Below are 144179 nucleotides of genomic sequence, written 5' to 3'. Positions count from 1 at the left end.
GCCTAATTTTAACTTTTCAGTTTCCGTATTTACTGTATTCACTCAGTGTTTGTGTTTGAGCTGAAACATCCCACGGTACTTTCTCAAGTGCTAACATGCGTCTGAGAGTGAGATTATCTTTTAGGAACAAAAGGTAGAGCAACGGTAGTGGCTCCCTTTTGACTGTAGTGAATTCGTATCGGGGATTTGTATCATTTCGCTGAATCGAACCCTTAGGGGATATACAAAGTCACTCGACCTACTAAAAGTAGCAGCCAAAACTCCTTTAAAATACATTTTACAAAAAGGAAGAAAACACTGGATAATAATGTCCTAGGTTTACAAAAGCACGGAACAGTGAGAGTTAGAATGTCTACCCAGTGGGGGGGGGTGATCCGAGTTAGACAACTTCTTTGGCATCTTTTATAGGTTTGGGAGCGAATGACAGAGTAGTACCTGAATACATACGATCCATTTCTAAACTAAATTTGTAAGATCAGAAGTGTAGAGGGGTGTAGTAAAAAAAATTAAATAACTGTTGCTTATTTTGTCGGGATTAGATAAACAAAAGTTATTTAAACCATTCAATACAAATCATACATGAAACAAAATAAGAATAAGACACAAATATAATATAATAAAATAGGACTGAAAAGTATCTGCAAGAACCGGGATTAAGAAATATTTATTTATCTCGTAGTCGAATTCTGAAATAAAGTTTTTCTAAAGTGGAATGAAAATTTAATTGACAACTGTGCTCCAAAGGAAATGCATTACCGAAGAAATCAACTTCATTAAAACAAAGCACAAACTTGGATTATAAAGAACAATATATTATAATATATGTATGTGTGTAATGTATGTATGTGTGTGTGTGTGTGTGTGCGTGTGTGCGGCATATTTTGATTGTAGTTATCTCTTCTTAGCTACAACAATAAACAATTAGTTACTACCAACCTTTCAATAGAAATCGATGAATAACCGAATCTTAGCTGGTCTCTGTAAAGAAGAATGTTCAAAAGATGTGAAGCTTTTACTTTCCAAGATGTTTATCTAAAAAAAGAAGATATGTCGATGGTCTTAAACGACTCATATTAATGTTAATCCATAACTTGTTTTAGCGTCCTGACAACGGACAGGTTACAGTCGTCAAGGGAGATAACTAGGTTAATCTTAATTAAAAAGGTACTTTTTAAGTTAACTGTGTGTGTATTGTGACGTAAATACACACGCACATTTATATGCATTTGGACACACACACACACCCATAAATATGTATATATATGTATAAACATATATTACAAATATATATATATAACAACAAAATTTTACATAGTTACCCAATGTTTCGCACCCACAATGCTAAAGCCTTTTGCACAGCACGTCAGATTGTATGAATACAAAATTTTAAAATATCTATGTCGCATATATTCATATAGTCTGACGAGCTGTCCATAAGGCTTTAGCTTTTTGGGCGCGAAACCTTGGGTAAAAATATTTTTAGAGTGTGCTTCTTTCTGATATATGTTGTTTTTGTTTTTTTTTTTATTAACTGACTATATGTATATACAGCAAATAAGAAAACGGAGAGCATATAAAATCGACAGACATCAGCCGGTAAGCATTCCAGTATGTCTATTTATTCAAATGTATTAGATGAATACACACACAAGTATGAGTAGTACAGATTAGCGAGTGGAAAATACTGGGAACTGCATAAACAAGGGTGTGAATACATATAAGCATATAGAAACGAACTAGCAATTGAGCAAATTGGTAAAAAAAAAAAAACTAATTCGCCAACTTGCTCATTTGTTTCTACATGCTTATATGTATTCACAGCCTTGTTTATGCAGTTACCAGCTTTTTTCCACTTGCTAATCTGTACCACTCATACATGTGTGTGCATTCATCCAATACATTTGAATAAACGGACATACTGGAATGTTTACTGGCTGATGTCTGTCGATATTATATCCTCTCCGTTTGCTTATTTGCCGTATAAATCAAGGGTAAACCACTAATATATAAAACTCAGTTGCGAGATTGCCATGCAATAACTAGCACTTGGCTATGAACAATTGGGTACACTACCAGCAGTATATTGGATAAGTATTATCCCTTAGTTGGTTTCTCAACCTCTGACTCACACAGAAATATATATATATATTATCATCATCCTTTACCGTCCATTCTCCAAACTGGTATGGGCTGGACGTTTTTACCAGAGCTGGGAAGCTGTACCAAAATCCAGTCTGATTTGGCTTTGGTTTCTACAACTGGATGCCCTTCCTAACACCAACCACTTTACAGGGTGTGCTGAGTGCTTTTAATATGTCACCAGCATGAACACTTTTTGTGTGGCTCTGGCACAGAATTCTTACAGGCCAATCCTCTTCCCCATTGAATGCAGGCTCAACACTTCTTCTGTGGAGGACAGGTACTTTTTTTGACTTCTCTTGCATCAAATATTTTTAAATCATCTAGTTTAACATCGAACGTAATCCCTCTAGGACTCTCATTTCCATTTGATGGCCTCTTTCCAGTCATTTGAATACACTACTGTATACATTTATAGTTAAAAATCACAGCAGCAATGACAGAAAAGTAATTCACACCAAATAGCAAAACAGTCAAATCCAAGGAAAGTAGTGAAGTCCAGCATCAGCTAAAAATAGTGGTTTTATTACTTTGGGCATAAGAAAAGAAATGAGTAAATAAAAGGATTGGAGAAGTATTGATAAAATGTGGGAGCTGTATGATTGAAATTAGTGGTTCAGCTGAACTGGTGCATGCACAAACAAGGTAGGATGGAGGGTGGATCAGTTAGGTGTTGGCAAGAATGTTGATAGCAATGAAAAGACATCAGGAAATGGTTAAATATTCAACCAGCCCAAACTGCACCCTACCTAACAGCAACTAATTTTGATTAAGTGTACACACTGGCTTATTAGTCAAATCAGCAATATAAACAATTGTACCTGGTTGTAAGTGGTTTATCATATAAACCCTGCAGCATTTGAACCAGCCCAAATATTCTTCCTGTTCTTTATTCAAACTAGCAAGATTTGGTCTCTCATACCTACCTTATGTCATTCTGAAAATAAACACATCATGAAAATCTCAAAGCCATGAGATAATACATGATTAATTCAAAACAATGTGAATAAATAAACATTACATTTGACAAAATAATCTGAATGCTAAAAGGTTAAATGCAACAAACATGGCAAAATCTATGTAGACAATACTATACGACAGATAGACCAGCAACCAAAAATGAATTAAGATCTTCTTCAAACACATCAAAGTCAAACAACTGTTTTGAGCAGTGATTCTCACAGAATGGTTCAAACTGAAACTGAAACCCTGATTACTTTGTGTTGTAAATTATTCCAAATTGTTTCCATTATGTTGTAGTCATGAGTAAGGTCTTTTGTGTCCAAAATATCAAATAAAATTTTGTTTATTTCTGTAACAGTATTTATAGATGCTGCATTGTTTTTTTTTTTTTAATGTCCATTTTTCCATTCTTCACATTTTCTATGGCTAAATGCCCTTTTCATTGCAACCTTTACCTCTTCCCAACCAAGATAATATTTCCTTATAATCAGACATGTTTTTCAGAATATTGGAAATGAATGACATTTATTTGCAACAATCACCTGATATCAAGACAAAGAAACACACACTCATATATATGTGACAAGCTTCTTTCAGTTTCTATCAACTAAATCCACCCACATGGTCTAATAGAAGACACTTACCCTAGGTACTGAACCTGAAACCATGAAATTGAGAAGTAAACTTCTTAACCACGAAGCTACATCTGTACATATAATTATAAACCTCACTATATTTACTCAACAATGCTTCAGACAAATTACCAAACTTAACGTTTATTTTTACCAAAAATTACTGTTACAAAACAAATTTCCAACATTAATTCTTGGTTCCATATTATCTACTATTGTTCTCCTGAGGCAGAAGCAGAAGATATTTACCCAAAGTGCTGTACAGTGGGACTGAACCCAAAGTCACATAGTTAGAAAGCAAAGTACTTAACTATACAAGTTTGCCAGTAATAATAATGTTTCTCAATTGCAATATGCTTCAAAAATTTACTCCAAAACACACTCCAGGCATCCCTAATATTACAAAAACTTAATTTCCTGAAAATTTTGTCATAATGTGAACAGGATTCAATGGGTCCAAGAACTGCATCATGCACCAGTGTCTGCTTTGACTTGGTTTCTATGGCTGGCTGCCCTTCCTAATACTAACTACTTTACACTGGGTGCTTTTTTCATGTATCCAGCAGTATTGGGATTGCCATGCAGCTCATGGAACTATGAACCCAGGGGAGGGGCAGCAGCTTTATCCTAGGGAACAAGGGGTTAAAGTATGAGGGCAAGGGGTCAGAAGGGATTCTTGTAGATGATCAGCATGGCTTCTCACATTTAATAGGAGAGGTGGAATGGAAAAAGAGAAAAGAGAAGTGGTCAGTTGGAGCTGCAGTGAGATAGATAACGGTGATGAGGTGTCTTGGTGGCCCCTTGAAGTACAAGGTGAATAGAAGTGAGTGGTTTGCATGATTGTATGGGGAGCAGGAGATGAGGGGATGAGTAGACAGACTATAACTGTAAAAACTGGGTAGGGCTGAAGGGTGAATGATTGAAGCAGGAGTTGGGAAAGATAGAGGGATGTAGAAAGCAGGGTGGAGAGAGGAACAGATAAAAAATGTTTTAAAAAAAGAACAGCAACACAAGTATTATAAGAAGTAATTCAAATTTAATATCAAACAATATAAAAATACATAATTAGAATCTCTTTTAGAAATAAAAAATTTTGATACCAAAGGTTTGTTTTTTGGATGGGAGAAGAGGCTTCATACTTTAAAAAAACAGTCTTTAAAAAAATAGCATACATACAATTTAAAATGGTTTGAAATGTTCCTAAGTTCCCAATATAAATAGATTATGTCAAATGCAGCAATGGATGACAGAATGGGTAAAACATCAGATGAAATATCTTATCCCTTTACCTTCTGAGTTCAGATCTCATTCAGACTGGTTTTACCTTTCATCCTTCTCCAAGTGCCAGTCAGCAAGTACTGGGGTTGGTAAAATCTACTATGCTATTGAAAACAGTACTCCAGAATGGCCACAATCTACTAACTGATACTAGTAAAAGAATCTAAAGACCACTATCAAGTATAGTTGAGTTATAATTAATATATCTCATGATCAATGTTTTGCTACATATTTCAACAGGAAAACAAAATATTATTTTACCCATTGAGATTTAACTGTAGCTAAAGGAATGCCTGTCTGGAGGGAACTAAGAGTATGGAATGTGGCACAAATGCATCTAAAAGACCAAGTCTTCAGCAATGTAACTGTATTAATTACATCATTGGCTTTGTTCAGATGGTTAGAACCACTCGTTTTTATTTTCATTTTTTTTTTTTAAATCCTCACATAGAATAAAAAGTTGTTTTTTTTCACCCTACAGTAATGAACTACAGTTAAATAAAGACATAGAAAGGGATTTACAATGTTGTTATCAGGAATTTTGGTGATTCTCTGCCATTCAACCAATGAGGATCCTGTTGTTTGATCAACTCTGAATTACCTGTCCCTGAATTAACATGGAAGTGGCTGAGTATTCTACAGTCACTTATACCCTTAACATAATTCTTAGACAAAAATCAGCATGATAGTGCATGTGACAAGACTATCTTTTGAAATACAGGTAAAATCCATCCAGTCAGCTTCAATACAGTTTCATTCATCATGTATGGGCCAACCTGAGGCAACAGAAAATTATATTTGCTCTAAGATGCCATGCAGTGAGATTGAACCCAGAGCTTTATGGCTGCAAAGTGAATTTCTTAACCATTTGACCATACTGCATCCACACTGTCAGTAAATGATAAATCAAAAACCCAACTGTCAATGATGCAACAGTACTAATAACAAAAATATATATTGATATTCCTTAAATGAAATTTATGATGGTCATTTTTCAATCATTTTAAACAAAGAAAATGGTTTTGGAAGAAATTTTACAAACATTTATTAAAGATATGTTACCACTTTTATAAAATACTGAAAATCAAATTTTAAAAAAAGTCGTTCAAATTCTCCAACTTTCTAGATAAAAAAAAATCAAAAATTAATTCAGTAAAAGTCACCAACATGTAAAGAATTGGTGGTTGAAAGGTAAGGATTTGAACTCTGGAGTTTGACAATTTATATTGTCTTTGAGTAAAGGACTTTATTCCATTTTGAATATCAATCATGATAAATGACCATATGTCAAGAAAGCCATCCAATTGTAAAAATAAAAATATCCAAACACATGTAGTATGCAAATGAAAACATGTAATGTATGATTAATGCATTCAGGAAATTGGTGTCAGCACTGTATTCGAAGACAATTCAATCAAAACTAGAGGAAGATCTTTTAAATATTGGTCAAGAGATGACAGAGTGACTATTGATTCATTTTTGTTTTATTGTTTAGTTCACTCATACTAATCTTAATCAGCTAAAATGGAAATGTTTTCATCAAAGCATTTTGAATTCAAAACACAGAATCACTGGAAGTAATTGTGGTTAATGACTAGCTTGAATCATTATAGCTTATGACAATAGTCAATGATGAGAGTTTCTAAATTATATAATTTTAAGAAGTAACTGGAAAAGACAAGTACAAATTCTAGGAAATGAAGTACAGTTGTACCTATAAATGCTTTACAAAAATAAAATCACGTTCAAAAATGAAGCTATGCATAATGGACAAAGGCAACTGGGGAAAGCCACAAAAGAACAAGAGCATGTCAGATAAAAGAAAAGTGCGAAAGATTGGAAAGCTTCTTTGGTGAATATCAAACAAGAGAGGCATTCTGATATGACTATTAGAAATTCTAAAACAGTGATGGTTTTACATACATGAAAAGCTTCTTCATAATGACCCTGGGCAGATAAAAGTGCAGCGTAAATGTTTCCAATAGCTCTCGATAAGAGAGCAACTCCACTCTTTTTCTTCTTACTTTAAATAGTCTAGGTTTAAAATCACTATGATTTAATAGTTCTATTAAACACATGAATGCTGGTCACTAAAATAATTGACTGCAGGGGAGATAACTTTCAATTGTGATATCAAGTATTTAATTTTGTCAAGTGCTTCAAGGAATATTAGAATTGAGTAGAAAACCAATTCTATCACTTCAGTATAATAAAATGGAGAAAATAAAAACATGAATTGTGACTGATGGATATTATTTCTGAACTATGAGGTGATATTATTCAATTGCCTTTTATTAGATAACATGCAAGCAATGAGTAACAGTTCTTTGTTACATCAACAAAGTGATTTTTTTATCACCCTAGAAATGATAGGTGTTGAAATGAATCTCAAAGAACAGTATGAAATGGCACAGAATAAACGTACTTTGATGCCATAACTGGTAATATTAGATATGTCATCCAGCAGAGATGAACTGCTCTGCCAAATTTTCAACACATCTGGACATTAAAGTGAGACTGGACAAAACACTGCATCTCTCTCACTGTGTTCTTATACATCTATAAAACTTGAACTTCGCACACAGCAAAGTAATACTCAATAATAGATATCCTCACACTCTAAAATTACATCATATATGACAAAGGTCACTCTATAAATGGTACCATATATACAATGCAAATAAAAGAATAACATGCATCTAATGACAGCAATCGAAGTGATGAAATTAGGAAATCAAATATATTTTCAACGAATCATGAAGGCAGAAATAAAAGCAATCAGCAGTTTCATAAAAGTTCTTCCAAATTCTAAAATATTGTGATTGTAATGGTTACAAGTGACAGAACTGTAAAAATCACCTTGCTAACATTTGTAAAAATGACAGGTATATATATTTTATAACTTTCAGTTTCAGTCTTTCGACTGAAGCCATGCCAGAGCACCATCTTGAAGAATTTCAATCAAATGAATTGACTCCAGTAGTTATATAATGAGGGGATGCTGAAAAATTCCTGACTTTGAGGGTATCATGAAAGGCTTGGTTGAAGGCCCAATCTTCTAAGTTCTTTTACAGGGCTTAGAAAAACTGATGGACCACTGCAATAAGTGTGTGAATCTGAGAGGGGAATATATTGAAAAAAATCATAAGTGATCCTGCATGTAAGTGAATGAAGCTCTGCCTTCACTTATAACCATACAGTAACACAAAGGGAAAAAAATATGAAGAAGACTAGTAAGTCATTCTACAGACACTGAGCTCACAGTTATTGGTAATTAATACCATGATAGAAAAAAAAGAAAGCAATTTCCTCTTTGTTACTACATCAAGAAAATCAGTTTAAGTGGTAACTAAAAACAAAAAAAAAATAGAGATTTGAGTATACATTAAGCATACTCATACTAACTCCAGCCTGAATATGTGGGAGACAAATTTTAGACAAGACACACAAAGCAACACTGAAGTTGAAAAAAGCTGAGATATTTTTGTCATTCTGGAAAAGTTGCAAAACTGCATAAGATAATAGGTTATTTTTTTATTGCCCACAAGGAGCTACTAAGATAATAGGTTGTTGTTGGACTATCTATACCTACTAAAGAAGATAGATTTGGAATTCAAGCAAAGTAGGCATAATGATGACAGCTCTTGGCTGATCAAATGAAAGCTATAAGGAAGTACTACGTTTGATTAAGTTTATTCTGAACGTCAAAGCTATAACAAAAATTAGAAGATGGAATGTGCGCACAATCTACTGCTGCAAGTTGATGCAACTAATCATAAAATTTAATGAATACTGGTTAGTCATCCTGAATACTAGTGAAAATAAAAGGACATATAAAGGATGGATTAAACAATGCAGTAACAGTAAAGCATCTAGAACATAAAATTTAGTGTAGTGATGATTTTACATTTTGTTTGATAAACAAAATCACATGTAAGTTGGAAACCTGGAAATGTAAAGGCTTATGAATCAACAGACTGTTGTTGATAAAGGAGAGGCACTGGTAGAAGATCTGACAATTATAACCCTTTAAGCAAAATCCAGAGATATCAGCTTCATTACAATTCCTTTTTAACTGATTCGTATTATTTTGCAAGCTTACAGGCTCTTGTAAGAACTTGATCATGAAATAAACTTAGTGCTAAAAAAGCTACAAAAGAAAACATCAATTTAAATGTATTTTGCTCATTCAGTGTGAAACAGTTCTATAGAGGTCGGTTGGTACTGTTTTAAATTTTAGTATTAGTGTCCACATTATTCAAACTAATTTCAGATATTAAACAGACTTACGCTGTTTTTGCAAACATACAACATTTATGGTGGCACTAATAGTCAAAGATGATTTATTTTGTAGTGTTTGATCTTGTTATATGGTTCCTAGACAAAGCCTGTGTTGAACCATAATTACAAATAAAATATCACTCTTACACAGAGAAAAAAAAACACCTCATCTTCAGGGAGAATCTCTCTTTGCTCTACATGAATTGTCTGATAACACTATATCAAATATACCAGCTAGATCACAAGCTAGGCAGTAGATTCTCAGAAACTTTTGCTTGCAAAGATAACCTTTGATTAAGAAAAACAATTATTTTCATCAGGTGATGATCTGGCAACAAAAACACTAATTGCTCATCATTTTCCAGTATTTAATATCATTTTCTTCTACCTATATGAGGTGGTGAATTAATCAGTTTCCCAGCATAACACTACCATTTGGTCCTTGGAGACCTCTAGCAGTGTCTAGTCTCTTACTAGCATTCAAGCCAGACATCCCTTTTGAGGATACCTTCTTTCGTACCTATCTCCAGTCTTGGAAGCCTTGTAATAGGTCATGGATACAGCTTTTCCACTTGACTAGTCTTCAAAAAATAAATATAGACCTACCAAACTTCTGGCATAGACAAACTCATTACTTGAAGCAATTATTTCTACAGACAATTTTTAAAATAGAAACTACTAAATTCCAAGTTATTTACATACACTTTCTGTAATACTTCAGCAAAGTTTTCTTTCAAGAAATACAGTGACACACAAGTGTTTGTTTCTATCGATTTAGTAGGTATTTTTATGCATAAGTTAATATAGTACTCCACCTAAGATAATTTCACATAATTTACATTGCCAAAACTATTTCATCAACAGTATTTTAAGCCCATCCAAATTGGATAAGGTGGAATCTAATGAAAATAATTCTGCTAAAGAACACATCTGTACAAAATCCACGTATTGCATTTAAAATAAAATACTTTCTGCTCACTTTCCCAGCCAATCGCTCGGTGCACTGGATACAAATAATGAGGCGGCTGCCTTTAATTCTCGTCTACTAAAAGTGATAGCAATTGAAAGAGGTGGGGGAAATAAATTCAAGGAAAAATATATAAAATTTCTAAGGCCTCAGAAAAATGTATGAGTTTACATACGTTATATTGCAACACCTTTTTAATGTTATATTTAGGAATAAATATAAAGAATGTATAAGAGTAATGTTTGATGTCAGTGTTCTTGTAATTCTAACATCTCTGAGATACTAGTCATGTTTCTATTTACACATTCTCAGAGACATCGCAAAATGTTTATGGTTCCGAAGATATTTGCCCCAAGGTATATTTTGCATAATGTGGGGACGGAACTGTTCTTGATAAACGAAGATAATTACAGTATTTCAATAACATACATGTCAACATACATAAAAATAATTACTAACGTATAAAAAATAATATTCTTTCCATGATTCTACTTGTAAAAAAAAAAAACTGACGTTTTACACATAAATATTCATTACTTTCTGTATTCCGGTTCGACATAATGGACAAACATTTCTATCTGGTGGAGAACTTCTGACGATGTGGTTAGCACATTGTACACACAAACACATGTGTTTACATGGCAGAATTAAAACTGTCTTTACGTGGTCTTGACAAACAACACACTTACGTTTATCTCTTTCTCGTTCAATTTCTCTTTCGAGTTGAGTGCTGTTTAAGGGCTTGTTTATTAGCGGTGTGGGTGGGCGACTTTGTTGCAAAGAGTCTCCATAATTTGGCAGATCAATATCGCTGTCTGTTGTTTCGGACATAATGGAGTCGCTTTCGTTACTTTCGCTGTCATCAACACTTTCTGAATCACTATTATCAGATTCAGTGACATTGCTGCTATCATGTTCTTCTTCTCCTGGTTCTTCGTTATCGGAGATCTCACTATCGTTGTCAAACCTAGCAACGGTATGACTATAATAGTGTCTAAAAATGGGGAAAGTAATACCTCTTTGGTTTAGAGTTCTACTCATTTTTATTCCTTGGGTCAATATAATGTGAAGAAAGATACAAACTACAACACCGAACAATGCTTCTTTGGAATACGTTAAATTAATCCATACATAATCCATTGTTTTTGTAATCATCATAATACAAGAGTCAATTGCATCACGTAGCAAATATGGGATGTTTAAGACAGAGGACAGAATTTTGAGGACATACAAGAAAATGTCCACAACAAAACATCCAATAGTTTCAAATCCACCAATAACGAGCAAGAAAAATAAGTCTGTAAACTCTTCTCCTTTCAGGCAAGCTGTATCCCAGCTTTCTTTCAAAATTTCCACCGATGTGTTGAGTACAGAAACGGTTCCAACACCACCATTCCACAACAGATAGATGAAATTTTCGATGGCATTCACAACAAGGAAAATCATATTTATAAAAACTAAAAGCAAATGCCAAAGTAATACAACAAACATCCTCAAGCAGGATTCAACTTCCGTGGCAAACTCAATAATTCCGTAAATAAGCCACATGATAATTTCACTTGAAACGGAGAGGAAAGAACTAAATGATGTCCATAATGCAGCCACGATATTTATCACAGATGAAAAAGCTTGATGGTTAACTAACATCATGGAAAAAAAGAAATCTTTACTTCTTGAAACTAACAAAGATGCTTTGTCGCACATAATACAAAAATTGTCCCACAGGTCATAAACATACCGCATGTTTTGATATTTGGCCGATCGGTAATCCAACTCAAGTTTGCATTTTTTTTTTCCCGTATCTCGTTTGAAAATTATGAAAACCGTTTGAAGACGGTTTTGTATTTTGTTGGGGTTTTTTTATGAATAAAAAGGAAATATTCAGTATCCGAATTTATGATATGATAATCAACAAAGGCGTGTTTCAAATACGAAGAATGTTATGAAGATAAAAATAAAATCAATGGAATAAGAAAAAGTATCGAAGAGAACAGAATAATTCTGTTGTTGAACTGTCTGGCGAAGATAGACGGTGTAAATGAAGAAAATTATTCCTGAATATATATAACCGGGTCAGTTGCAGAGATAGTGGATTGTTACAAATTAGATAACATATGTTTATTCTTCTAGAAGGCAATTATAAAGTGTATGCCCTCCCTAGAGTAATTTTTTAAAATCTATTGGAAATAAAAACTGAAATTCCTCGTAATTTACATAACTGGGTTTAAAGTTATGAAACCGGATTTAAATGGTTTAAATAATAAAGTGTATGGATGCATTATGAAAATTACTTTTAAATATATATATATCTTATTCTACCCCTTTTTCTGATCACAGTATTGAGATTTGTAGCTGAAATAATAATTGACTATAATAGTAAATACGAACGATCTCAACCCAGCTATCAATATCATTTTGTGCCTGTTTTCCATGCTCTTGCGGATTAGATATGTAGTCACAGTTCAAGTTTGTTTTTATTTGTAGTTACTGCTTTCCAAGATGTAGTAAACAAGCGAATCTCTTAGATTTTGTCATGGATTCTACTGATGGATACTCTTCCTGACACCAACTGCATTATAGAATGTTATATATTCCCTTCGCTATCTATTGAGTCATCAACGGTTTCTCTGTACTGTTCTCGACTCTGGGCTGTCCTTTCTGCATCCTTCTATTTGGGTCCTTGTCTTTTTAAGCTCTATCTCAGTACTCCACCTTTCCTGGGGGAAGACCTTCCTCTTCCAGCTCTTGTTGGTTTTGAATTGTCAGTGTGTAACGTGTGGATATCAGGTTTCATGTTGGTAAATTCATAGTCCATAGAAATAGATGACAAAAGAAATATCATAGTTAATATCACTTTTATTTACTGTTATGAGATTAACAACTACTTTGAGTTGTTGATAGTACATAAAGGCAGATAGTAGTTCTATTGTCCTTTGTATAGATATCTCTGATTATTGTAGTGTATTCCTTAGTAGGAGAGAAAGAAAATAAGACGACTTGCATGTCTGAAAGTTACCAGGAAGATAAGAAAGGTATGTTACCTCTGCAACATGTACCAAGTAAAGAGAGGGAGACATATGTTAACTCTCTGACATCAATGAGGAAAGAAAGTAGGCATGCTATAAGTGCCAAGCCAAAAAGAGAGTGTAAATTCTGTTTAGTGTTCTGTATTTATAACAATTCCAGGATATTTTGTGAATTATCCAGGTTGAACTGAACTTGACACAAGATGGCCAGGAAGTTGATAGCTGAGTCTCCTAAATCTCTGAGTGTAAATCTAGAGAACAAAGGAAATAAACTAACAGAAATATTCAGAGGCTTCAGTTCCTGGTTGAGAATCCAGAATCTAATCGCTTCAGATGCTTCTTTAACTGTTTTTTTTATTCAGCTGCCAATACTGAATATTAGATTAAAGGAAAAAAAATTCATTGATGATGATGCATTTAAGGAACATCCTATAATCATGAAATTTATATTTCTATATAATCCATTACCAGCAGGATGAATGTAGCAAGTGATCAATGCCAGACTAATGATTTGGTGACATTATCAAAGATAATGAACTTATATTGTCAGACTTCAGTTCTGACAATATCAGTTCAGTGAGATAATGAAGAAGTGATGCCACTTGCTTATCGAAATCAAAATTGAACCAAATTTGATGACTGGCACTCATGCCAACCTTCCCTCATTGGACACTAAACTCAGCTTGCCAAGACCTGTTGGGGCAAGTGAGATCGAAACTGAACCAAATTCGACAACTGGCACCCATGCCAGTGGAGCGCTAACAGCACCATCTGAGCGGGGTCACTGCCAGATCAGCGGTCTCACTCCCGTGCCGGTGGCATGTAAAAAGCACCATTTGAGCGCAATCATTTCCAGCTTCGCCTTACTGGCACATGAACAAAACATTGGCTGACTCCTGTGCAGGTGGCACATAAAAAGCACCCACTACACTCTCGGAGTGGTTGGCGTTAGGAAGGGCATCCAGCTGTAGAAACTCTGCCAGATCAGATTGGAGTCTGGTGTAGCCATCCACTTCGCCAGTCCCCAGTCAAATCGTCCAACCCATGCTAGCATGGAAAGCAGACGTTAAATGATGATGATGATGAGATGCAAGTACTTATAAACTGAGCAACAACTCTTAAAGATATGAAGTACAAACAGAATTATGTTGTTAACATTTTCATTATGAAACAAAATTATATTATTATTATTTATTTATTTTTTGCCTTTGGTTAGTAAGTGTTACTTCCTATTTCCTTCTACCTATAAATCAAAGGAAATGACTACTATTCTATTCAAACTTTGCTTTTGTGACCTGGACATCAATGTTTTGAAACTGACCTATTTTCCATTACATTTCAGACAGATTCAACACTGGGTTACTGAAACAGAATTTTCTAAAAGTTTCGAGAATTTCTAGAACATTCTGGTGACATAGATGGCAGCATAAATATGGGGATCATAAGCTTAACACTTCAGTTTACTTCTTCCTGTCCAAGTGGAGACAAGATGTCATTGATAGTTGCATTCATCACATGGCATCAAGAGGTTGTAAGCATCTGGCAGACATATTTTGCTGTCTGTGGCAAATTTATCAAGACAAGAGTGAAAAAGTACTCTCTGGTAACATCTACTAAAATGTGTGAGGCCTACAAGACATATTTTGGTATATCTGTCAGGGATCAAGACAAACCCCTAGTCACCCCCATTTCACCTGCGAACTCTGCAAATGAACTCTAGAAGGTAAGATGAAAAGTATTAGTTGTTTTGATAGTGAGATTTTTAAGTGTTAAAGTTATGGAATTTTTTTTTTTATTCAAATATGTTTTACTTTTATTTTCTTAATCAGTATTATTGAAACATTATTTAACCCATGTTTTTTAATAACACTCGGTGAAACATTTGTATTTTTATACTCATATTTATTTATTTTACTCTTTTGCAGGATGGCACAGAGGGGAAAATAGAGCCATGACATTCACAATCCCATGAATTTGGAGGGAACCAACTGACCACTTAAACAATTGTTTCTTCTCCATGGTGGACCCTTCCAAATGTCGAGCTGGCAAGAATGCTTCTATATATCCAAACATTCTGTTATCCATCTCCTCAGTGCCACGCTGCCCTGAGCACCCACTCCTCCAAAGAGAGAACAGTACATAAGAGGATGAAGTAATTGGTCCAGATTACAGAGGTGCAGCTGAGGAGAGAAATCCATACTACCCCAACTAAGAAGACCTCAATGACCTGATCTTGGTCTCTCAAAATGCATTACCAGTATAGGGCTTTCCTATAAGTAGGTTATCTCCCTTGGCTAGGCGGCGCTCCATGTAGACAATTAAACTTCCGCAGACTATCTACGCTATTGTTATTGTTTTACGTCTTATCATGGATATAAAGCAATTCGATGATTCAGCTATCGAAATACTTACTGTGCCTGAGTTAAAGAAATATTTAAGATTATATGGACAGTATGTTACTGGAAGAAAGGCGGACTTGATTGAAAGGTTGAAAGGTATAAAAATTCTGTCGATATGTCAACAAAGTAAATTCATCGGACGATAAGTCTGATACTTCAGACAGGAATAAGCAGAAGTATTGCCTGATCCCAATCTGCTTTCAACATAGCTTTCAGCAACCATTCACTGATTTGGCCATGAGCATGATGAGGTATAGAAGAGGTAGGGACAGTCACACTATAAAGTCTAATAATTAGAGGAATATTAGATTCAATGCTGTAAATTTATTTAATCAAACAAACACACACACACACACATATATATATACACACAAAAATAAGAGGAATGACCAGCTAAAGTGCCGAATCGGCATCTATTTCTAGCATATAGAAGTCCACTTTTGCTGGTCATTCCTCTTATTTTTGTATGTAATATAATTTTAATCTTCGAATTTTTTTAATACGCTAGACCACTGGTTCTAATTGATTAATATCAATTTCTACCCTTATTAATAAATAAATATATATATATAAAGAAAAATATCATAGCTAGGCTTACTCGAAATTCCCACATTCATTCAGAACATCAACAACAATTTCAATGTATTTATTATTTGAATGCAAAATTCTTTATTAAAAACACCTGTACATCAACACAACAATTATTAGATTAAACATTCGTGTTTAGCCCGACGTACACCACCCGAATTTGTTTCTCTCTTGAATTTTAACATGTTCTAATCTGTTAATGAGGAGATATATCAAAGAGACATTTCACTCATCTACTAACTGCGTATATGATCATGCACTTACTGATATTTTAAATACTTTGTTTGGAAAAACGGATGGCAAAGGGTGATCTTTAGACGGTCCATTAAAATTGACTGAATGCTGGGAACAGATTTGGCTATTTGCAGTGTAAACAAAGTCTTTCCTTACAAGTCTCGATCTCTGAAGCCAAATACGACAAATAGCTACGTTTGCAGGATATTTATATAGTGAAATAACTTTGCCATCAACATTCTTCCCTCCTATAGTGGCTGCATATACAGCAGTATTTGCGTCTGCGGTAGTTAAAGCAAGTCACTGAGCATGCGTACATGTCATACGGGAGAGTTCCAATCAGGGGTAGATAACAACCTTATAGGAATCCCCTATATTTCAAGCTTTTTCACCTGTCAAGATGGGCTTTGTTTCTGCAACAATGTGTCCAGTCAGTTCAACTGGAATTGCCTGTAATCCCAATGCGTGATGCCACTTCATTGACAGCTCATCCAGGAGTTTCAGAACCCAGGCGCTTCATAATAGGAACATGTATCCATCTCTTTCCTGGCTCACTCAGTGCAGCTCAAAGAGGAATACAGCAGCATCAAGATCTTGCTAGATGCCTTGAAATATGAATAGAATGGTTGTGGGGTTATCAGAGCCTTCAAAATGGTGGCCTTCTCGATGGGTCTCCAAGGTGGTTTTGTCAAGTTTCCATGTTATCTTTGCCTCTGGGACAGCAGGAACATTGTGGCATACTACCATAGGAAGGACTAGCCACAATAGACCCAGTTTAGTATGGGGAGAAACAAGGTCTTAATGGGAGCTACTGTTGGACCCACAAAAAGTGTTTTTTTTTATCCACTGCATACAAAATTAGGCCTTATGAAACAATTTGTCACAGCTCTAGACAAGGAGTCTGCACTGGACTGCAAATAAAGATCAGAGTGCAAGAAATTCTCTAAAGAAGTTAACTCAGTTTGAGGATCCTGCATGGGTGTGTGACCTCGGGTTCCTGGTGGACATCTAAATGAGCTGAACATCCAGCTGCAGGGTAAAGACGTCTTGGTACCTGACCTCTTTGCCCATGTGAAAGCATTCGGATACAAACTTCACCTGTGGGAGCATCAGTTCAACCAGAGGAAATTTACTCACTTCGCCCGCTTGGCTGAGCTGCAGCCGACTTCGAGAGGCACTTCAAAGATGTGCAAACCTGTGAGGAGCTCAAGCTATTTTCCACTCCCTTTGATGTGGATTCTGCTGAAGTGGCCGACGACCTTCAGCTGGAGCTCCAGTGCTCAGTGTCACCGCACAAAGTTTGCGCTTGTGCCCTTGAAGTTCTGGTGCTCACTCTCAGCCTCCCGTGCTTTCCTGGCTCTTGTTCAGGAGGCTCTGCACTTAGGTTCATCGTTTGGGTCCACATACTCTTGCGAGCAGCTGTCCAGCCACATGAAGCTGACGAACAAGACGAGAGTACAGCTTACAGAAGCTCATCTTCAAGACATTCTCCTCCTTGGCCCCCTCGTCCATCAAACCAGACATTGACTCTCTATCTGTTTCAAAGAATCGGCAGTCTTCACATTATGACGGCTGCAGGTTTTAATGAAGGTTCAATTTACATTTCTTATCATTGATTTTGTTTGTTATTTTTTCAGGTTGGGAGTGGGGTGCTGCCCGGGAGGTGGCCTAGTGGTCTGCAACCAGGTTTAGGTTGCCAATGCCTACTGTAAACCTACTTTTGGGCCACCCTGTATATATATATAAATTCATACAATTTTTCTGCAACCATTTATGAAAACTGAAATCTTAGCTTATAGACATAGGCATGGCACCTTGAGCAAGGGCCTTCTATAGCCTTGGGCTAATTAAAGAATTGCGAGTGGATTTGGTAGACGGACACTAAAGGAAACTGGTCACGTTTTTGTCCCCACCAGCAGACAACCAGTGTTAGTGTGTTTACAACCCATAGCAGTGTGGAAAAAAAGAGACCAATAGAGTAAGTACCAGGCTTAAAAATAACTAAATAGAGGTTGATTCATTCAACTAAAATTCTTCGAGGCAGTAACTTTGTGATAGTCTTTTTTTTTTTTTTTTTGAAAAAAAAATCACCAGACCAGTTTTTTAAAGTCTGCTCCACTGACCAAGCAATATTTGCCTAATGTTTCAGTCAAGAGCCACTTCATGTGATTGTATACTACCAATTCATCATTGTATGACATCCATGTTGGTACGGGCTGGAGTTTGACAGGAGCTGGCAAGCCAGGACTGTGCCAAGCTCTACTTTGGCATGGTTTCTATGGCTGGACGCCTTTCCTAATGCTAAATTATACTTTATTTACATAGCTATCCAGGTTTAAGTATATATATGACAGTAGAGAAGCATCAAGTTTTCAATATGAAATTACAACAGAAGGAATTGAACTTTACAATACAAACTCATGAATTATTTGTCAAATGGGCAGTGATCTGCTCCAACTCTGCCACAATTTAGTTTAGGTAGACTGGGCTATTTAAAGTTGTCCCGGTCACTGTCACACAACAGTGCCCAAGAATTCCTGACTGTCTATGCTAAAAATGCCAAAAACACTGCAACCAATTAGAAAATGGCTATACTGAATATTAAAGGGAGTAGACAGATTCTTTTGAGTGTACCAATGCAAACAATGGGATCTCAGATATGATTTATATGTAACAGATAGCAAGACAAGTTGCTGATATGAAAAAACATTGTGGTGAAATATGCGCACTTCAATATACATAAATGACTGGATAGATGGGTATGTATCAAAGGGCTAACTGATGCAAGTGGAAGGAGTCTGCAGAACACAAAAACACGGTGACGTCCAATCTCGTGTCTAGGATATTTACCCACCAAGGATAACTGATGATGATTTAAAACTTCTTAATATATTAGAAAGAGGGTAGTTGTCATTGGTGGGGGAATTGTCCTGATATGCTAATCTCAGCATTCTGGACGTCACAAAGAACCATGTCAAGTGGAATGATGGTGAATGAGAACAGACCCATCAAACTATTATATAAGGTCACATAAGTATGTAGGTTGCAGCAATAGATGGCAGTGGAGTTGACTGTTTACACAATAACAATGCATATATAAAGGACAAATTTTAAATGATTAAAAATTGCTAACATAGACACAAGTCATTGCAAATCTTTTTTATGCACCTTAGAAATGATTAATCTCATGGTAAAATAAGCAAATATTTCATTTCAAATTATCCCACAACCTGTAAATACCCATTTTTTTGAGGCTGAAAGCCCATTTATCAATAAAAAATACTGCACACAATTTTCATTGAATCAAAATTTATTTAAATGTCCACTTGGTACATAACTATTCCTTCTTCTTGCGCCCAGCCTTTTTCACAACAGGACGTTGACTGCGAATAATGGCACTGGCTTTTCTCATTGCAGCCTTAAAAGAAAAAAAAAAAAATGTTACTTCCATTACATTTAGAGCAGCAAGAAAGACATGTAATTATTTCATCAAAGCTGTTCATTGATAGAAATGCTATAACTACCAATGTAAGAAAGAACTTAGCTGGAATGCATGCATCCAAAATAATCTCTCAGAACTGTAGTAGGTTACAATATGACACTTATTAAGTGATTAAATTAGTTTATTAAGACAGGAAAACAATTCCCTCTATCCTTAGAAATTAAACCCTGAGAACAAACAACTAACAAATCTTAGCTAACTAGAGGCAAATATACAAAAACACCCAACCTTTGCTTACTACTTTCTCTTATTTGGCCCTGTACTTATTGGCGAATGAATACATGCAAGTTAACATTGGGAGAAAATTATTTAGAGGTGAAACACAGAATGAGTGTACTTGGATGGAGTGGAGAAGTCTATGGGTAAGATTCAGAATAAGGGGATCCTTACAAATGAATTATATGGCCTTGAACAGGGTCATTCAAATGTCATTAAGTCCTTTATACAAATATCACAAATTAGTGCAATACTTGCATTAATAGAAGTCAGAGTATATATATGTGTGTGTATATATATATATATATATATATATATACTGCTGGAGGAGAGAGAGAATACCCTATCACAAGCAGAAATAGAACCAGTAATCCCAACAAAAAGAGCCACATTTTACAACTGACACCAATTCTTCAGTTTAGCATTCTCTTACCCATGATAGCATGGATTAGACACTCGTTTTAACTAAGTTAAAACCTACCATTTTTAGGTCTACTCGGTATTTGTTCCTTTTGACCATTTTCCTGATAGATGTCAATGTTCTTCTGGGATCTTTTTTCAACTCTATCTTAGTATAAGCTTTTGAAGGACGATTCCTCTCTGAAATAAAATAAAAGCATTAGTTAAAAAGAGCTAGGGTTTTGAGAACGAGACAGAAAGAAAAAAAAAGTATAACCCAACATTGTTATTTTAATACCTGTTGCGGTGAGAATATGACACCCTCTGATGAGAACAGACTGGATCACTATATATAAATAGTCTGATGTAGTTCACAGTTCAGTCTTCAAAGTCCAGGTACAATTTACAGTATGAGTTAGTGTGTTGGAAATATTGATTGTTGGTTTGTTGCGGGTTTGTTACTGCCGCTGTTTCTATTCTGTATTGTTATAACACTGTTACAGTGTATTCTTTATCTATTGTTGACAATATCAACCATACTATGATTTTGGAGATGTAAGGATATAACATCAGGTGATGAGGATTTTTTGAAGCTCATGTAGGTTACAACAACAGTTAATTGAGTTACAGTCAAACTTAATTTCTGAATTCACTTATAATCTGGAGGAGGGTATTACGTTTGCTGCGTACTTTAGAAAGAACTATTGTGTAAAAATTCAAATTCTCAATTCCAAATTCCAGACTGAACACCTTGAGATAAAGCCCAAGCAAAAAAGATACTAAAAAATAATAATAAATGAAATTTCTTTATTCCTTCAGAACCCGAAATCTCAAAAGGGGAGATGTGGCAAGAATATGACACCCTCCGATGAAAATAGACTGGACAACTGTTTGTGTTTCCTTGTCCTGACAGAGTAAATGCAATTGATTTCCAATATTCTGTAAAAACATGCCCAGTCATATGGCAATATTAACTTGCTTAGAAACAATAGGAGCATCTGGCCATAGAAAAAGTTCTGCCTCAATAAACTCTGTCCAATCCATGCAAATATGGAAAGGCAGGATGTTAAAGCAACGATGAACACGTTAATATGGGTGGTCTTAGGCAGATTGCTATTAAAAGTTAAGGCTTTTAAGAATATACATTTCAACCTATTCTGTGAAAATTTTCAAATTTGGTATATTGATATTTTTCACGCTACACTGAATCTGGTATTTATTCACTTGTTCCAGAATTTTTTTTAGAAAAATGTTAGAGATTTTAAGTTTGATAATTTTTACCAAACCAGAAAACAAGATTTGGAAACGCATTTGTGCATGCTGACAACAAAAGCGTCAATGATGGAAGTTTTAAGTTTTAATGAATAAAAGTCATGAAATGTTGGAACAAGCATGTAATGTGAAAAATACCAGAATGTTACATTACAAAAAAACAAACTGTTATTTAGTTCTTCAAACTGCTGGAAAAAGTAGCCAAATCTCCTCTTTGAGAACACCCAAATGTCAATAAAATGAGGAAAGACACTAGATAACTCTAAAACTGTGGGGTGTACAGCATTAGAATGGTTCTTTTGATCATAGGTCTGCCTGATCAACACCACCCTTCTTGGTTTTCTATATCTCCATCTTGAAAACTACACAACAGCTTGGCTTGTTAATATGGAAACAGACACCAATATGCTTGTGGCTTTTGACTGGTTAAAATTACCTCAAATTTGAAATCAAATGGAACAAAATTGAAGGAACTGAAAAGGGAAAGCGAAACAGAAAAATCCTTTTTTACTACTATTCTAAACTAACAAATTTTGCATTGTTTACAAAACATTCAACTTCATTCTAACTATATGTAAATAATTTTGAAGACATTTTGTTGTAATTTAAAAAATAAATACACTACCAGTGTCAAATGATATGTTGCAGAGCAAACTATAAAGCAGCTGTTCCTCTTTATCTGTTTGAGCAAGGTAATATTAGTTCAAAACCAGTGTGGAAGAGACTAAAACCACTTTTGCAAGCTGATAATGATGCAACTCAGAAAAAAAGTTAAAATGAAACTTGTTGACCAAGACAAGAAATTCCACATGTGTACATCATCATCATCGTTTAACGTCCGCTTTCCATGCTAGCATGGGTTGGTTGATTTGACTGAGGACTGGTGAACCAGATGGCTACACCAGACTCCAATCTGATTTGGCATAGTTTCTACAGCTGGATGCCCTTCCTAACGCCAACCACTCCGAGAGTGTAGTGGGTGCTTTTACGTGCCACCGGCACAAAAGCCAGTCAGGAGGTACTGGCAACGAGTGGATACAGTAGATGAAAACTAAAAGAATCCTGTTTGCAAGAGTGTCTATTACAAGTAATAAAGTTGAAATCATTGACAGGGAAAATTATTCCCTGAAGCATACAATGCAGAAAACAAAAACAACACTTACTTCTAGCCCGTCGTGTAACGTATACAACTCCTTTGCCATCCTTGCATGGTTCGACACCAATAGCTTTTTTGTGGACAAGGCCACTGTAACGGAAACAATGACGTCCTTTCAAGTTGTTTGGCTCCTGTTAAGAAAAATTAGTTGAAAATTAATGGTGTACAAAATGTAATTAATTGTTATATCTTATTCTCAATTAATAGCCGATATGAACAACTAGTCATTGGAAAATGTTCTTCATTATGTAATTTCAAACCAGAATGTAGAATTCAGATTACCATAATAGTGAATAGTGCCATTTACTAAATAACTAGGATTTGGGGCAACTCACACAACAATTGCAAAACATCATATGCTGATATTTTATCACCGGACCTAACAGAGAAACTCCTAATTATTGTGTATGATGTGGGATTTTTCTTTAACACCAAATACTCTACATATTGTTAACCAGTTTACAGTATGGACAGAATGCATTCTATCATGCTCACAACACAAGAAGTTGTCTGCTCTAAATGGAAACTGACAGTTGTCTAAGATGATATCAATACTGTCTCAATGCATATAAGCTTAGGGTTGCTATTAATACTTTTCACCTTCCTGGAGTTTATTTATGATGGAAGTTTTAAATTGTTGCATTCCTTCCTTTAAGGTAAAAAAACAAAAATTCTGCTGTATCAGTCAAGACAAAGAGTCCAGGATTTATATATGTTGTTACTTACTTTGCTAAGCCAGAGACCATTTCGTTTGACAAGGAAAGAATTATTATTCCTGACAATCATCCATAGTAAGTCAGCCGACATATTGGATTCTGAACAAAAGATGAAAATTGAGATTTGCTGTTAAATAGTATATTAATGAACATTTACATAAACCAAGTAAAACACAATACTGAAAGTAATCTTAAAGTGGCTTAAGATTGGAAATCATAATACTAACAAAAAACACAACACAAGTTTATTAAAAAATCTTCATTTCATCATCATCGTTTAACGTCTGTTTTCCATGCTGGTATGGGTTGGATGATTCAACTGAGGTCTGGAGAGCCAGCAGCTGCACCAGGCTCCAATCTGATCTGTCGATGTTTCAACAGCTGAATGCCCTTCCTAACGCCAACCACTCCAAGAGTGTAGTGGGTGCTTTTTACGTGCCACTGGTACAGGAGCCAATCAAGGGATATTGACCACGTTCAAATGGTGCTTTTTACATGCCACTGGCGTGGGGGCCAGTCAGGGGATATTGACCACGTTCAAATGGTGCTTTTTACGTGCCACCGGCACGGAAGCCAGCCTGGCCACAGCTACGATGTTGGATTTAGTTGACTCAGCAGGCCTTCTCAAGCATGTTATATCACCCAACGCATCAGGGGTATTCTTAACAGGGCTGGGCATGCGATCTCACTTTAGTTGCCAAGTCCTCTCAAACACAGCCTGTCTCCAAAGGTCTTGGTCTCCTGTCATTGCTTCTGTGAGGCTCAATGTTCGAAGGTCATGCTCCACTACCTCATTCCATGTCTTCCTGAGTCTACCTCTTCCACGGTTAGGGAGTGGCACTTCCTCACACACCTGTCCTTATACGTAACACATGATCATAGCAGCGCAGTCGTCTTTCTTGCACACAACATTTGATGCTTCTTATGCCCAACTTTTCTCTCAGGGAGTTTACACTATCATGTATGCACACTGACATTACACATCCAGCAGATCAAGCTAGCTTCATTTTTTGCAAGCCTACGCAGGTCCTCAGCATTCATGGCCTATGTTTTACTGCCATACAGCATGGCAGTCCGCGCACATGCATCATACTGTCTACCTTTTATCCTGAGTGAGAGGCTCTTAGTTGCCAGCAGGGGTAGGAGCTCCCTGAACTTTGCCCAGGCTATTCTTACTCTAGTTGCTACATCTTCAGTGTTTATTGCCTCTGTGCATCTGCCACACACAAAAACTATTTTCTCGGTTAACCTTCCTTTGATATTGCGGCACCTTCTATGTATCCATAGCTTACACTGGATACATCGTATCCCCACGCCTTTTCTACAGATCGAGCAGGGCCATCTACCTTAAGGGGATAGTGATTTGACAGCCTTCCTACTTAGTAAGGCTTTGGTTTTGGCTAGGTTAACCCTAAGGCCCTTCGATTTTAGACCCTGCTTCCACACCCTAAACTTCGTCTCCAGTTCTGGCAGTGACTCGTCTATCAGAGGAAGGTCATCAGCATAGAGGAGCTCCCAGGGGCAGCCTGTTTTGAATTCCTGTTATTGCCTGGAGGACTGATCCTTGGTGAACCCCTACTTCTACTTGGAATTCTTCTCTATACTCGTTGCCAACCCTCACTTTACTGATAGCATCCCTGTACAGCTCTTACCAGTCACTCATCTATCCCCAGTTTCCACACTGACCACCAGATAAGGGACCGGGGACCCTATCAAAGGCTTTCTCCAGGTCAACAAAAGCCAAGTACAAAGGTTTAACCATTTCTCCTGCAGTTGCCTTACCAGAAATATAGCATCAGTGGTGCTTCTGCCTGGCACAAAACCAAACTGCATGCATCTAGGTTAACTTTCTCCCTAATTAGTTGGGCTATGACCCTCTCTGTAACTTTCATCGCCTGATCCAATAATTTGATGCTGCTGTAGTTATTTCTAGCTAAAGTATAACCTTTCCCTTAGTAGCAGTTGACTACGGTGCTGCTATACCAGTCATTGGGTATGACGACTCCATGAATTACCTGATTTACAATGTGACTGACAAGACCATAACCCACATCGCCCAACATTTTAAGCCCCCCACAAACTGAAATGCATTTTCACAGAAATATAGTAATAAACTGAATAAAGACCGTTACAGAACTAAGACTGGAATAATAGAAATTTGCTTTTCTATCACAAATTACCTGATTTCTTACAGTAATCATCCTTTTTATATTTTTGTTGAAAATATGCTACCTGTGCTTCAATTAGTTTTGTAAGATTTTGGAAAATAACTCATTATTATGGTGTTTTAAACAACACAAACTTTCAAGGGTTAATTTAGATCTTCAAATAGGTCTCAAACAATGGAAGAAATTTGATATTACACCTTAGTATCTACTAAGAATAAAGAGAAAACTGTTACTGCTACTCTGAAAGGAACCAATGTATCAATTAATCCAAACATATGCTTTAATCTTGTATCTTTCTTAGGTTTCTGCAGGTATTTTTAAGATGGGCTCAAGCCATTATATAAATCTAATAGATAATATCTAACATGTTAGTGTCCCTAAACTGAAAAACATCACTGGTTTATACATCAAACTTTGCAACATATTACTGCAAACTGATTGTAGATAACATTTTTTTAATAAAACCAGGCTATTTATTGACATGCTTAAGAGTACTACCAAACAATGAAAATGAGAAAAACCTCTTCAGATTTTGGCCTAATATAGAATTTACCAGATCCTCAACAGGTGTTAAAATCAAATGTAAAAGCCCCACTTCCCTTTTACGATCCATATCACAACCCTAGGGAATAAATATGGACTGGGGATACTAAATGTTAGGAATATGTCAGTAGAACTGACTTAGTTACTTGAACTAGGAACTCAGAAGAACTAAAGCATTAGGAATTCCAATAACGGTGGTACTACATAATAGACCAGAATTCATTCAATTAAAGAATAAATTAGACTTTAATCCAAAATTTAATGATGCAGAAAGAGTTCCAAATTTGCATTAATAGTCAATCAAATTGAAGACATCAGGGTATGAGGCATGCAAGTTGAACGGTGTTGCAGATTTAAAACATTTATCTCTATTTTGCGACGGTTCTAGGGTCCAGAATATGTTTCTTTGGCTACTGACTGGCCGGAGCTATCTGTTCTCTCTATCTATCTATCACTCGTCCACCTTCGTTTGTTTCCGTAGAATTTATCAAATTAGAAAATGCGTTTCCGTAGAATTTAAACAAATGAAATTCAGTTTAAACTTTATAAATAAATATATTTCATTTCATGTTCAGTTTAAACTTTATAAATAAATATATTTTTGCATTATTCATTATTGTTTTTAAAAACAAATCACATACACCAATCAGCACCACCACCACGCGTAATCCAAAGTTGGAATTAATCACCGCGATATTGCCATCGCCACCGCTACAACAGAAAATAGTATTAATTGGCTTAAAAGACATGAACTTTTGGAGCTAGCATGATGGAAGTAGCCAAAGATAGATCCAGCCAGTCAGTAGCCAAAGAAACAGATTTCAACTCAAACCAGCAGTAACATTCCTTGTTTAGATTTTTCTACTTTCGCTTCTGACAGCTAATACCATGAAAGTGCCTTTTTTTTTTTTACGGAATCCCACGTTTAAGGCTATGGAGATTCCGATTCTGAAAATTTTTTTTCAAAAATCTCAATTTCAAAATTTCGCCCCCCCACCCGGTTTTTATATAGATCCACAGGGTAAACCTAACCCTAACACTAGTTTTGTGAGATTTGGCTGTTATTTCTAGCATGTAAATAACCTGCTTGGTGGGGGGGGGGGGGGGATTGAAATTTTTCAAACAATTTTTTTTCAGAATCGGAATCTCCATAGCCTAAAACGTGGGATTCCGTAAAAAAAATTAATAAATAAGGGGGAGAAAGGTTCAGATTACATATATTCCGTCTATACCTCGTTGACTTCGGCAGGATTTGAACTTGTGTATATTATCATTATTTAAACATATAGGCAACAACTGCACATTGGGCGTTCCTGCGATATAACTCGACAAAATCAAAACATTTCACTTCGTATATTTCCGTGGAAGCAAATAACAGTTCGATTCTGTTCTCTGCTTGGAAATTTGCGGATTTTACATATACACACGAAGTAGATAAGAACAAATATGCAAGGCATTTTTTTTTTTTTTTTTTTTTTTTTTTTTTTTCCAAATTTAAAACGAGACATTGCTGGCATAGTTTCGTTATATCTATATTCCACAACCCACGGAAATACCCGAAGTGAAATGTTTTGATTTTGTCGAGTTATATCGAAGGAATGCCGCACATTATTTACAATGAATGTATATGATTTAACTATGCTAATGTGTTTTGCATGCTTGCACGTGCTCAGAACAATTTAACCCGTGATTGTAAGATGTTTAATTTTCATTCTATAATTAACAAAAACAGTACGAATGAAAAAGCCATAAAAGCATGATTCTACACTTGCTCTGCTTCATGAACAGTACTTCAAACTGAAATATCTCTAAGAACCATTGTGTATTGAGTCGGGATGACCAGCAATTCGAATAAGCGATCACTTACGCACTTATACCACTACCATTTGTGACCTTATATTCCGTATTTGAAGATATAAAAGACGCAACACGATTTCAGTAACGCGTATTCAGGAAGATATTTTTAGTACATTAAAGATTAAAGTGAGGCCCAACTTGGCATAAAGGACCCGGAGTGACGTCCATAGACATTTCTTTGGAGGGGTAAAAGTGCATCAAATATAGTAATTAACGTAAAAATTATAATATAGAAATTGTGAACCTTTCATAATCAATTAGAAATAAAAAAAGAATTTGTTAATGCTTATGATGATGTACTTGAACTTCAATACATATTCTTTAATAAAACTTGAAGTAGGGGGGAAAATCTTTAGATGTGACAGCTATTAATTTAATTCAAGTGTTAGCTATTTGGCAGAACCGCCATGGTGAAGTTAAGCCCATGTGGCACAAATATATATATAGAGAGAGAGAGACACACACACATATATATAAATATAGAGCATAAAATTCTAAAGATAAATGGTAAAGTAGACGTTAACAAACAAAAAACGATAATTTATAGACATAGTAAAATTATATTAATTAATATTAACACTGAAAGAGTGGATATTAAGAACGAACACTTACGTTTAGCAAACGTTCCAATGAAAGACTCGTATGAAAAGGAACCAGAAGCACTGTGCACACAAAACCGGATGTCAAATAAATGATAACTAAAGTTGAGAAATTATATTTTAGTATGCATTTTATAACATTTGTAAAAAATTAATTTATATTTTAAGACTTTTTTTCAGTCAATATTCATTTGAAATATAATACGAAATATTGTGAGTTTTCTGCGCCTTTACAGTTACCGGAAGTTATAGTCTTCATTCAGCCGAATTGGAGGCATGTCTTCTCCGTTTTTTCCACGTATTTCGCCAAAAAAAAATTCTGAAAAAAGTGAAAAATGAAGAAATTGAGGAGTGAGTGGGGGATTGAAATTTTGAAATACCAATTTTTTTTATAGATTCGGAATCTCCGTAGCCGAAAACGTGGGTTTCTGAAAAAAAAACAAAAAAAAAACGGATGAGGGTGTTGTGACGGTCCACCAATTATTCTATATGCAGCAGAATTACACAAAGATCCAAAATAGATTAGAGATCATATTCATTATGAAATGTACTCTGTTTTGGAAATGGTAGCTGTTTTATATTTGAAAGTTAAATTTGAATTCCTTAATGCTAAAAACACTATTTGAGATAACGTCATATGTAAACAATGTTTTTGAAGCGCTGAAATGTATTGTAGTACAAGTAGAAAGATATATTTTTTCAACGCGTAAATACTGATAGAACAGTATACATGGGATAATATCCCTTACAGAGCAACCACCCATGAGAATCGAACTCACATCCCTTTGATTTCCGGTCAAGTGCTCTGCACTGTAAGGGATATTATCCCATGTATACTGTTCTATCAATATTTACGCGTCAAAAAATATATCTTTCTACTTGTACTATTTGAGATCTTATATTACCCTTTGTGAATATATTAAAGTTATCAAATAATTGACTTCTTTGGCAACTATTTTATTATCGTTGCCATATATATGCAAAATAGTAGCTAAAAAAATGTTCCTTGGATGATTTGTGGCCAAAAGGTCATGTTGGAAAAAGTTTATACAAAATTTTCACAGAAGTCAAATTTTTGGCATAGCAGACCACACTATTCCCAGCAATGGGACTGGGTAAAAGTTTGGCGTAGAGTTACATCCCTTCCATCATGCACACACGTGTGTGTGTGTGTGATCTCCTTATAGAATAGAGTCGGAAATAATCGGCGTTAAAAACGGTAATTTCTTTGGATGTGTGTGCTTTAATCGTCATATATTACGGTTATACATGAAGAAATGCTGATCGTGAGGAAAAGAATTCTCGAAAAAGTAAAAACTAAGAAATTACAAAAAGTATGGACCCCTTTTTTTAAATCTTTATTTTTAGCAAAATCGTAATCTGAGTTGCTTAAAACATTCACAACTGAGCAACACACTTGACCAGTAGGCTACATGCCTTCAGAGGGCTAAATAATACATCAACCTGGCACTTGTGCCCGTGGCATGTGTAAGGACTTTCGAGCGAGATCGTTGTCAGTGCCCCTGGACTGGCTCTTGTGCGGGTGGCACATAAGATTCACCATTTTGAGCGTGGCCGTTGCCAGTATCGCCTGACTGGCCTTCGTGCCGGTGGCACGTAAAAGCACCCACTACACTCTTGGAGTGGTTGGCGTTAGGAAGGGCATCCAGCTGTAGAAACTCTGCCAGATCAGATTGGAGTCTGGTGTAGCTATCTGGTTTCACGAGTCCTCAATCAAATCGTCCAACCCATGCTAGCATGGAAAGCGGACGTTAAACGATGATGATGATGAATTGAACTGAGAAATACATAATTACTAAAAAATGGCAATGGATAGTATGAACTCAATTTGAAACTAATGAACACAAAACAACAATATATATATATATATATATATTGGCGTTAGGAAGGGCATCCAGCTGTAGAAACTCTGCCAAATTAGATTGGAGCCTGGTGTAGCCATCCGGTTGCACCAGTCCTCAGTCAAATCGTCCAACCCATGCTAGCATGGAAAGCGGACGTTAAACGATGATGATGATGATGATATACTAGCAGAAGTTCAGATTAGACAAAGGAAATGGAGATGGATCAGACATACACTGCAGAAAGAACCCTCAAATGTGACACGACAAGCACTTGACTGGAACCTGCAGGGGAAAAGGAAGTGAGGACGCCCGAAGTAGACATGGAAGCGGAGTATTTTGGACAAGCTCAGGACCACCAGCCTAACATGGGAAGCAGCCAAGAAACACACCAATGACTGCAAAAAGTGGAAAACAACTGTTGAGGCCCTATGCTCCACAAGGGGCAAAAAGGATTAAAAGAGAGATTATCAAAATAATAGAACTGTTGACAGCGTTCAGTTTACATGTTTGTAAACAGCGTTCAGTTTACATGTTTGTGAACATATGGTTAATTACCACTCTATATTACTCTTCATATATAAAGCAGTACATTAGCAGAAGCGTTGGCATGCTGAACAAAATTCTTCATGGCATTCCATCTGTCTTTATGTTTTGAATTCAAATTCTGCCAAAGTTGACTTTACCGTTTATCTCTTCAGGGTTGATAAAATAGGTACCAGCTGAATACTGGTGTCGATGTGATCGACTTCACTCCTTCCAGAAATTGCTGACTTTGTGCCAGAATTTGAAACTAAAAAATACTCTTCAGTAAGCTAGCAGAAGCATTAACATGCCAGGCAAAATGCTTAGTGGCATTTCATCCATCTTTATGTTCTGAATTCAAATTCCACTGAGGTTGACTTTGCCTTTTATCCTTTTGGAGTCAATAAAATAAGTACCAGTTGCATACTGGGGTCAATCTAATTGACTGGGCCTCCTCCCCAAAAATGTCAGGCCTTGTGCCTAGAGCAGAAAAGAATACAATAAGTATCAGTTGAGCACTGGGGTTGATGTAATCAACCTACCCCCAAATCCTGAAATTGCTAGCCTTGTGCCAAAATTTGAAACTAATGTCACTGTTTTTATACAGTCATCATCATCATTGTTTAACGTCCGCTTTCCATGCTGGTATGGGTTGTTTCTCTCCTAAACATGATTCCATGAGGAAATTTATAAATGAAAAACTAGTTTCAAAATAATATAATATTCATTTATTTACTTTTTTTTATCCATTATAAGTGAACATCATCAGAAAAAGACCTCACCAAAGAAAAGCTTTACCAAATACATTATCATCCTCATTTAAAATCTGTTTACCATGTTGGTATGTGCTGGATGGCTTGACAGGATCCGTTGAGTCGTAGGGCTATATTAAACTCCAATATCAGTTTTGGCATAGTTATATGGCTAGACACCAGTAAACCAACTGAGATCGTAGCTGTAGCCAATGCCAGTGTCACATAACTGGCCCATTTAAAAGCACCCTTCAATCATCAGGCAATATGCCATGCTTGAGAAGACCTGTTGAACAAAGTGAAATCATTGTCATGGCTGATGTCAATGCCACCTGACTGGCATCTGTGCCAGTGGAATGTAAAAAGCACCATTCAAGTGTAGCCAATGCCAGTGCCACCTGACTGGCACATAAAAAGTACCATTCAAGCATGACCATTGCCAGTGCTGCCTGATTGGCATATGAAAAGCACCATTCAAGTGTGGTTGATGTCAGTGCTGCCTGACTGGCTCTTGTGCCGGTGGCACATAAAAAGCCCCCACTACACTCTCAGAGTGGTTGGCATTAGGAAGGGCATCCAGGCTGTAGAAGCTCTGCCAGATCAGATTGGAGCCTGGTGCTGCCATCTGGTTCGCCAGTCCTCAGTCAAACCATCCAACCCATGACATCATGGAAAGCGGATGTTAAACAATGCTAATGATGACACCCTTCCTCATGAAAAACACTTTACAGTGTTCACTGGGTGTATTTTTTATGCAACTAACAGCAAAAACATGAAAAGAACAAAAATAGGTAAACAAATTTAATCCCCCCAAACACTGATCAATGTAAAAGGACCTTTTTAATATATCAAAATATGACTGGCTTTCAAATTAGAATCTTGTAATGTAGAATGGGAGAAAAGGAAATCTCTCGAAAGATGTTGATTTTATTTTATATATTTTGACAAAGTTTAATGAGCTGATATCAACACATTTTGTTTCGTGCATTTAAATCTGGAAATTTTAATCCATTTAGAAAACTTGACATATCTATCTCAATTTCAACATTTTGTGAAGTATATCAAAATTCTGCTCAAACATTGAGAAAAAATTTGTTTTTGATTATTTGAATCTTTGTGACTATATTTGTCCCTTAATAAGAAATGGACATTTGTAGCATCAGAAACAACAAATGCCATTGTGGATAATGGACAGCGAAACCTTGGTGATAAAGTTGATGATAAGGATGATGATGATAACAATGATGATGATAATGACAATGCCTCATCTCTAAATAGAGATCCTTGTTACATCTCTTTCTCCCACTTTTTCCCAGCATTTCACTCATACACTATTGCAATAACTCCTACACCATTATAATGCTATTATAACAACTTATAACTACTTGTCCATGCTTGCATTAGATTATCTCTTAAGCTGTCGAGCTGTCCTGTATTACAAAGCAATACTACACCTTCACTGTAAATCATACAAACACTTTCTTATACTATGTGGAAGTTCAGAGACGTTATCATTTAGCCTTCTCATCATTTTATTAGTTACAGTTCTTGTCTCCGTCATTAATGATTTCAATCTGAAGACACAAAATGGAAAATTACTTTTAGTGACATTCTTTATCATGGACAATTTATATTCAAAACCATTTGTCTAGTTATAGTTTATTACTGTTGTTGTCATTGTTGTTGGTAATAATGTTTAACACATTATCTACAATCAGTGGACTAAGTTGATGATCATGATGATGATGCTTCTTCTCTAAATTAAGTTCCTTGTTACATCTATTTTCTCCCACTTTTTCTGAACAAGACCACTCTCCATATTTCACTGAAATTTTGTGGTTGCTGTTACTAGTTATTCCTTTGGTCTTTATAATGTTGACGTACAGTCATCTGTAAAAATTGTTTTTACAGATTTGTAACTATATATACGGTTTCTTGAAAGATTATGCAATGTGAACTAGGATACCAGCATATAAAGTCCCAAAGTAAAACCATTATTTTAAAATCAAGAATTCTAATGAATAGAAGGAAGCTAGAGGCAGCATTCTGATGCTGATGAACACATTTCTGGCACTGAATTCTGTGTAAAACAGAATTGGTAGTTCAGTTCCATTCAGACTGGCTAATTTTAATCTTGCTTTTTGCATATTATGAATGTCTTATGCAAGCTATTCTTCTACACTCAGTTTTTCTTAGCAAGCTTTAACCCTTTAGCATTCAAATTACTCAGTCAAATATGATGTTTATTCGTTCACATTGGTTTGAAGTAATCACATATTATCTCATAGCTTTGAGATTTCAATGATGTGACAGCTTATTTTTAGAATGACATTGTGGGGTAGGTGTGAGAGGCTTGATCTGGCTGGTTTCAACATAAAGCAGATAGAATATTTAGGCTGGATATGGTTGGTTTGAATGTTAAAGAGTTAAAGCATGGAACCCTATCAAAGGCCTTCTTTAGATTGATAAATGCTAAGTAAAGTGAGCCTTCTGAATTTCTTACTTAATGTGGATAAACTATAAAAAGCCACAAAACTGTAATATTTGTTTCTTATTGTGTTTATATTATTGGCATAATGACTGCCCCCACTGAGATACAATAAAATTGCTAACTAGCCAATTTGATTAAGGACCTTTTTTTCTTAGGAAAAAGGCGCTAGTGTGGCTGTGTGGCAAAAAAGCTTACTTTACAACTACATGGTTCCAGGTTCAGTCTCACTGTGCAGCACACTGGGCAAGAGTCTTCTGCTATAGCTTCAGGCTAACCAGAGCCTTGTGAGTGGATTTGGTTGGAAACTGAAAGAAGCCCATTGTATATGTGTGTGTGTGTGTGTGTTTCCCCATCCCATCACCACTTGACAACTGGTGATGGTGTGTTTACCTCCCTGTGACTTAGTAGTTTGGCAAAAGAGACTGATAGAGTAAGTACCAGGCTTAAAAAAAAAGAGAAAAGTACCTGAGGTTGATTCATTTGACTAAAAAACTCTTCTAGGTGGTGCCCCAGCATGACCACAGTCTAATGACTGAAACAAGTAAAATAGAAAAAGAGAAATCTGTTACAGTGAAAGGAAAAAAAAAAAAAAAAGGTCAATAGAAAAAATATCTTATGAACTCACTTTCAATACAACACACTTATTTCATGGTTGCTGTATACAAGACACCTGTTGGCCATTAAAAAATATACAAAGACTTATTTAGTGTTAAAATTTTCATTCATGAATTACGACGACCAGGTCAGAGTTTGTTTAAGAAAAATTTTGTCTCTGCATAACAAATAATAAATATTTAAGAGAAGTTAACAGTCTTTGCATATTTTTAAATAACAAGTGTCTTCTACTTACAATAGTCTTAGTTTCAGCGTATTATCTCAGATCAAATCATTTGATAACTTGCCTGGCAAGTACACCCTCAAAAGAATTATTTCAGCTTGAATACAAATTAAACAATATCTGTGAAAGCCATTTATGTATGTGTGTGTGTGTGTTCTTAAATTCAAATGCATTCCTGTTGTAATAGAAAGGAAATCAAGTGCAGTAAAGACTGAAGGAGATACTATGTCAGAGGTAGAGAACCTTTTTAATATCAAAGCATTACATCTATGCTGAGGAAAAATAAATGAACTTTTCACCACCACCACCATCACTGGCACTGCCACTGTCGCCACCACTACCACCATCACTACCACCGCCACCACCACCACCACCACCACCACCACCACCACAGTCCCACCGTGTGACACCTTGGACAAGTGTCTTTTACTATAGCCTCGAGCCGACCAAAGCCTTGTGAGTAGATTTGGTAGACGGAAACTGAAAGAAGCCCATCATCATCATCATCATCATCATCTTCATCGTTTAACGTCCGCTTTCCATGCTAGCATGGGTTGGACGATTTGACTGAGGACTGGTGAAACCGGATGGCAACACCAGGCTCCAATCTAATTTGGCAGAGTTCCTACAGCTGGATGCCCTTCCTAACGCCAACCACTCAGAGAGTGTAGTGGGTGCTTTTACGTGTCACCCGCACGAAAACGGCCACGCTCGAAATGGTGTCTTTTATGTGCCACCCGCACAAGCCAGTCCAGGGGCACTGGCAACGATCTCACTCGAAAATCCTACGGGAGCCAGTCAGGCGGTACTGGCAACAGCCACGCTCAAAATGGTGCATCTCATGTGCCACCCGCACAAGAGCCAGTCCAGGGGCACTGGCAACGATCTTACTTGGCTTGCCGGGTCTTCTCACGCACAGCACATTTCCAAAGGTCTCGGTCAGTAGTCATCACCTCGGTGAGGCCCAATGTACGAAGGTCTTGCCTCACCACCTCAGCCCAGGTCTTCCTGGGCCTACCTCTTCCACGGGTTCCCTCAACTGTTAGGGTGTGGCACTTTTTTACGCAGCTATCCTCATCCATTCTCACCACATGTCCATACCAGCGCAATCGTCTCTCTTGCACACCACAACTGATGCTTCTAATGTTCAGCTTTTCTCTCAAGATACTTACACTCTGACGGGTATTCACATTGACATTACACATCCAACGGAGAATACTGGCTTCATTCCTTGCGAGCTTACGTATGTCCTCAGCAGTTACAGCCCATGTTTCACTGCCATGTAGCATGGCTGTTCGCACGCATGCGTCATACAGTCTGCCTTTTACTCTGAGTGAGAGTCCCTTTGTCGCTAGCAGGGGTAAGAGCTCTCTAAACTTTGCCCAGGCTATTCTTATTCTAGCAGCTACACTTTCAGCGCACCCACCCCCACTACTAACTTGGTCGCCCAGATAGCGGAAGCTATCGACTACCTCTAGTTTTTCACCCTGGAATGAGATAGAAGTTGTTTCCTGTTTGTTTACAGTCTTTATTGCACCTGAACATCTGCCACAAACAAAAACTAACTTGCTAGTTAACCTGCCTTTGATGTTGCTGCACCTCTTATGTGTCCATAGCTTGCACCGGGTACATCTTATAGAGTTACTACCTACTCCTTTTCTACATACTGAGCAGGGCCATCCACCTGAAGGGGTTTGTGTTTTATCTACCTTCCTACTTATTAGGATTTTGGTTTTAGCTGGGTTGACTCTAAGGCCCTTCAATTCTAGACCTTGCTTCCACACCTGAAACTTCTCCTCTAGTTCTGATAGTGACTCCGCAATTAGGGCAAGGTCATCAGCATAGAGGAGCTCCCAGGGGCAACCTGTCTTGAACTCCTCTGTGATTGCCTGGAGGACTATGATAAATAAGAGGGGGCTGAGGACGGAACCTTGGTGGACCCCTACCTCTACCCGGAATTCATTGCTGTACTCATTTCCAACCCTCACCTTACTGGCAGCATCTCTGTACATGGCTCGCACAGCTCTCACTAACCATTCTTCTATCCCAAGTTTCCTCATTGACCACCAGATAAGGGATCGGGGGACCCTGTCAAAGGCTTTCTCCATGTCAACGAAAGCCAGGTACAGAGGTTTATCCTTAGCTAGGTATTTCTCCTGCAGCTGTCTCACTAGAAATAAGGCATCAGTAGTGCTTTTACCTGGCACGAACCCAAGCTGCATCTCATCTAAATTGATTCGCTCCCTAATTAGTTGGGCTATGACCCTCTCTGTAACTTTCATAACCTGATCTAACAGCTTGATGCCTCTGTAATTATTTGTATCTAAAGCGTCACCTTTACCTTTGTAGCAGTTGACTATGATGCTGCTACACCAGTCATTGGGTATGACTCCTTCGTGTATCACCTGGTTCGTAATACGGGTGACTAGGCTATAGCCAACACTGCCAGATATTTTGAGCATTTCTGCAGTGATTCCTGATGGGCCGGGGTCTTTCCCGGTCTTCATACTCTTAATTGCTTTATCTACCCTGGTACTATCAACTCGGATAGCTGGTCCCTCTATTGGGTCGACATACGGCAGGCTCTCTTCCTCCCATTCATTCTCTTTATTAAGCAATCTATTGTAGTGGCATCTCCAGACCTCTTTCTTTGCATCCTCATTTAGTGCAAGCGTACCATCATCCATGCGAACACATTTCTCTCCTACAACATCACTATTCTCTCTCCTACACTGTCTTGCAACACGAAATACCTCGAGTCTTTGGTCCTCACGGCGCAGAACATTGGCAAATCTTTCCTTATCTGCTTCCCCTCTGGCTAAATAAACCTGTCGCCTAGCCTCCCTTCTGGCACATTGGTACAATTCCCTGCTACCACCATTCTTCCAGTCCTTCCAAGCCTGTTTCTTTTGTCTAATAGCCCTGTCTACCTCCTTGTTCCACCACCACGTTACTCTGGGTCGGGAGGGGACCTTACACCACCCACAAATCTGGTCGGTGGCTTTCAACAAGTTGTCCCGCAGAAATCTCCAATTGTCTTCCACGTTGTATGATGCTATATCCCCTTCTATTTCGTTAAATGCTTCAAGTAACTTGTCTCTAAGTCTCTGTCCATTTGCAGGGTCTTTAAGCTTCCACACCCTTCTCCTCCAAGCCTGTCTAATTCTGGGCACCCATTTTGCCTTGATCCCAAAGTCGCTAACTACTAATCTATGTTGTGGGGTACATTCTTCGCCTGGGTAGGTTTTGGCATTTATAAGCTGCCCATATATATATATATATATATATATATATATATATATATATATATATATATATATATATATATATATATATATATATATATGTATGTATGTATGTTTGTGTGTGTGTGTGTGTGTCTCAACATCGCTTGACATCGATGTTGGTGTGTTTACGTCCCCATAACATAGCGGTTCAGCATGAGAGACCGATAGAATAAATACTAAGCTTACAAAGAATAAGTCCCGGGGTCGATTTATTCGACTAAAGGCGGTGCTCCAGCATGGCTGCAGTCAAAATGACTGAAACAAATAAAAGAATAGTGAAAAATGAGATTTGATAGGCTAAATAAATATATATATATCAGCATTGCGCCCCAGAGCCTTAGGGCCCAGCATATCATGCCTTAAGTTGGTGAGAACAGCAGTTACAATAAAGGCAAAAGGGTTGATTCATCTGTCTTGCTTCTAGACTGGAGAGTGGCAAGGTATTGTAGGTAGTCACACTAATTGGAAATTTTGATTTTTAATATTCAGTACCAATGTCTCACCACCCTTTAGATACAATCTGTTATTTGTTTAAATCCTAAACCAGTAAGAAGATTAACATTGACCTAAAAATAATATGCAATTGGCTTATGACAAACAAATTTGTATAAACCTAATGAAAAAATATTTATTTTTTCTTTTGTAAATTCTGTGATAAAGAAGCTTCAACAACAGGAACCTAAAATTAAAAGTGAATGCAAAATGGCCGAATCCAGTAGTTTGGAATTGATTTTGATGAAATCATTAAATGTGTTTATGGCAAGAAGTACCAATAATACCGTCATTCTCATTATTGTTACTGTCATTGTTGTCGTCTTGAGTGCTGTCATCGTCATCATCATTGTCATTGTTGTAATGGGCCAGATAACATTTGTTGAGGCAGATTTTCTACTGCCAGATGCCCTTCCTGTCACCTGATATTTGTAGGTTATTAGATGTATTAAAGAAATACTTGTTCTTTCTTTTACTTTTTTCTTCTTCTTGAAAATGTTATCCCTTATGTGAGAGGATGGATACCAAATCAAAAGCATACCAAAGAATTAACTAATAGGTTAGCCAATAATTTTGATGGAAAATGCATTGTCTCTGAAGTAAACTGCCAAGTTGATCTATAAACAGATACTACAACACTCACATTAAACTCATCATATACTGACATCTGCAACAAGGTGATTGTCTTCTCTGTTCATGAGTTATTCTTTCCATCCTCTATGCAGAGTAGTTGTGAGAACAGCATGGAAGACTGATGTCTTGAACAGTGCTTTATATATGACTTCAGTTTCCGTTAGGATCAATCATCATTTTGTTCTGTCTGAGATAGATTAAGTAAATCCTTGTGAAAATTTCACATTAAATTATTGACTTATGCTATCCTATATTGCAAAATGACATTGTAACCTAATAAGAAAAACCATTGGCTCTCCACATTATACACTAAGTATTCTTCATCATCATCACCATTTAGCATTTGTTGTCCATGCTGGCAAGGGTTGGATGGTTTGACCAGAGCTGCACCAGGTTCCAGTCTGACTTGGCAGGGTTTCTACAGCTGGATACACTTCCTGATGTCAACCGCTTTACAGTGTGTGCTTTTAACATAGCACTGGCATGAGCACTTTTACCTGGCACCAGCAAAAGTGCTTTTTACATAACATTGTCACAGGACTCTTGTAGGTCAATCCTCTTTACCAGAGGATGTGGCCTCCCAAATTAATAAAGATATCTTTTTTAACAAATACATGTTCTGAAAGTGTAAATTTTCATTTTGATAAAATAGATAGAAAGATGTTTGCATTCAGTCCCATTGTGCAACATCTTGGGCAAGCATCTTCTACTATAACTCTGGGCCAATAAAAGCCTTGTCAGTGGATTTAATACGTGGAAACTGAAAGAAGCTTGTTGTATATGTTTATATATGTATATATGTGAGTGTATGTGTGTTTATGTCTCCTTATCTTGGCAATGTATGTTAGTTGTAAACAAATGTTACTGTCATACAAGTTCGTGTTGTTCATTTCCAATCTTTGATAGAAATATGTTCAGCCATGAGGAGAAAATATCTTGCTTGGAAACAGGTGAAGGTTGGCAACAGGAAGGGTATCTGACCATAGAAAATTTGCTTCAAAGAATCACATGCAAGCAAGGAAAAATGGAGCTTAAAATGATGACAATGATGATGATGAAACAATATATCTGTGTAATTGGTGTCTTCTTGTTGATGGTTAAACTTTTCTCATAAATCCATGAAATAACAACCAAAATCATCACTGTCATCATTCAACGTTCATTGTCCATGCTGGCATGGGTTGGGCAGTTTAACTGGGCTGGCATGCTGGAAGGCTGCACCAGACTCCAGTCTGATTTGGCATGGTTTTCTACGGCTGGATGCCCTTCCTAATGCCAACCACTCCAAGAGTGTAACAACTGCTTTTACTTGCCACTGGGGCACGGGTGCCATTTGCATAACACTGGGGTGCTTTTATGTGCCACCAGCATGGGTGCCAATTTGTGTGGCACTGGTATCTGTCACAACTGCGATTTTGCTTGGCTTGATGGGTCTTCTTCTCAAGCATGACATAATGCCAAAGGTCTTAATCATTGCCTCTGTGAGGCCCAACACTCAAAAGGAACTCAGCCATTTTGCCTCCATGAGACCCAATGCTTGAAAGGAACCCATCCACTTTATCTCTGTGAAAGATGTTCCTTACATGAAACCAGCATGGATACACTTCGCTTGATGGGTCTTCTCAAGCACAGTACATCACCAAATGTCTTGGTCATCAGTCATTGCCTCTGTGAGGCTCAAAGTTTGAAAATCATGCTTCATTTCCTTGTTCTATGTCTTCCTTTTCCACAGGTTCCCTCCTCAGTTAGAGATCGGCACTTCTTTACACAGTTGTCCTCATCCATATGCATCACATGACCATACCAGTGCAAAAGTTTCCCTTGTACACCACATCTGGTGTCTCTTATACCTAACTTTTCTCTCAAGATGCTTACACTCTGTCGAACATGCACACTGACATTATACATCCAGCAAAGCATACTGGCTTCTTTTCTTTCAAGCCTACGCATGTCCTGAACTGTCACAGCCCCTGCTTCACTGCCATGCAGCATAGCTGTTCGCACACAGGCATCATACAATCTGCTTTTCACTCTGAGTGAGAGGTCCTTTGTTGCCAGCAGGGGTAGGAGCTCTCTGAACTTTGCCCATCCTAATCTTATTCTCACAGCTACACTCTTGGAGCATCCACCTCCACTACTAACTTGGTCACCTAGATAATGGAAGCTATCCACTACCTCTAGCTTGCCCCCCTGGCAGTTGATAGAGTCTATTTTCTGCCCATTTTCAGTGTTTATTGTATCTGTGCATCTTCGGCATACAAAAGCTAGTTTCTCTGTTAACCTTCCCCTGGTATTGCTGGACCTTTTATGTATCCAAAGCTTATACTAGGTGCATCTTATGGAGTTTCTACCTACACCTTTACTACAGATTGAGCAAGGCCATTTACCTGAAGAGATTTGTGATTTGTCTGCCTTCTTACTTAGTAAGTCTTTGGTCTTTCCTAGGTTTACTCTAAGGCCCATTGATTCTAGACCTTGTTTCCATATCTGGAACTTCTTCTGTAGTTCTGGTAGTGATTCAGCTATAAGAGCAAGGTCATCAGCATAGAGGATCTCCCAGGGGAAGCCTGTCTTTAATTCCTCTGTTATTGCCTGGAGGACTATGATGAACAAGAAGGGGCTGAGCACAGATCCTTGTGAAGCACAACTTGTACTCTGAATTCTTTGCTGTACTCATTGTCAACCCTCACCTTACTGGTAGCATCCCTGTACATAGCCTGTACAGCTCTCACCAATCACTCATCTATCCCTCGTTTCTAGATTGACCACCAGATAAGGCTTTCTCCATGTCAAAGAAAGCCAGGTACAGAGGTTTATCTTTGGCTATGTATTTCTCCAGCAGCTGCTTCGACAGAAATATAGCATCAGTGGTGCTTCTGCCTTGCACAAAACCAAACTGCATCTCATCTAGGCTAACTCTCTCCCTAATTGGGCTATGACTCTCTCCATAACTTTCATCACCTGATCCAACAATTTGATACCTCTGTAATTATTTCTATCTAAGGTATCACCTTTATCTTTGTAGCAGTTGACTATGGTGCTGCTACATCAGTCATTGTGTATGACTCATTCATGAACAACCTGATTTACAATACGGGTGACTAGATCATAACCCACACCACCAGATATTTTAAGCATCTCAGTGGAGATTCCTGATAGGCCAGGGGCTTTTCCTGTCTTCATATCCTTACTTGTTTTATCTGCCATGGAACTGTTGATTTGGGTAGCTGGTCCCTCAATTGGGTCAATATTTGGCAGACTCTCCTCCTCCCACACATTCTCCATGTTCAGCAGTCTTTCATAATGGCATTTCCAAGCCTCTTTCTTTGCAGAATCATTACATGCAAGTGCACCATCATCCACACGGACACATTTCTCTCCTATGATAACATGGTCTTCATGTTGCTGAACATAGGCAGACTTCTTCTTTTCTGCTTCTCCCTTAGCTAGATATACTTGTTTCTTAGAGCTCCTTCTGGCAATCTGATACAGTACCCTGCCACCCCCAACCTTCTAGGCCTGTTTCTTAGACCTAATGGCCCTGTCTACGACATCATTCCACCATCATGTTACCCTAGGTCTGGATGGGACTTTGCACTAGCCACAGATTTGGTCTGTGGCACTCAGACGCTGTCCCTCAGGAATTCCTAGTTACCCTCTTTGTCACAAGTTTGTAGCTCCTCCTCCTCCACCCTTTCATCGAATTTCTCAATTAGGATATCCCTAAATCTCTGACCATATGAAAGGTCCTTAAGCTTCCAAATCCTTCTTTTCCAGATTAGTTTACATCTTGGCATCTTTTTGGCCTAGAGTCTAAAGTCACTAGTGACTAGTCTATGCTGGGGTGGAGTGGGGTAATTCTTCACCAGGGAGGGTTTTTGCATTTAGGAGCAGCCATGCATCACACTGGTGAGAATGTAATCAATCTGGCTAGCACAGACACCTGATTGGTAGGTTATCAGGTGGCTGGTTGGCTGGCTGGCTTCCTAAAGTTCATGTATAATAATGTATTATAATTATTGGTTATACTGAAGTTGCAATATACATTTATTATTAGTTGCTGTTTAGTCCAAGATAGTCCAAATTAAAGATGTTCTAGTTGTGTCTATTGCATCTATAGTTTCAGGTTGTTATGTATCTTAGACTATATGTTCAATATGTCTGTATCTCAAACTATATGTCTAGTGTGTCTGTGTCAAGGACTGTATGTTCAATATACTGTCTTTTCTAGATGGTTAAGCTTAAGGTGATTTGGCTATCATTTCTAGAAGGTCAAATAACTTCAAATAGGCTTCATGGTTTGTTGTAGTATATTAAATGTCATTGTAGAAGAAAATAGTGAGTCACTATGTCAACTTAGAAATAATCTATCTTAAATTAGTCATTGCCTGTTTATTATGAATCTTTATTTTCAAAAAAAAAAAAAAAAAAAAATTCTGAAAAATCATAAACTAGTGGTAAACAATAGAAATGTTTGTGTTGCATTAAAAGTTGTACAGAATTAAGTTCAGTTACTTTATGTTCTGAGTTCAAAATCTGCTGGGACCACTAACCCTTTTATTTATTTATTATTTTTTTTTTATTTTGTGGTGGAGAGATAAAATAAATACAAATCATGTACAATTAAAGATGTTCCAGTTGTGATTATCACATCCATTGTTTCAGGTTGTTATATATCTTAGAGTCTAAAACTTAGACAATCGTTTCTGTATGACTACATCAAGGATTGTTTGTTCAATATATTGTCTTTTCAAGATGGTTAAGTTTAAGATTTGGCTATTATTTCTAGCAGGTGAAACAACTTCAAAGACACGTCATGGTTTGTTGTATTAAATGTCATTGAAGAAAATAATGAGTCACTATATCCATCTATTAAAAATGTAAATTTTTGGCCTTTTCCTTATGTAAGAAATCAGGTAGTTAATATTCAATCTTAAGTAACTTTATTGAATTTCTTTACTTAACATCATTACAAGTAACAGCTTGTAGATACTTGAGATCATCAACAAAAAGTTCAAGAATAACATTTGAAATTCATTAAATAACCAGTATCGAATTTTCTGATGATGGTTGAAGAAAGTAAGCTTGCTTGTTAACAAGCTGATGGGGCAAAAAGCACTATTACTAGGTAATGTGTTGGAAAATCCATTCTTTGAACGAAGAGCTCGAAGTCGTGACGTCATATAATCTAACCAATCAGTGACATTCACGCTCTCTATTTCATGAACAACTTTCAAAATGGCTGTCAGTATAAAAGTAACTCGCCACCTAAGTGGTTTGGAGGTTACATATTTTGAATCTGCTTTTATGGACGATGTTTTATGTAAAAATCTCAATCAACTAAGTCCTCTGTGGTTGCATTGGCGATCATACAGAGACACTAAGTGTAGAAAATTATATTATTCAAATAATCTTGATGCATATTGTAGCCATTTTCCATGAGTTTTTCTAAGAAATACTTCAGGAATTAAATCACTCCCGTCAGTTACAGGACCAAAAGAAGGAGATAATTACTCGATAATTTGTTTATTTCAGTATATCAGTGCTGATTAAATTTTAATCTTTATCTCCATATACGTTTGTTGTCGTGTATCACAGACAGGCAACATTTGGTGTGCTGAAAGTGTAAGCCCCTATTTCTTTCACCTGTGTGACAAGAAGCCTGCGATAATCATTTCTTTGGAAAGTATATTGCCATGACAACAAGGTAAGCCTGTTTAATTCTGATTTTGGAAATCTACCCTAAGTTTGTTCTTTGTAAACAACAATTTCCATATATTTCCAGGCTTTCAGTGAGTTTTTGTTTTCTCCCCTTTCCTTTATTACTGCTCAGCTTCATTGAACACCGTCTATGCTATACTGTCAACATTATTATATAATAAACTAAAAATATATAAAATCATTTGTTTTCATTCCGAAAACTTATTAATTAAAATCATTTTTAATAGGATTATTATTGTTTTTTTAATCAAGCGCTTAATTTTCAAATTCATTTCACTGCAGTAAAAATATCCCATGTCTGTGACAGTTGTCTTTTTTTTTTTCTAACATTTATTTCAAGTGTAGAAACTTTATTCAAAGTTAAATCCAAGAACTTATGGCCAAAACTAATACACCTAACATTTACTTAATGCAATATATATATGTATATATTAACTGGCTAAACAAAATCGTTTTAGTTAATAGAGTGTTGCAATCTTTCTATATTCATACGGTACAATTCTGTCGCAGCCATTTCCTTTAACTGTCTTTTATTTCTCATCCTTTTCTATTAACAGGATACGTTCGTTTTTATGAGTTACACAGTTATGATCTTGGAAGACTATACTTTCGATTTGTCAAGTTTGTATTATTTTACATGACTGTCACCGTTTACCTTTCTTGGGTCCTTATAGGCACATCTCTCCGTCTTTGGGCCATTGTATGCTGCCATTTTATACCTTGTAGTATTATCAACAAAGCGTTTGTGATTCTGATATCTCAATCCAGATTTGTTATTAATAAATCAATTCAATAATCAGAGCTATTAGCGGTTTATCTTCTGTATGTGATTAAGTGTATGCGCATTTATATATGTGTGTACATACATGCATACACACTGCTTACCCTGGCATTAATCGACCTCTGATTTAACTCTGATATCAAGTGACAATACAATCTTTTGATACGTACACAACACCTTTTTAAGATTTATTTCTGTCGTTTAAGTATTCGTGCAATACTTTAATTATTATATATATCATAGCTATATCAGAACAGATGATTTGCGTGGAAACACGTTTCTTTTTTGTTCACTGTTTACCTTTTGAACAATCTTTGTTAACCATATTGTGACTTGTTTCTTTATAAAGTTGAGTCAAAAGGTTGATGAGGGAAATTAGTTAAGACATAAATATGTGTGGACTTATCGGAGGGTATTAGGCTTAAATAATCCTTTTCTTTCCCTCATATACCTCTGACTATGAATTTATTGTTCGTGTGTTTGTATGTCTATGAAAAGTATTTCTTCGAAAAGTTAACGAAATATTTTCCTGCACATTCGTTTGGATTTTCATTTCTATTTTTATAACTCATATTACCGGTAATTTTTTTTTTTTAGCCATTGTCAAGTTAATGCATTTTCAAGGTTAATTTTCAATATGGTTATGCTCAGTTATTGATTTTTACCATATGTTTTGGAGATTTAAACTTGCATGTGGCATATTCTATTACCAAACAGTTATTCTCTCATTTAGAAGACAAAAGCCGTTATAATGTTTTCTCGGATAATAAAGAAAACCTACACAAATTTATAGTACGTATTAATGCAATCGTTTTAATTTTTTAAATGAAACCCGATTCTTGGAAAAAGATGTAAAATAACGATAAAACTTTCAGATTTGATAGGATTCATTAAATCTGTTTTTCAAGTAATTTTTGTGAAGTTAGCCTTTTGTTTTGGCTGTAAAATTTATTTGTATTAATATCTTTAGGGGTAGGTAGGTTTAAATAGCCTTCAGTCCATTAATGGTACTTATTTTTAGTGACGCTAGAAAGATAAAACGCAAACTCAATCATCGGATTTGAAATCAGAGCGTAGAGAAGAAATAAAACTATGCTGTGTGGCAGTTAATCGGGCGCTCCACCGTTCTGGTCACCCCACTTGTCTTTAAGTTAAGTATTTTAACAAGATTAACTTGAATTACAACTTAGAACTCAATAGAATTTATTTGGGTCAGCATGACTTCCACTTTTACTAAATACTTTGTTTAAAATAGTTATATATAATAATAATAATAATAATAAGAAGAAGAAGAAGAAGAAAGTAACAACAAAAAAAAAATATATATGCACAAACAAACAATGGAAATACTTGTCAAAAATGGTTGTTTGAATTTGTAATAAATGATGCACACATTTAATATAATTCTTTGAATACGACATCCTTTGTAAAGACGCTTGATTCTACGAGTTTCTCTTGACTTTCGTAATCTTTTATCTATAATTTCAAGTCAGTTTGATTTCGTGTTTTACTCAGAGCTACTTGCGACTGGCCATGACTGAACACAAGTTACACCTGGAACAAACATGCTTTATTAAAAGATAGGCTCTGTGATTTGTTTATTGTCATTGTAAATGCAAAGAATACCTAGGAATTTTCTCCTTTCCAGTAAGAATGGTATGGTTGTGTGACTCGTGTAGTAATAGGACGACTAGATGGGAACCGTTTATATAACTCCAATCTTCGGATTATAAGTTTTGAAGAAACATTATTATAGTTTCAGTTCCCAAGGTGGAGTTGTCATTCCTGATGAAGGTTTCTCGTTCAAGAACTCCATAGGGGAGTTTACTGCCAATCCTCTACAATTGTGTTGCAATGTGCACTTTTATATGTTGTAATCATCAGGAATGTAGTTCAATTATTGATTGTTGAGCAGTAGTAGCATATCTGTTTTGCTTGTGAGGATTATCTTTGTTGAAACTTCATGTGTTGCTTGGGACATCAATGGATTTGTGTTTCTTTTGATGACAATATGAGGAATTTCAAAATTACTTGAATACATCATAGCATCATTTTCTAGGGTTCCATCACCTAATTTAAGAGGCCACTTCAAGAATTCATTTTATCCTGGTACTCTCATGTTGCTACTAGACTTAATATTTGCATATATTGCCAAAATGGTGACCATTTTCCTTATGATTTCATGATAGCATTTGGACCTTTGGGAATCATATTCATCATCATCATTTAACTTCTTGTTTCCATGCTTACCTCCAAATGGTTTGTTATTCCTCATTATTTTCTTTATTTAATTATTCTGAGGAACTTTGGAGGATGGCTTGGTTACTTTGTTGATTACGGTGAAGCGGGTTTGCAGGATACAATTTGTCAGACGAACGAATTTTCCTGGTGAATATTCATGTATTTTGGATAAGAACTAGACATTTAATCCTATGTGTGTCATTTGTCCATCTAAGAAATCTGTTGCTATCTTGTAGTTGCTAAGGGAAGAACATTTTTTTGTCCTTTTGTTTCATGTAGCCAGTTAGAGTTATTGTATAGTGGAAGTCTATCAATGAAGTAGCATCTGTGATCAGCTATGTTGTTAACCACAGTGATACTACATTCAAATATTTCTTATCTAAAATTCAGGCTCCAGCATTTTGGTTCAGATTCATCTGGTTTGACATGTTCTTGTTGCTGAGTGAAATCATGTAAAAACAATTCCAGAATCTGGCAATCCCAATGCTGAACATTTAGGCCACGCTTAATCTGTTATCAACATCTTTCAAGCATTTATTTCTTACTGATTCCAGAGAATTTCCTTGGTGAATGTAGTCTTTCATCAACTTTCCTTCAAACTGCTGAATTAGTTGCTTGATTGTTTTGGATTATTTATGGAGCATAGCATAGCAAACAAAAGCCTGATATGAGAAAGAAGTTGATCTGGGGAAACTTTGAAGCTTCAGCCATATATCTAACCCATTCATTGTTATTGCTTATTAAATTTTATCATCATTTTGTCGCTTCTCTAAAGTTGTGTCGTCAGATTTTTTAGTATATTCTTGCTACTGTGTATCATCACAGTTTGTACACAAGCATCTTACAATCTGCTCTTCACTTGGTGAAAAAATCTCATTGTTGCTAATAAAAGAATCGCTGCCTAAACTTTTTTCATCCTGTTCATCTAGCTATTAACTCCACTGGTCACTTAAAATCACCTAGATAACAGAAGGTATCAAGTTCTAAGAAGTCTTCCAAGTATATCCTCGACATATGCTACATAAAAAGTCTTCTTTCTTTGCCAGTTTGCTTGTTCATTGATACAATGTATGGAATCCCTACCTATTCCTTTTCTGTGTAAGAAGCATGGTTACTTCCCAGATGGAAGTGGATTCCTGTTTTTTGATAACTTAAACTTTAATCTTCACCAGGTTTGCTTTGAAGCCACCTGAGTCTAAATATTGTTTTTGTGTTTAAGCTTTGGGCAAATTATGATGTTAATGAGATTGGGAACTGAGTCCTAATGGACACCTACCTGCACACTTAATTCTTTATTGAACTCATTGCTAACTGTCATTTTCTTAACTGCAGTTTAGTACATGGCTTTTACAAACCATTCATCTACACTTATTTTTCTTAGCAATTACCAAAATACATAGCATGCTACTTGAAACATTTTCTCCAGTTGTTTGGTATAGTGGTTTGTTCTTATCTAAAAACTTTTGTAATTGACTCACTGAGAAGAGAGCATTGGTAGTACCATCTTGGCATAGACCCATACTGCATCCCACCTAAGCTAATTTTCTTTCTAATGAGTTCTATGTATGTATATATGTATGTTTTCTTTGCCAGATATTTTCAGCATCTCAGTAACTATGTTTGATGTCTGATTTTCTTGGAGTCATATATTCATATTTATAAGTTTGACCCTATAGCTTTCAGCTTAAAATAATTGCTGCCTTTGTTAGGTCTACTTGAGGTACTCCCATACATTTCCCTCATTTAGCAATTTCTCATAGTAACATTTCCAAGCCTCTTCTTGACTTCAGTATGGGCAGATGCACTATTATCATTCCATACACACTTTTTCACAATAACATCTTGCTTCATGCAGACACACTGCTTTGCAATCCAGAACACCTCACACTTCTGATCTTATTGTGGGACATTGACAAATCTCTTACATTCAGCTTTTGTCTTATCTATTTAATATTGTTTCTTGCTCCTTACTTTCTTACAATTCTTCAAAATTTGTCTCTTAGATTTCATAGCTCTTTTTACTGTATCAATCTACTGCTATATCACCTTCCAGCTCTTCTCCATCTACAGATCTTGTAGCTTAAAACAGGTTATCTCATATAACAAAAAATTCCCAGTTGTCTACTCTGTTAAAAACCTTTATTGCCTCTTCCTTTTTGTTGTGTGCTTCAACTAGTATTTCTTTAAATCTATGACTGGTTGAGGGATCTTTCAGCTCCATACCATTCTCTTGTTCTCTTAGACTCTATTATGGCTTTTATTATGAGGTTACTAGTTACCAGTCTGTGTTGAGAACATTCTTCATTGAAAAGAGTTTTAATGTTTACACTCACTTCTGTGTTCCATTGCCTGGTCAGTATGAAATCTCTTTGGCTGAGGTGTTTACTTGATTGGTAAGTGATAAGGTGGCTGGTTGATTTTTCTGAAGTTAGTGTTGCAGATGGTTAGGTTATTTGTGTCACAAAATTCTAAGAGCCTTAATCCACTTCCATTATTCATAACCTCCTTGTACACCTAAGTCTCCACTGTATTGGTATCCAAAATGTTCCTTAATATCACCTGACACGAGAGGAATGTCATAAGCATTCATTATGAAAGTAGTCTACAAGAGGGCATCATAGAAACAACCTTTTATTCATCTGGAAGATAAATGTTATGTTGCTCATAACCAGTTCAAACTTTTTCTGTCACATATTCTGACTATCTTGGTTACTTTATCCATTTCTATGCCAATAATGTACCTGCTGGCTCACCCAACTACTGTTATTCATTTAACAGAATTTGAGCCTGTGTTCCTTACTCATGAGCAAGCTGGCTGAGGTTCCACTCCATCTTAAATCTTGCACACAGTAGACATTTACTATTTGCCTCTGCTCCAGCAGCTCTACAATCTAATTTCTCCAATCTTACAATATAATGATATTTCCCATCAGATGCTCGTTACCTGATTTTTGCTGATAGGGACACAGCTTGGATTAAACATGAAAATGGAAAAGCTCAGTTAGCATCAATTGAACAAATAGCTCTTAAAGATCTTTTCCCAAGCACGCTTGCTAATTATGCTAATGTTATCAATAGGCCAACATCACCAGTCAATTACTGCTTGATCATGTAATCTGCTGTGCTAATGGTTTTAACAGATCAACTTGATTAATTTCTGTTACTGCTGCTGTTGTTATCCAATCTCTGGTAGCTCACATACAGCCAACACTGCTAAATCATGTTCATCCTTCCAGCAACTTAATGAGTGGTTTAACACTACCATGTAGGAGCTACAGTATTGCAAAGGGAATTCAGACACCACTGAGATATAATAACTAACACAATTTTCTGTCATTGTTGGAATAATGTCAACATCATCATTATCATTATGTCAGTTTTTGATACTGGCATGAATTGAGTTAGACAAGTCATCACGATTTGAGTCAGTTCATTTTTGGGGTTGCTGCTTTCTTGGAGGAAAACATCTTGCTTGCATGTCTTTGTCTTGACAAGATTTTTGTAACTGAAGTTATTTGTAAAACTACTTTACAGAATGTACTGGGTGTAATTTATTGTAACACTAACATGTGCTGGAGAGTTTATGGGGTTGGCAAGACTAAAGGATCCTCTTGGTCTTACATTGGTCTCAGTTGAATTCACTAACCACTTTACAGAGTGTCCTGGGTACATTTTATTAAGACACCAGCACTAGTGAGGTTTCATTATTCTTATAGGGAGAATTGAAGAAAAAGTGATGACAGAAGCTGAGCTTAGAGTGAGATGGTGAGAAAGGTGAAAGTATGATAGGAAGAACAGCTCTTTATTGGTATGATAGGGTGGTTGAGGAGAGAAATGACAGTGCTGGGAAAAGTACTGGATGAGAAACAGTAATATCAGGAGCTAGTGGGAGAAGAAATATTGATGACAACTATCTGTTTAGTGGTAAGAGAATGAGTGAATGTTATCTGTTAAATTCACTACTGATTGATGGATAACCATTGAAATGGGTGATGGTAAGAGAAGAGTGGTATATGTCCCTTGCAAGTATACTGGGTACGTGAGAAGCAGTGATGGTAAGAAGATAAATTCCTTGTTTCACAAGGCATTGTGATGGGAGAGTGAAAGAGGCAGGTACTAGGGTTTGAGAGAAATCCAGTGCTATCCCATGTTATATGGGTGGCATGATATTGTGAATATGAGTGAGAGAGAGAGAGAGATAAGAGGGTATTGAGGAGAGATAGAGAGTAAGCAAGATTGAGGCAGGAGACCAGTAGAATTTCTACTTAGCCCTTTTCTGCATATTTAGCATGACCATTTCGTTGATAAAGTAGAGTTCTGTCTTCTTTCCCACTTAAGCTTTCCAAATTTTAAACTTCAAGTTTACTTTGAAGTCAAACAAGTCTAGAGCTTGCTTTCAGGTCAAGTACTTCTCTTAATGCTGCTACAGATTCAACTATAAGACCTAGGTCATCAGCATATTGAAGTTCTCACAGACAATTTGTTTTATAACTCTGTTATGATCTGCAGGATTTTATTAAACAAGGGATGAGTGTTGAAAACTGAGGATAACCTCTACCCGCACACTAAATTTGTCACTGAACTCATCAGGCTCTTTTCTTGTTGACTGTACTTGTCTACATGTCTTGAATGGTCCTCACAAATTATTTGTCTACTCCTAAGCCTTCTCCAGGTCAACAGAGACTAAGTATATAGGCTTGGTGTAGACACAAGTAATTTTACTTGAATTACCTGTGCTACTAGAAAAATAGCACCAGAGATACTTGTGCCACTAGACAGAGGGTATCAGTAGTACCTCATCTTAGCACTAAGCGGAACTGCATGTCGTCCAGGCTACTTCTCTTCTTTATCAATCCAGTTATTACCCTTTCTCTGACTTTCACAACTTTGTCTAACAGTTTGATGCCTCTATAATTACTTCTCTCTAATACATCACCTTTGCCATTGGAGCAGTTGACAATGATGCTACTGTGCCAGTTAAATGAGCATGACAACTTCCTGTACTACCTGATCGACTATTTGGGCGACTGACCTGTGCCCTGCTTCACCAGATATTTTAAGCATTTCATTGACCTGGTGTCTTGTCTGCTTTCCTATCTTTACTTGTTCTGTTTACCATACTATTGTCAAGTTGGGTGGCAGGTCCCTTGTTTGGGTCTATTCTGGAAAGATTCTTGTGCATTCTCCTCATTCAGTTGTGAAGTTGGATTTCAATGTTGTTTTTGAACCAGAATAGCTACAGCTGAAAATGGATAGTCTGTGCTTTAAAGGCCTTTATTACACTATATATTAACCACCTATTCTAAAACTGCATGAAATAAAAGTGACAAAAATCTTGAAACCACTTGGAATATCCATCCCAACTAAAAACATTTTACATTTATGGTTATACATTGATATACTTGGCTCCTCTTGAGTCAAGTATCAGGTGCACAAAAACTTCTAAATTATGTATATAAATACTTCTTTTCTTTTAATTATTTTTTTTTTCATATTAGTTTTTCTATGTTCCTGATATTATGATTTAACTGGATACAGATTTAAAACCATAAGGGTTAGATGAATCCTATATAATTCAGTTTTTTTTTTATGCTATGTTTGTCATGTACATCATCCTTATCATTTACATCATTAACATCTGCTTTTCCATGTTTGTCTGGGTTAGACTGAATTTGTTGAAGCTGGATGCCATTCCTGTTTCCAAGCATTATGGCCAGACATGGTTTCCATGGGAGACTGGGAATGAACAGCATAGCTTGTTTGACAGTGATGCTTGTTTACAGTCATCACATGATGTCAAAACAACACACACAATACACAACACACATATATATACATACACATGATGAGCGTTTTTCAGTTTCTGTCTACTAAATCCACTCACATGGTTCTAGTTGGCTTGGGGCTGTAGTAAAAGGCACTTACTCAAGGTGACATGCAGTAGGACTGAACTGGAGACCACAAGGTTTGGAAGCAAGCTTCTGTACCTAATTATTTATAACTACTTTAGTTATTGTTGTTTAGTCTTAATTGAGCAAACCTGTGAACACGGGTATTCCTGCCATGACCAACCTGCCTTTTGCTTCTTTTTCAAGCATAATTTATTAATTATTGAGTACATTTTTTATTAAAATGTCATTTTGAAGTTCTTAAGTTTGCCATTATCAAATTTTCATTTCAGATTGGATCGCCTTTTTCTCTTGCTGGAAACTGGTTCCACGCCTTTAATAAGAAAGTCAGCAGCTGAGCAACTTGGAGAAGTACAGAAACTTCATCCTCATGAACTGAATAGCTTATTATCTAAGGTATTTACTTTATTGTTATAAAAAAAAAAAATCAACAATATTCTAATATTGGTTTCAAATTTTGGTACAAGGCCAGCAATTTTGGGGAGGGAGCAAGTTGCATTGACCCCCCCCCCCCCCCACTGCACAACTGGTACTCATTTTATCGACCCTGAAAGGATGGAAGGCAAAGTCAACCTCAACACAGAGCCACAGTATTATAATATTAAATTTCTAAAATTAACCAGTTATTTGTAAATCTGGATTTATATCAATTAATAATACCTTATCTTTTTAATTAGCAGATAATCCACTAGATTTATTTAGCTGTTGTAAACTATATAGGAAAATCATCATCATCATTGTTTAACATCTGCTTTCCATGCTTGCATGGGTTGGACAGTTTGACTGAGGACTGGTGAGCCAGAGGCTGCACCAGGCTCAATCTGATCTGGCAAAGTTTCTACAGCTGGATGCCCTTCCTAATGCCAACCACTCTGAGGGTGTAGTGGGTGCTTTTTATGTACCACTGGCATGAGGGCCAGTCAGGCGGTTCTGGCAACGACCACGCTCAAAAGGTGTTTTTACGGGCTACCTGCATGGGAGCCAGTTCGGCAGCACTGTCAACGACCACGCTCGAATGTTGTTTTTCAAATGCCACTGGCACATGTGCTGGTAAGGCGATGCTGGCAACGATCATGCTCGAATGGTGCTTTTCACGTGTCACCGTCACGGGAGCCAATCCATGGCCCTGGCAATGACCACGCTCGTATGTGCTTTTAATGTTCCACTAGCACAAGTGCCAATCGGGCAGTACTGTCATCAGCCACATCAGCGATTTTGGTTTGTTTCTGTTTAATGGTGTAGGTAACTAGTTTTGTATAATTGTGAAAGGAAAGATGTTTGGTTGTATTAAAAAGATATGTATGTTCTCTATATTTTTGTACAAATGATTACAGATGTAACAAACTCACAAATGCACATGCACACATATGTACATGTACACATGCCTATACATTGTTTTATATGATGGTTTTCTTCTAGGTTTCTATCTACCAAATCTTAAATCTGGTCATATAGTTGGCCTGGGGCTATAAGCATGAGACAATTAACTCTGTGCCACATAGTGGGACTGTACCTGAAACCACACATTTTGAAAATGAACTTCTCAATCATACAGCTTTGCTTGTGCCTAGTTGCTGAGACCCCCTTCGGTCATGACTGACCATGGGTTTGCTCCTAGAAAGTTACCCTCCAAGGCACAAGTCCGGGCAAGGTGGTTTACAGAAGACCAGTAGTTACCCATGCATACCAGTATCTCTCCATGCCACCAGTGTTTTCCAATGGAAAGGCAAAGGCTGATACATCTTGGCACCTGTGACGTCGCAACTCATTTCTACAGCTGAGTGAACTGGAGCAACATGAAATAAAGTGTCTTGCTCAAGAACACAACACGCAGCCCGGTCCGGGATTCGAACTCACAACCTTGCGATCGTAAGCTCATTGCTCTAACCACTGAGCCATGTGCCTTCACTTGTGCCTAGTATATATTATATAATTATATAATATTGATAAATATGATCTGTTGTGAATAGATATCTATAATAATCTAGGGTATCAAAGTACCTTTCCAAATTCTTTATCTTTTACTTGTTTTAGTCATTGGATTACAGCCATGCTGGAGCACTGCCTTGAAAGGTTTAGTCAAACAAATTGCTCTCAGTACTTATTTTTTAAAAATCTGGTACTTATTCTACCATCCCTTTTGCTGAACCCTTAACTTACAGGGATGAAAGCCAACCAACACCAATTGTCAAGCAGTTGTGATGTGGTGGGGAACAAATACAAAAATACGCACACACAGTTTCTGCCTGCCAAATTAATTCAGAAGACCTTGGTCAGTTTAGGGCTATAGTAGAAAATACTAGCCCAAAGTGCTACCTACTTGGACTGAACCCAAAACCATGTGGTTGCAAACTGAGCTTTTTACCATGCAGCTATGCCCAAGTCTAGTTGAAATTTCAAGAAATAATTGCTTATAAATGAAAGAAAAGTGTTTTCTTCATGAACATAATGTTGAGGTAGAATTTCTAGTTAGTATTTTAAAAAGAAAATATGTATTTGTATCAAAATTTATTATTGATAATTAAAAAGAATAAAAAGTAAAATGAATTTGTTAACTATAATGATATTTCAGGTTCATAAGTTTTCAAGAAATTTGAATTGGGACACTCGTATTGCTGCTGGTCAGGCTGTGGAAGCCATTGCAAGAAATGTACCAGAATGGAATCCAATTGGTCTTCCAAAAGAAGGTAAGAAAATTTTTTTTTTTCATTCTTCTGAAATTTGATTTGGGTCCCCCCCCCCCCCCCCACACTTTCTATAACTAAAAGTATTTCATTATTTTTATTTTCAGAAGGTTTTCCGAAACAGAATTACCAGTCACCCGGAAGCCTACTATTTTCACATTTTGACATTAATAAAGTTCTTCTGCATGGTTCTTCATTGCTGGGTTCTGAAGGCCATGAATATGACCTTGAAGAGAGTGGCATTGGTGAGAATTTCAGTTAATTTTATTGTTTTTATTTGAAATTAACAGAAAACAAAATGATTGAAAACATTGAATGTATCTCTTTTTTTTTTTAAAGTTATTCTTTTATATATCTTCAGATTTGGATGATAAAGAACGGTTGATAAAACAAAGACAGCTTCTAAATAAGCGCCTTGGTCTTGATATGGCTGGAACTCTTGGCATTGAAACAGATTCTATTTTTAATGATGAAGATCTGGCACAAAATAAGATGGATACAAATTCTATGGATAGATGTAAAGTGAGTTGATTTTAATTTTACGTACATCTGTTGATTACACAAATTGCACACAAATTAATTTTTATCCACATTTGACTGGCTCCTGTGCTGGTGGCACGTAAAAAGCACCGCCAGTGGCACATAAAAAGCACCCACTACACTCTTGTTAGGAAGGACATCCAACTGTAGAAACCTTGCCAGATCAGATTGTTGCCTGGTACAGCTTTCTGGTTTGCCAGTCCTCAGTAAAACCGTCCAACCCATGCCAGCATGGAAAGCGGACGTTAAACAACAACAATGATGATGATCTTTCCCAAACACTAGACAGGCTACTTTGCAGTCAGGCTGCTTAGATCTTTAGTGTTTTGATAACATTTTAGTTTAGATATGATTATTTTCAGTTAAAAGTCTTTTCAAGTTATACACTTTTGTGGTGTTTAACTCATTTGTTACCATATTTTTGGGAAATATACAGCATTTGTTTCAAATAATTTTGAAAATAATGAAGGATTTGGTTAAATAACTTAGTCATTATTAAGTGTTTAGGCTGTAAATTAACATGGAATTTTCATGCAAGGTTTTAATTTAAATCACTTTGAAGTAGGAAGTTTGTGTCCTAGAATTAGAGGTGGTCTCAGGGTAAATTCTTTGAAAATCCTTGTTCTTTGTCTACACCGTTTCTGCATTATCCAAAGCATGTACTTTTATGAATACATATAGTCCATACTGTTAAATTGGTAAATGACTGTATATAACCATACTCTGTAGAATATAGTTTTAATGCAGTAAGAAATAGTTCTAAAAGATAATTAAGGATCCTTTTAAAGTAGATGGCAAGGATATCATTTTTTAAAAGGAGTCAGTAATGATCATGATGTTAAATCTTTATATGAACCATTTTACTTTGGTATAAGGCTTTTGAAGTGTTATAATGAAAATTTCTGGGATATGAAAATCAGAAAATTAGTAACTGTTTGGTTATGTTATATTCAAATGGAATATTTGTGTGCTTTTGTATAATATAGCTTACGATTGATTTATAAATTTCTCAATTTTTTTTTTTAGAAATCTGTTGGTGAGTTAGTGAAACAGCAGTTAATGTATGTCACCAGTGGAATGAGTGCCCGAGAAAGAAACAAAGCTCGACGGAAAGCGAGGAATTTAGCCAAACAAAGGTCAAAAGAAGCGCAACAAGGGTAAAAAATCATTGCTTTGAAATACCTTTAGAAAGTTTAAATTATTTTAGAGAAAATAAACTATGAAATAAAATATTGTAAACGTTCTTGTACTGATTTATTCTGATGTTATCCTTAACAAAACTGCATAAGAGATATACAGGGGTTGGACAAAATAATGGAAACACCTTAAAATTTCAAACAAATTAATTTTAATATAGGGTAGGACTGCCTTTGGCAGTAATTACAGCTTGAATTCTATGAGGTATGGACTCGTAAAAAGTTTGAATTGTTTCCAAAGGAATTTTTATCCATTCTTCAGCTAATACAGTCTCCAGTTCTTGTAGTGATGATGGTGGAGGATATCAACTCCTTACTTGTTTTTCTAAAATGCACCATAAATGTTCAATGATATTGAGATCTGGGAACTGTGGTGGCCAGATAAGATGTTCCTTGTATCATTCAGTAACAACTTTAGGTATGTGAGTTGGTGCATAATCATCTTGAAAGATTGCATTTCCCTCTGGAAACAGTTCTGCAAACATAGGATGAATTTGATCAGATAAAATGCTTAAATAGTCTTGACTATTAATTCTGCCACGAAGGGAAACCATTGGGCCGGCGGATTTCCAAGATACAGCCCCCCCCTGCAGAGCATCACAGATCCTCCTCCATGTTTAACACTTGGAAGAAAGCAGTCTGGGTCAAATGCTTCTTTTGGCTGTCTCCACATGTATACTTAGCTGGTGGTCAGAAATAGGGTAAAGGATGACTCGTTCAAGAAAATAACATTCTTCCACTACTCTAGGGACCAATTCTGTAGGTTTTTACTCCACTATAAATGCTTTGCAATGTTTGTTTTTGAAAGTAGTGGTTTTCTGATTGCAGCTCTCCCGTGAAATCCGGCTTTGTGCAGCTCCCGGCGAACAGTTTTTGTGGAAACTGGATTCTTGGGGCGGTCATTAAGCTCTGCAGTAATTTTGGCAGCTGTACCTTTGTGATCTTTTCAAACAACTCATGTAAAAGTTTTGGTTTTCTTCCAGAATTTTGTTTCAATGAGGAGGTTTTTCCCTCTTTCTCAAAGGCTGTCATTACTTTTGAGACAGTACTTCTTGATACACCAAACATTTCAGCTGTTTTCGTTACGCTAGTGGTTGCCATACAAGCACCAACAATTTGACCTCTTTGAAAGTTCGATAGATCTGTCATTTTAATGAATTTTAATTACCTTTTACTGATGATATCTGAAAAGAAAAAGCAATTTTCGCAAAACATGTTAAGCAACACTATTAATAAATCAAAATACATAAAAATAAACAAGCTTTTAACAGTTTTATAGATATTTCAAAATTATGATGCTATGATGTTAGGTGTTTCCATTATTTTGTCCAACCCCTGTAGTTTGCTAATACTAATTGATAGTATGTGTAAGACAGATTTGTTGTAAATTTGAATATTGTTGCTACTGGTATTTTAGACTTAGGCTGTATTTATGTAGCTATGAATAGGAACAGAATCTTATCCAAATTTTACATTGGTCACCCTCCTAAGCTACTACAGTATCTCTTCTTAATTACTGTATATCACTCTCTCTCTGTGTTTAATACAACTTTCTACACTCATACAATCTACCTGACCGTATGCGATGTTTCCCATTCTCTCTCTTCTTCTTACATCCTCTCATTCTTCTCCTGTCTACTATAACATTATCATATTTCTGTTGCTCTTCACTCTCCACTCCTTTTCCTGCATTGTCAGTTATCTTCTCTCCCCTATCTTCCCCCAACTCGTGTATCATTGGTTATTCCTCAGTCCTACCTTGCTTGGGTAGCAGTGACATTTCTTTGTATCTTGCACACACAATATGGCCTGCGACCAATAACTTGATGTATGAAAACCAGTGGAATAAAGTGCCTTACTGGAATACAAATAAGGGTTGGCATCAGGAAGGGCACTTGGATGTAGAATAGTCCAAAAAATTTCTTCCAATGCATACCAACTTGATAAAAGTGAACATAAGAAAATAAGAATGATGATGATAATTCTGTAATAATTTTAGACTGTTTTTTGGTTTATGTTGTAAAAATATGTGCTGTTTGTCTAGTCTATTCTATATTGAAAAATTGATTGGTTTGTAATTTATAAGGAAAAAAAATAATTCTTGAATTACTAGAATTCTCTTTAAAATTTCTTTTGGCTATCTTAAAGCTCATAAAAATAATTATCCAATTTAATTAAAATATTGTAGAGTATAAACCTTCCATTATGACAGTAGTTTTGGTATTTTAACCCTTTAGCATATAAGCTGGCAATATCCAACCAAAACATTCTTCCTGTTTTATGTTCAAACTGGCCAGATCCAGCCTCTCACAGTCACCCAGCAATGTTAGTCTAAAACTATAGAGTCAAACAATCAAAATTTCAAAACCATAAAATAATTCTAGGTAAATTGAAAACACTGGATAAATAAGTTACATTTGATAGAATAATCTGAATGCTAAAGGGTTAAATCATAAAAATGTTTACAGTAACAAACAGTGTTGTTAAAATTCAGTAATCAGTTGTTTCCCAAACCAGTGTGGTTTAGAGAAATTAATTTCTATGATGTTAACTTGTGCATGATAAAGCTGAAAGTTTTGATAGGAATAAGTTAATTTGTTGTTTATATATTGTAACAGTGAGTCAGCTTCTAATGACAGTGAGCCAAATCTGAAGAAAGTAAAACTTAGTCTGAATGAAAAATTAGAAGAAGATAGATTAATTATTGATGTAGCTGTACCAAACTCATCAGTAGAAGATGTAAGTAATATTTACAAGTTTTTTTTCTCTTCCCAGTATAGCTTTGTTGATATTTTGTTTTAGATTCTTAGTCAGTATAGAGATTAATTAAAACATAAATATCAAATGAGTATATAATTAAATTATAAATTACAAAATAATTAAAAATAACTTTTTATTAATAAAAAAACATAATTTTGTTTACTGAATTATTTTATTAGTAATTTTCACATTTTTTTTTTGCATTGTGAGGAATTAATATATAATAAATTTGAATATCTCCTTCCATCTCTCTATCTGTCTGGTTGCCTTTGTGTCTGTCTCTCTGTCTGATTGCCCATGTGTCTGTCTGTTTGTCTGTCTTTGTCTCTCTTTCAGTTTAATAATTGTGCAAAATAGATATTTTTATATATTTTTTGTATTTCTTTTTAGTGTGAAGAATGGCCATTTGAATCATTTTGTGAAGTTTTAATGAATGATCTGTTTCATAATGCTTGGGAAATTAGGCATGGAGCTGCAACAGGTCTTCGTGAAGTTGTAAAACTCCATGGAAGAGGGGCTGGTCGAGCCACTGATACACCTGTTGACCAGGTTTGTTTTATTAGATTATTCAATTATATTTAGTTTTAAAAAAAATGTACTTTTGCATATGTTGATATCTTATATTGGATCAAGCAAACAGTTCACGAGGGAGGGATATAGTTCATTGAACATATCATATCATCATGTTAACTCAAATTTTTCATGTTGTCATGAGTTGGATGAGTATTGGCATCTTGTCACTTGCCATGGTCCTTTGTCTTGTTACTTACTGTAATCTTGACTTGCTACCAGTTGTGGTCATTCATCATCTGGCACATGCATGAATGACAACAAAGAAAAACTGGCCAAGTCTGTTATGTATGCTGTTATCTTGGATGCAAATTTTGCAAGTGCAAGCCCTTCCTAGCACAAACCCCTTTACAGCGTAAATGGGTGTTTTTTATTGTACTACCAACACTAGAATTGTTCCTGACAAAACTAATGAGCTCCCTCTACTCTGCATTGTCTCTGTCTACATTCCTTCCCTTTTGGTATGTGTTCTACAGTTAGATGCACTTTCTAACACAAACCACTTTGAAGTGTGGCACTTTCTAACACAAACCACTTTGAAATGTGGCTGAGTATATTTTATTGTGTTACTGCTGGCACTAAAGTAGTTGTCTTTGACAAGTCTAAACATTTTTACACTATTTTGCTGCTATACTTTCTTTCAGTGGTATTAGAGAAATTATATTATTTCTGATAAGACTATAAAGTGTCTCCTTTACTCTGTTATCTTTATTTGCTTATCTTTTTTATTATGTTCTTTGTCACAAACCTCTTTGCAGTATGAGTGGGTTCATTTATTGTGCCAATGGCAAAGAGTTGTTGTTTGTAACTGGGTTGAAAAAAAAAGCACCCCTCCCCATATTTTTATTCTTAGTACTTATAGGTTTGTTTTGGATTCCCAGCATCACTATAGCCAGATAACAGTATCTTACGGATGATGGGGGAAATTGAAGCAATTATTGATAGTGCAGTTTTTGTTTTTTAAGTTGACATTAATAACATTTTTGGCTGTAATGAATATATGTAATGTATGTTTGATTATATATTTTTTTTTTATATTGAAGATGGTAATAATGAACCAAACTTGGCTCTGTGATCTTGGTCTTCGTCTGTTGTGTGTTTTGGCATTGGATCGATTTGGGGACTTTGTTGCTGATGAGGTAATATTAAGTTTTTATCATAAAGGTTCTAGCACATACAGTTATTTTGAAGAAATAAAATTCCTGAAAATGAAAATCAAATTCTGCTCAAGTGATAATTCTATGAACTATTTTTAGCTTCTAAGCTGATGAATTTATACAATTTCTTTCACAATTTAGATAACTGATAATTAAATTTCTCTAAGTTTCTATTGCATCAATTCTACTTGCTCATTTTGGTTTAAGCTTTAACAAAAGCATCAGTTGCAGTATATTTGTGTGTTGAGGAAAGAAATAGCTAATATTTGAGCTAGATCCTTTCACTAGTTGAACAGCTTATCCACACAGCCACTACATTCCATATTTGTAAATAGTCTGATTGACTGTATAACTTTAATTATTATTGGCTTATTGATTTTTTTTTCTTATTCTAGCTTTCATTAGACTTAAAAAATAACTTGTCTTATTTTTTTAGCTCTCTCTCTCTGTCTCTACATATATATATATATGAATGTATACATTTCACTAAAATTATGTTTAATTCCTTTTGGTTATTGACCGGACCGTCTTAAATATGTATGTTTCACATAATGGAAAAGTAAAAATTGGTTCTTTATTGTTTCTTTTATGTAATCAGTAGTTATAAAATAATGTTGGTATAAATGTATAGTTTAGATAAAATAACTGATTACTTTGTCATTTTAGTAAAGTGTGACATTCTTTTATAGGTTGTGGCACCAGTCAGGGAAACTTGTGCACAAACTCTTGGAGTTGTTATTAATTTGCTTGACTCTGATGGTGTGCACAGTGTTGTTTCTGCTTTGTTGGCTCTTTTGGCACAGTCCCAGTGGGAAGTGCGACATGGAGGACTCCTTGGGCTAAAATATCTGTTAGCTGTCAGGAAGGTAATCTCAGGATTTTTATCTTTGCTTCCTAAATAGACAACTTATAGTAAAGTGTTTATCTCATTTAGCCTAATTCATAAAGTGATGCTGTCAAAAATATAGCTTAGCCATTCTATAAGTATTGAATAAGTCTGCATTGATGTGATCCACTGCAAAAAAAAAAAAAAAAAGCTTTTGAAAATGATGTACCAGTATGACTGCAGTCCAATGACTGAAGCCAGTGAAAATATAAAAAAATGTTACGTGTTTAGCGGGCAATTTTACTGATGTTTAATTTTCTACAAAATGCCTCAGTGTGGGTGTTTGACCTGTTAGTAATAACAACCAAATCTCCCTGTCAGAAAACCCATCAAATGTTTGTGTAATATATATTGAGTTGTCCGGAAAGTTTGTGCCGATTTTTAAAGGAAAGAAAAAGGTCAATAAATACTTGCCATTACATTTTTAATCAACCAAATATTGAACCATTTTGTTGCACAATGCGCCTCCATCTTTCCTTTAACTTGAAAATACCCTCTTCCCAGAATTGAGGTGGTTTCATGGCAAATAAGTCGAAAGGTAAGCTACTATAAATCGGCACGAACTTTCCGGACAACGTAATATATTATGATGCTGTGAAAACAGTGAAATATTGATATCCAATTCATCATTCTCATTCACTTGGTTTGAGGAATTCAGTGTTTTTTAGCCCTCAGCATCTTAGAGACGTTTTCCCTAGCTAATGAATGCATAAACAAAACACATACAATAGGTATGTGACATCAGTAATGTGTATGTATTCATGTGTATATATCAGAATATGATGGCGAACTCAGTACATTGAATAAAAATATCTTGGTTTCTAATTAACCTTTTTATTTCTGTCGGCATTTACTATTTTTGTTTCAACTAATCTTGAAAATAATGAGGAATTTAGTAAAATAACTTAGTAATTATTAAACTATCGTTTAGAACAGGGGTTTTCAAACTGTGGTCTGCGGACCACAGGGGTCCGTGGACAGCAAATACTTTTTATGGGTAATTTGATTTAATATATGTTTTTTAATCGAAATCTTTTAATTGACAATAAACCTATTTGTTAAATACTGTTAAATAAATAAATGTAAAAATATATGTTATTTTAAGCAAATATTTATGTATAAATTTCATAAGCGTTTATAAGGGGGTCCCTAAGGTAAAGCCTGAAATATAAAGGAGTCTGCAAGTCAAAAAGTTTGAAAACCCCTGGTTTAGAACATAACTTTACATGAAATTTTGAATGATGGTTTTAATGTAGGCATGCCTGTTGCTAAGGGGGTGCACTGGACGGCACTGCCCCTCACTATTCAATATTGCACTTTCAGATTTACAGTGATACTCTTATTTCAAAACTCCATTTTAGTATTATTACAAACTAGCAGTATAACCCGACGTTGTCCGGGTGTGACTTATTACGCCATCTACGATAAGTCTTGCTAGGTGAAAATCAACTAAAAAAGAAATCCTTACAATGAAAAAACCCTTATGATGTAAATATGTTCATAATTCAAAAGACGAATTAATAGGGAAAGTCTGAAGGCTGTTTTGTGTAACATTATTAAGTGTACGTAAATTTCATCCGTCTAATTGGCTATACAAATGCTTGTGCAAAACAACTTTTTGCGCTGCCTTGATTATACATAGCAGGGTAATTCCTTTTCACAGGAGGTAGGGCGGCAATTTCTGATGAAGCAATTGCCGGCGATCTGTTGCTACACAGTTCTGCCAGAATTCTATCAGATTGGGCAGTAGATGATGATGCACCGTTTTGCATTATGTTCAAAGCAGCTTCTGGAATGTGGTGAATTGCTGCAGTCTGTTGGTGTCTTTTTAAACCGGTTGCTTTCTTTCCCCTCTCTTGTTTGGAGGCATAATCTATATACATATTAAACAGAACAACAAAAGTTATAACAGATGGGAGGGTCGGTAGTTTTCACATTTCAGTGATTTTTCAGATTAACACCCGCATGATTACATAACCGTAACCGTAAGACTAACCCTCATCGTAACCCTAAAACCGTAACCCTGACCCAAAAACCGTAACCCTAACACCCTAGTGAAAATCGTGCGGGTGTTAATCTGAATAATAATAATAATGACCTCTGCAGATCAAACTCCCAACCCACAACTAAGTCTTAAGTGTATATATATATATATATATATGGGCAACACACACACGCATACACACTAAATAAAAAAATGTTAGTAAGTACAGAACTTCAGCATTATATATTAAGATGGGCAACACACACACACACTAAATAAAAAAAACTGACAGGTATTTGTATGTATGTGTGTATTAATGTGTATTCTGTGTCTATATATGGTAGTAAGTAAATGCGTTTTAAGAAAGATATTAAAAAAATTCAGTTTGTAAGGAATACATGTTTGACTGTCGATCGTATTTGGAAGAGAATGACAGATATTTGTATGTATGAGTGTGTGAGTTAAAATTCCGCTGAAGTTGACTTTGCCTTTCATCCTTTCGGGGTCTAAAAAATAAGTACCAGTTGAACACAGGGGTCAATATAATCGACTATTCTCCACCTGCCCGAAGCCGCCGTTGTGGGAAAAATTTAAAATAATGATACTAATAAATAAATAAATAATAATAATAACAATAATGACCTCTGCCGATCAAACTCCCAACCCACAACTAAGTCTTAAGTGTATATATATATATGGGCAACACACACACTAAATAAAAAAGATGTTAGTAAGTAAAAGTGTTTTAAAAAAGATTGTTAAATTTTCAGATTAACACCTGTACGATTTTCACTACAGTGTTAGGGTTAGGGTTTGTTAGGGTTAGGTAAGTAATGATGCAGGTGTTAATCTCAAGATTTACGAAAAGATTTTCAAAAAAAACTCACAGTTTGTAGGGAATAAATGTTTGTTGATCATATTTGAGAAAGATGTCTCGATGGTGAAGGACGGTGTTAGAAATGGAAAGTAAACTTACAATTCCCGCCAAATTGGAATGAGGTCATTGGTAACCATAGGTACATATATATGTGTGTATTTACGTATGATTGGTAGTGTGTCTGTTTATTTGACTCTCACTCTCCTTCGTTTCTCTGTCTTTTTTCTTGGATCGTTCGTAAACGTTCATAAGAGAAAGTAGCAATTGAAACGATGTGTAAAAGGAATAAAAATAGTTAATTTTAGAGGGGCAAAGTAATTTTGTATGTAGTTTTAGTATCTGTCATTATAGTATCGAAATGTGATTGTTTCAGTTTTGATCTTTTTGTATTTGTTGTTGGATTGATCGTAAAGCTTCATAAGAGAAAGTAGGAGTCGAAAGGATTTGTATTAGAAAGAGGAAATTAGATTTTATTAGGGAGAAAATGTTTACTGCTGTAGTTTTGTGGATTTTATTCATTATTAGGAAATTTTTGGAGTGAAAAAAATGACGCAGTGACCTAACAAATTGTATTTAGAATATTATTTGTGATTGTTTAATCCAAGAAATTTGGAATTGTGTAAATGTATGAATTTTAAACATACACACACACACACACACAGAGAAAATTTGCCTTTTATAGTATAGATTAGTGCTCACCCAGAATATTCTGAAGCACCTCCAGGCATCAAAGTCTGGCGACAGGCCTGAATTTAGGTAATTTTAAACATGAAAGTTTTTATCTTAGAATCAAGGGTAGTCTTGAGCAGAAGCTATCAAAAAGTTTAAACTTGGTTACGTCTCCTTGATGTTCGGTCAACTTTGTCCTTTCTGTCCTTCATTACGATTGACAGAACAAGTACTAGACATGTACTTGAGACAATGTAGTCAATTAAAATCCTTAATGATGATGCTCCAGCATGGCTGCAATTAAATGACTAAAGTAATAAATGAATAAAAGGATAATCTGACGGGCGTTTACTGACTAATTACTAGTGTTATATTGGAACATGTACAGTATATGATAGCACAAAAGACAATTTTTTTCCAAGACATCTCAAAAAATCACTCATTATGTGAAGTTGGGCCTATATTACATGCTTTAATGCACTAAAATATTTTTCTCCTGAATATGCACTTCTGAAATTGTGGTGTGTCTGGAATGCTCGTGGATTTTTCTATGCTATCAAATATGATACTTTATTTTGTTTTATAATGAGAATCACCTTTTTTGACCTTTGTATTCAGTACATATTTTTGTTTTCATTGATTCAAAATACTTGTTTCAGAACATGACAAATGAACTATTACCCAAAATTCTGCCATGTATCCTTGAGGGTTTAAAAGATGATGACGATGATGTAAGAGCAGTTGCAGCTACAGCGCTTGTGCCAGTCTGCAATGAATTAGTCAAACTTTTACCAAATGAGGTGTGTTTTGTTTTTGAATTTTTTAATTATTACTGTCTTTATTTTTTCATCTTCATATAAGTGGCTCTTAAAAAAACATATTGAGATCATTGAGAAAACTAAAATTGTCTATCTTAAAATGGATATTTATAGTGATACATTTAGTTTGTATAGGTATTTCAAGTGATAAATATTGAATGTGCTTATTGATTATTTTATTTGGTGTTTTATAAGTTATTATTAAACATATTCTTGCCAGCCCTCTGTCAAATCGTCTAACCCATGCCAGCATGGGAAGCGGATGTTAAACGATGACGATGATAATTCCGTAGAACTGTTTCGTAGTTTGCTGATAAATCTATATTATTTTTTGGGATGAATATTAATTTAATTTAAATATTAATATTAGAGATCATCAAATATTTGTAACAAGCATTCTGTTTTTCTAACAAGTATCATGCCAGAACAAAAGAATCATTAATAATTCATTTTTGACTTGAAACTCTTTATTTTGTTGATGTAGGTTCCTAAAATTATAGGAATGCTGTGGGAGATATTGCTAGACTTAGATGATCTAACTGCATCTACCAACAGTATTATGACCTTACTCTCAACATTATTATGCTACCCTGAAGGAGAAGAATCTACTCAATGGTGATTAAAGTTTAAAACATTGTTTTTGAAGTTTTGTCTGACACATTTCATTCCTTTTCAATAGGATTAGCAAAAGTCTAATTGTAGCTCATATTTTAAACTTTGTGCACCTAGCAAAAGTAGTTGAACAACTGATATGTATTGATTTACATCTCATAGATGCTCTAGTTTGCATTGTCAGTGATGTTTCTAGGATCTCAGGGTTTTGGGGCTTTCAGCATCAGACCCCTACCTCACCCAGTTGACACAGCTGGAGTTGGTCAAGTCTTAGCTTGCATCCCAGTTGTAGCAAGCCATTGGTCTGTTCTCTTTATCCAAAGCCATCTCGTAGCCTTTTCTGCTCCTTCAGTAAGGGAATATATAAACCTCTTTGCTCCACTGTAACTCCAAGCCCAGTCAGGGTTTTGCAGAGTAAATGTCTCACAGGAACCTGGCAGCCTACATCAGTTTGCTTGCAATGTGTCTGTCTTGGTTTCTGCATTAGTACTTTTAACTCCTTTGATTCATTGATAAATTTTGAAGAACATTTTCATTGTTAAAGTGATAGTATGTTGTCAACTTAATGTAACAGTCCCATGAAAAGGAAGAATGCTACTGTTATTTAGCCCTAGGAAACAGTTTCCTAGGGCTAAATAACAGGAGCATTCTTCCCTTTCATGGGACTGTCACATTAAGTTGACAGCATACTATCACTTTATCATGCTGCTACTGCATAAATCTCTCTCAGAGATTTAGAAATGTATTATTTCTATTTTCATTGTTTTCCCTAAAGAGGCATTTCATTTTTAGTGATTCTAATTTTGATGTTTTTAAAGTGTTGCCCCCAAATTGAGCATCATATTCATCTTCAGTATCAGTTTAGCTTAACCTGTTTCTATATTCTCTCATAATTCAGTCAGTCATAGTAACTTTTAATAACTAAAGTATATCTTGTGGATTTCATTTCAGCTCTGAGCATTCATTAGTGGAATTGGTGCCCAGACTTTGGCCATTTCTTCGTCACAATATTGCATCTGTACGGAAAGCATCATTGAAAACATTTCACACGTTACTAAATTTGGAACAGGTAAATGAATATGTTTCCATATTTTTAAAAAGCCTGTTGTATAATTTATTGTATATTTTATATATTTAAAAAGTTTATCATAAAAAATTTATCGTAGGTGTAGGCGTGACTGTGTGCTAAGATAATACAGATTATTGATTGAACTCTTCTCTGAAGATGTTTAGCTTTCCAAATTCATGTAAACAGGATTTTATATTTGGTGTCATTTCATAAAATTCACAACAAAAAAAATGATTAAGTTGAACTTACCATTCAGAATGAAAGAATTGGTTACTAACTGCTTGCAATATATTATTTATTAGAGACTAAATTTATGGCAGTTTCAAAACTGACAAAATATTGTGGTAAATTATTTGTAAATTACATACATTTTCTTAAAAATAAATCAAATTTTCTCTTGAAGCAAAACATTTGAAACTCACCTTGATTTTTTTTATGTTTCAGAATCATCCAAAGAACTGGCTTTTGCCACTGTTGTCTGCTTCTCTACGGCACATCTTCCAACGAGCTCTTCTTGAATCCAATCCTGAGATTTTGACACTTGTTGAAAAAGTGTGCTTATTAAACATTTGAATTACTTTTATTATATTTGATAAACAATTTTTATAATATTTAAAAAAATTATTAATCTTAACTGTTCTTATTAATCTTAACTTCATTAGCATAGCATTCCATTGCTTTTTTTTTAACATAGGCATAATTAACTCTGTATTTGGAAATTGCTAACTGATAAATGTGTGTGTGTGTGTGTGCAATGATGATGATTCCATATTTCAGTGATGACTTAGAAGTGTGTTTCTTGGTAATGTTCATTGTTTAGTGGTGCACATGTAAGTTATGTTATGGTTTGTTCCAATTGATGTTGAAGCATACCTCAACATTGCAAGTTACTCACTAAGTTACTGGATTCTGAAAATTTATTGAAATATAACTGTCTTTAACAGCCACAGTTTAGTGCATGTGCGACCCAGTAATTGATGCCCATCTATGTATATTTCAGGTTCTCTTTCAGTTTGTCCTTTAAGTGAAGTAAGAGCTTACCTGTCAAGTGTGAGGCATCTGGTATTTCTCCAAATGGGATTTGCTTGAGAATTCTCAGTTCCTCCATATAACATATATTTGTACTGTAATTAAGGAGCCCAGTTTGTATTGTGAATTCTAATATTCCTAGTCCATTCTTGCCAGCAAAAGCCACATTTGATACAGATGAAGACAGGAAAAGTCTACACTCTGTACAGTTTAATTGTTTGATAGACAACCAATTTCATTGTTAGTGGCATAAAAAGTGACTATGCTATATATGGTGTGAGAACTGCTAAAATCCATCTTCACTAAACTGTTTGTGTTAGTTGCTCACCAAATGTGCAGCAGTCTATAAAAGATTTGAGATAAGGAGCAAATGACTGTTTTGGCCATTGGTAAGCACTGACAATAGACTAGTTGGTACTACAATGTCCAGAGAGTTTGTTCTTGACAAGACTAAGGCATCCCCATTAACCTCTGTTGCCTCTAATCATTCCATATATCATCATTATTTTTACATCCACTTCCCATATCACATGATCATGTGGGTTGAGATACTACTTCTTGTTCTAGTATTTCAGTTTTGGCTGGGTTTCTATGGTTAGACGCCCTTCCTAACATTGATCACTTTACAAAGTGTACTGGGTGCTGTTTTTTCATGGCAATTTGCTAATGTAACTTGCAAGACTAAAGAACCCTCTCAGTTGAGAGGGAGGACAGGAGTTAGTGGTGGCTTTAAGTGAGGGGTTTAGAAGTTTGACTGTAGGAGCTGTTCTGTAAGAAATTCATAGCTACTTTATATTTTATATAGGTGGGTGGGGGAGACAGAAGTGGTGCCCAAATAAGAGGTAGATATGATGGTGATGAGGTATTTGAATGTACCCTAATGGTAACGTGCGAGAAGGTGAATAGAAGTGAGTGTGGATAAAGAAGAATCAGAGAAAAAGTTTACATTCCTTGTTATATATTTATTATGATGACTATATAAGAATATGTCGTTTCCTTCTCTGCATTGATAAGTTGTATGTATTTGTATTTTCAAGGTTTGGGGTCAGATATTGCGGCAAGCACCTTTAGAAAATTTAACTGAAGCTTCTGTAGTTTGGTTAGGAGTTTGGTTTTGCCTTCTTATGCAACCTGCAAAAATTCCTTTTGATCCATCTTATATACTTGAAGCAAAACACAGAGGAAGAGTAAGTATTCACAAATATAAAGTTTGTGTTTTCGAGGATTTCTGCTATTAAATCTTAGCCGATGATCTAATTTGATTTTGTGGTTATCATGTGTGAAGTTGTAAAATTATGATTTCATACAAAACTAAATTTTATTTATGTTTATTTGTTGATTTTTTTCTCCTTCTCTTTTCAATGGTTTAATTTATTTTCTAGGATCAACAGCTTCTGAAAAATCCACTTCGTCAGCTAAATGAAAATTGCACAAGTTTTAATACTGAAACTAGTACGAAACGAAAAGATTTCCTGGGTGGTAGTGATAGTTATAATGAGTCTTCACTTGAAGATGATATCTATATTACTAGATCAAGAATGATTGGAGCCAAGTAAGTTAAATAAACATTTTTTGTTAGCTTTTGAGTCTGGCTTCAGTTATCCCTAATTTTTATTCATTTAATGTAAATCACACAATTTATCATATTTTTCTGGTAATGTTCTGTGTTGGAAATCTAACCGTCCATATCCAATTTTTTTCAAAAGTTTATATTATTTCTGATTTATATTATTCATACATGCTTGTTTTAATTAGATACTAATCTCTTACTTTTCAAGTTTTATAATGTACACTTTTAGCTTAATTTTTTGTACGACAAAATTCTTATATGCAACCTATATAATGATAACCTGATCAATTATGCTAATGCTAGATCAGATGTATTTCTTGATCAATCCTTTAATTACCATTGATTATGAAAAGAATTTTGATTTATTCCGTGTGATTTATAGACATAATTAAAAAGTATTTCACTCTGGTCTTCAGAAATAATTTCTAATCATGTTCAAACAAAAAAATTCTCTTTTAATTTTGGATGGAGTTGAAAAACTTATGAAGTCTTGTAAGAATGAGGCCCCCTAGACTGCATCCAAAAGAAAGTTATATGACTAACAAGCATAGATTAACTCGCCAACTTGCTTTAATTACTAGCTCACAAATGCATAGTGTCTTCTTTCTACTGCTTCTGTCACTACTACAATGGCTTCTGTTCTTTTGAATCAGTTATATTCTTACATCCTGCCCTTAAACTTATCTAGGACACATGTCGTCTCTTCTTGTTACTCTGACATTGTCTCATCTCCTAAACCCTACACTAAATGCTTCATGTTGTGGTTCCTGCCTAGGACTGAAAACTCCCTCTCCAATCATACTTTACTTGCAGACATTAACCACAAATAATTGACTGCTTCAATTTCATCAGTCTAGGAAGATGGATAAATTCATAGTCCTTCCACTACCGATTAATTTAATTGAAAAATAAAATGTTTAAACCTAATATTCCATCTGTTTTTATTTAAACTTGTCAGATCTGACCTCTCACATATACCCTACAATGTCATCCTAAAAATAAACAGATACATCATAATCTCATAGTTATGTGATAATGCATGATAAACCAAAACAATGTGAATAAAGAAGCATTTTATTTGACTGAGTAATCTGAATGTTAAAGGGATAATACAGTATTGGAGGTGTAACAGGAATTAATGACAGAATGATCTGAGGAAACAGCTAAGAATGAAATGTATTAGATAGAAAGAAGGTTCTTTGATATCAACTCATTGCCTAATAAAGTTTGTAAAAGTAATTTGATATATTCACATATATGTATATAAATTTGCTAATTGAAAAAATGGTTTTATCGTTTTAGATTGTTAGGAAAGTTATGTACATTCCTTACTGCAGTGGAACCAGATGATTCAGACCCATCAAAATCTCTTGATCCCATATGCAAGTTAATGATATTTCATCTTACTTCTAATTCTGCTCTGCAGAGGTTTGTTGTCGCACAGATAATCTATGCTTGGGGCTGTGAAAATAAGGTGAGTAGCGATGTAATTCTAATTAAAATCAAATCTTTTAATAATTTAAACTTTACACTTAATGATTCATTGTAACAATGTCAGCATTAGACTGCGATTTTTGAGCATATTGGAAATAATCAGCCAAAGTTCGCACCTTATTCTCAGGATCAAACATTTACATCAAGAATTACAGAATAAATGTTATTTCATATCATTCAAACATAATTTGTTCAACTTCAAAGAACAACTTGCTCACCTGATCACAAAATTTTATGCAAACCTGAAAGGTACAGAAAAGATCCAACATAAATAAAATGAAAATTTTTTTTAAAATGTACAAAAAGTGAAAAAATATGTTATTAAAGTGTAAAACTAATTTAATTGTTTTAGATTATGGCAATTTTATAGTAAATTTTCATGCTAGCATAAATCAGGATATAGTATTTTTACTGTTGGTGTCATTCTTGTTACTATTGCAGATTTGATAGGGTGTTGGGTAATGTAAACATGTACCAAGAATGATTCTTTTAAACTAATGAACAGTATATTCTGTATAATTGAATTCCCCTGCAAAATCACAAATAATTGAATATACTGCCCATCCTATGGTGTATAACAAATATTATAACTGCATATTTTACAAACATTTTATTTAAATTAATCAATTAAATTTTCAGTACCCATCATGCACAGACGATCTAAAACAGCGAATTCACACCTGTCTAAATGAAGCTATTTATTTTGATGAAATCGCTGTATCCTTCACACGAATGCAGACAGAATGTCGTGATTTTATTGCTGGTCTTAAGCAGCAAGGTTTAAATGTAGAGGAACACTTTCCACCAAGGTAATAAATTCATTTTATATATACACACACACACATACTCATATACATGATAGATACATATGGAGTTGGAGGATTGTGTTGTACTCCAAAGTCTGCTTTGGCATGGTTGCTATGACTAGATGCTTTTTCTAATGTTAACCACTTTTACTGAGTGTGCTGGTTGCTTTCTTTTTTTGGCACCAGCATTAGTGAGGTTTCTGTGTAACTCTCAATTCTAAAAAGTCCCTTTACTGAGTAGGAGTATAGTTGAATGGATTTATGTTAGTTGTTGAGAAGTATGGAGGATGGAATATAAACAGTTCTCTTGCCATAGAAGAGAGATGTGGCCTTTTCACATTATATATAAGTAGGTGTGAGTAACCATGGTGATTAATACCAGAAAGAGACATAAAAATGGTGGTGGTGCAGTGTTAGAATGTGGTGAATGGTAGATAAAGGTGGGAGGGTAGTCAGTGGTAAATATGAGTTGTAAGAAAAGTATGGGAGAGTTGGTGATGACTGGCAGTACAGAAAGGGTGAAAAGCACCAGAATAATAATACAAGAAGGGGAAGGAAAAGAAAGGAACAAGACAGGTGGGTAGGTTGCAAGAGTGTGTGGGGTAAGTGAGAGATATATAGTAATATGAACAGCAGTGGTGAGAGGTACATAGGGTAGAATCAATAGGGAGTGGTTCAGGAGAGACAGAGGTAACTGGTAGCACAGAAAGAGTGATAAATGGAAAATATGAGTGAGGAGGGATGATTTTTAGAATGAAGAATAGCTGTCAAAGGAAGCAGTACTGGGGAGTGAAAGCAAGAACTGGTGGAACACAAAAAGATATAATGAGATATAATTTTGCTCAGACTGCTGCACTAGTTAAGAGTGTGATGGGAAGAAGAGTAATAAAGAGATGAGTGGGTAATAGAGAAGGCTTGCCAGGGACAAATTGGGTGAGGGGCCCAGTTGTGTGTTTATACACAATGCTTTCAGAACCTCAGTTTTGTCATGAATGACAGGTCTTCTTAAGCATCGTGCATTATGAATCATGTTGATTCTTTGTCAGCTCCTCCACAAAACTCAAAATGCAGATATTGACTGTCACCATTTCATCCTATGTCTTTAGTTTCTCTCTTCCACAAACTCCATTCACATTAACTTCTTTACACATCTGCTTTCATTCTCATATACAATATCTTAAATAATTTGATAATACCTATAAATGTTTTTGGCTTCAATTTACATTTGTCGATTGATATGCAAATGAACTTTATATATATACTTAATAATCGAATATGCATTTAAAAATCTGTGTGGATAAGTAGTTTCTGAGAGCTTTTCAAATAATATATTTGAGAGTAAATGGCAATACATTCAAAAGTTTGTTGCAGAGGTGTCCCCATTAAATGTTTCAGCTTCATTGAAGCTCATGAGAACTTCTGTACACAAATAACATAGTTTCTACTCTCAAATATATGGGATTATGTAGATAGCACAAACAATGAGTACTTTAAATTTACTGAAGTACTTGTTTTAACATTTTAATATACTTTTCTGATTGTCTGTCTGTCTCTCTCCATTTTGGATTTATTTTCCCATGTTAATTTGTTTCTCTGGATGCAGACTTTGTCTTGTAACCATGTGGTTTCAAGTGTCGTCTTACTGTGTGACAAGTCTTCTACTGTAGTCTTGGGCTGACCAAAACCATGTGAATGAAAATGGTAGTTGTTAACTGGGTGGATGTTGTGTGTGTGTGTGCATGTGTGTGCGTGTATGAATGTTGACATTCCATACCTTTGCTTATCACTGTGTGAGGGAAACAGTGATGTAATGTTTATATTTTCTGTTGCCAAACATCCTGTTGCTATGTGCTTTTGAATACCAGCAGAACGAAAAAGTTAATCACGTACTTGAAAATCAAGTAAGGGTTGGTGAAATGAAAGATATCTGCCTAAAATAAGTCTTTGTTTAATCCACATTAGCATAGAAAAGCATGTAAAACAAGTAAGCTATCATAGATTGGATAGTATTTGCATGTTTGAACATGTTATTACTGTTAGTAGAATGAAGTTCCTACTACTAAACACTCATCTGTGTGTTGTACTTTAGTTGTTATTGTAGCTACAGATCAGCTTTGATTGAGTTGGCCAAGGCATTTCAGCTATGACTATTCTGATTTTTTTTTTCCCAGGCACCATATATTTTACTGCTCTTTTTACATGTTCTTTTTTTATGATCTGAGAGAAATTTGGCTATATTTCTGTCAAGTTTAATGATAGAAATATAGACATTCCCATAATTATTTTCTATAAAGCAAGCAGAGTATAGTACTTTGCCTTCAGACCATCACTGTTGACTTCATTATTCAGACACAATGCATTGTGATTTCAGTTGATAACCAAATGGCTGGTTTTCTAACACCTTTATTTCAAACCACTGTATTTTTTCTTATCACTTATGCTTTCAGGGTCGTTGAACTTTGTGAAGTATTATTTCAGGTCTTGTGCCTATGTTAGAAACTATTATCATTTCAATTCAGAAATGCAGCAAGCTGGTTGAATCGATAACAAATTTGACAAAAATGCGTAATGGCGTTTCTTCTAGATTCAAATTCTGCTGAGATCGATTTTGCCTTTCGTCCTTTCAAAGTTGTTAAAATAAATACCAGTTGAACACTGGGATCAATGTAATCGACTTACACTTTGTGCTAAAATTAGAAACCATTTTTTCAGTTCAGTAATAATTACTGTGATCTTAAGTTTTCTTTCATTCTTTTTTCTATAATTAGTGTTGTGTATGTCTCCTTCTTTAGGTCAGCTGATTAAAATTATTAACTGTTCTTTGTAAACATAAGTATTAATTTCATTGGGGAAAATATTTACTGGAACCTAGACTTAATTCTTCACTACAAACTAAGATGTCCATTGAACCATGTCAGTAATGTCAAACAGATGATGACTTTAATGACATTTTCCTAATAACTGTTTCATTTTTTGGTTGCATTCTTAATATTTTTAGTCAACAGACACTTCAATTTTTCTTATCATACCTTAAATATTTTTTCTCTTTTTTTAGAATTACAAGCTGCTTCTTAGCCACCTTATCCTATGAATTAATACATATTATCATTGCCATCATCATTATCATTGAATGTCTGTTTTCCATGCTGGCATGAGTTGAATGGTTTAACAGGAGCCTGTGAGTCGGAGAAGTGCACCAAACTCCAATGTTTACTTTGGCATGGTTTATTCTGCTAGATACCCTTCCTAATGCCAGCCACTTTACTGAGTGTACTGGGACTTTTAAATGGCATTGGCAGTAGTGAAGTCTTCAAGTAATTCACAAGGCTCACAACTTAGTGTTGAGAGAGGTGGCTTTATGCCAGGTGATGAGAGGTTTAAGTATAATAGAGGGCCAGGAACAGGTATCTTGTAGAGGACATACATGGCTATCCTAGTTGGAAGAGACAAAAGATGGTGCTAATAATGTGTCAGGGCATACCCTCAAGTGACATGTGATTATGTCTTATATACCTTTGTGGTTCCCCAATTTTTGCATCTAGACTCTTAATATTTAAATTATTATTAAATATTATCAAATACTTTTATTCTGTGAGAAATTAAAATAAAATTCTTTTATCTGCAGTGTCATACTGACATTTGAGCAGGCATATGCTTTAACATCAACAGCCTTTGATAATTTGAAAACCAACCTGAAACCTAAGTCATTGCAAACATTTGAGGAGAGACGTTCACAGTTACAAATATGTATTTCACAAACAGCACAAGAACAGCAAACTTACAGTGTTCGGTAAGAAAGTCTTCTACCTTTTCATTAAATTACTTTGAATTGTTTAAATATTCATTGAATATTTTGATAAGTCTTTAGACTGAAGAATAAATTGAAATTTAAATGGAAAATTAGGAAAACAGTGTCACTTTTAAGCTGATTGATTACCTGTTGAAAACAAAACAAAACAATAGTTTAAGATGTCTGTATTAATATAACTAAGTATGAATGTGCATAATATTTTTTCAGTGTTCAGTGCAGTCTTGCAATGGCTGCTATTATGCAAAACATCCTGCCTGAGAAGTTAAACCCTGTAATCCGGCCTCTAATGGATTGTATAAAGAAAGAAGAAAATCGAGATATTCAAGTATGATTACTTTTAAATATGTATTTTATAAATATTAAATTTCATATATATATATATATATATACATATATATATATATATATATATATGTGTGTGTGTGTTATATTTTGAGTTACTGGATGGTGCACATCTACTTGCCAGTTTCCAGCTTTAAGCACTAAGATTTAGTTTCTTTAATTTCCATGTAACTGTTAATATATTTAAATTTGATAGAGCACACTATAATCTCATTTTACATCTGCTCTGACATGCATGTATGAATTGGATGGGTCTTCTCTAGCACATTTTCCTGTCACTTGTTGCAGTCTTTTGTTGTCTTCTTTATGAGGTTCACCTTACTGAGATCTGCATTTACTACTTCATATTCAGTTATCCTATTCTGCATGTCCTTCCACATGGGTCACTTGATACTTCTCTATCCATCTCTCAACCTCAATATTTGTCATATGCCTTTGCCAACCAGTGCAATTACCTTTTTGCACATTACAGCCAATTCCTCTTATATCCAGTTTTTCTCTGCTCATTTGCACTGCCGTTTGTGCATATCAACATTACACATCTAGTGAAGCCTGCTCACATTTCTTATTTCTTTACTGCCCACAAGGGGCTACACACAGGGGACAAACAGGGACAGACAAACGGATTAAGTCCATTATATCGACCCCAGTGCGTAACTGGTACTTATTTAAACGACCCCGAAAAGATGAAAGGCAAAGTCGACCATGGCGGAATTTGAACTCAGAACGGAGCAGCAGACGAAATACAGCTAAGCATTTCGCCCGGCATGCTAACGTTTCTGCCAGCTGCCTGCTCACATTTCTTTCTAGCCCTCACATGTCCTCTGCATTCAAAAAACTGTTTTGCTATCATGCAATATCACACTTCATACACAACATCATATAATCTGCCCTTCACTTGGAGAGAGAAAACCTTTGTTGTCAGCAGAGGTAATACACCGTATCTGCTTTTTACTTACACAGGCTACTTTATAATAATCTATGTAGAGTTAGTGCCTTAATTTAAACCAAATCAAATCAAGTTAGAAAATATTTATAGTTGAACCTGCACATTTTCATTTGGACAATCTCGATTATCTATATTAATCCTCATTTCACTCTGTCCTTGAAACCTGATTATATATTGGAAATATATTTCAATTTCATCATCATCATTTAATGTCTGCTTTCCATGCTGGCATGGGTTGGACGATTTAACTGGAGACTGGTAAAGCAGGGGGCTGTACCAGGTTTCAATCTGATTTGGCAACATTTCTATGGCTGGATGCCCTTCCTAATGCCAACCAATCTGAGTGTGTAGTGGGTGCTTTTTATGTGTTGCCAGCATGGGTGCCATTGACCTGACACCGGCATCAGCCACAACTACAGTCTCACTTAGCTTGACAGGCATATCATCAAGCATGGTATATTATCAAGGGTCTTGGTCACCTGTCACTGCCTCCATGAAGCCCAATGCTCAAATGGTGGGTTTTACGTGCCATCGGCATGGGTGCCAATCAGACCACTGGCATTGGCTACAATTGCGACCTCACTTGGCTTGATGTCACTGTTTCCATTAGGCCCAATGCATGAATGGTACTTTTTACATGTCACCGGCACGGGTGCCAGTCAGACAGCACTGGCATCAACCACAACTATGATTTCACTCAGTTCAACAAGTCTTCATAAGCACAATATATTGCCCAATGATTAAAGCGTGCTTTTACCGGGCCAGTTATACGACACTGGCATCAGCCACAACTCGACACTGGCACCGGCCACAATTAATTTATTTGAATTATGTTAATGAAAAATAAGTAGCTTGTTCCTCAGGTAACTAGAAGTCACAGATTGATTTCATACAGGCTCTCTGTTTTATTTATTACATATTTATGATGATGATGATGATCATCATCATCATTGACAATGAATGAAAACAAGTCTTCAATTATTCTAATGTGAAAGTAAGTAAAATACTATCATCAACCTTATTTCCAACTATTATGCTTACCTAGACAACCCAATTTTTCTGACAGGATAAGAAACTTCAATTTTTAAAAAAATTACTTGTGTATCTATAATAACAAAATATACATTGTAGCTTCAAGTCAGTTGGGTGGGACGAACCTGTGTGTGTTTCTCTGTTTAGTTAACTACTGCTGAGTCATAGGATAGACTTCTCAACATCAGTAACAATAATTTCAATGCTCATCTGTATCTTCATTAAATATATGAACTATGATTTTAAAATATGATAAAACAGTTATTGAGAATATGAACAAGATATGTTTCTTTCAACTAGATATATCAGTTAAGAACAAACAAAAATGTAATATATCAGTAAAGATTTTGTGTTATGTTAAGGTTGATTGTTTGGACTTGGTGGAGCTGGGATGGGAGCAAAGTTGATGAAATTGATTCTAACACATTGCTGGTATTTATTTTAAAAAGGTAAAGTACACTTTACTAGGATTTTGAACTTGCACTGTAAAGGGCCATGCTAAAGTGTTTTATTTACTTGCTGCTCTTTGCTCATCAAAATATTGTAATATATTTCAAGCATACTATCTATTATGAGACAGTTTGAAATTGATTTATAATTTTCACACCAGTATAGAGTTTAAACTGTGATTGCACTGAGATTTAGTTTCAACTCTACTATGAATACCCATTTATTTAGATGAAAAGAATAAATAAAATAAAAGAAAATTAAATTTCCTTATTATATAAAGGAGTTCAATAATTTTCCTTCAGTTTTGTAACTATGAGTTTATACTTGCTGAAATAGCATGTTTCTGTGAATTAGGACAGCTACATTTGCAACGTTTGAGTAAGCTCACTTTTATAACTGGATGTCTCCCTGTCTACTATGGCTCCACTCAATCGAGAGGTCTTTTGTCTTGCTTTGTATGTTACTTGACAATGTCATAAATGCTGGGGTCATAAAAAAAAGCACACAGTACACACTGTAAAGTGGTTGGCATTAGGCAAGGCATCCAGCTAGAGAAACCTTGCCAAAGCAGTGGAACTTGATACAGTCCTTCAGCTCTTTGGGGACCTGTTAAACCATCCAACCTATGCCAGCATGGAAAGTGGATGTTGGATGATGATGCCTTTCACAATATTCATTGCTACTCTAGGAACAAGGTATGAAATTTTTTTGGTGGTGGTGGTGGTGGGGGGGGGGCAGTCGATTAGATCGACCCCAGTACGCAACTGGTACTTAATTTATTGACCCCGAAAGGATGAAAGGCAAAGTTGACCTTGGCGGAATTTGAACTCAGAATGTAAAGACAGACGAAATACAACTAAGCATTTTGCCCAGCATGCTAATGATTCTGCCTGCTTGCCACCTTATGCTTTTCACAATATTAACATATTAATAATGTAAGTCAAGATTGAAAAGAGGAGTCATTACTAATGGGCTCAAATAGGAGTGAACTGCTACCATTCTGAAGAACAGTCTGCTATAGCAGTTTCATATTATCTTTATGTTTATAAGCTGGTCATGGAAGAAAGGCAGTGGCATGGATTTTGCTGGCACTTTCAGGCTTGTGAGATTATTACAGTTGATGCTCAGTTTGAACATCTATAGGGAAAAACATGGAGTCAGTGGGGAAATAGTGGTTTGGGCTGAATGCTTGCAACAGAATGAATTCTGCAAAAGGCTTTCTAATGTTAACTGAAAGACTAGGTGTAAATTTTATATATCACCAACTGTGTGGTGTTAACTTAGCTGACAGAAGATTTTCAATAGGGAAAATTTAAATGCTTATGATTAAACATAAACCTAAAGAGAAGCAAATTTTTTTGTCTTTTAAATACCAGTGTATACATATCAAAGGTCATTTAACATTTTCAGCAAAAGCGCAAAAGCTTTAGTATGGTTTTTCTTTGGATGACATTCAAAAGCTGAGTGTTTCTCTACTTTAAAGGAAAAGCTAAGTTTGCTTGATGCAATTTTGGTAGAGTCATTAATGTGCAATAAATTTTTGGCTTGAGAAAAATTGGATTAATATGGATTATGTGATACTCTGACTTGCTTAACATATAAGTCTATCAAGAATGTTGCTACATCTCTTTTGAAGATATGTATTACATATAGTATCACATTTCTTTCTTTTTCCTAAACACCAAGTAATAAAAGTATGCTGGAGGAAATGGAATTACAGATATAGTATTCTTATGTATACTGCTATAAGGGAAGTATCTTCACGTCATTTTAGTGTCTGCTTTTCAATGATGACATGGGCTGGATAGCTCTGCAGAACAGCAAATTGCCACATGTCTCAATCTTGTGCCATTTCATCTGCGAAGCCCAAGACCTTGAAATCTGACCTCATCACTTCCTATATCTTCCTTGGTCTTCTGCCACAGACTGCTTCCACATTCAGCATATGGTGCCTTTTAACTTAACATTCATCTTCCATTGTCATCTCAAGGCCATACCAACTACATATCTTACCTGTATACCTCAGCTAACACCATTAATGGTAAGTTGTTCTCTTAGCTCATTTGTGCACTGCTTTTCATACAGATTAATGTTAGGCATTCAACATATTGTATCTAACTCATTTTTGTTCAGCTTCTTCTGTGCCCAAGATTCATTACCATGTAGATTCAAACTTCTTACGCCTTATTCATTGTCATTCTAGCTCAAAAAGATAAAGATAGACTAAGTATTTTTGGAAAGCATCAATCATTCAGAAAGCAGTCCTAGTACTTTTACTTAAAAAATACTAGTTATGGTTAGAGTCAATTTCATATTTGCTTAAAACTTCAGACCTTTGTTGGGATTCATAAAAGTTCAGCCACTCTAATAGTTTTCATTTGTATATTCCTGCCCATATTGCTCTCTTCAATATATTTGACAATTCAGTTGAAAAAGAATCTTTATATGAAGATGCCTTATAGTGTATACTTACACTTAGAATTTTGGTGTTACTGTGACTTAACAATAAGCATTTTGCCATTTGATGCTTTATTATCAAATTTGTCTTTGAGATTCTTTACATGCCTATAATTTAGCTGTTTCTAACTTAATGTTATATTAAGTTAGTTTTCTTCTTGCTACAGAAATATATCATCATCATCATCATCATCGTTTAACGTCCGCTTTCCATGCTAGCATGGGTTGGACGATTTGACTGAGGACTGGTGAAACTGGATGGCAACACCAGGCTCCAGTCTGATTTGGCAGAGTTTCTACAGCTGGATGCCCTTCCTAACGCCAACCACTCAGAGAGTGTAGTGGGTGCTTTTACGTGTCACCCGCACGAAAACAGCCACGCTCGAAATGGTGTCTTTTATGTGCCACCCGCACAAGAACCAGTCCAGGGGCACTGGCAACGATCTTACTTGGCTTGCCGGGTCTTCTCACGCACAGCACATTTCCAAAGGTCTCGGTCAGTAGTCATCGCCTCGGTGAGGCCCAATGTACGAAGGTCTTGCCTCACCACCTCAGCCCAGGTCTTCCTGGGCCTACCTCTTCCACGGGTTCCCTCAACTGTTAGGGTGTGGCACTTTTTCACGCAGCTATCCTCATCCATTCTCACCACATGTCCATACCAGCGCAATCGTCTCTCTTGCACGCCACAACTGATGCTTCAAATGTTCAGCTTTTCTCTCAAGATACTTACACTCTGACGGGTATTCACATTGACATTACACATCCAACGGAGCATACTGGCTTCATTCCTTGCGAGCTTACGTATGTCCTCAGCAGTTACAGCCCATGTTTCACTGCCATGTAGCATGGTTGTTCGTACGCATGCGTCATACAGTCTGCCTTTTACTCTGAGTGAGAGTCCCTTTGTCGCCAGCAGGGGTAAGAGCTCTCTAAACTTTGCCCAGGCTATTCTTATTCTAGCAGCTACACTTTCAGCGCACCCACCCCCACTACTAACTTGGTCGCCCAGATAGCGGAAGCTATCGACTACCTCTAGTTTTTCACCCTGGAATGAGATAGAAGTTGTTTCCTGTTTGTTTACAGTCTTTATTGCACCTGAACATCTGCCACAAACAAAAACTAACTTGCTAGTTAACCTGCCTTTGATGTTGCTGCACCTCTTATGTGTCCATAGCTTGCACCGGGTACATCTTATAGAGTTACTACCTACTCCTTTTCTACATACTGAGCAGGGCCATCTACCTGAAGGGGTTTGTGTTTTATCTACCTTCCTACTTATTAGGATTTTGGTTTTAGCTAGGTTGACTCTAAGGCCCTTCAATTCTAGACCTTGCTTCCACACCTGAAACTTCTCTAGTTCTGATAGTGACTCCGCAATTAGGGCAAGGTCATCAGCATAGAGGAGCTCCCAGGGGCAACCTGTCTTGAACTCCTCTGTGATTGCCTGGAGGACTATGGTAAATAAGAGGGGGCTGAGGACGGAACCTTGGTGGACCCCTACCTCTACCCGGAATTCATTGCTGTACTCATTTCCAACCCTCACCTTACTGGCAGCATCTCTGTACATGGCTCGAACAGCTCTCACTAACCATTCTTCTATCCCAAGTTTCCTCATTGACCACCAGATAAGGGATCGGGGGACCCTGTCAAAGGCTTTCTCCATGTCAACGAAAGCCAGGTACAGAGGTTTATCCTTAGCTAGGTATTTCTCCTGCAACTGTCTCACTAGAAATAAGGCATCAGTAGTGCTTTTACCTGGCACGAACCCAAACTGCATCTCATCTAAATTGATTCGCTCCCTAATTAGTTGGGCTATGACCCTCTCTGTAACTTTCATAACCTGATCTAACAGCTTGATGCCTCTGTAATTATTTGTATCTAAAGCGTCACCTTTACCTTTGTAGCAGTTGACTATGATGCTGCTACACCAGTCATTGGGTATGACTCCTTCGTGTATCACCTGGTTCGTAATACGGGTGACTAGGCTATAGCCAACACTGCCAGATATTTTGAGCATCTCTGCAGTGATTCCTGATGGGCCGGTCTTCATACTCTTAATTGCTTTATCTACCCTGGCACTATCAACTCGGATAGCTGGTCCCTCTATTGGGTCGACATACGGCAGTCTCTCTTTCTCCCATTCATTCTCTTTATTAAGCAATCTATCGTAGTGGCATCTCCAGACCTCTTTCTTTGCATCCTCATTTAATGCAAGCGTACCATCATCCATGCGAACACATTTCTCTCCTACAACATCACTATTCTCTCTCCTACACTGTCTTGCAACACGAAATACCTCGAGTCTTTGGTCCTCACGGCGTAGAACATTGGCAAATCTTTCCTTATCTGCTTCCCCTCTGGCTAAATAAACCTGTCGCCTAGCCTCCCTTCTGGCACATTGGTACAATTCCCTGCTACCACCGTTCTTCCAGTCCTTCCAAGCCTGTTTCTTTTGTCTAATAGCCCTGTCTACCTCCTTGTTCCACCACCACGTTACTCTGGGTCGGGAGGGGACCTTACACCACCCACAAATCTGGTCGGTGGCTTTCAACAGGTTGTCCCGCAGAAATCTCCAATTGTCTTCCACGTTGTATGATGCTATATCCCCTTCTATTTCGTTAAATGCTTCAAGTAATATATATATATATTGTAACTTTTAAACTTTTGCTTGGTCAAGCAATTAATCAAACTCATTTGAATGTTTTTTTGAGGTAGGATGTAAAGGATAGGGCATTTTGGAGAAGACTGTCAATGGTCTCACAAGAGTAACCTCTGTTCATTTGGGAAAAATGGCCTTAAATTACTTGTTGATCTTGTTAGTCAAGAAGGCACCTTAGCTCCATACCTAAAATTGGTTAAAAAGCAAATTTGTCTCAGTTGGTTACTAGAAACTGTATCATGACAACCATGATTGAACAATATTGGAATCCTGTTGAAAAATTACAATTTAATTTAAAATCATTCATATTTTGGAACTATTCACAAGTTTTCATCATCTCTTTAAAATATAACAATATAAAAAAAAAAATGCGATTTCTTTGAAGATTTTCATTATTTTTCCAGATGTGTGCTGCAAATTGTTTAGCAAGGCTTTTGAAAATGTGTTTATCTCGAACTCCTAACCCAAGTGATAAAGTGATAAAAAACCTTTGTACATTCCTGTGTTCAGATTCATCAATAACACCTACTATCAAATTAGCACTCAAAGACTCAGGTAAATAATGTTTTGGTCAGTAAGCTAGCAATTGAAACAAAATAATTATTATTTTCTATGAAAATGTTAAATGTAATTAAATAATTGTATTAGCTTTGAAAATATGTTTTAGTTGTTCATATAATGTATATCTTATTTTTTGTGTTTATTTATGTATTTAATCTGTTTTTATAGATGATCAAAATAACGAGGTTGGCTGTACTGAATTTTCTGGTATTCTTACATTAACAAACCAACAGAAAGTAAGATCCTGTTTTATGTTTATATTCTTATAAACTAAAATCAAACAATGTAAGGTGGAGAGGTCTCTTTCATGTTGTTGAAGGTATGGGAACATCTCTAGTGATGGTGCCACAATACAGTGCATTCTCTATGAAGAGGTTGAAGAACAAATGGAAACCATATAGGGTAGAGAGGATGGTTCCTTCTTGTCAAGGATATGGCACTATGTCTAATGCTAGTGCCATGATAAAAGCATCCAGGGCACTCTTCTAAGCAGTTGTTAGAAAGAAAATTTGGTTGTAGAAATTATGCCAAAAATGAAATCTATGAGTAGGATTTGGTGTAGTTCTTTGATTCCTCTAGGAAGGTAGAAACTTAGAAAAAAAAAAAAATTGTGACAGTGGTGATGATGAGTCTCTCATCATCATGAAACTGGGATACCTGAAGTTGACTTAGTTATAAGATCATCCAAAGTCTAACTAGGATTGTTCTACTGTTTGATAATGAGTGATAAGTTCTGTTGATGTGTCACAACTAGTAATGGAGAAGGAGCTCAAATTAGCATTGTGACTGAATCTCAAGAATGTTAACTGCTATACATATCTCTCTAGTATCGCCTGACTGGCCTTCGTGCGGGTGACACGTAAAAGCACCCACTACACTCTCTGAGTGGTTGGCGTTAGGAAGGGCATCCAGCTGTAGAAACTGCCAAATCAGATTGGAGGCTCGTGTTGCCATCCGGTTTCACCAGTCCTCAGTCAAATCGTCCAACCCATGCTAGCATGGAAAGCGGACGTTAAACGATGATGATGATGATGATGATATATATATATATATATATATATATATAGATGACTCTTGTTAGAAATGTTATGGTCTATGGCAGAGAAACATAAGCTGTAAAATTTGAGAATCTGCAGTAATTAGAAAGTTATAGCTAATTGGGGGCAGGTTATAATAACAGTGCTAAGCATCTATGAAAGATAATTACTGTTATGGACAAATAGTATAAATGATTTGATATAAGTTTTCTACCTCTAGTTAACAGAAAGTGTCAGCTTAATATATAAAATATTCTTATAAAATTTCTAATTTCTAGACTCCAGAGAAAAACTACAAGAATTGTCAACAGGCTTCAGCTGCTTCTAATGCCTCAGTTGATCTTAATACAAATGAAAATGAAGTAAATGAGGTATTTGTTTTTACTTCTTCCTGTCAGTGAAATTGAAACTAAAAAAGTATATTTACTGTCAATTTCATCATGATCATTGTCTTAATGTTTACTTGTCCATGCTTGCATGGGTCAAATGGAGTTTATTGAGGCAGATTTTCTAGTGCACTTGCTGTCTGGTTTCTAAGCAAGATATTTCCCTATGGCCAATATTCTGTTTTTCACAGAATATTGAAAATGAAAGACACTGCTTGTATGACAGTGACATTCATTTACAACTATTATGTAATACCAGCACAAAGACACATAAACACACACACATGATGGTCTTTCAGTTTCCGTATACCAAATCTGCTCACAAGGCTTTGGTTGACCTGGGGCTTAACCACACAACCATGTCTATAACTATTTTGATAATATAACAAACTCTGCTTGCGAAGACCTGTTGGGGCAAGTGAAATCGTAGTTGAACCATACTCGATGACTGGTCACCACACCAGTGGATCACTAACAGCACTGTTGAGCATGTTCATTGCCAGAGCAGCTGTCTGACTTCCGTGCTAGTGGCTTGTAAATAGCACCATTAGAGCATAATCGGGCACGTTAGAAAATCATTCGAGCGAAGTTGTTGCCAGTGCCGCTGGACTGGCTCCCGTGTGGGTGGCACGTAAAAGGCACCTTTTTGAGCGTGGCTGTTGCCAGTACCGTGTGACTGGCCCTCGTGCCGGTGGCACATAAAAGCACCCATTACACTCTCAGATTGGTTGGCATTCAGAAGGGCATCCAGCTGTAGAAACTCTGCCAAATCAGATTGGAGCCTGGTGCAGCCTTCTGGCTTGCCAGTCCTCAGTCAAGTCGTCCAACCCATGCTAGCATGGAAAGTGAACGTTAAACGATGATGATGACAAAGTTTATTATGGCAAGATAATAATGAAGACTGTCCACTTGAGTGAAGATCTAAAGCATATATGTAATTTTGAAATTTTCTTTTTATTTATCATCCAAGTAATTTCACATACACATAAAATAAGATTATGCACATAGAATGAATTACAGAAATTAATATTTTCAAAATTTCAAAATGTCACTAAAGAGTAACCTAATTTTGATAAAAGTGAATGGCAGAATTATAATAATTCCTATTAAAATCAGAAAGTTTTAAGAGCAAGTCAGTTATCTTAAAATATTATTTTTTAAGGCATCTTGGTTAAAATGGAAATTTTCTTTTTTTTACAGAAGTTTTTAGCTATTCAACGTGTAGGATCTGAATGTGCATTAAGTACCATAGCCCGTTTGTTTCAAGATGATTTACCCACTGAGGTTCCTGCTCTTTGGTCTAATGTTACCTTGAATTTGAATGATGACAAAATCAAAGAAGGTATATTTTTTGCTTCACATTTTTAAAATTCTTTTATTTCTTAATGGAATTTAAAAATACATCTGTATTAAACTTTCATAATAAGATTGTTTGTGGTTACTTTTAATTTAAAAAACAAAAAAATATGAATTTACTTAGGTAGTGAATTGTTTTCCATTATTCTCTCTCTCAGTTAAGGTGACAAGGTAGCAGAATTGTTAACGCATTGGACAAAATGCTTAATGGCATTTCTTCCAGCTCTTTATGTTCTCAGTTCAGATTCTGCTGGAGTTGGCTTTAATTGTCATTCTTTTGGGGTTGATGAAATAAGCACCAGTTGAGAGCTGGGCTGATGTATTCAACTAACCTCCTCTCCCTAAAATTGCTGGCCTTGTGCCCAATTTAGAAAGAATTAGTCTCTTCATTAATAACTATTAATATTATTAGTAATAAATTATTTGATTACTCTTTGCTATTGTTGTGAAGTACAATCTTTTCATATAATGTAGTTTATTTTGCTTGTACATGCTTATTTTTAATATTATTTTAAAATATTTTGTTTTGCTCTATTGAATATAATTATTATTCATAATTGATTACTTATTATAAAAGCTAGACAATAGAGAGTGGCAGAAATGGTTATGTAATCTGCTCTGTAATATGTCTTGTGTACGCCTATTGGTTAAACTACATAATATTGAATATTGCAAGTTGATACTTTATTTTGAGTTATTTAAAAAAAAAACTCCTAGAAAACTCCATCTCAAATTGAATGGGGTTCATAAACAGCATGGAGAAGCGATTTTAGTGACATCACTTTTTATACCATTCCAATTTTGATGTTACTGAATAATGATAGTAAATTTAAATTTTAATCAAAATTTCATGGAAAATCTTAGTCTATCCTTGAAGTGTCACCTTTCAAAGTTATTGATATGTTTGAATGAATATTACTTGAGAATTAGTTGAAACTTTACAAATAATAATATCAATTTTGTTTGTTTGTTTTCTTTTTCTAGCTAATAGTGGTAAACTATCAGAAACAGAATTACAAGAAATTATTAACAGTTTGCAAGTTTTGGAATGTGTAGCTAATGCACTTAGTAAATCTCTCTTATCTCAAGTAAGATTTTGAAAATTCTCTAAATTTGATAAGCCTGATATAAAGGATCAGTAATTTGAATTTATTATTAAATTTTATTGTAATGATGTTAAGGTGTCATGTATATAATTAACCAAAACAAATATCTCCCCCTTCACCTTACAAAAGGAAATCAAGATTCACAATGTTTCTCTAAAGATGATCATTTCTTTGAAGTAATGGACTTGTTAGTTCAGCCACTTACTTTGAAAGTATAAAAATGTAAGACAGAGGAAGGGAACAGAGAAAGAGAATTTTTATTGGTAGACAATGTTGATCAATAAGAAGCTAAACCTAGTCACTAAACTTGCTGAAAATAGCTAGCTGAGTGACTGTGTTCTTGATGTGGAATGATTTTGAATAATCTCAAACGGTTGTACCTAAATAAATACTGTATGATGATATATGAATGATAAGGTTGTCATGACTGGAATGTCTTTCAGCAAAGTTTTGGGTATACACGACAATGAGAAAACCTACTTGACATTTGACCTACAAGATATAAAAGACAAATTTCCCACAAATTACACTCCACTGTCTTAAATTAGGAAATGTCACTTTGGAAAATAACTGAGGGAGAGAGAGAAAGAAAGAGAGAGAAAGAGTTGAATTTATATAGATGGTGTCCATCAATCAGTGTTGCAGACTATGAAGAGTGCCCCCCACCTCACATTCTTATTACAATAACTGGCAGAAAAACTACTTGAAAGGCAGTTGTTTCAGCTTGTATATTTTATATATGGTGCTACTTTGTAAAGAAATAAATATATCCATAAGTGGAGCTGTCATGATCTGACAGAATGTCTTTCTCATTTTAATTTGTTTGGTTGTCACAATGATGGCTGATCAGGCCTCTTTTCAAGTGGCCATTTTTTAAGAACTCATTTGCGTTTTAAAATTAGATTTCTTATTTAGCTAGTTGATTTTTTTTTTGTTACTATTTATATTCTTGATTCATTTGATATGTGGAAATTTCTATTTTAGGTCCTAGAATTGCTTCCTGATTTAAGTGGATATCTACAGAACTGCTACACCAGTATCCGTCACTTGGCTTGTCGTGTTGTTGGTACTCTTGCTCAACTAGATACCCTTTTTGTCATGACACACATCATTGAAGTTGTGTTGCCTTACCTTGGTGCCTCAGATAATCTCACGCAACGACAAGGGGCATGTGAAGTTCTAGCCAGTATCCTTTTTGTCTTGTATGACGTTTTTTGTTTTATGCAACACCTTAGTTCCAGTCAGGCAATTCTCTCTTTTTTTTTCTGTTAAGAAATAATTTATAATGGGTATAAAATTGTAATATGGTAAAAAAAAAAAAATAAAAAAGGGGAATAATAATTATAATTTTTTCTTAGCCACTAAGGCACAGATGAAGGAGACATCACAAGGACAGTCAACAATTTGTGTGGGGTTTATTTAAAAGATAAGAAAGAAATGGAAAGGATGGTGAAATGCAATAAAAGTATACAAAGTTTGTGATAACATGAATGGTGTAGTTCTCCTGATACAGGAGCGACTCTAATTAAGGCCAATCAAACCCCACAAATCCAGAGTTATCCTGTCCACCAAAAATACAAGCCTTCTCCCAACTGTTGTTCTCCATTCTGCAGGCTCGTGCTTGCCATTTTTGCTGTAGTCACCCTCACCATTTTGCCATAATCACCCTAGCTCAACAAAAGCTCAATGGTTGGGCTTGCTTTTGTAGAGTTCTAGGTAGCCCATGATAAAGAAGTAGTATGAGAAATGGGGAAACAGAGAGAAGTGGGGGAGTGTTATGCAAATAAAAACAGATATATGCATAGAAAGACATTAGTATTTTAATTTTCAGGATGAATTAGTTTAATATTTCCTTTTAATTTTCAGACTGATATTTAAAAGATATAATTTGTATACTTTTTCTTAACTAGAAGATGTTATCGATCGTCTTGGAGTAAATATAATTCCCTTTATTGTACTACTTGTGGTACCTATCTTGGGTCGAATGTGTGACCAGAATGAAGCTGTTCGACTCATGGCTACTCATTGTTTTGCAACCCTCATTTGTTTGCTACCTCTTGAGGTAACTTTTATTTAATTTATTTATTCTTTGAAAATATTGTCATGTAAGTTTCTTAAGTTTATAATTTAATGTCTAAATATCAATTTGTATTTTTCAGGCAGGCCTTTCTGACAACCCCAAAATGAAAACATCTTTAGTACAACAGAAAGAACGAGAACGCAAATTCTTAGAGCAGTTATTAGACAACTCAAAGATTGAAAATTATGTTGTATCTGTTCCAATTACTGCTGAACTTCGTAAATACCAACAGGTAAATAGTGCGTTTACAAATATATATTACTACCTATCATTCAGGTTTAAAATGTTTAATATATGTTTTATTATTTACAATAAGTTCTAATTTTTCTAGGCTTTACTTGTTGTTGTTGTTATCCTTCTTGCTATAGGCAAAGGCCTAACATTTTAAGGGAGGGTTTTTTTTATTACATCAGTCCCAGATCTTAGTTCATTGACCCTGAAAGGATAAGTCAACCTTGGAGGAATTTGAGCTCAGAATGTAAATACAGATGAAATGCTGCTAAGCATTTTCTCTGACATGCTAATTATTCTACCAGTTTGCCACCTTTATAATAATAATAATAATAATAATAATATATTTTCTCTCAACTAATCAACATATCACTATATTTACAATATTGTTTTCTTTTTATTTAACAATTCTAGGATGGCGTTAATTGGCTGGGGTTTCTGAACAAATATAAATTACATGGTATTCTGTGTGATGATATGGGTCTTGGAAAAACATTGCAATCTATATGTATATTGTCCTGTGATCATAATAGACGACTTGAAGAATTTAAGGTGGGTATGTGTGTACATTGTATTAGTGCTGTTACTATTTATCATTTACACTATTTTTCATATTTGTGATTTACACATTGGTCTACCAAGACTTAATATTTTTTTTTACATATGTTGACCATAGCTATTAGATAACAGTGTTGTACTGATATTTTATGAGCATCAAGTTGTAGAATGTTTTTTTTTATACAAGCTATATGAATATTTGAGTTGTTTGGGAATCATGCTTTTTTTTTGTGAACTGGTGATTGTGTTTAAAGCTCATGCACAAATATGTACTTTAAGGGGGAAGGGGACTTAATGAACAACAATTGGCTTTTGTCTGTAAATTTGTGAGACCCTATGAAATTATATATTTTCATGTATTGTGTATCTCATTTACATGCATCATTATTTTTTGAAATGATTGTTTGGTTTTTATTTTCCATAGAAAACTGGTAGCCCTGATTGTGCCCAATTACCTTCAATAGTAGTTTGTCCTCCAACTTTGACAGGTCATTGGATATATGAAATAGAGAAATTCATAACTTCCAAATATTTGAATCCTCTTCACTACACTGGACCACCTGGTGAAAGAGTAAGGTAATGAAAGTTTCATGAACAATATGTATGTATATATATATATATATATATATAAAGAAGGCCTGTTTAATTTTACTTAGCACATCAAAACTGTTATGAATTTGTTATATTGAGTTTCATGAACAATATGTATGTGTGTGTGTATATATATATATATATATATATATATATATATATATAATTAATTCAATAATAGGATAAAATCTTTTACACAAATTTTATCAGGAAGCTAGCGTGAAAAAACTCATAAGGGAAAAAAAACCCATCATTTTTTATTCCCAAAAATATATTTATTTATTTATATTTATATAAGGGCATTACTACAGAATAATGCCACACACTAGACTTCCATAATAAACACATTTTTACCGAATGCGAGGAAAAGCAACTCTTAAAAAAACCAACCTTTTAAGAACAAACTCAACTATATAACTCAACTAATAATCGTGAAATTGTTTGATATATAGTTGAGCTCGTTTTTAAAAGGTTGTTTTTTTTTAAGACTTGCTTTTCCTCACATTCGGTAAAAATGTGTTTATTATGGAAGTGTTGTGTGTGGCATTATTCTGTAGTTACGCCCTTATATATATATATATATATATATATATATATATATATATATATATATAAGAAAGCCTGTTTAATTTTATTTAGCACATCAAAACTGTTATGAATTTGTTATATCGAGTAATTTTGATCCTTTAAAAAATGCTAAGTATCTGGAAACTGTTAGTGTTAAATACTTCAGGATTATATATATATTTTTTTTTTTCAGATTACAAAAACTTGTAAAAAGACATAACCTTGTAGTAGTGTCTTATGACATTGTCAGGAATGATATAGACTTTTTCGGGTAAGAAAAATAATTTTCCTTTCATCATCACCACCATCATCATCATATTTAACATCTGTCTTAAATGCTGGCATAAGTCGGACAATTTAAGTGATTCAATTCATCATAGACTGTATAGTGCTCCAGTGTATGCTTTGGTATTATTTTTATAGCTGTATGCTTTTCCTAATGCAAGCCACTTTGCATAGTGTACAGGGTGCTTATTCATGGCACCATTACCATATGGTAATATTTCTCTATGACAAGACCTTTTTTCATGGCAGATTAAAAATGGACACCACTTGCATAATAGTAACACATGTTTATACCTATCATGCATAATCAAAGCAAGTGATAATAACACATGCACATGTTGGGCTCTTTTTCAGTTTTTGTCTACCAAATCCCCTCACAAGGCTTTAGTCAGCCTGAGGCTATAGTGGAAGACACTTGCCTAAGGTGCCATACAGTGGGACTAAACCTGGAAACATTTGGTTGGGAAGCAAATTTCTTAATACACAGCCACATCTGCATTCAAATTCTGTCAGGGTTGACTTAACTCTGATTTCTCCAGGATTTATAAAAGAAGCACCAGTGAGATACTGAGGTCAATTATACTAATTATGCCTCTGGTGTGGTATAATTTCACTAGTGTGTAATGAATTTATCATTAGTACATTTCTGATAAGTATTGAAATGTTTGCATAAATATTAAAATATGCAATAGCATTTGTTTCACTGTTGGCATAGCACTGTATATGTATATCTATGCTAACTGTTAATATTCTTTTGTTTTAAATCTTTTACTGGTTTGTCATTAGGTTGTGGTTTTTTTGAGGCACCACCTCTTGAGGTTCAACCTATTATATAATGTGAATAACATAAAAATATAATGCATAACAATGTGGATATTTTACATCAGATATATGCATATATATATAGTGTTCTTATCATCTTTTTACTAATAGCTTTTATTAACTTTTTCTTTATTCTTTTTACTTTATTTTGTGAGTTGAACAATCATTTGTAATCAATACCAGGCTTTCCTGGTTGTGGAAATTTTGAAAGATCCTTACGTTCATTTTTCAATGCTGCTCAAGTGTTTCAGAATGGACCCAAATTACATTTTTGTTTATTCTCTCAAGTAATTTTTGATGTAATTTAGGTTTGATTTCTCTCAGTACAATTTGCTCTGGTGTACTACTACTACCTACCTCACTGCATGAAAGAATTAGTGAACCTTGACTGGTATACAAATTTAGAACCATATTGAACAAACTTGAAATCAGCAATCTCAGAAAAGCTCATTAGCATAGTTAATGATTTAAAAGAAATTGTTCTTCATTAATTATTGAACGAGTTTTTTTTTCATCTTATTTAACTTGTAATTTTTATTTAACAAAATATTCTTGTGAAATAGGAAATGTAATTTGAATTATTTAAAAAAAAGTATCACCTATGATTTTCCAGGTCAATTCATTGGAATTACTGCATTCTTGATGAAGGTCACATGATCAAGAATGGTAAAACCAAGGTAAGATAAATTTTTTTCTAATGGAATTATAATAGAACTATTTTTTAGCTAATCTTTACTTGGTATTTTAATTCATCATCATCATCATCATCATCTAATGTCTGTTGTCCATGCTGGCTTGAGTTGGATGGCTTGACCAGCACTGGCAATCTGGGGAGCTGCACCAAACTCCAATCTGATTTGGCATGGTTTCTACAGCTGGATGCCCTTCCTAACACTAACCACTTTACAGAGTGTGCTGGGTGCTTTTATGTGGCACTGCATGGGTGGTTTTATGTTGCACTGGACAGGTGCTTTTAATTGGCACTGCCATGAGTGCTTCACACCATCAAAGGGACCAGTCTTAACACTCCTGCTGCAGGGTACAGTTCTTCGTCAGATTTTTTTTACAGAATAATGATTAAGCACAAATTAATTTTTTGTTGAAAGAGCATTATCCATTAAATAATTGGCACTTCACCGCCACTGCCATAATAATAATAATAATGCCTACTTTTCTATGTTTGTGTCGGTTACTTGAGAATATGTTGGAATAGTGGGAAGTTTGCCATAGCTGGATACACCTTGTATGAAAATAAAAAAAGGGGAGAAGAGGAAATGATCAGCAGGAGCTGCAAGACAGGTAATGGTGGTTAGGTGCCCAAGTTGCCCCACAATGCACAAGCTGGGTAGAAGTGGGTAGGTGGGTGATTTGTAAGATTGTATAGGAAAGTGAATGAGAAAGACTGCCAAAATGGATAGTTGAAAGGAGAATGAGACAAGCTATGAGCTGGAGATGATAGAGGGAGGCAGTAGCAGGAGTAGTAAAGGACGAGAGAGGGTGAGGGGAAGAGGTAGATGTAGTGCATGAGGAGAAGGAGTCACTGTTATGGTCGGAGGACACAAAATATAGCACTTTCAGGACTCAGTCTTGCTGAGGTGCGTGAGTCTTTTTTGAGAACCCCCTATTGTCAGAGATCCTGGTCTTTTTTTCATCTCATCTGTCAGGCTCAAAGGTCCTGAGGTCAACTTTCACCACTTCATCCCACGTCTTCCTGGGTCTTCCTCTTCAGAAAATTCCAGCCACATTAAACAAACACTTCTTTATACTGCTGTCCTCATTTGTACACATCACATGACCATATCAGCTCAGACTTCTTTTTTGAAAACATCTGATTCCTCTTAAACCCAGCTTTTTACTAAGCACTTCTGTGCTAATTCTTTCACATGCACTCAGATTGAATACCCAACAAAGCATGCTCTCTTCATTTCTTTCCAGTCTTCTCAAGTCCTCTCCATTCAAGGTCCATGTCTCACTACCATGCAGCATTGCAGTTCTAACACAAGCATCATACAAACTACCCTTTACTCTTAGGGAAATAAATACATACACACCTTGCTCTCGATTTATCTTTTACCTTTTACTTGTTTCAGTTACTTGACTGTGGCCATGCTTGGGCACCAAGTCAAGGAATTTTTAGTTGAATGAATTGTTCCCAGTACTTATTTTTTGTTAAGCATGGTAATTATTTTATTGGTCTCTTTTGCTGAATTGCTAAGTTATGGGGATGTAAACACACCAATACTGGTTGTCTAGTGGTAGTGGGGGACAAACACAGACACGAAGACACACACACATAGACATTATTTATATATATATATATATATATGGTTCTTGTGCGGGTGGCACATGAGATGCACCATTTTGAGCGTGGCCGTTGCCAGTACCGCCTGACTGGCTCCTGTAGGATTTTCGAGCGAGATCGTTGCCAGTGCCCCTGGACTGGCTTGTGCGGGTGGCACATAAAAGACACCATTTCGAGCGTGGCCGTTTTCGTGCGGGTGACACGTAAAAGCACCCACTACACTCTCTGAGTGGTTGGCGTTAGGAAGGGCATCCAGCTGTAGAAACTCTGCCAAATCAGACTGGAGCCTGGTGTTGCCATCCGGTTTCACCAGTCCTCAGTCAAATCGTCCAACCCATGCTAGCATGGAAAGCGGACGTTAAACGATGATGATGATGATGATGATGATATATATACACACACACACATATGATAGGCTTCTTTCAGTTTCTATCTACCCAAATCTACTCACAAGGCTTTGGTCAGCCTTAGGCTATAATAGAAGACACTTGCCCGAGCTGCCATGCAATGGGACTGAACCTGGGACCATGTGGTTGGGAAACAAGCTTCTTACCACACAGTCACACCTATGATTATTCATCAAATAATTTGTACAAGTATCAGTAAAATATTGAAGTGCATCAATTTCTCTTATCTTCAGCTGTCCAAAGCAGTGAAACAGCTATGTTGCAACCACCGGCTTATTCTGTCAGGAACACCAATTCAAAATAATGTGCTTGACTTGTGGTCTCTTTTTGATTTTCTCATGCCTGGCTTTTTGGGTACAGAAAAACAATTTCAAGCACGTTATGGAAAACCAATTTTACAAAGTAGAGATGCAAAGAGCACATCTAAGGAACAAGAAGCAGGTATATATATGTATATTTTCTGACCATCTTTTTTTTTCCTGACATTACTCCCTATACCTGTTTTGGAAAGGTGAATAATTTTATTTCTTTATTTTTGATGTCATAGTTATACTATGAATTGTAAATTCAGTATATTTTGTTTTGATATTAAATTGTAAACTCGATATTCCATTTTAATGATCTGAAAATAAACAAAAATTAATTAAAATTAACTAGAAAAAAAAACAATAGATTCCAAAATGATTCAAAAATAGAATTCTTGAAAAAAATAGATTCCAAAATTTAAAAATGCAATAAATTCCAAAATTTAAAAAAACGGCGGGAACTTAGTTGCCAACCCAATATATTTCTGTTAGCTTTTTGTTGCTGTTACAAAATATTTCATTTGTAGATAAAGAAATTGTATAACTGTGTTTTTTTGTCTCTTGCCTTTTACAGGAGCTTTAGCAATGGAATCTCTTCACCGGCAGGTATTACCATTTATATTACGCAGATTAAAGGATGATGTGTTACAAGACTTACCTCCCAAAATTATGCAGGACTATTATTGTGATTTAAGCCCATTACAGGTTAAGATAATTTTTAATGCTTTTTAAACTCGTTTTTATTCCATTCTGTTAGTGAAATATTCAGTTTTTTTAATTCTAATTTCTCTGAAATTCTTTGAATGCAGGTAAAACTGTATGAAGACTTTACACGTTCCCATGCCAAAAAGAATGTTGAAAAAAGCGTGTATTCTTTGGACGAAGAATCAACAAATAATACAAAATTAACTTCAAATAATACTTCAACACAATCACAGAAATCTAACCAAGGTACAACTCACATCTTCCAGGTAAAGATACTTTTTGTTTATTCAGCTTTGTTTCCATATTATTTAATTTCATATCAATGGAGAGCTGTAGATTTATATAAAGTGTGGTCGTCATCATCATCATCATCATTTAACGTCTGTTGTCCATGCTGGCATGAGTTGGACTGTTTGACTGGGCTGCCATGCTGGAAGGCTGCACCAGACTCCAGTCTGATTTGGCATGGTTTTTTATGGCTGGATGTCCTTCTTAATGCTAACCACTCCGAGAGTGTAATGGGTGCTTTTACATGCCACTGGCATGACACCGGAGTGCTTTTATGTGCCAGGTGCCAGTTTGCGTGACACAGGTTGTAATCAATGTAATCATCATCATCATCATCATTTAACGTCCTCCTTCCATACTGGCATGGCTTGGACAGTTTGACAACAGCTGGCCAAACTGGAGTCTGCGTCATGTTTCTGTGTCTGTTTTGGCATGGTTTTACGACTGGATGCCCTTCCTAACCCCAACCACTCCACAGAGCAGGCCGAATGCTTTAATGATTCATTTCCTTTGATTTACACATTTTTTTTTTTACCTTAACCCTTTAGCATTCAGATTACTTTGTCAAATATAATACTTATATATTCACATTTTATAGAATTAATCCTGTATTATCTTATAGCTTTGATATTTCAAAGATGTGATTGTTTATTTTTAGAATGACATTGTAGGGTAGTGGCTGGATCTGACCAGTTTGAACATAAAATAGGCCGAATACTTTGGCTGGATATGACTGGTTTAAATGCTAAAGGGTTAATATTCATAATTGGTAATATTAAGTCCTGTAAAAGAAAACATTTGCACACTTGCGCTAAAACAGTTTTGGGCTACAACTCTGAGAAGTCATGATTTTGTCCTAATTGTCTCTTATCAGAAATCATTTTAGGATGAGCATACAGATGCTTTATTAAACAGAATAGATTAATTTATATATATATATATATATACTCAATGTGCTATGTAATATGATAATTTGCTGACACACGCATACTTATACATGAGTTTCTTTTGCTTTTTATTTCAGGCTTTACAGTATTTGCGAAAAGTATGCAACCATCCTGCATTAGTTTTATCTTCACAGCATCCCAAATATAATGAGATTATAGAACAGCTTTCAGCACAACAATCATCTTTACAGGATATTCAACATGCACCAAAATTGACAGCTTTGAAGTATGTCATCACAATTTTTCCTTTAGTGTTTTACTTTCAACAGTTGTCAGTTTTAAAAGAATATAAATTTTAAAATACTCAAAATTTTGGTTTCCAATTTTGGTGCAAAGGCAGCAATTTTGAAGGAGGGGTAAGTTGATTACATTGACCCCAGTGTTCAACTGGTACTTATTTTATCAAATCTGGAAAGATGAGAGGCTACATCGATCTCGTTGGAATTTGAACTCAGAATATGAAGACAGACGAAATGCCACTAAGCATTTTACCCAGCATGCTAACAATACTGCCATTTGGCCGCCTTATAAAATTAGCAGAGTTGTTAGCATATAAGAAAAAATGCTTCGCAGCATTTCTTCTGGCCTTTACATTCATGGTTCAAGTATTGTCAAGGTTAACATTTCCTTTCATCCTTTTCCATTCAATAAAATAAAGAACCAGTTAAGTACTAGATTTGATGTAATCACCAAAATTGAATAGGCCAAAATTTGAAACAGTTGTTTTAGATATTACTGCTAATTGGATTATGCATTTTAAAAACTGTCTATTTATTCTTGAACATGAAAACAGTATTAAGATAAACAAGCAAACAACCAAAATATAAAAACTATGATTATTTTATGAGTGAAAACGGCACCATTCAATGCATAGATATTGCAATTTACTTGTAATTTGTAAAGTTGTTAAACTTGTAAACATTCCACTTGTTTTATTTTGTAGACAACTTCTTTATGACTGTGGTATTGGAGTGACTAGTGGTGGGAATTTATCTTCAACAGCACCTGTTGTCAACCAGCATCGGGTACTACTGTTTTGTCAGTTAAAAAGTATGTTAAATATTGTTGAGAATGATCTTTTAAAGTAAGTATATCATTGAACTTTCAATATATATTTTCCTTTGTAAATCTGTTGGATGATGTAAAAATTTAATTTTACTATATATATCTTCAATTATTAATTATATTAGTTCCAAATTCTCTTTTTTCGTATTCTATAGTTAGTATTTAGAATGGCATCCAGTTGTAAATATTCTGCACTATTTACATATATTTCTAGTTTTCAATCAGTTCTTAACCCAAGCATGATTGTTATCAACGTCGCCTTACTGGCATGTGAAAAGACATTCGAATGAGGTCATTGCCAGTGCTGCTGGACTGGCTCCTGTACAGGTGGCACGTAAAAAACACCATTTTGAACGTGGCCGTTGCCAGTACCGCCTGACTGGCCCTTGTGCCAGTGGCACGTAAAAGCACCCACTACACTCCGAGTAGTTGGCGTTAGGAAGGGCATCCAGCTGTAGAAACACTGCCAGATCAGATTGGTGCCTGGTGCAGCCATCTGGTTCACCAATCCTCAGTCAAATCGTCCAACCCATGCTAGCATGGAAAGCGGACGTTAAACAATGATGATGATGAGTTTGTTTGTTGCTTGCAGTATGTGGTTATATTTAAGGTCTTTTTCCAAAAAATTATCAACCGGTTCAATTGTGGTTGTTCTGTTTATTGGAAGTTAAATGAAGTGTTTTGTTAGAATCTATTTTTTTGGTATCTATTTATGCCATTTAAAAGTTTCAGCTCCTATAATAACCTTGAAGTAGTATGTTCTCTTAGCATTCAACATTGTATATACATTTTTTTCGTACAAAGTGCATTTGCTTGTTTGAGTTTCTTTGCCTTTAGAATTTCTTTAAATGTGTTTGAATTCTGTAAAGATATTTATAACTAATATTGATTTTTATCTCATCTTCACAATCTTTTGTATTATGAATCATTTTTATTTAATTTTAATATCAATATTCTTTTAGCCAGTTATTCTCTCTGTTTTCTAATTTAACTAAACTATTAAAGAAATCATTACACTGTGTAACACGATTTTTATCCTTGGGTAGTAACTGTCATTTCCTATTTGTTTACTCCTTGAAAGTATGAAAAATGGCTAATATTTCTTTCAAACTTTGCTTTTGCAACATTTATTCAAACTCCCAAATCCCTCTCAACACATAGCCGTAATGCTTCCCAACTACTCCTGCTCATGATCAGAGATGCACTTTTTGTCAGCCACCAAGGGACATGGCTAAGTGGTTATGGTCAAGCAACTGACAAGCAAATCTGTGATATTGAGCAGAATATTTGCTACAACAGTATTTCTGCTTCAGCAACTCAGTGTTGAATCTGTCTGAAATGTAATGGAAAATAGGTCAGTTTCAAAATATTGATGTCCAAGTCACAAAAGCAAAGTTTGAATGGAAGAGTAGTCTTTTCTTTTGATTTCTAGAGAGAAGCAACTAGGAAATAACACCGACCCAAAATAAAAAGAAAATTAAAATTTTGTTACACAGTGTTATTTTATAAAATGTGGTACACTTAGTGACATAACTGAACTGTTGTTAAACACTTTTTTTTTTTTTTTAAGAGCTCATATGCCAAATGTGACTTATCTACGGTTAGATGGTAGCATTCCAGCTGGTTCTCGACACAGCATAGTGAATAGGTAAGTAATTGTTTTTTGTATAATTTATAATAATCATGGTGTATGAAGCTGAAATCAGTTTTTTTTTAAAAATAATTCCTAATTTTATCATATATGGAAATATTTCTAAGTTTGTTGAAAAAGTGTTATTTTCACTTGATGTTATTAAATAGGAATAAGAAAACGTGATCCTTTTATACTTATTCCTATTTACAAAAACTGTTAGAAATTTATACACAGGTTTTCAAAAGGCTGCTTTTCCCTTTTTTTTTTTTTTTTTTTACGTGTAAGCAAGAAATGCAATCCTTTAATATGATTTTAATTTGTCATTTTGGTACCTTTACAGGTAATCAGTTTGATAGTAGAAAGGTATGGCATCCAAAGGAGGAAATTGTAAAATCAGGTTTTCCATCTTGTTAGACTAGTTGGGAACTACAGGTTAGAGGCCATTAGTGAGGTGGAACCATAAAGTTTTAGAATTCAGGAAGTCATATATTTTAATATCTCAGTAGACATGAAAGTATTTGAATTGTTAAAAATAAGGAATATATAATTAAAATTGATGAGAAGAGTCAAAGGAGGAATTATCTTAAGTTGTAATCCAAAGAATTATTGAAATATAATTAATGTCTGATGTATGAGCTAATTAACTGACAGAAATACAAACTATAAGGAGAGTTGAGCTTAACCAGCTTGTGAAATCAATTCCTGCTAAAATTAAAATGGTTTATATTAAAATATATTTGTTGTTTGGACATTCTTGGTTTGGATTTAGCTTTTATTTGGATTTTCTTCAGGCGCAGGAGTGGCTGTGTATTAAGTAGCTTGCTTACCAACCACATGGTTCCGGGTTCATTCCCACTGTGTGGCATCTTGGGCAAGTGTCCTCTACTATAGCCTCGGGCCGACCAAAGCCTTGTGAGTGGATTTGGTAGACAGAAACTGAAAGAAGCCTGTCGTATATATGTGTGTGTGTATGTGTGCGTATGTTTGTGTCTGTGTTTGTCCCCCCAACATCGCTTGACAACCGATGGTGGTGTGTTTACGTCCCCGTAACTAAGCGGTTCGGCAAAAGCGACCGATAGAATAAGTACTAGGCTTACAAAGAATAAGTCCTGGAGTCGATTTGCTCGACTAACGGCGGTGCTCCAGCATGGCCACAGTCAAATGACTGAATCAAGTAAAATAGTAAATATCTTATTTATTTTATTGATTCTAGATATTACTAAGAGTACAGAGTGATGATTGCTTCTATTTTTCTCGATTTATTTTGTCAGGGAGTAATTTCTTCTTTTTATTTCTAGGTTCAACAATGATCCTTCAATAGATATACTCTTGTTAACAACACATGTAGGTGGGCTTGGCCTTAATCTCACAGGAGCTGATACTGTTGTCTTTGTGGAACATGATTGGAATCCAATGAAAGACTTACAGGTAAAGTTTATTGATAGATGTTGGCTTCACAAAAACTTCTTACTGTTTCTACATGTAATCTTAATTGTACAACATATGTAACAATTTATATATAACAATGTAACAAATGTTTAAAATTGTTTTTAGGACAGAGAAAAATGTAGTTTATATTATTGAATTGTTTATGAAATAAGTTCAATAATAATCATTATTTCGTTTTTATTCTGCTTTCCATGCTGGCGTGGTTTGGATTGATTATGATTTTTGTCAATTCTTATTTGGAGTTACTACTGAGCTGGGAGGGGTGGGAGAGTCATCATCTTACTGGAATGTTCAATTTTCACATGGTTTCTATGGCTGAATGCCCTTCCCATTGCACAATCTCTTCAGAGTGTGCTAGGTGCATCTTAATATGGCACCAGCATTAGAGTTTTAGTCCACAGACAGTTGAAAGGGTACTCTCAACATCACATCATCTCTATTTGTTCACTGAGTTCATTTCATCATGGCACCATCACTATTGAGTGAACGACCGTTAGATGGTAGAGTGCAGCAGTTCATATAGTGAAATAGAGCAGTAGCTCTGCTAGTAACATGGCTCTTTTCACTAAATGTATGCCTTTCTGACATAGAGCTCTCTTTGTTGTGTTTTCTTTTTCATTAACTCTGTTATCAGTGATAAGCTATTTGTAAATAACTTGTTTCATCATTATCATTGTTTAATGTCCACTTTCCCTGCTAACATGGGTTGGATGGTTTGACTGAGGACTGGCCAGCCAGGAGGCTGCACCAGACTCCAATCTGATCTGGCAAGGTTTCTACACCTGGATGTCTTTCCTAATCCTAACCACTCCGAGAGTGTAGTGGGTGCTTTTTACGTGCCACTGGCATGAGGGCCAGTCAGGCAGCATTGGCTCAACCAAGATAAAGCAATTAAGAAAGATAAAGCAATTAAGAGATAAAGCAATTAAGAGTATGAAGACCGGGAAAGTCCCCGGCCCATCAGGAATCACTGCAGAGATGCTCAAAATATCTGGCAGTGTTGGCTATAGCCTAGTCACCCGTATTACGAACCAGGTGATACACGAAGGAGTCATACCCTATGACTGGTGTAGCAGCATCATAGTCAACTGCTACAAAGGTAAAGGGGACGCTTTAGATACAAATAATTACAGAGGCATCAAGCTGTTAGATCAGGTTATGAAAGTTACAGAGAGGGTCATAGCCCAACTAATTAGGGAGCGAATCAATTTAGATGAGATGCAGTTTGGGTTCGTGCCAGGTAAAAGCACTACTGATGCCTTATTTCTAGTGAGACAGTTGCAGGAGAAATACCTAGCTAAGGATAAACCTCTGTACCTGGCTTTCGTTGACATGGAGAAAGCCTTTGACAGGGTCCCCCGATCCCTTATCTGGTGGTCAATGAGGAAACTTGGGATAGAAGAATGGTTAGTGAGAGCTGTGCGAGCCATGTACAGAGATGCTGCCAGTAAGGTGAGGGTTGGAAATGAGTACAGCAATGAATTCCGGGTAGAGGTAGGGGTCCACCAAGGTTCCGTCCTCAGCCCCCTATTATTATTTACCATAGTCCTCCAGGCAATCACAGAGGAGTTCAAGACAGGCTGCCCCTGGGAGCTCCTCTATGCTGATGACCTTGCCCTAATTGCGGAGTCACTATCAGAACTAGAGGAGAAGTTTCAGGTGTGGAAGCAAGGTCTAGAATTGAAGGGCCTTAGAGTCAACCTAGCTAAAACCAAAATCCTAATAAGTAGGAAGGTAGATAAAACACAAACCCCTTCAGGTAGATGGCCCTGCTCAGTATGTAGAAAAGGAGTAGGTAGTAACTCTATAAGATGTACCCGGTGCAAGCTATGGACACATAAGAGGTGCAGCAACATCAAAGGCAGGTTAACTAGCAAGTTAGTTTTTGTTTGTGGCAGATGTTCAGGTGCAATAAAGACTGCAAACAAACAGGAAACAACTTCTATCTCATTCCAGGGTGAAAAACTAGAGGTAGTCGATAGCTTCCGCTATCTGGGCGACCAAGTTAGTAGTGGGGGTGGGTGCGCTGAAAGTGTAGCTGCTAGAATAAGAATAGCCTGGGCAAAGTTTAGAGAGCTCTTACCCCTGCTGGCGACAAAGGGACTCTCACTCAGAGTAAAAGGCAGACTGTATGACGCATGCGTACGAACAACCATGCTACATGGCAGTGAAACATGGGCTGTAACTGCTGAGGACATACGTAAGCTCGCAAGGAATGAAGCCAGTATGCTCCGTTGGATGTGTAATGTCAATGTGAATACCCGTCAGAGTGTAAGTATCTTGAGAGAAAAGCTGAACATTAGAAGCATCAGTTGTGGCGTGCAAGAGAGACGATTGCGCTGGTATGGACATGTGGTGAGAATGGAGGAGGATAGCTGCGTGAAAAAGTGCCACACCCTAACAGTTGAGGGAACCCGTGGAAGAGGTAGGCCCAGGAAGACCTGGGCTGAGGTGGTGAGGCAAGACCTTCGTACATTGGGCCTCACCGAGGCGATGACTACGGACCGAGACCTTTGGAAATGGGCTGTGCGTGAGAAGACCCGGCAAGCCAAGTAAGATCGTTGCCAGTGCCCCTGGACTGGTTCTTGTGCGGGTGGCACATGAGATGCACCATTTTGAGCGTGGCCGTTGCCAGTACCGCCTGACTGGCTCCTGTAGGATTTTCGAGCGAGATCGTTGCCAGTGCCCCTGGACTGGCTTGTGCGGGTGGCACATAAAAGACACCATTTCGAGCGTGGCCGTTTTCGTGCGGGTGACACGTAAAAGCACCCACTACACTCTCTGAGTGGTTGGCGTTAGGAAGGGCATCCAGCTGTAGAAACTCTGCCAAATCAGACTGGAGCCTGGTGTTGCCATCCGGTTTCACCAGTCCTCAGTCAAATCGTCCAACCCATGCTAGCATGGAAAGCGGACGTTAAACGATGTTGATGATGATGATGATGCTCGAATGGTGGTTTTTACGTGCCATTGGCACAGGAGCCAGTCAGACAGCACTGGCATCAACCACGTTTGAATGGTGCTTTTTATGTGCCACTGGCATGGAAGCCAGTCAGGCGGCACTGGCATCGACCACACTCAAGGAAGTACCCATGATTATTTTCAGGGCACCTGAGAGGAAGGGACAGAATGAAAGTGGAGGCCTGGTCTTGAATGCTTGTAACAGAGTGGACTCTGCTGAAGGCACCCAAAAGCCAGGCATTGATATTAAACTGGGCAACTGATTGTGTACAAAATTTTTGGTACCTCTTGAATCTTCTATAATAATAAATGCCAAAACGAATTTCTGTGTGTCAGTGTGTCACACATTGACCCCCCTTTCTCACTATTTAATGACACTTCTACTCCTCTTGCTGGGGTGAGAATAATAGTAGGCATAGAGACGGTGAGGGTGGTAGTAGATTGACAATTGATATGGTAATGGGGTAATAGTGATAATATGAGCTGTAGTTGTGATAGAGGTGATGGTGGTGGTGGTGGTAGCTGAGGCAGTCAAGCATGACGGTGATAGTAAGGGATGTGAAAGACAGTAGTGATGGTAGTGGAGGGGAAAGCAGCAAAGTCAAAGGTGTTGATGGTGGTGGCATCAAAAGTCTGAATGGTGTATGTATGGCAGTTGTGGCGGCGATGATGGTGGTACTGGTGATGGTGATGGTTGAAAACAATCAAAAGAAAGACAGAGAGAAAGTAAGAAAGAGGTTAGACAGAAACAAATATTGTACTAACCCCTGAATGGGAAGACAAAAAATGTTTATCACGAAGCTTTGCAATAAGTTCCAGATCGACATATTTATTTCATTGTTTTGACGAAAATTGTTCATTGCTTGAAAAATATTGGTCAAGTTTAATAAAATTTAATATGTACTCAATGCATAAAGTGTCATTATTGGGCTCAAGACCCAATGAAAAGCCCTCCACAGGAGTGTGTTGATCTCCATGTATTTTTGCAGCAGCACCAATGGTGTTTATGTACCATTGAGCTGCAAAAAATCCTGAGGCTCAGTGGTTTGATATTGAAAAAAATGTAGGGATTGACATCAGGGAAGGTGTCTGGATGTAAAACACTGCCACTATAGAAAAGCAAATATGATGATGATGATGATGACGACAATGATATCTCTTGTACTGTTAATAAAATCATTAAGTTGCACTTTTAATGCCATTCAAATAAAGGTTAACCCAATGATTTATCACTAAATCAGAGAATTTCAGTAAATTTATACTTGCACCTTTTGAAAAATCATTTTGTATAAGTAATTATTTAGTTTCAGTGAGTTCTCAGGTATTTTCTTAATATTTTTGCAGGCAATGGACAGAGCACACAGAATTGGCCAGAAAAAAGTTGTTAATGTTTATCGGTTAATTACTAGAGGAACTCTTGAAGAGAAAATTATGGGGTTAGTCTTAGTTTTCTTTCATGAAATTTAATTTAAAACTCAATGATTTTACAAATTTGTTCTTAAAATTAAATGCTATATATCAAGTCCAAAGTATTTGATACTCAGAAATCTACATACTTTCTTAAACTCATTTATTGTAATAGATGTTTGTGAAGCCGTGAGCTGGCAGAATTGTTAGTATGCCGGACAAAATGTCTTGCAGACTTTCGTTTGGCTTTACATTCTGTGTTCAAATTCTGTTAAGGTTGACTTTGCCTTTCATCAGTTCAGGATTGATAAAATAATTACCAGTTAGCATTAGCACCCATCCTCTAATATTAGGCTTTGTGCCTAAAGTGGAAAGAATTATACTAAATGTTTGCAAATAATCTCAGTAAATATACAGCATATATATGTATTAATGTGGAGGCGCAATGGCCCAGTAGTTAGGGTAGCGGACTCGCGGTCATAGGATCGCAGTTTCAATTCCCAGACCAGGCGTTGTGAGTGTTTATTAAGGGAAAACACCTAAAACTCCACGAGGCTCCGGCAGGGGATGGTGGCGAACCCTCCTGTACTCTTTCACCACAACTTTCTCTCACTCTTACTTCCTGTTTCTGTTGTACCTGTAATTCAAAGGGTCAGCCTTGTCACACTGTGTCACGCTGAATATCCCCGAGAATTACGTTAAGGGTACACGTGTCTGTGGAGTGTTCAGCCACTTGCACGTTAATTTCATGAGCAGGCTGTTCCGTTGATCGGATCAACTGGAACCCTCAATGTCATAAGCGATGGAGTGCCAACAACAATGTATTAATAGTTATAGAATAATTTATAATCATAAATATTTCAGAGAATATTTTAAATTTGAATGAGTAAAAAGTTTTTCCTGTTTCCTTTTTTTTTTTTTTTTTTTGTTATATTGTAGAATTTTAATTTTTGCAATGTGTTCATTTCATTTACAGATTGCAGAAGTTCAAGATGACAATAGCTAATACAGTGATCAGCCAGGACAATTCAACATTGCGAACAATGGGCACAGATCAACTCTTAGATTTATTTATTTTGGATGTCAATCAAAGAGACCCTGACAAAGTTAATTCTAAAGACTTAAAAAATAAGAAGCATGTTAACCAGCAAGAAAGTATTCGTTCCATATTAGACAGTCTTGGAGACTTGTGGGATGAGAAACAGTATGAATCTGAGTACAACTTAGACACCTTTTTAAAGTCTCTTAATACATGAATATCTTAAGTTAAAAGTATATATTTTTGAGATCTGTATTTAGAAAGTAAATTTCAAGAAATTCAATCTTAATTTCTTCACCACTCTCTCCCTCTCCCTTTCTCATTCACACACCAACATACACACACAAGCAAACACATACAGAGAAAAGAAGCAAGATTTTCTATGAATTAAAGAGTTTGTTGTAAGATATTATTTTTTAAAAAAAAATATACCGTTGAAATGAAATTTTGTAAATTATTTTTCATTGCATTGTACTTCCATTATTTATTTTATTTTAAAGGAGATTTTTAAAATATTTAATATTTGTTTATTATAATTTCAAAATTCATTGTTATTTTCAGTAGATGCAGTTGAGGCAGTATGTTATTAAAATAGCCATCTATGTATCATACTTAATGTATATACATTGTTGATAGGCTAGTTACTGCAGTATTTATCCTGAGATAACATCTCTTATAGATTTTCTGTGTTAAAAACACAATATCAGAGAAACAACAGTTTGTCCGAGCAGTGGCCAGTGAGAACACCAGATGCATTTTAGTGTTTATGATGGCATGTACTTGAATGGCAATTCATCATCTATTCACACTTTCTTATATCAAAACAACAAATTCTTTTTCAAGCACATGGCTGTTGCAAGTACACACCATTGATAAGGCTGAAATGCTTCTGGAACTTTTGCTAGCTGCTGCTAAGATGAATTTTCCTCTCTCTCTGATATTTGCTGTATTTTTAACTGAACAAGTCCATATGAGGTGTTATCTTGGGACAAACACTATAGTCACTAGCCTATGCTATATGAATGGTTATTAGGTATTTTAATAATTGCAGCTCTTGAAGCTGTACATTCTGAGTTCAGATTCTGCTAGGGTCGACTTTGCCTTTCATCCTTCCATGGGTCGATAAAATAAGTACCAGTTGAACACTGGGGTTGATGTAATTAACTATTCCCCCACCCCCATCTCAATTTTAGGCTTTGTGCCTATAATTATTATTATTATTATTATTATTATTATTATTATTAAAGTGGCAAGCTGGCAGAATTGTTAACACATCTGATAAAATGCTTAGTGGCATTTTTTCCTGTTCAGATTTCAAATTCTACCAAATTTGATTTTGCTTTGCATCCTTTTGGAGTTGATAAAATAAGTACCATTTGGGTACCCAACAAACCAGTCTACATCTCTTTCTCACATTTCCTCCTCCATACACTATGCCTAGCTCTCATTCCCCAATTCTGTCCTCACACCCCTGTTCCTCTGTATCATTGCTATCCGGTAGCCCCTCCAACTCTATATATTCTCAGGTCTTTCACCACTTACTTGCACTCTTTAATCACACTCCCTTCGCAATATCCTGCCACTTATATTATGGCATCGAACCTCAAGAGTATGCCCCAGCACTTGCCACCATCTTTATCTCTCTCTTCTTTTACTGAATCATCCCATTTATATTCTGATCCCTGTTCCTTGTGAGTATACCCGTCATTTTGCCACCATCTCTATCCTGCTGTCTCCCACTCTCTTTCCTTTTACTGCTCTTCCTTCAGGTTGGGCAACTATTTTCTTTGTGGTAGCACACCTCTTTCTGTCTTCATTCTTGATCTTTCTCTCTCCAACCGGGTAACCTTGTACTTCCTGTATCTGTCCCACTATAACCTTTTCGCCATTACCTCCTCTAATGCTTCCTCCCCTCTTAAAAGGTTTTTTTTTGTTGTCTTGCAAGTATTTGGTGACCCTGTCAGTGCAGGTGCCACTTAAAAGTACCCGGCCCACACTGTAAAATGGTTGGTGTTCGGAAGGGCATCCATCTGTAAAAACCTTGCCAAAACTGACCTTGCTGGTGCTTGTGCCACGTAAAAAGCACTAAGCCCACTCTACTGAGTGGTTGGTGTTAGGAAGGACATCCAGTTGTAAAAATCCTGCCAAAACAGTCACAGAAGTCTGGTGCAGGTTTTGGCCTGGCTGGCTCTTGTGGAACCGTCTCATCCATGCTAGCATGGAAGATGGACATTAAACGATGATGATGATAATGGGTATAGGGGTTGATGTTATTAATTTCCTCTTCCTTTCAAAAAAATGACTGGCTTTGTGCCAAAACCAGAACATAAATAAATATTACATATAGCCTTAAGACTTTTCATGTAAAACATGTAATCTAATATTTTAACAAATTCAGGTGCAAGTGGATAAGGAAATGATTGAAATATAAAAAAATTTAATCAGTTTTTCTCTGAATGATATCTCTGGTTTGGAACTTTATTACAGACAGCATCATGTAAAAAGCTCCATGTTGGTGCCACATAAAAAGCACCCAGTACAACCTGAAAAGTGGTTGGTGTTAGGAAAGGCATCCAACCACAGAAACCATGCCAAAACAGACGACTGGAGCCTGGTGCAGCCCTTTGAGTTTCCTGCTCCTGTCAAACCGTCCAACTCATACCAGCATGGAAAACGGACGTTGAATGATAATTATTGTTAACCTCTTAAACGAAGTAGAATCAATAATTGACCCAGTTACCTTATCTGGATTGTGAGTATCTTTAGTTTTTGAGGAGTATTATTGCTTTGACTTCCTCAGCTGAAAGCAGCTAAGGATTGTCAGTAATAACTATTCCTGTAAACGTGTATATAAACAATTTCTCTTAAACGCTTTAAGAAATCAGTTGAGTAGTGAGCGGTCTCCTGGAGTTTTGTGGTTTGTGGAAAGATATGTTATTGCGGTTTGTCATGAGTTGTCTCCCATCCATACCATTTTTGCAAGATCGATTTTTTTTCATTTTTGCGTCAATCCAGTCACAATTTTGGGATGATCCCATTAAAAAAAATGGTTTTGGCGATCTTCTTTGGGGACATATTCTTTGGTCACGTTTACATATGACAAACTTCAACCACATAAATGTATGGTCCTCTGAGTGACCAAGCAAAAACTCTGACAATCTGCTAGAAATAGTAGCCAAACCAACAAATCACACCCTGCTATCTAAAGGAATAAAAAGGAAGACACTTTAAATGATACGGTCTTCAATTGCTAGTTCCTGGAAAAAAGGCCGTTTCAATACCTTTGATTATAGGTAATTTCGGATTGACGGGGAGGTAAACATCAACAACCACCAATGAAGTCTTCTTAACTGATAATTGCTGTTTAGCATTTACTCATGGTACATATTTTACTGAGGCATATTACATCAGCACTCTCAGACTCGCATATATACACATCAGCTTAGAATAACTTGAACATTCAAACATTCTAAATCATTGATTTGTCAAAGTAGGAAGTAGTTAGAATTTCTTTAGAGCAGACTAAACTTATTCTATGTTAGAATCAGAACAGTCTTTGGAATCAGTGCTGCCTAAATAGTAAAAATTGCTGTACATAGAAAATGCTGCAGAAAAAATCAAAACAAAACAAAAAAAAAAAGTTTGCTTTGTGAGCTAGGAGAGTGGCTTAGTCAAAGGCCTAAAGATCGGACATGCTAAAATCCAGTAGAGTCTGGAAGAGAATAAACTGGAACTCAATATTGTAAGCGATTATATAAAAAATGAGTGAATCTTGAACAGATGATAAGAAACTGGTTCTCAATGCACTAATCCACATGTGTTTGACTATATAAAATATTGAAATAAACAAGGTTCTAGTCCAGGGATCTCAAAAACATGGGGCATGCATGAACCACAAACTACTTTTCAATGGCTTGCAGCAGGACCATTTTTGTAACCAGTACTTTCCTAAAACTTAGTAATTTGTCCCTTGCCCCTTCCATACAATCACTTTAAGATTAACCAGCATCTGACCATGTTTCTCCCTGGGGAAGGATAGAATGTTTCTTAATATTTTCTGTTACCTTCACTTCAAGTTGAAAAGTAGAAATAGGTATTCAATTTCATATACATTTAAAAAAACATTCTTACTCAGAACATGATTACATTAAGACGTTTTGTGGTGGAGGAGTGATTAAGATGACAGACAACTAACACACTCAAACAAAATCATAGAAAATATTCAAGAGTGGAATGTTAAACAGAAATTTTGAAGAAGTATGTATTTTAGTCAACCATATGATTAAGATCTTTTTTTTAAAATGTCAGTATCAAAGAAAAGGAGAACTGAGGTTTTCAAGAAAAATGGGAATATTTGTATTTTGAAACAGAGCTAAATGTTTGATATATCTGCATAATATTACTGTACAAAAAAGAATATAAGATAAGGAGACGTTATGAAACAGCATAGAGTGATCTGTATAATGCATTAACTGGGAAGAAAAGGGAGAGTAGTTGAAGACCTCTTTTGAGGCAAGTTTTTTTTCTTTTTTCAACTTGAACAAAAGTGAAAATGTTATAAGAGCAAGTTTTGCTCTCAGGGAAATGATGGAAAAATCATGACAAAGGTAATTTTATTAAAGATTGTCTCTTACAAGCTAGTGAAATCCTCTGTCTGAAGAAAAGAAAAATGTTTGAAATCAGTAGCCTATCTCCTAATATTGTTGCCAGCTGTATTACCAGCATTTGGCTACTGCTGCTGAAGTTCCTTGAAGAATTTTTATTGCACTTGTTTACAACTTACTGTCCTGTCTTGACGAGAAGAGTTGACAAAAATTTCAGTATCTCTGAAAAATATTGGATTTACTATCACTGAAGGAAATAGTAATGGGGTGAGATATATTTAGGGAACTAGAAAAGAGCATCGAGTGTGCAGGATTGAATTGGATAAAATTTGTGTCAATGGCAACAGATTGTGCATCTGCAATGTGTTCTGGAAAGGTGGGTTTTTGTAAGTCCTTTTAAAGAAAAGCTGAACAGGCTTAGTGTGCTTATCTCAGCTAGCCATTACATTCTGCACCAAGAGGCACAGTGTTAAAAAAGGCTACAGATGGAAAACATGGCTGTGGTTGTAAAAACCAAGTACTTGCAGGCAAGAGCTCTTAGCCACCAACTGTTCATGTCTTTTTTTTAACGACTATGGATGGTGAATATGGAGAGCTTTTGTTTCAATCAAAAGTAAGGTGGTTCTGTTGGGGGACTGTTTAGAAGAGATTTTTTTTTTTTTGTTTTGAAAGAAATTGGATTGCTTTTTGGTAATAAAACAGAAAAACCGCATTCAAATGATCTAATCTTTGTAAAGCTTGCTTTACTCACTGATCTGAATGACCATCTTTACGCTCTAAACTCGAAACTCCAGGGCTCAAAGCTGGTTATAACAATGACGTACAACAGCATGAAGTCTTTTGAGTGTAAGCTTTTGATATGAGCAAAGGAGTTTGCTAGCAGGAACTTAGTTCACTTCATGGCCTTGCATTTAAAAAGGTTGAACCACCTTACTTGAAAGAATATGCCAATATAATTTTAAAACTACATGCAGACTTTGACTGGCATTTCCAAGCCTTTTTATCATTAGAAAAGTAATTATGATTTTTGCTACCTACTCCACTGACTGTGGATGTCGATACTATTTCTGATAGAGTTGGTGGAATTTCAGCACCATACTACATGAAAGCAGAAATATGTAAAGGTTGGTGTTTCTGATTTCTACTACTTTCTTCCAAGTGAGATATTTCCCATATTGTTTGCCTCATCTTGGCAAATTCTGGCCACATTTGGATGCATATACATTTGTGAGTAGTTTTTCTCAACAATGAAAATAAATAAATCAGCATTGCACTCAAGACCAATGAACATTTACAATCCATGTTGAGGCTGGGTTGTTGCAAAATGCTGCCAGAAATCATATTCAAGATAAACTGGTTTGGATCAAATGAAGGTGATTATGACTATTTTACTTTCCATATAAGTCAGTAAAGAAATATTAAAAAAAAAATATTATTCCAATTCACATTTTCTACTAATTCACATATCCCACTTACTATCATGCATATTCATTTTGATGAATAAATACATATCAGCCTACCACCCCAATTCACTTTTGGCCCACTGTACTTCTTCCCCAAGGGTTCTTTTGTGTCCTTAAGTTTGAGACCAATGTTTTAGTCAGATGCCTGACTGCACATTGTAGATAAAGTTCTGTTACTTGTGTGTGCTTAGTATTATTGACACAGTGAAAGTAGTTATGAATTAATTTAGGTGAGAAAAGTTCTCTTCATACAAAACCATTAAACTAACTTCAATTCAGAAAGTCCTTAGAGCTCTCTGAGTATTAGGGGAGAAAAAATGTATTTTACTGGTATTCTAATTAGTTGTTGACAGCTTCTGTTACCTAGGTAATCTGGTCAGTGAAGAAGACTGCTTTAAAGTATAGTAAAATAAGGTGGAATAGATTATGAGGCAATTAATTTTGCTGACCAGAGGATCCATTATTTAAGCAGAAGATATGATGCTTATTTATGGACAGTGGTGTTGCATGATAATAGGATGTAAGCACTTAATGCAGAAGAACTGAAGCACACATGCTTCATTGGCTGTGTTGTGTTAGTGTGCATGAATGATGAGGCACAGATGAGAGAAAAAGTGGGCAGAAAATGAATCAGATTTAGTGCGAAAGAGAGGTTGCTGTAGTGGTAGAGTCATGTATGCCTACAGAGGACAAGAGTTGGACAAGTGAATGTCAGGAGATGCATATGGAAGGGAACTGGAAAAGGAAGAACCAGGAAAACATGGACAATAGTGGTGAGTGCAGATCCTTAGGATGTTGAATCTCAGCCAATGTTGAGATGCTGTGTTGGATCCATCTAACTCCTGCAGTCATGGAAAAGCAGAAGTAAAAATCATGAGGATTAAAAGTTAATTGTTGAATAAGTGGAGTGCAATTCATTATATTGACCTCAGTTACTTTATCAACCTTTGAGATGTAAAAGACAAGATTTAAGCTTACAACATAGAAATACATAATATATTATAACACAATAACACATTCCTCCCCATGTTCTGTTTCTGTGAAATCATTTAGTTTGCTCTTCTCTCATCTTTGTTGATCTTGTAAGATAAGTTGTGGGCTAGAAACAAATGATTCTGAAATTAAGCCTTGTTAAATGACATAGAATGAGGGGATATAAAAACAAATCAGATAATTCTTCCTGGCTACACTGTGCAGCTGGATGTTTTTTTTCTGTTTCCGACTTGTTCCTGCTTTTCAAGCAATAGATTTTTAATGCTACAAGTCTTTGGAAGTGCTGTGTGGCTGCTTTAGATATCAAGAAGGCATGTAATACTATTATCCTATGCATAAGTGGCAACAAGCATAGAATATTAACAGTCATGCATATTTATTCATGCATGCACACACATATGAGAAATATAGTTGAAGAACTAGGTAAATTAAAAAGATATGGCATGTACTATATATATATATATATATATATATATATATATATATAAGCCATTTAAAATAACACAAAAGCCGTTAGATTCACTTCAACATTTAAATTTAATTTGTCAAAATATTTTGAAACCGCAACCTGTTCACTGACAAAATTCTGTGCTGCATCAGCAAATTAAATTTAAATGTTGAAGTGAATCTGACGGCTTTTGTGTGTTATTTTAAATGGCTTATAAACACCTTCCACGCTGCAATTGTTTTCGTTCCAGCACACGATCTCAGATCAGGTCGCTTGCTATGCAAGTACATCTCCCTAATATATATATATATATATATATAATGAAAAAGTCAAAAAATCTACATGTGTAAAATTGTATTGAAAATAGAGAAGAAAATGGACTGATTATCTTTGCAGATGTGAAATTGGTTGGATACATGAATATTTTGCATTTTTAATCATTAAGATTCTAGTGCATTTTCTTCTTGATTTTTTTTGCAATATGTGTATGTGTATGTGATGTATATATATATTTATTTATTTACTGGCTGAATAATTATTTTGTGCATAAATAATAAATCCACCACCATAATACAAAATTAGGTATTCTATTTAATTTATTAAAATTAAGAGCCAGCTAAGAAATGCTAAATATAAAAAAAAAGTTTATGGCCAAATTTTTTTTTGTGCATAAATAATAAATCCACCATCATTGAGGTGATGAGAGAAATCCATTTCTGTTAATATTTTTCTTCTGGTTTCAAACTCAGATTTAAAAAAAAAAATATTACTACAATTGTTGTTAAATTTTTTTTTATCATTCTTTTCTTTTTTTTTGTGTAAATGATAGGCAGTAATGAAAAGGTGTTAATGCATTATTTTATGACAGAGTCTGTAGAAGAGAGCAAAACATGAAGCCAAACACAACACACTAGTGCATAGTTTTCATTTGATTGCCAGATAGCTTAGGAAGGATTCTTTTTCTTTTTTGATTAGCTTACTGCATATTGCACAGCAAACTTCTGTAATATAATTTATTGGTTATTCAGTTAAAAGTGCTGAATATTCAATGAATTGTACTTTATGGTTTTTCTATACCATATGGAATATGGCACAAAGTATTTTCCAAAATCTACTTCTAAAATATTTGTCTCTCAATATGGAAAATCTGATATTGATATATAAACAATGAATGTGGTTTGGTACCGCAACTTTCTGACTAGGTCATATGATTTAGCTTGAACTTTAATTTTATATATTTGTCCTCCTTTCAAGGTTCTTTTCGTGGAGACTATACCTTTGCCACCCTCCAGTCTTATATGGAACAGTTTTCTGTGGTTTTCAACAATTTCAAAAATTGTATTACGTAACTGCAATTTATTTTGATTGAAAACAACAAGTCTGATGAGGTCCTGGTGTGGTTGCACACCACTAGGTAATGCTAAAATGCGGTATTCAATTATTTCGGTTCCACTTGCTGGGCAGTTTGGATCTGAGTCTGGATCACATTCCAAAATACAATAGCTAAAAAAAGAAAGAAAAAAGTACAAATTAATAATTAGAATACAAACATGAATTTTTCAGTATTTTCTCTCAATTTATTTTTGTTCATTTTTTGAGACCAGACTTATAGCAGGTAAGTGATGAATGCTATGGGCTTTTTGACATTGTCCTATGCCATGAAATAAAGTTAATCATCATATATTTTCTTTTTAATTTAAAAAGAAATGAATTTATTGTTACAATATACTTAATTACATAAATATTCCACATTAAATCCAAAACAAAGTAAAATATAATCATGTGTGAAGAAAGAAAAAAAGAAAAAAACCCCATCAATCTAGCTCTGAGTCACACACCATAAGGGTCAATAGAACTTATTGAAGCAATCCAACATTGCTTATGTCATTACCATGAGCGATGGTGAGGCTAATGTGTTGGAACAGCCAAGCACTCTCAGGCAACACTTGACACCTTGATAATGATGACAAGTCACTAATAATGACAAGAACTTTGCTATCAGTGGCCCAGCTCCTCCAAATGTCTCAAACACTATAGGCTGGAAGAAAAGGTTCACCGGCAAGTCCCGATACTTTCTTTGACCTTATTACAAATGTTATACTGTTTATCTCTTAATTACTGAGTAACTGATCTTAAAATAGTCCACTGGTAGCCAACATGAAAAAATTCACATGAATGTTTATAGCTGCTCCTCTAATTAACAATAAAGAGCAATAAAAAGAGAAAGGAAATATTAAAAAAAATCTTTAGAATCAGACCTCGTCAAAATTTTAAGGACTAAATTATGTCTCAAATCCAGTAATGAAAAGCCACCTCCAATCACATTTTCTAGAATTGTATTTGAAGGATTTATTAAATAAACTCATAATTCTTCTCAGTATTAAATGTTCTTTTGCTTAAAAAAAGAAAATGCAGTTCATAATCTGGTAGATAATTGTTTCTAATTAAGACTCAAAGCTAGAAGTTTGGGTGTGGGATTAATCAATTATATCACTCCAGTACTTAAGTGTTACTGTATTTTATTGACACTGAGAGGATTAACCTTTTAAGCATTCAAACCAGCTATATCAGACCCAAGTATTCTACCTTTATTTTGTTCAAATTGGCCAGAGCCAGCATCTTACATTTACCCTATGATGTCATTCTAAACATAAACAATCACATCATCAAAATCTTGGAAGATACAACATAATGCATGATTAATTCAAAACAGTGTGAATAAGCATTACATTTGACAGTGTTACCTGAACACTTAAAGATTAAAGGCAAAGTTGCTCATATCTAAATTTGGATGTAAAAATCCAGAAAAAAAAAGCTTCAAGATATTTTATCTGGAACTCTAATAATTCTGCTAATCCAGTATCTTGGCATTTTCTGGTGAATAATAACCAGAATATCCTTAAAAAAGAAAGCCTGATTTTATTGAACAAATGTTTACAAATTGTAACTCTATTTTTAAGTGACCAAAGTTTAAAAAACCTTGGACCTGAGAGCTAGAGCTTCTTGCTTGAAACACTCTTCAAACTGGTCTTATTTCATATCAGAGTTACATTAATCATCATCATCATCATCATCCAGTGTTTTAAATTCAGGTTTTGTCCCCATTAATGAGGTGGTTGGATCTACCTCAATGCCATAACAACCAAGGTAGGCAGGTGCAGCCCACTCCAACCTTTGGGCTGGCTGGTGCCCATTCTTCTTTGCTATCAAGAGGCTTTTTTGGAGCTGAATTTTCTACAGGGAGCATGCAGTTGCTTACCCCCAACCTCAGTTTTTACTGGTCCTGAGACCAAGGCCTCTACCATGATTTTTAAGAAATATGGTGGAAAACTAGCTCAGGAAGGCAGGTACACTACTTCCTGAGACCCCTTTTGGAGTCACCCTACCTATATCAGAGTTACTTTAATATTGATTTCAAATTTTGGCACAAAGCCAGCAATTTCGGGGGAAGGATTAAGTCAATTGCATCAACTGCAGTGCTCAACTGATACTTATTTCATCAACCCTGAAAGGACAAAAGGTAAAGATGACTTCAATGGAATTTGAACTCAGAATGTAAAGACAGATGAAATGCCACTAAGCATTTTGTCTGGTGTGCTAACAATTCTGCCAGCTTGCTGCCTTAAAGAGTTACTTTAATATTAGGTTTGGCATTTGTCTTGGAGGGTAGGAAGGGTTGCACGAACAAGGATGGAGATGACATAGAAAAGCTAGTTAAATCAAATCAAAAAATAGAAATAAATATAAATTAAAATAAATTTCAAGAAGTCTAGGAGTGGTTAGGTCAGTGTGTGGAAGAGAAACAGGAAAAGTGACAGGAAGTCAGGATAAATGACACTCACTTCTGCTTACACACACACATATACATGAATACTTATATGGGGAATATCATAAGAAAACCAGCCTTCTGTTGGTTATGACGATAAGTGTTCCAGTTGGTCTGATCAATGGAACAGATGGCTTGTGAAATTAACATGCAAGCACTCCATAGACACATGTACCCTTAATGTAGTTCTCAGAGAGATTCAACATAACATAGAATGTTACAGGGCCAGCCTTTTGGATTACATGTACAACTCAATTTTGCCAGCTGAGTGGATTGAACCAATGTGAAATAAAGTGTCTTGCTCAAGGACACAACGTGCTGTCAAGAATCAAACTCATGACCTTATGATTGGAAATCACTGGGTTAGGGTATTTAGGTCACAATGTAGAACTTGGGAAATTTGCAGTGGGGCTTGGGATCCAAAAGTTTTTCTTTTTTTTTTTTTAAGTGGGATATGGAATTGTGAAAATCTTTTTTTTCACAGCAAACATACTACACCTATACTCATCCTAACCAAACCAATCCCTCCAGCCAAGCATAACATGTGAAGACTGTTTGCTACAGTATAGCACTGTTCTAATGCTACAGTTGAAGCTAACAAAATTGTCTCCTCAAATCAAGGAAATCTGCCATAATCGCCAAGCACAAGGTTCTCATTAAAGTACTTTCTTTTGGTACTCAGTACTTAAGAGTTACTGGTAGATTCTTTTGTATCAAATAACTGTGATAGAATATTAAAAATAAAATCCTTTTTTCCAACCACCAGTGGGGCATACATTTTTCTGTAAAGCTATAGTGGGAGCCTGGGGGAAAATAGGTTGGGAAACACTGCCCTAACCAGTAAGTCACTTTTTTACACAGCTGTCCTTGTCCATATGCATCACATAACCATACCAGTGCAGTTGTCTCTCTTGCACACCACATCTGATGCCTTTTATATTCAACTTTTCTCTCAAGATGCTTACACTCTGTTGAACATGCACACTGACATTGCACATCCAGTGAAGCATACGGGCTTCATTTCTTTAAAGCCTCTGTGTGTACTCAGCCATCACAGCCCATGTTTCACTGCTATGTAGCATAGCTGTTTGCACACAGGCATCATACAATCTACCTTTCATTCTGAGGGAGAAGCCCTTTGTTGTTGACAGAGGTAGGAGTTCTCTGAACCTTGCCCAGCCTAATCTTATTCTCACAGCTATGCTCTCAGAGCATCCATCTCTGCTAATAACTTGGTCACCTGGATAACGGAAGCTATCTACTACCTTTATGAACTAGAAAATAGACTCCATCAACTGCCAGGCAATTGATGGTGCCTATTTTCTGTACATTTTTAGTCTTTATTGTACCTGTGTATATTCCACACACAAAACCTATTTCCCCTATTAACTTTCCTCTGATATTGCTGCACCTCTTATGTGTCCACAGCTTACTCTGGGTACATCTTATGGACTTTCTACCCATGCCTTTCCTACATTTTGAGCAGGACCATCTACCTGAAGGGATTTGTGGTTTGTCTGCCTTCCTACTTACTAAGACTTTGGCTTTTGCTAGGTTAACTCTAAGGCCCCCTTGATTCTAGATCTTGTTTCCATACCTGGAACTTATTGCTTGGAGGACTATGATGAACAAGAGGAGCCTGAGGACCAATCCTTGGTGAACCCCTACTTGTACCTTGAATTCTTTGCTGTACTCAGTCAATTCTTTGCAACCCAGTCAAGAAATGCCAAATATTAAGAAGTGGATATCAAAAACATAAAGTTTTTCTTTTACTCACTTAGTATTCTTGTCTTGTTTATAATTAGAGGGACATGGTATTAAAACACAATGGTAGGAACCTCTTGTATTAAAACACATTTGGTCAGGACCACAGTTTATTGCCCTCTCTTTGCATTCATTAATATCTGAAAATAAATTATTAATAAAAGTCCTTATAATTATTTGAAGAAATAGTAAAAGAGCTAAACTTGTTTTGTTCAATTAAAAGATGAGAATTATTATAGTAAAAAAAAAATAAAATCTGTAACAATAACCAATTAGAATTGGTGTGTAACATGTTTGCATTACAAAAAATGTATAAATATTTATGTGTTCGGTACTATTCTTGTACATATTGCTTTTTCATTCTTTACTGCTCCACAACGATCATTGAAGAATTTGTTGTTACTGAAAAATGAAATTTAAAAATTTAAAGCACAAACAGTTTATATATTATGTCTGATTCTTATACTTGCTTTTGAGTTTTGTATATGGAATTTGACTTCTTCAAAACTATGAATTGCTTTAGGAGTATTTTCAAATAATCTACCTACCTTCACATGAGCTTCCATCTGCTTTCAGTCTATAACCTTCTGGACAGATGCACCTATAAGAGCCTATTTCATTGACACAACTGTGTTGACAATGTTTGAATCTCTCACATTCATTGATGTCTGTAATATAGAAGCAATGAACACACTCAGGAGGAATATTTTAAACAATGAAGCCCTGTTCTAGCTGATAAAATTAATGAAGCAACATTAGTGTAGAATAAAATAAAATACAAACCAATCTTTACTGTAAATTTCTCCCTAAAATAAAAACTTTAAAGGATTCCCAGCCCTTATAATTATTTGAAGAAATAATCTTTATCTGATTATAATTGCCGATGTGTTTCTTTATATTTTGCAACAACAGATTAAGAATTAAAGCAAGCCAGACTTTATTTAAGGATTCTTTCACTCATCCTTGTTCATTATCTTTCATGCACAATAGTCTTGAAATTAATTGAATAGAAAAAAGTAGTAATTAACAGGATCCTAATTTCATTTAATGCATCTTTCTATTAAAATTCAAATTAAATAGCATGCTTCATTCTATCAGTTTACTTTATCATGCTACATCTGATATCCAGGCTTCTACATAATTTTGTTGAAATAACATGCATAATTATTTTTCTTTTTCCCTTTTTTATATAACATTTATGTTATGGTCCTGTTCATATGTTCTTCACAATATTAATATTTTTAGTTCAACTCTGCTGAAAAATTGATAAAAGAGATTATGAAAGATATGTTTTCCTTGATATATATATATCATCTGGAGTTTGGTGCAGCCTTCAAATGTCCCAGCCTGGTCAAACTGTCCAACCCATGCCAGCATGGATAATGGACATTAAATGATGATGATGATGATGATGATGATGATGATGATGATGATGATGATGATATATATATATATATATATATATATATTGTGGAACACTGATAAGGTGAATTGCTAGATTATTTAATGTTTCTACTACTGTTATTTGCTGAAAGAATACCTGTTTTCTGTATGCTATATATATATATATATATATATATATATATATATATATATATATATAGTGATGTATCAAATAAAATTTTAGTTGGTGCATTTTATATTGCAAAAGCAGTGTCAGGAAAAAGGATATTCTCAAAACAGGTGAAAAAAAAGTGCACAAGTGATGTAGATTGTGGTAATGTGACAAAAGAACAAAAGAGGACTTGCGTGCTCGTAGACATGTGATAACAGGTGCATTACAGTATCTGAGATTAGTTATCATGAGTTACACAAGGGACGGTAAGATAATTATGTGTAAAATCAATGAACATATTGCTGATTGATTTTACAAATTATTTTGCTCATTAATATTTTTATTGATGAATCAATTAATTTCTACATTGTAGATATTTCTTCCAGAACCATTTATAATTAATATCTTTAATTACTGCAAGAACAAATAATAGCGATATGCTGGTCTTTGGAGTTAATCTCTTGGGTAATATTTGAGTAGTGGAGATTATTTCAGCCCTTATTTATTATCTGAGAACTAACACACTACTAATGCTTTCGAATTTATTCAATTACTAATGTTGTTCTAATTACCGTCTTTCATTAGGATCATCTTAACTATTTTCTGATTGTTTTACTTTGGTTTGCAGATTTATTCCCTGTCAATGAATACTTAACTATTAAACACTTTAAATTCTTCCATTCTATCTTTACCCTTATTCTCTATTTTTAACTCTTGGTACATTTGGGTTTATTATTCTACATACCTTATTTATAAATAAAACTCTATCTTTCTGAATGGCTGCATTATTTAAATACTTTCACTTTTCTCAGTTCAGTATTCTTTCAAACTTACCTGATACAATATTGGAAGGTATATACAGCTTACATTAGACACACCTTTTAGAAATAATACATCCAACCCAGACCCTGCTGATGTTATTATTAATTGCTATTTTATTGAATAGATTCTTGCCATAAAAACAGAAGATAAATCTTTAGTGCTTAATATGAATGCAGAATATCCGTTTTTCCATTATCCATTTAAAGATAATAGAGTTCAAATTCAAGTTCTGTCACATATCCTGCACTTATTTCTTTACTTTATTTCTCACCATATTTGTTGCTTAAAATTTCACAACTGATTTAATAATTGAGTTTCTTATTTGATAATTATATAAACAATGTTTAAAAAACTGTTTTGGCATTTTTTATTGCAAGGTATTACTATTTTTCCTCAACTGTTTACAGGTAAGGAAAGTTATGTCTTTTCTAGAATGTAACTAAATATTACTGGTATCAGAAGTATTATTAATCAGAAGTATAGTAACTTATCTCAATAAGTTCGAATAAATATGGTGAATTAAACTAAATGTTCCATTGACAGTGATAACATCTAGAGGAAGATGTTTCTTCACTCACCTTTGGTGAGTGTAGTTTTGATCAGGAGGAACTGATGTCATCTTACCTTATCCAATGATCATTGGGTGTTTCAACTCTGAACTGTAACACCCTCCCATCAGTGGGTCAGCAATGGTAGCCAAATCCCTGCTAATCATCTCCTCCTGGCTTCCAGCTTAGCTCTTCCCTCTTGCTCTATAACCAGCAAAAGGTTCAAGCAATTTTTTAATTATTTAAACAATGTTGTCTAATGAACCATCAGTTTTATATAAATATTTGTATTTGTTAATGCTTGGAAATATAATAAAAATGGGAGAAAGTAGAATGTTTACTAATTATTTTTAATTAATAATTAACAAATAATTAATTACAGTTAAATTTGTCAGACTCTTGATTAAAGATTGGATCTCATCATTGGTAGTTTGCTGCTCTCTGAGCAAGCTACTAGAACTTATCTGTTCTCCTTGACTAAAATCAAGATAGGTTATAATAGACAGAAAACAAAGTCAATGCTGGGGAATAAAACCAATTGGAAACTTCAGGGCATATTTGAGACAAGCATCTTGTTTAAATACATAATTCAAATTCATTTCAATTCATAATTATTGCTGATATTAATATGAGCTTTAACACTTCTAAAGAAAAAAGAGGCAAAAGAATGGATCCCATCATATATAGATGTTACATTTCCTTTTTTAATTGACTTTATTAAGAGTGAATCAGCATTCATGAACAGCACTCAAAAATTGACTATAAACTTATCACCATCTTTTCTCTTTTCATTAAAAATGGTAAACTAATATTAATTTATGGGGTACATACAGAACAGAAAGAATCTAGACAATAATGTATTTGTTCATTCTTAATATATTTTGATAGATTTGCATGTGAATATCTGATCATTGTTGTTTTTTGTCATTGGCAAACACCTCAGCCCTTTAGATGATGTGTGTTCATAACACGCATGTATAAATGCATACAGAGTGTCCTGCCAAATTGTATACACACTTTAACAGACAGTTGATAACTTATTTAATTTTCATTTCTTTTTAGATTTAACCTATTATAAGTAATGAAGAAAGCCAGACTAATCTTTGAACAAAGGAAATTTATCCTTAAGTGTTACTGGATGTTTGAAAACACAACTGATGTTCAAAGATGGTTTAGGAAGGAGTTTCAAATAGGCTCACTTAAGTTACAGATAAGGTTGCTGTCACTCAAGTTACAGATAAGGTTGAAGCACTTAGAACTGTTCAGAATGTCTACAAGAAATGTTCCAGAAGATTGCAGACATCGATGAGCTCCCACAAACGAAGGAAGGGTACTAGAAATGCATTGTCAGGCTTCAAAAAAAAATCTGTACAGCAAACGAGTTGTGAGATATGAATTTCAAACTCAAATATCCATCACAATTTGAAGTACTATCATGAGAAAGTTACATCCCAAGAATGGTCTATTCTCTTAATAAAGATGATCTGGACTGGAGAGCGGAGTTTTGTGAGTGGTGCTAAGCAAAATATGTAGAAGATGCAGACTTTCCAACAAAGATTATTTGGATTGATGGAGTTATGCTTATATTCAATAGCTTAATCAACCACCATAATTGCACCTACCTGGGACCTGAAAATCCATATGTTACAAAGGAACATTATATTAATTTAGTTACAGTATTGTGCAACTTATCATCAAAAGGATTAATTCTTTTTTGGTGTTACTGTAACTCCTCCTATTTACTTGAACCTTCTCTGACAATCTGTCATGCCAAGTATTCAAGAAGTCTTTGAAGATGTGGAACTTTATTTCCAGCGAAATGGATCATCCCCATCCTTGCTTATCAATGTAAAGACCTGTCTTGAAATTTTGCCAAAGAGATGGAGTAGAATCCCCTCCACATTCACCGAACCTTATACCACTAGACTATTCTTAATGGAGATACAAGATTAGGCCATAAAACCAGCAACAGCCAACAAATTGAGGGCAGCCACTGAATGAGAATGCATATAAATATTGATGTTTGTGCTTCCATTGCTTTATATTATCTGTAATATCTAGACCAGAGCAGTCACCGTTTTCAAAATAAGCATTCATAAAAGAATTCCATTAAATTTTGAAAATGAAAATTTTAAATAAACACTGATATACATCTTTTTGGACACCCTGTATAATGTATATATTTATATATTGGTATGAACTTCATTTCAGTTATTATGAAAGGTTGGCAGGTAGAAAAATGGGGAAATGTAACATTTTCTATAATGAGACTACGGCAATGATATTAAATCTTGTACACAACAAAGTGACATTAGGTTAATAAATTTAAGCATTGATGTTAAGGATGGCTTTGTGTCTTTTTTAAATTTATGAAGCAAGGAGGTTTTAATGGGTAAGCTATTTGAAATGGAGATGATATACCAATGCAAGTTGCATGTTGTTGATCATACTGATGTCCAGGTGGACAGGTTGGAGCATCTGCCAGCTGGATCTTGTCTGGGTCAAGAGGAGAAAGGAATATTGATTTGTTGAGTCTATCGAAAGGAATGTCATCAAAGATGCGTGAATTTTCCCCGGGTAATCTACCACCCCTTGCATCCTCATCAACATGTACCAGCCCTGTAAGAGAAACAATATCATTGTTTTCTATAAACAGAATATATATTAGGTCTTATAGCTACTCATTTCTTATCTGTGCGTTGGAAAAAACTGTAGCTTGAAGTAAAGCGTCCTTCCAAGTTTTAAAAAAGTAATTAAACATTGTCTGAGTTAAAACTCTATTAAGCCTTTAGCATTCAGATTACTCTGTCAAATGTAATGCTTATTTATTCACATTGTTTTGAATTAATCATGCATTGTCTTGTAGCTTTGAGATTTTAATGATGTGATTGTTTGTTTTTAGAATGATGGTGTACGATAGATGTGAGAGGTTGAATCTGGCTGGTTTGAACATAAAACGATAAGAATATTTTCGCCGGATACGGCCACTTTTAGTGCTAAAGGGTTGAATAACTGAAGGAAGCATTCTTAAAATGGATAATATTTGTGAAAATATTCAGCCTTTGCAGCTGCTGAACACAGGATTAATATCTATCTAATTCTTTATGTAATTAAAAAATTTTCTATCTTATATTCAAAATGAGTATTAAATGTGCCAGACAGCTAGTGCAAATCTCAACCTAATTCTGGTATAATTCTCTATAGGGTATATCTTAAAAAAAAGATTAAAGATGTGTGTACATTTTCATCACAGATTTCAAGTTTGTTTTTTTAACTTTTAGTCTTTCATATCAATAATATTAGTATCACTATGGAAGTAAAGTGCTGTGGTACAACATTACTTTTAGAAAATGAAATCCATTGTCCAGTTTCAATTCCAATTTGAAAGAAATCATTTTTAATTGTATCCCATCGGATCACAACCTACCATTCTCCTACTATATATATATATATATCTTTTTATTATATTATATTTATCTTATGATATTTACTTTACTTTATATTATACTCATTTATTGTGCTTTTAATTATTAATTTTTCTATATGTGATAGTGGATTTTCATCGATGAGTTCTTGAAAATTGGTTATTTTCCCTAAAACTATATATTTTATATATATATATATATATATATATATATATATATACATATATATATATATATACATATATACATATATATATATATATACATATATATATATATACATATATATATATATATATATATATATATATATGAGTAACAAAGAGGTACAGGTGTCAATTCATTAACACCCGTACCACTTTGTTACTCATATTTCATTCACCCATCCTGGAATCTGAGCTTCATAAATATTATAGACAGTATTTTTAATAAAGTACATGTTTGAATAGCTAAGAGCGGATTTCTTCACTCAGCTGGGTCTTATTATCTGCATTTGCTGCAAGAATATCATATGGATAGCACTTATGCACCAAGTCTGATATCCACTCAATATTGTTGAGCATGCATGTTACTTAGACCTAAGGTACCTCAATTTAAGTACCTAATTGAACTGAATCTTGTGTGTATATATATATATATATACATATACAGATATATACAGATACATACATACATACATACACAGATACATACATACATACATACATACACAGATACATACATACATACATACACAGATACATACATACATATATATATATATATATATATATATATACATACATATACAGATACATACATACATACATATATATATATCTTTGAGTGACACACACACACACAAACACTTCATGTATATACATATTTTTATATCTATATCTGTATTCCTCCATGTGTGTGTGTGTATGCGTGTGTCCAGAACAAAAATAAAGTATAGTTTAATGATGTCATTTTATGAGTAAAAACATAAAAAATCTATTCACCAACACATGACTTCTTATCAGGCAGTCTGAGCTGACCTGGTGGGCAAAGACACTCATAATTGCCATCTGTATTTACACACTGATGCAAACAAACATCTGGTTTTTCAGTACATTCATTGATATCTGAAAATGGAAGGTAAAATTGAAGGCTAAGTTGACCCTTCTCTAAATATATTCAAACACATTGAACATTTTATGTGATCGAGGCTTTCAACACTTTGAAATATTTGTCGATGTCCTACAATAAATATAAATGTAAAATACTGTAAAACACAAGGGATATAGAGAAAGAGCAAAGAGAAAAGCTCAAGTCAAAGATCATTAGTAAACAGCAGAGCCTTGATATTACTAACTGCCAAAAGAAATAAGAAGTTACATTTGAAATAAGCAAAAAATATTATACAAAAATTTTACAATATTGGTTTTGATATGCCATTTCATATTGTTGGACATGAAAAGAATATGTCACCTGTTTAGGAACATTCTGCAGCATCTTTACCTATGGACTCCTTTGATTTCTATTTTACTTAGATGGACCCTCCTAGCCATGTGATGTTTAAAAACTCATTATATTTTTATAAATAAATATTATTAGGAATTTTATATTTAAAACATTGTTAAAATATTTTGTGCCTAATAGAAGTATAGCCCCTTTCTGGTAAGCTGAAAAGTGACAATGATTCCAACAGGATTTGAATTTAGAACAATGAGGCACCAGTGATCAACTGTTTTGGTATCTGCAATATTACTAAAAGAAATCATAACTAATGCATGACTACAGGTTTGGAATTTAAGGAAGCAGGAGAAATTAATAAATTAATATTTAGTTTAACATGCAATATAATACCATGGGGAATAAATGATTTTGAATTTGAGATTGTGAAGACTAAGATAACAAGCACTAAATTGCAAACAAAACTTTGATTTAGCATGCCAAGATTTCTGATTGTAATCATCATCTTTACACAATATATTTCCTCATAGATGCACACATGCACACATACATATACACAGGGTCAGATTAAGTTAGTGTGGATCCAATACTATGTCATAAAGGGGCACTAAATTATAAGATTTACCTATTTTATAATTGTAATTATATAAGTATAATTATTTAAGGATCCAACTTTTTTATTTGAAAGACCAATGCATATGGATTAACAAGCACGGAAATAGTGTGAAGAAGGACACAAAATAAAAGTGAAAGAAAGGAGTTCTACTAAACTGGCACTTCATCAGTTATGATGACGAGGGTTCCAGGTGATCTTATTAATGGAGCAACCTGGTTGTGAAATTAATGTGTGAGTGGCTGAGCACTCCACAGACATGTGTACCTTAACGTAGTTCTCAGAGTGAATCCATGCGACACAGAATGTAACAAAACTGACCATTTGAATTACAGGTACGACTCATTTTTGCCAGCTGAGTGAACTGGAACAGCAAGAAATAAAGTGTCTTGCTCAAGGACACAATGTACAACTGGGAATTGAACTTATGACCTATGATCATGAGCTGAATACCCTCACCACTGAGTCACATGCCTTCACCTACCATTTATTAATTTATTTAAAACTTGATATCTACCTGTTTGCTGATGTGTTTGAGATATTAAAAAAAACAAAACCAAGAAGATAACAGCTTAGACTAGGTAAATTATGTGGTACATGTGAATGGTCGTATCCATCTCTTCCATGCATCCTCATATTGTTTTGCATCAGACCTAAAAACACAAATCTTAAATGCAACAACATTATGTGAATTCACTAAATGTAGCATTGTCACTCAAACAACTAATATTTACATGTTAGATATTCTTTTCTGGTACATGAATTGAATACTAAGTAATTTTTGTTATTTGACTTTGAAACTATGACTATATTAATTTAAACTTGCTATTTGTGCAAAAATATTTTGCAAAAACACATAGGTTAAAGTGGAAATTGTATACAATAACATATCATATCTACTTAAATTTCTGATTTGATTTAATGGAGTTGCTTGACATTGTGCTGTCTATAATGTATTAGTATGAAAAAAACAAGCTTAATTATTGTGACAAATTTGGACGTTATGACAGTGACATACTGCGTACTGCATTACTGAATGTCTCCTCCAAATTTGTTGGCTTTGTATCTATGTAAGAAATCATTGTGAGATTAATTTAATGCATTAAAATAGAGAAATAGAATGGCAATTTTATGAATCAACAATTGACAAAAATCTAACTATTTATCATTGCCATTCACTTCAACTATTTTATTTTATTTCATTTAAAATGTATTGGGTCTTGGAAGTATCTTGAATACTAGATCAATTTCAAACATCTTGTCATCCATGAAAGATGAAGGCAGCATACGAACTATAGTAACAGAACAAGAGCAGAATCCCTTAATCAGAAAAGATAACTTGCAAGCCAACATTCCCTTTAAACTGCATAGGTGTACAGCTGTATGAGTGCACAGCTGCATGGGTGCACAGCAACACAATTGCTGTATTGATGATGCTCTTTGTAATTTACAAATGTCTATTTGATAAGCTGTGTGAAAAGCTTGAATGCTACACACTAGCTTTGATTTAAAATATATTTAGTCAAAACATCAGAAGTTCTGCTCAGTGTTTGGGGAAATTTGGATGAAACCTTGCTTGTGAGCTTTTGATTTAAAGTGCATTGGATCTAGTATTACATCAGCCTTAAACACCCAGCTAGTCATAAAGTTTGAAGACAGAATAGTACTATAATAACAAAGCATTAAGCATGAGGTGCCTGAAAATATGAGATCTGTAGTATTTGATATCAGGTTGAGTCAAAAGTTTTTTTGAATTTCAAGATTTAGTTATAGTTCAAATAAATTACATACATACATACATACATACATACATACGGCATTTATTCATCAAAATATAACCCCTCATATTTTATTTCCTGTTGTCATTGTTGTGCTAGAAGTTCAATTTCATGCTTATACAATTTGGCTGGTTTAAAGGCAAAAAACTCCTGCGCCCATTATCAACTTCATCCACATTGTTCAACTTCTGTTTGTGTAAGAAATGACCCATGGTTTGAAAATGGTGGTAATCTGATGGTACAGGGTCTGGACTGTAGGATGAGACAGCACTTCCAGCTCTGCGAGCTTCTCAAGTTTGCACATGGTTACATTGGCAATGTGTACCTGAGCATTGTCATGCTATAAGAGTGTACATCTTCAGTTGACCAATGCTAGGTGTTAGGCTTTTAAAGCTTCATATATTTGCTGCAGTTGTTGAGCATAAAGGTTGGCGTTCACAGCATGATCATCTGGGACCAGTTCAAAGTGTAACACACTCAAAATTCTACCAAACACATAATGTGGGATTGTTCAAACCACCCTTGTTTAACAACAGGTTCAGAAGCTTGGCCAGAACAAAGCCACTGATTTCTCTTATTTGGGTAATGAAAATTGATCTATAATTCAAAGCCAAAAACGTGCATCTCAAGGATTTACCAGCAGTTGTTTGCATATGTTCATATGTAGTTGAGCCTGGTCATAAGTTAGTTCACGAGGAGCATCTTGACAGTGTCTGTTCACAAGGTTGAACTAATGGAGGTGTCAATTGATGGTGGTTTGGGAAGGGTGAAGCTCTGCCAACAATGTGTAATTGCTTGTGCTTGGCTGTTGTTCAACCATTTCAAGCAAGCCCTCATCTTCCACAACAGAAAGTCTCCCTGACCTTGGTTTGTCTTCAAGTCTGGTTACACCTTTCTTGAAATGTCTGAACCAGTCTCGTGCCACAAGTTCGTCAACAGTTCCTGAGCCTTCCACATCATTAATTTCTATTGCAGCTGCCCTAGCACTCAGTCCTTTTTTCCACAGGTAACATAAAATGACTCTAATTGCAATTTTTTCACCACTTATTATCAAAGCTGTAAAATAAAGAATAAGCAATTAATGTTTGTATGTTATAAATAAAATAAAGAATAAACAATACCATCATGAATAAAACCTGTCACATGATTGTACTGATTTTATTTGAAGACAATTTGACTTCCAAGATGTGCTGCTTTGATTGCAATTTGAGAAAACAAGCCCCACACATGTAATAACATTGCTTCTGAGAATTCATTTATACAGATTTTACTAACATCACTCGTATCATATTATCGTATTATTATTTGTGGAAATACAACTTCAAAATATTCAATAACTTACCAATTTTCATCAGTTATGCTTAACCTAGTATTTTTACATCTTATAACATAATTAAAATAAATTATAGATATATAAATTTCTGCAATAAGACAATTATGAATATCTAAATTTTTGCTGTAAAATAATTATAAACATAAATTTTTGCTGTAAAACAATTATAAATATAAGAATTTTTGCTGTGAAACAGTTATAAATATATACATTTTTGCTGTAAAAGAATGATAAATATATACATTTTTGCTGTAAAAGAATGATAAATATATACATTTTTGCGGTAAAACAATTATAAATATATAAATTTTTTGCTGAGGGATATATAATTTTTAATCTAAGTTGACCTTTATTATTCTTTTAATAATTAAATTTATGGTAGATTCTTTGCAATGGATTTATTACCAATTGTTGAAGTGAAAAGGGCTGAGTAATATGAAAATGTTTATCAAAAAAATGTTTTGTGTTAAATAGTAGAAAGTTAACAATGCTTCATTTTATTGCTAGAAAGGAAAGATCTGAAGACTATAGTTTGCAATGAGTAGTATTTAATATCTTGACATCAAATAAATTTAGGAAACTGAAGATTGGATTATTGTAAATGAAGTGTACACAAGAAAGAAGAATCTTACCAACACACTCATGGCCCACTCCTTGTGATGTATATCCTGACTGACAGGTACATTCATAACTTCCGTGCATGTTATTACAGTTTTGTGTTGGATGGCACTGGTGTTTTCTTAAGTCACATTCATCAATATCTATCAAGAAATAAAGGCAATGATAAAATAAAGAGACAAATGATAAAGAGAGACAGAAATAGAAACAGAAATACACAAGAATATTAAACTGTAAATCTTATTTTGATTACATTTGCAATATATAAGACTAGCAGTTGTCATTGTCATCATTGATATTGTTGCCACTGTCATCATTGTCATCATCAAGATTTAGCATTCACTTTTCCATGCTTATATGGGTCAGACAGCATTTGTAGAGGTAGATTTTCTATGGCTTGATGCCCTTCCTGTTGCCAACTTTCATTTGTTTCCAAGCAAGGTAATATTTTCCCGTTGCTAGGCATATTTCCATGGAAGATTGGAAATGAACAACATTGCTTGTATGACAGTGATGCTCATTTACAGCCATCAGATGATATCAAGACAACCAACAAAGATTTACCCCCCCCCCCCCCCACATACACACACATGATGGGTTTCTTTCAGTTTTCACCTATCGAATCCACTCACAAGGCTTTGGTTGGCCCAAGGCTATAGTAGAAGACACTTGCCCAAGATGCCACATAATTTAAAAATTTATGGCAAAATAGGGAATCCGTGGAAAGTGGTGGCAGTCTTTGTCCCTAAAAATAACTAACTTACCAACACATATACTGCCAAAAAGTGACTGTTAACAAATATTTTTATGAATTTACAGGTGATCAATATTCAACATATTTTGTGAATGCTTTTCCTTTGTTAATTCTTTTACTAATGTTTCTTCATAAAAATTGACAAGAAATTTTGATCGTATATTGCTGACTTCATTCATAGTTTAGTGTATGATTATCAAATATCCAACACATTCTGTTATCAAAGTTTGTTACAAATATAATATTTTGTTTAAATACTAAATGTTACAAAGTTATCATTTTTAATTTAACTCCCAATAATAAATCAAACAAGTACAAAAGAACAAGCTAATTAACAACCTGTTTGAATTACCATTTTAAATAAAAATCCTATATTCATTGATCTCTCAAACTAGCATTGCTCTTGTCGAAAATAAATATAAAAATTTCAGAGTTATACTTGTCATGAAGAGTGAAAGAATTAAATATTTTGAGCATTTGTCTGCCTTCTGAGATAGAGGGGGGGGGGGAGAGTATATAGGAATGCTGCTGTCTTGGTTAGAAAATTGTGAATTGAAAAATGGAATTAAGTAAAGGAAGAATACTGGTAGGTGGTGGTGATATTGTGAGAGAGGAAGCGAGTAGCCTACTTACCAACACATACACTTCCAAAGCCTAGTTTAAAACCTGGGGCACAGAATCTAGTGCACTGATAGCTTCCCATTGTATTCTGACAGCGGTGCCGGAAATCACAATCATGCTGTTTTTCTAAGCATTCATCAATATCTGAAATAAAAAAAAATTATATTCAAATTTTAGCTTATGTTGAAACAAATGACTGTTAAACTGAATGCTGAAAATTACTGGTAAAAATGATTGCTAAAAATGACAGGTAAAAATGATTGTTAATTTAGGTTTTAAAATGACTGTTGAAATGTTTCTTAAAAACAACCATTGAAAATAACTGTTCAAATTGAAATGGCAGTGTGATTTGCTTCTCAACTACATGGTTTCAGGTTCAGTCCCACTGTATGATACCTTGAGCAAGTGTCTTTTATTATTGACTTAGGCCTAGTGAGTGGATTTGGTAAACAGAAACTGAAAGAAGCCCACCATATATGTATTTCCTTGTCTTTAGATAAAAAGATAGTTTTAAACAAGCATTAAGTGGTGCTGTTCATTTCCAATCTTCTGTGAAAATGTCTGACCAAGGGAAAATATTACCTTACTTGGAAACAGATGGATGTTGGCAACAAGAAAATCTCCTTCAACAAATTCCATCTGACCCACGTAATCATAGAAAAGTGAACATTAAAATTATGCTGACACTGAAGATGCTGACTGCAATGCTGCTACTGTTACCACCTCCACAAATGAATTATTAGCATAAATAATTGAATTTAATTGTGTGTCCAATCAAATGAATCTTATTTGGAAGAGGAACAAGGATAGCAATTGGGTATTATCAGTAGAATTCTAGAATAGTTGTTATTAGTTTTCTATTCATTTCTTACTTTGATAATTAACTGATGTTATATAAATTTACAGATACTCGACTTCCTGTAAATTATGTTAATTTTCGTTTTCCTTTCTGTTCTACTAATATTTCTCATGGTTTATAAACAAGAAATTTTGTCTATAGTATCTAGTACTGCTGACTTTATTCATTACCAAACATTTTACATTCTTTTGATAAAAATTTGACAGAATATTTTCATTTGAAACTGAATATTACAAATTTATTATTTTGAATTTAACCTCCCACTACAAAAAAACAAACATGTACGAACACAAAAGAACAAGCTAATTAACAAACATTTTAACTTTATCATTGTTTCTGTTGAAATCTACAGTCCTTGTTTTCACTAATTTTGAAAATAATAAGGAATTCAGTAAAATAGCTTTATCATTATTAAACTGGTGTCTGGAACATAAATTAACATGCAATTAGAGTGGAAGCATCATTGAACAAAGGGTTGTCTCAGACAGATTGTTACTGAAAGACTTAAATGTATCACTGTTTGAAAATAAAATATATTCTTTGCTCTCTTTAACTTCAGCTTTATTCTTGTAAGTGATTTGATCTGAGACTGTTAGAACTGAAACAATTACAATGTGGAAAAGCTGTTGATTAACTTTAAATTTATTCATTTCATGAGTGTAACTGCAAGTTAGTTGGTCACTGACACAGTTCTATTGCATTACTGCAGTTTCAGTGGGACTGTGTCAGTAACCAGGTTGCAGATCTATCACATAAAAATGTTGATACCTTATGTTGATACCTTATGAAATAAATTTAAAATTTAAGATGAACTTAACAGCTTTGTGCTTCATTAAATGGTTAGAATGACTTTTCCACACTGTAATGTAGAAGTCGCATTCAGTAAAAAATACACGATTCTTCCACTTTGTAGATATGTATTTAATAGCATACATCACATTATGCACAGAGTATAAAGATGAGACTGGACAAATTCATTGTTTCCTACCATCACATGTTCCATCATCTCTAAGACGGTATCCTGAGTGACAGGAACATCTAAAGCTGCCTAGGGTATTTTCACAAACTTGAGCACAAGCTGCATCTTCTGCACACTCATCATAATCTGAATAATAATAATAATAATAATAATAATAATAATAATAATATTTTACATTCTTTTGATAAAAATTGGACATAAAAAGAATATTTTGATATGAAACAGAATATTACAAATTTACTATGATAAGGAAAGTATTAGATAATTAAGAAAACAGATAGCATGACACTGTAGGCTGCACGTAGCAAGCCTGCTATGCATGCAAGACTTAAGGAATTCCAACAAAACCTGAGTTAAAAAGTAAAATGATCAACATCCTCCTTCTCCTCCTCATCATCATCATTTAACATCTGTTGTCCATGGGTTGGACGGTTTGACTGGGCTGGGATGCTGGAAGGCTGCACCAGACCACAGTCTGATTTGGCATGGTTTTCTATGGCTGGATGCCCTTCCAAACGCCAACCACTCCAGGAGTGTAATGGGTGCTTTTATGTGTCACCGGCATGGGTGCCATTTGTGTAACACCGGTATCCACCATGATTGTGATTTTGCTTGGTTTGATGGGTCTTCTTCTCAAGCACGACATAATGCCAAAGGTCTTGGTCATTGCTTCGTTTATTTTACTTCACTGTCACTGTGATGGCATGCACTGCTCTCTCACTCAACAAATACTAATAGCAATAACTAAAAGTTCACAAAAACATTAGAGGTGGAACAGGGCAATACAATGTGGGGTTACATAAACGAGCATATAAAAAAGAACAACAATGTAAAATTCCAACAAAGAATAGTTCTCCTACAGAGGGAGACTTCCTTGGCTGCTCATGGATGCTCCACAAAACCACAGTCCTCTTCTCACCATCTTCTTTTAATCAATAGGTGCATACTTAGAGTAGGCCTATTCTTTCTGACCATCCTTGCCTTGAGTGTAGAGAGTTGGGAAAAGTATTGTGAAGCATTCTTTCAGACACTCTAATGACTTTGTTAATTCATTGGTCGATAATGGAGAATGTTTATGGCTGGAAAACTTTTGATCATAGTTCTGTTCATTCAGGTTCAAGCTGTGGAGGAGGAGAAGGCAGTGCCGATAGCCACCACTACCACTGCCACCGCCGCCACCACCATCACCACCACCACCGCTGCTACACCACCAAACCACCACCACCACCACCACTGCTACCGCCATGCCACCATCACCACCACTATCATTGCCACTGCCCCACCTCATTCAACAACAACGTTTCTTGGTCATAGGTTTTACTCACCAAGGCAACGAGAACCATTAAATACGTAACCAACAAAACAGTTACATCTGAAACTTCCATCTGTATTAACACATTGTTGTTCACAAATATTTATTTCTGGCATCTCACATTCATTAATATCTGCAAGAGACAAAAATGAAAAAAAAAAAGGATAAAAAAAAGAAATTAGAAACAATAAGAAATTAAAACAGAATATCAATTAAATACTATTTACAAAAAGCTGAAATCTTTTCTTTTAAATACATAAGCAACAATCTTAACTCTATAATGTGTAAATGTCTGATGTGCACAAATAGAAAAATTTTTTGTTTAGTTTCTTCAGCTTACTTAAAAAATAAGAAGTATGTTTGATGGAAAAATTATATTTATTTTATACATACATTATCTAACCCATGCTGCTATAGAAGGCAGACATCAAATGATGATGGTGATAATCTATTCTACTCTAGGCACCAGGCCCGAAATTTTTGAGGAGGGGGCCTGTCAATTAGATCTACTCCAGTATGCAACTGGTACTTAATTTATCGGGCCCGAAAGGATGAAAGGCAAAGTCGAGCTTGGCGGAATTTGAACTTAGAACATAAAGACAGACGAAATATCGCTAAGCATTTCACCTGGCATACTAACGTTTCTGCAAGCTCGTCGCCTTATGACGATGGTGATAATAATGCCAGATATTAAAAAGGTGTTCAAATGGAAAGTATACTTAGAGTTTTACCAAGTGTTTAATGCTATCATTTTCCTCCTATAAAAACGTTGTGTTTTAAATGTCAAGGAATATTGTTTTCAAATTTTGGTACAGGGCCGACAGAATTTGTGGGTCAGGGGAAGTCGATTATATCAACCACTGGTACTTATTTTATTGACCCTGAAAGGATGAAAGGCAAAGTCGAGCTCGGTGGAATTTGAACTCAGAACATAAAGACAGACAAGATATTGTTAAGCATTTCATCTGGTTAAGGATGAAAGGCAAAGTCGAACAGAATTTGAGCCTAGAATGTAAAGACAATGAAATGCTGTTAAACAGTTTATCAGGTGTGCTAACTATTCTACCAACTCACTGCCATAAAGTCAAGAAATATTGGTTTCAAATTTGGGCACAAGGCCATCAATTTCTGTAGAGTGGATAAATCAGTTACATCAACCCCAGTGCTCAACTGGTACTTATTTTATAGATCCTGAAAGAATAAAAGCAAAGTTGACTTTGGTTGAATTTAAACTCAGACATAAAGACAGGTGAAATGCCACTTAGTGTTTTGTCTGCATACTAATGGTTCTGCCAGCTCACTACCAGCTCATCAAGAAATATTAACAATAAACATAGGATTAAATAACCAAAATGTTGACTTATAACTGAATCAATATAGTATTGTAATTGATTTTTAAAAAATTTCTTCTTCTTACAACCAAATTTTTTATTTAAAAATCTTGATGGTCCAATTTTCTCAAAAGATCTGAGTGTAGAGAATAAATATAATCAAAAGTATATAATTAATTTTGTTGTATCTCAGGAGGGTCATTATGCCCATAATAAATACATGCACTGGTTCTATTTTACTTCTTTATTATTCATTTGTCAATTAGTTAACTATTTAACCAATTAATTAGCTGATTTGTTTATTAATTGTTCTGTCAATCAATCAACCAGTTAAATTTATCAGTCCTTTCATTACCATTCATGATCTTATCCATGTAATGCTCTCTCTACTTCAGGTCTGAGAGCATGTCATTGATGAATATGGCAAAAGGTCATGAATACGGCAGAAAAACCTGAGCAATCAGTCAAACAACCAATTAGTTAATTGGTTAAATGGTTAACTAGCTAACTAGTTAACCATAAAAGAAGTGAAACAGAATCAGTGCATGTGTTCTTACTGACATAATGATACTCTTGGAATACAAAAAACTTTGTTTCTACATACAAATTCACATCAAGTGTCTTGCAAACCAAAAATGAAATATATAACTAATTTTCTCTTTACTAGTGTAGCTCCTGTAGAAAATGACAGAACTTATTTCTGTCTTCTTTCAATTACATTTATGTAACAGTCACAAGCTAAGAGCCACTATCAACAAATTAAAATTATATCAAATGTTTAAGGTAAGTCTCTTTGCTTAAAGAATGAAGTAACCGTACAAAGTAATTCTTATTTTTCCTGTTTATATTTCAAAATTATTTTTGTTACCAAATTTTGTTATACTAGTTATTCTTACCTATACACTTGGGTTTGTCATTATCTCGTTTGAAACCAAGAGGACAAGAAGGATAACATTGATAGGAACCAATTGTATTGATGCAGTCTTCTCCTTTGAAACAACTTTCAAACTGGTCAGCGCATTCATCAATATCTGAAGAGAAAGAAACAGGATGAAATTTATGACAAGAACATGGTCTAAATCAAAGGTTTTCAACTGGGATCCATATGACTGTTTGGTGTCCATATAAGATTTCTGGGGATCCACACAAGCAAAATAGTAAATTGGTACCCATAAATTTTTCACAGATCCATAAAATATCACTGAACACAGTAATATTTTATGAGTCCATGAAAAGATTTTTTCTTAAGATGTATTTATTGCAAGAAGCAGTTAGGTTTCTTTCCCCCTTCAGCCTATACTAGCGAATGTGTGTAAAACAAAATACAAATTTCGAAAGAGGTATCTATAAAACTAGTTTTTAAGCATTGAATGGTTATGGAGGTCCACCAAAATAAAACTGGAAACAAAGGGGTCTATAGATAAAAAAATGGTTGAGAATCAGTGGTCTAAACAGTAGATTGAATTCTCAGTTATGAGGAATTTATTTCATTGAAATTTGATAACAGTCAGTAGAATTACTAAGCTAACTATTGAAGAAAGCTTATGTAAAAATTATATTGCTGGTATGTGTCTGGGGAGAGTCATTCTTTTTTGGTGCCTTATAATTTAACACACTCACCAGCAAAATTTCCACTTCTTTTTTATTTTTCTAAAATTTTTGTTGTGTTTTGCTAAAACTATTGAAAAGGTTGCAAGACGGAACAAAAATTTTAGAAAAATAAAAAAGAGATAAGTGGAAATTTTACCGGTGAGTGTGTTAAATTATAAGGCACCAAAAGAGAATGACTCTCCCCAGACACAACAGAATATGCTTCAACACAGGAACTCACATAAAGAATCTTGCAAACCAAATCCCAAAACGAAATATTGCTGGTAGTTAGTAATATCAACTTAATTGATTAAATTACCACAAATATTTACATTTAAATATCCATATATATACTTGCAAATTTACACATATAGCAGCTCAATTGTCATATATATTGACTATAATTGAAGTTGTGATATTGAATACATGATTTTCCAGCTGGATTGGTGTGCAATTTCTTGCATAAGATTGGTCTAGAACCCAAACAATTGAAGAAAGGATATAGACATGGTAGCTGAAACCAGCTAAAGGTA

General features: G+C 35.2%; 5 protein-coding genes and 1 long non-coding RNA gene across 8 annotated transcripts in view; 2 read left to right on the top strand and 4 right to left on the bottom strand.

Moving 5' to 3' along the window:
• LOC106870974 (centrosomal protein of 290 kDa-like) overlaps positions 1-1148 on the bottom strand; it is a 120947-nt gene extending 119799 nt beyond the window's left edge. For both annotated transcript variants that reach the window (XM_089347642.1, XM_089347643.1), the window contains exon 1: positions 937-1148. The gene's annotated coding sequence lies outside the window, so the exon portion shown is untranslated. The remainder of the gene's footprint in view (positions 1-936) is intronic.
• Positions 1149-1742: 594 nt separating this feature from the next.
• On the top strand, positions 1743-17674 carry LOC106871035 (uncharacterized). The gene is made up of 3 exons (XR_001409621.3): positions 1743-2419; positions 14629-15009; positions 15212-17674. It is a non-coding gene; the product is annotated as an uncharacterized LOC106871035 (long non-coding RNA).
• Positions 4751-13437, bottom strand: LOC106871024 (uncharacterized). Its single transcript, XM_014917286.3, has one exon. The coding sequence runs from the start codon at positions 12001-12003 to the stop codon at positions 10777-10779; it is 1227 nt and encodes a 408-aa protein (XP_014772772.1). The 5' UTR covers positions 12004-13437; the 3' UTR covers positions 4751-10776.
• A 2125-nt stretch (positions 17675-19799) lies between the features above and the next one.
• On the bottom strand, positions 19800-29228 carry LOC106871040 (large ribosomal subunit protein eL28). The gene is made up of 6 exons (XM_014917305.1): positions 29176-29228; positions 28949-29034; positions 23779-23867; positions 23060-23183; positions 20707-20825; positions 19800-19925 (listed from the first exon to the last, which is right to left on the bottom strand). The coding sequence occupies exons 1-6, from the start codon at positions 29211-29213 to the stop codon at positions 19845-19847; spliced, it is 537 nt and encodes a 178-aa protein (XP_014772791.1). The 5' UTR covers positions 29214-29228; the 3' UTR covers positions 19800-19844.
• Positions 29229-45094: 15866 nt separating this feature from the next.
• Positions 45095-111493, top strand: LOC106870984 (TATA-binding protein-associated factor 172). The gene is made up of 41 exons (XM_089347641.1): positions 45095-45522; positions 54740-54863; positions 57040-57154; positions 57259-57396; positions 57513-57673; positions 58718-58848; positions 61506-61626; positions 62038-62196; positions 63261-63356; positions 64064-64240; positions 68450-68590; positions 69093-69223; positions 70172-70289; positions 70734-70841; positions 72356-72505; positions 72701-72870; positions 74191-74362; positions 75022-75191; positions 78814-78978; positions 79207-79324; positions 87293-87443; positions 87618-87685; positions 88765-88857; positions 90073-90214; positions 91213-91316; positions 92319-92520; positions 93248-93396; positions 93494-93646; positions 94060-94197; positions 94628-94779; positions 95555-95632; positions 97082-97145; positions 99411-99618; positions 100057-100187; positions 100292-100453; positions 101500-101648; positions 102366-102506; positions 104058-104135; positions 105419-105548; positions 109872-109963; positions 110911-111493. The coding sequence occupies exons 1-41, from the start codon at positions 45512-45514 to the stop codon at positions 111188-111190; spliced, it is 5541 nt and encodes a 1846-aa protein (XP_089203767.1). The 5' UTR covers positions 45095-45511; the 3' UTR covers positions 111191-111493.
• A 7566-nt stretch (positions 111494-119059) lies between these two features.
• Positions 119060-144179, bottom strand: part of LOC106871048 (hemicentin-1) — a 354534-nt gene continuing 329414 nt past the window's right edge. Inside the window, exons 57-66 of one of the 2 annotated variants that reach the window (XM_052965571.2) lie at positions 142953-143087; positions 140739-140858; positions 139423-139539; positions 137588-137719; positions 136215-136343; positions 131405-131527; positions 129418-129615; positions 124620-124739; positions 124085-124211; positions 119060-119984 (exon numbers count right to left, since the gene is read on the bottom strand). In XM_052965571.2, the coding sequence (XP_052821531.2) occupies positions 119615-119984; positions 124085-124211; positions 124620-124739; positions 129418-129615; positions 131405-131527; positions 136215-136343; positions 137588-137719; positions 139423-139539; positions 140739-140858; positions 142953-143087 (1571 nt within the window). In that variant the 3' untranslated portion in view covers positions 119060-119614. The remainder of the gene's footprint in view (positions 119985-124084; positions 124212-124619; positions 124740-129417; positions 129616-131404; positions 131528-136214; positions 136344-137587; positions 137720-139422; positions 139540-140738; positions 140859-142952; positions 143088-144179) is intronic. The other variant, XM_014917317.3, reaches the window with a different exon arrangement.

This window comes from Octopus bimaculoides, chromosome 2 (genome assembly GCF_046866305.1).
Source record: "Octopus bimaculoides isolate indiv1 chromosome 2, ASM4686630v1, whole genome shotgun sequence".
Lineage (NCBI taxonomy): Eukaryota > Metazoa > Mollusca > Cephalopoda > Octopoda > Octopodidae > Octopus > Octopus bimaculoides.
The sequence above is the reverse complement of the archived record's forward strand: the minus strand, read 5'-3'. Positions and strand labels throughout refer to the sequence as shown.

Coding starts and splice junctions, on each gene's coding strand:
- LOC106871024 (XM_014917286.3), bottom strand. CDS start 12,003: ATGCGGTATGTTTATGACCTGTGGGACAATTTTTGTATTATGTGCGAC.
- LOC106871040 (XM_014917305.1), bottom strand. CDS start 29,213: ATGCCTCCAATTCGGCTGAATGAAGACTATAACTTCCG. Junction 29,035..29,175: donor AATGAAGACTATAACTTCCG/GTAACTGTAAAG, acceptor TCTCAACTTTAG/TTATCATTTATTTGACATCC. Junction 23,184..23,778: donor ATGGTCTCTGGCTTAGCAAA/GTAAGTAACAAC, acceptor TTTTCTTAACAG/GAGCCAAACAACTTGAAAGG.
- LOC106870984 (XM_089347641.1), top strand. Junction 57,674..58,717: donor ATTCTATGGATAGATGTAAA/GTGAGTTGATTT, acceptor TTTTTTTTTTAG/AAATCTGTTGGTGAGTTAGT. Junction 94,198..94,627: donor GACGACTTGAAGAATTTAAG/GTGGGTATGTGT, acceptor TATTTTCCATAG/AAAACTGGTAGCCCTGATTG.